At 48.1% G+C, this 130,006-nt stretch overlaps 7 protein-coding genes across 18 annotated transcripts; 4 read left to right on the top strand and 3 right to left on the bottom strand.

Annotated features, from left to right (window-relative positions):
• The first annotated feature begins 18,486 nt into the window (after nt 1-18,486).
• arfip2b (ADP-ribosylation factor interacting protein 2b) lies at nt 18,487-26,742 on the top strand. 8 transcript variants are annotated; one of them, XM_028984300.1, is made up of 11 exons: nt 18,487-18,688; nt 19,034-19,129; nt 20,393-20,425; nt 20,718-20,826; nt 21,203-21,262; nt 22,662-22,748; nt 23,013-23,128; nt 23,213-23,434; nt 23,665-23,822; nt 24,101-24,275; nt 24,703-26,742. In XM_028984300.1, exons 2-11 carry the CDS (start codon nt 19,046-19,048, stop codon nt 24,856-24,858), a joined length of 1,200 nt encoding a protein of 399 aa, XP_028840133.1. In that variant the 5' UTR covers nt 18,487-18,688; nt 19,034-19,045; the 3' UTR covers nt 24,859-26,742. The 8 variants fall into 8 exon arrangements, with proteins under 8 accessions (XP_028840133.1, XP_028840128.1, XP_028840125.1 ...); XM_028984292.1 differs by lacking the exon at nt 21,203-21,262 and having other exon boundaries at nt 18,489-18,688; XM_028984294.1 differs by lacking the exon at nt 22,662-22,748 and having other exon boundaries at nt 18,489-18,688.
• A 1,237-nt stretch (nt 26,743-27,979) lies between these two features.
• Nucleotides 27,980-29,327, top strand: LOC114792830 (trichohyalin-like). The gene has a single exon (XM_028984301.1). It carries the CDS (start codon nt 28,225-28,227, stop codon nt 29,302-29,304), a length of 1,080 nt encoding a protein of 359 aa, XP_028840134.1. The 5' UTR covers nt 27,980-28,224; the 3' UTR covers nt 29,305-29,327.
• Nucleotides 29,328-35,296: 5,969 nt separating this feature from the next.
• Nucleotides 35,297-42,899, top strand: fhdc3 (FH2 domain containing 3). Its single transcript, XM_028983152.1, has 11 exons — nt 35,297-35,698; nt 36,888-36,949; nt 37,527-37,629; nt 38,035-38,120; nt 38,463-38,563; nt 38,635-38,705; nt 38,778-38,885; nt 39,857-39,927; nt 40,021-40,138; nt 40,246-40,410; nt 41,721-42,899. Exons 1-11 carry the CDS (start codon nt 35,297-35,299, stop codon nt 42,897-42,899), a joined length of 2,466 nt encoding a protein of 821 aa, XP_028838985.1.
• Nucleotides 42,900-45,712: 2,813 nt separating this feature from the next.
• Nucleotides 45,713-64,599, top strand: trim3b (tripartite motif containing 3b). Of its 4 annotated transcripts, XM_028984822.1 has the most exons (14): nt 52,682-52,814; nt 52,932-53,050; nt 56,148-56,330; nt 56,937-57,177; nt 57,245-57,396; nt 57,724-57,904; nt 59,762-60,494; nt 61,562-61,665; nt 61,754-61,921; nt 62,003-62,171; nt 62,638-62,697; nt 62,951-63,021; nt 63,248-63,388; nt 63,470-64,599. In XM_028984822.1, the coding sequence occupies exons 3-14, from the start codon at nt 56,185-56,187 to the stop codon at nt 63,620-63,622; spliced, it is 2,319 nt and encodes a 772-aa protein (XP_028840655.1). In that variant the 5' UTR covers nt 52,682-52,814; nt 52,932-53,050; nt 56,148-56,184; the 3' UTR covers nt 63,623-64,599. The 4 variants fall into 4 exon arrangements, with proteins under 4 accessions (XP_028840654.1, XP_028840655.1, XP_028840651.1 ...); XM_028984821.1 differs by lacking the exons at nt 52,682-52,814; nt 52,932-53,050 and adding an exon at nt 45,713-46,020; XM_028984818.1 differs by lacking the exon at nt 52,932-53,050 and having other exon boundaries at nt 52,698-52,814.
• Nucleotides 64,600-65,002: 403 nt separating this feature from the next.
• trim47 (tripartite motif containing 47) lies at nt 65,003-73,561 on the bottom strand. 2 transcript variants are annotated; one of them, XM_028984824.1, is made up of 8 exons: nt 73,354-73,561; nt 73,051-73,268; nt 68,400-68,445; nt 68,206-68,301; nt 67,911-68,135; nt 66,827-66,849; nt 66,618-66,733; nt 65,003-66,032 (listed from the first exon to the last, which is right to left on the bottom strand). In XM_028984824.1, the coding sequence occupies exons 1-8, from the start codon at nt 73,540-73,542 to the stop codon at nt 65,503-65,505; spliced, it is 1,443 nt and encodes a 480-aa protein (XP_028840657.1). In that variant the 5' UTR covers nt 73,543-73,561; the 3' UTR covers nt 65,003-65,502. The 2 variants fall into 2 exon arrangements, with proteins under 2 accessions (XP_028840657.1, XP_028840656.1); XM_028984823.1 differs by having other exon boundaries at nt 66,618-66,849.
• Nucleotides 73,562-75,400: 1,839 nt separating this feature from the next.
• Nucleotides 75,401-113,424, bottom strand: frem2a (FRAS1 related extracellular matrix 2a). Its single transcript, XM_028983151.1, has 25 exons — nt 108,468-113,424; nt 107,445-107,534; nt 102,677-102,823; nt 100,309-100,539; nt 97,297-97,422; nt 96,112-96,363; nt 91,938-92,087; nt 91,453-91,662; nt 90,350-90,547; nt 89,609-89,773; nt 89,349-89,531; nt 89,150-89,280; nt 88,905-89,060; nt 88,170-88,473; nt 87,326-87,457; nt 85,840-86,171; nt 84,378-84,570; nt 83,662-83,766; nt 83,084-83,125; nt 82,867-82,994; nt 80,371-80,505; nt 80,169-80,295; nt 79,847-80,034; nt 79,621-79,767; nt 75,401-76,458 (listed from the first exon to the last, which is right to left on the bottom strand). The coding sequence occupies exons 1-25, from the start codon at nt 113,422-113,424 to the stop codon at nt 75,982-75,984; spliced, it is 9,306 nt and encodes a 3,101-aa protein (XP_028838984.1). The 3' UTR covers nt 75,401-75,981.
• Nucleotides 113,425-121,430: 8,006 nt separating this feature from the next.
• On the bottom strand, nt 121,431-127,008 carry ufm1 (ubiquitin-fold modifier 1). The gene is made up of 6 exons (XM_028983928.1): nt 126,965-127,008; nt 126,836-126,892; nt 125,472-125,529; nt 123,613-123,652; nt 123,003-123,035; nt 121,431-121,857 (listed from the first exon to the last, which is right to left on the bottom strand). Coding segments are annotated over exons 1-6 (276 nt in total). The 5' UTR covers nt 126,967-127,008; the 3' UTR covers nt 121,431-121,771.
• Between the last annotated feature and the right edge of the window lie 2,998 nt (nt 127,009-130,006).

Here is a 130,006-nt window from a genome sequence, read left to right as displayed (position 1 = left end):
TACTAACTAAAACAGGTCATCTCTACACATAACCTGTAAGAAAAAGTGGAAAAAGTGATGCGCTGTGAATACCCTCGGGATGTACTGTACGTTATTCCCACCTTGTAAACTTTTATCAGCTGCGTGGAAGGTTTGTCTTCACGCTGAGATAAATGCACTGGGGCGCTGGCAGAGCTACAACACCGGAGGAATCGAGGCATTGATGCTGATATTACATTTCAACGTGACTGATTTTTCTCAGTAGGATTTAAAAGTTGTCAGAAATTGTGTCTTTAAAACACACACACACACACACACACACACACACTGTCGAGTCCTGAATGTGTGTATTGGACAGTCCAGAGCTACACTCTTCGCCGCACCGTCCTGTGGCCTCACCTGACAGGTTCACATCACTCTTTATCTGCTGCAGATAAAAATAATCCGCCGCTAACTTTTCCTGGAGCTCAGCGCACATTCCTTCCCGACTAGACGTCTTCATTCCAACTTTTATTTGATGTTAACTTTGGAAATCAATGCAAAGGTACAATTTATGCACAGAATCATTTAAACTCTAATGCTGCAGCTTATTCTTATTGCAGTCTAGTCATGCTTCTGAAATAAAGGAAATTATAGTCAAGTCAGTCCAACGTGTTACAAAATCTACTTCACAATATTTTTCAGTGCCTCTTGTAGGTGTTAATACACCTTTGATCTGCTACAGGATGTACAAACCTCAAAAACTCGTATTTTGGATGCCTTTACTGTGTAAAAAAGCATAGATAAATGCTGTTTTGAATGACTCCTGACTCCTGCCATGCAGGATATGCACATCTTATACCCAAGCCACTGTGAACTTCTTCACCCCTGTTAAAGTGCATGTAGCCATTGTTTCGGTGTATGATATGCTATTCCTGAAGGCCATAAATTGTTTCCACATGAAAGAAATATTCTCTGAAGGAAGAGAATATATTACCTATCTTTCCTTTTTTTTTTTAACCCTGACTTTAAAAATCACCTGCCCGGGTGCTGAAATCGCTGCCAGGTTCTGAGCTGGCTGGGAAGGACATTTTGCATGAAATCACTCAGGGTTTAGGCCTAAATTAGACCAGTTCATCATGAAGGCCAACTACTGCCACTGGGCCTTTATCTCCGCATCTTCACTTAAACCCTGGCACCACCTCAGTCTAATTGCAACACTTAATAGTTCCTGAAGGTCCCCCTTTATACGACATTCACTAAATGCATCCTAAATTATCCCATGTTCAGACCGCCCTGGGATTATAAAGGCTTGTGAGAAGGTTTGCATGGAACATGTGTGTCTGAAATGCATTCTTCTCATTTCCACAGTGCTGGCAGGATCCCACCCAAATTCAAACAGCGGTTCCATACATTGATTTAACGTTGTTTTTTTTTTGTTAGGAGAAGGAAAACATTTTGCAGCCAGAGCGTGTTAGCTTTTAAGGACAGAAATATTTTCCCAGCCGTCAGCAGCAGTGAGAAATGTCGCGGGCTGACCGAAGCTGGCAGCGTGTGGCCCCACTCAGGGTCTGGGGAGGTGGGCACCGGCGATGCCAGACAGACCTGATGGTTCCCATCGCCACCGCAGCATCTATGGCTGCACAGGCAGAGAAGCATCTCCCCTGAAGGAGATAAGCCCGGAACCCTAAACGGTCGCCAGAGGAGGGAAGGGACCACCTGCAGTTGTTGGAATGATGAACACAGCACCATTTAAAGATCTGAATTGCTTTCTCTGGTGGCGTCTTTTTGGTCAGAAAAAAAAAAGATCTTTGGAAGGTAATACGCAGCATTCTAATGGAACTTCCAATGTTACAACAGCCAAGAAGTTGCAAATGCCATAGAACATCCATCTCATTCACTCTGGATCCTCTTCTGAAAGTGGTAGACATGACGTGATCTAATCACTGTGAAGTTTTCATTTGTGGTCAATCTACAGTGTTCTACTATACATGAACGTGCAACACTGTTCAAGCTGGATTAGATGATCAATTGCACATAAATATCTGATTTTTATTTGCCAGACCATCCATTAAAAAAATATCCATGTGAGTAATATTAGATTAGATGTCATGAAACCTCTTTGTGGAATCAGTATTTTCTCTGCTATTGTGGAAGAAGGTTCCCAGTCTTAAAGTAAAGACTTTCTCCACTTTCCTCTCATGAATGGGCGTCTGTCTCAGTTGGAGTGAATCATATTTTACCTTTTAGTATCAATTACTGGTGTTTTCTAGCTGGAAATGGCAGAATGGCCTCGCCAGGACTCATATCCTCCTTTCCACCATGGAGACGCCGGCCGCACTGTCATCGCAGCTCAATGCCCAGCGGCGCTGGCCGGAAACCAGAAAATCTCAGCCGGCGGGACTGCAGCCCAGTCCTGCAGCTGAGTCACAGAAGCTGCCGGTTAAAACCGAGTCAAAGCTGCAGTAATTACGTGGCCCCGGGACTGTCTCTCGGTTGAAAAACAGGGGAAAACGGGACACTGTGGCTTGGCCGCATACAGCGCGCCATGCAAAGGCAGGAAACCGCAATATCTCGTATTACCAAAGCATGAAGGATGTCCTATTATGCAAGTTAATGGAAGGCCTGAGGTCTTAATCACTTCAGCAACAGTGGGTTTGGCTGAAATGATTTGGTGGCTTTTTCTTAATTTATTATCGGCGTGATAACTGTGATAAATGAGCTGAAGCAGTTGATCCTTCAAAGCTTTAAAACGTCCTAAGCTACTCTTGTCCTACATTCCCCTGCCCCTCACTCAGGGCTTGTGTGGAGTGTTCCAGACTCTGTAAAATGCAAAACATACATTTCATATATTTTGCTATGCAGTGAAATTCTTGGGCCAATCACAACGGGACAGTGAGGATTTGTAACGCTAAACAATACAAGACATTGTAAAGCTCTACGAACCAATACCAAGCAGGCAGGCGCTAGAAAAGAAAGAACAGCGTCGTTTTATTTCCCCAGAAAGTAGGGGCCATCACACAAATCAATGCAAAGGTACATAAATGCATACAAAATAATAAAAAAAAAAAATTGCAATGCTAAACAAACCAGTAGAAAATAATGTAACACTATACAAAAAGGTACTTACCACCATACAAAAGTAATTCAGATCAGTATAATGCTATACAAAGCAATGTAATGTTATAAAATCCTTATGTAAAGCTATACAAACCCAATACGTTTTTATGGCATTTATCAGATGCTCTTATTCAGAGCGACTTACATTCTCTAGTGACCGGGACAGTCCCTCTGGAGACACTCAGGTTTAAGGGTCTCGCTCAGGGACACAATGGTATGAAATGGGGTTTGAACCTGGGCATTCTGGTGCCACCCACCAGGCTACTACCACCCGATACAAAACCATGTACCATAGTAAAGGTATACAAGCCCACATGAAACGATGCAACTCTGCACAATCTGATGCATAATAATGGAAAGGCACAGCAAGGCTGTAGTGATTAGCAAACTGGCAGAAATGTCACGTCCATGCGGGCATGACGCAGCGGGTGCACAGACAGCAGGACGGAGAGTGACGAGAGGACGTGGAATGAAGGACTCTTTCACCTGACATCACGAAACCGGGGTTTAATTGGTGAAGCACAAGACAGGGGAGACATCCGAGACGTAGACACTAGTGAACATGGAACATAACGTTAAAGACCTGACAGCGAACAGAAACGAACAGGGCAGCTTTATACAATTAACACAGGTGAGAACGATTAGGGAACATTTCACATGACAACAATGAATCCCGGACCGGAGTAACCCCCATTTCGGACCGGATCGTGACAAGAAAAGGCAGATAACTAGAAAATATACAAGTGTAATGATGAATATGGACACAAATGTTTGCTGTAGAGGGTAGAGAATTATGATTCAATACATATTACATCATAAAAAAAAATACGACTAATAATACTATTTAGACCAGGGGTCACCAACCCTGTCCTGGAGGGCACCAGTCCTGCACAGCTCAGATCTTGTCATGTTCCACCTCACCTCATTCAACTCATGAACTGAGTGATAACGAGTACAAGAGTTGAATAAGTTGTGCTGAATGAAGGTAAACGCAAAATGTGCAGTACAAGTGCCCTCCAGGACCAGGGCTGGTGACCCCTGGTTTAGACAAATTATAACTATTTAGAATGTTTAGTCGAAATGACTAAAATGACAAAAATTCAGAAAAACGGTTCTTTTCAAGCAGGTAAAATGTTTGAATGGAAAAGGGAATTAAAGACTACAGACTCTTCTCGTTTGGTGTGAAAGTGGAGTAATTGTCATAGTGAAGCACAGCAGACATGGAACATCGCTGGGCGTTGGTGGTCGAGGGTTACATTTAGCTCCAGGAAACGGGGTTCATCCATAACCTTGCCAGAGAGTTTCTCCCACTCTGAAATTCCCCAGCGCAGCTCGGCCTCCCCTTGTCATTGCTCTGTTTTCCTTGGGTGAGTAGATCCCACGTGGGATACCCGTTTCCTCTCATCGTTGGCGTTTTTCTTTTCTAAAACCGGCCGGTCCAGAACAGGGTCACAGCCAAACGGCAAAATGCGTCAGCTGGCTGCCAGGCCCTGCGAGAGAAGAGAAGTTTGCTGATCTACCAACGCAGGAACAAAAGCGGGAAGATCTCATGCTGGAGAAGCAGATCCATTCCAAACTCCTCAGCTCCTCAGCGGGACCTGCACGTTGACTATCTACATTTACGGCATTTATCAGACGGCCTTATCCAGAGCGAGTTACAATCAGTAGTTACAGGGACAGTCACGTCCTGGAGACACTCAGGGTTAAGTGTCTTGCTCAGGGACGCGATGGTAGTAAGTGGGATGCGAACCTGGGCCTTCTGGTTCATAGGCGAGTGTGGTACCCCACTAGGCTACTACCACTCCTGTGAGGAGCTCTGGTTATGCTGTCCCAGTGGAGGTCAGTTCAGTCCCAAAATGTATTCAGGCTGAGGTGGTTTGATTGGGTTTTGGAGGGAGGAAGCCAACGTTCCATAATGGATAGGATGCCACATCATCACTGCAACATCCAGATGAAACTTGTTTCTGCAGCTTGGTCCGTAAAGACGGCTTGAGACGCGGCACACTGTTCAGGGTGAGCGTGAATCCATCTCAACGTCCCATTGAGAAATACCTGGGGTCACAGAGGACAATAAAAAATCTCGAAACGTGCTGAGTCATGTTTTCGCACCATCCCCATTCCATCGATCCATCACTCTGTGCCGCCCGTGTGAATTTCGCCGGTTCGTAAAACCTCAGGTGGCCGCGCACTGTGAAATTCGGCTCGTCGCGCCAAGTCCGTGGCAACTGGAGAGGAAGCGTGAACTTGCGGCCGACGAGGAATGTGACAGCTCAGGCGATCGAGAGATCTGAAATCCATGGACTTTTATTTTTGTAAATGTCCAAATGTCCAATGTCCAACACAATTTTACTTTAATCATCTCTATACGTTTTTCCAATGAATTCAATGTACAACACAAAAAAATAAAAAGAGAATGCGAGGATTTGCGAATAGTCGTTCGAATACGCTACAAAGACAAGATGTCTAATGTTAAAACCTCAATAACTCATTATATGCCCTTACTTACGATTGTATTCTGGATGCCTTTTTATTTAAAAAGCATGGATAAATGCCGTTAGTTTCAATGTGACAGCACTAATGATGCCTTCACAGATGCCCAGATGCCCTGGGCACGGCCGCACCACCACACCATCACAGATGCCAGCTTTTTGTATTCTGGCGTCTTTTGTATTGGGGCAGTGGTGGCCTAGCGGTTAAGGAAGCGGCCCCGTAATCAGAAGGTTGCCGGTTCGAATCCCGAATCCCGATCTGCCAAGGTACCACTGAGGTGCCACTGAGCAAAGCACCGTCCCCACACACTGCTCCCCGGGCGCCGGTCATGGCTGCCCACTGCTCACTCAGGGTGATGGGTTAAATGCAGAGGACAAATTTCACTGTGTGCACTGTGTGCTGTGCTGCTGTGTATCACATGTGACAATCACTTCACTTTACTTACTTTTATCCGTGATTTCGTCGGTCCGTCTCGGACGAGCCGGCGGCTGTTTATACACGAGGACAGTTTGAACTTGGACTTGTGAGCCCGCGTGGTAACATCCTTCACGGCACAATGTTGGTTTTCAACGCAGTGCGGCCTGAGGGGTCGAAGGTCACAGGTGTCCAATGTTGGTGTTCGGCCTGGCTGCTTCCGTGCAGAGATTTATCCGGATTCTCTCAATCTTTTGATCATATTTTGGATAGTAGATGATGAAATCCCCACATTCCTCGCAACTGAAGGTTGTGAAACGTTCTTTTTAAACTGCTGGACTACTTGCCCATGTGGTAGATCACTAAGTGGTGAACCTCACTCCATACTAGCTTGTGAACGACTTTTAGGGATCTCCCTTTATACCAAATAAAGTACGCCAAACCTGTAGTGTGGCCTAGCGGGTGAGGAAACAGACCCGGTAATCCGCCAAGGTGCCACTGAGGTCCCCACACACTGGTCCCCGGGCGCCTATCATGGCTGCCCACTTCCCCCCCGGGCTGATGGTTAAAAGCGTGCTGATCGTACTGCAGCGGCGGCCGGTGCCGAGGCCTGGCTGCGTCATGCGCGTGCAGCGGAATAATATTTCAATAAGATAACATTATTCTCAGGTGGCTGAAAAGATGACTGAGCCTCCGATTCCTCTACACGTTCGATCTGCGAACGCCAGAAGACAAGGTGACGCACCCCAGCAGCCGGCACTGAATACAATATAGTGCAAAAAATATATATATATGAATATGCTGCATGTCCAGGTTCATTTGTTGACTTATGACAACAAATGTGATATATTTTCTTGACTGATTGCAACTTTTAAACTACGGTGTGCCTGAGAAATTGGAGTCATTGGGTTGGATATCTGACACATATATCATGTAAACCAAGATTGAACAAATAAATATTTCCCCTTTTCAGTACTCTTTCAATGCAAACCACGACATGCAGGCATTTCGGGAATGTTTTCTATAACCCACATGCTGCCAAATCCTGTAGATTCATATTTTACTTGCTCTAATCAATCACTGTTATTTTTTGTTAATGGAGCATGCATCTGAGCCCACGTATCTGCAGATTATTGGGTTCAATTATGCAGCACATGTTCAGCTTCTGCGTATAAAAACCTCCCTCTACTCGTTCATGACCTTGGTGAACCAGAAAAAGAATAAAATAAAGCCGTGTTTTTACTCCAGAACCGGGACCGTTAAGATCTGGACTGGGCCCAACACGCGAAAGCAGCGCAAACAAGAGCAGAACACTTCAAGTGGAAACTATTCCAGACCCCAGTCCCATCTGCTTTCGTTTTAGAGTCTGATTCCACACCTAAATAAAGATCCCTCCTGAACACTTTTATTGCCCCGCTTCCCTCATTCCGCTGCCATTTTTTTATTTATTTTATTCTGCTGTCTCCCTGTGGGATTGAAAAAGTGAGTTTTTCTCTTTCAGCTCCCCTGTACTGGAGCTGACTGGTATGGGAGCAGGATTTTAGGGTTCCTGATCCATGCTGTAGCAACACAACCACAGCAATCCGCCGTTTCATATTCGTATGGGTCGTACGGGTTCGAAATGCAAGTTATTTGGCGCTTGTGTCATGTTGTTCCTGTACTTATACAGAGAAGTGATGACACCTCCAGGCATCAGGAGACATGGCCTGGAAGAGAGAGAATTGTCCTCACTGTGGAGCGTTAATCTGCAGTGGTGGACAGATTCTCTGCTGCTCCATGTCCATTTGGGGAGACTTTTCACATTACCTCTGTTCCATTCCGCTTCTCTACACTATGGAAAAGCTATCATTCTTGTATATTTATGAGTGGATAAAATTGTAAGTGTGCTGCAATTGTCTGTCTTTGTGGGCAAATCCACACAAATCTACACATATGGAGTGACGTGTACGGATCCTGTTAAATGAGTTTATGTTTATGCACATACAGATTCAACTTTTGTTACTTGAGTGTTGGAAAGACCCCGGTTCCCACTGCGGATTGAACCCATTGGACAAATTTGCACTCTGTGTCTCATATTTAGGACCCAGAACAGAAATTATGGAGTCGAGCAGATGCCAACGTCACCAAAAGATTTTTTTTTACGTTTATTATGTATTAAATTTGTCATTGATGCACCAGAAAGTTTAATGACAGATAATGTGATCAAGAGAGACCGGAACTAAAATCACGTGTGCGCTTCTTGTAAAAGGGATTGAGCCGGGTGTGAAAACGAATCACAACAAATCCATAAACCGTAGACAGATATCCAATGGTAGAAACCCGTCTGCTCCTCCGGTCCCTTCCCAGCGTTCTGGACTGAGCACGTGAGTCCCTTAGGAATGCTGGTGATAGATTAAATACGCATGAATAAAGCATGAACCTCAGAGCTCCTTGTCTCATCTCAACCCCCCGCCCACCACCGGTCCACCTTTATTCATCTCTTCAGTGCGTAGCCCCTTTGGAAGACCCCATTCCCTCATGGAGAATCTTCCAGGACCGGCGAGGAGCTTCCGGCTTGTAGAGTAGCGCTCCACCTCGCAGCTGACTCCCATGAGCCGGGTTCAAATGAATTTTTAGCGCCATAAAAAGACGGGCGTCGGCCATAAATCGGCCTCTGTGTGGGCCATGATGAGCTAAACACCTGCGGGATGCCAGAAAAAACGACAACAATAGAAGAGAGAGCAACGACGTTCCCAGGAAGCCCTGCAGCTCTGCATTTGACTGGCGCGTGTTTGTGCCATCGTTGGCCCGGGACTTCCAGCTCGAGCTCGGCAGACGTCTGTGCTGATGCAGGACGAGCGACGGAGTGGGAAATCGAAGGGAAAGAAAGTCACAGCGCGGCGAACCCGGAAAAGGCGGGCGGCCTTATAAGGTCAAGCTTGTCGCGATTTGGCAGAGCAGGAGCGGCCTTGGCCCGGGATCGCCGGCACTTTATGGATCTCGGAGCGGCTGGCGGTGATGTAAGTCCTCCGGTCAGTTTATAATCAGGGGCCAAGCGTAAATAACCCAGGACGCCTTGCATATGTTCCGCCCGAGAACAAAAGCAGCTCCGGGGCGCAGCGCGGTGGAGACAAAGGGGCTTTTTTCCTCCCGGACGGTTAGAGGGACCGTTTTTCTGTTTGTGTTGTCTCGAGAGCGTCTCATCCACCCCGATGCCAAGCACAACAGCACGAGAGAACATTCCAGAAGGTCCGGGGCTCTCGCTGCACGGAGCACATGGCGTTACAGGAGTCGAAGGCCGGGGGGCCGGGCGGGGCTCGGGGGGCGAGCACGTGCACGGCGCGCCACGGGGCTCCTGAGCGAAAGCAGGTGGGCGAAGCTGTAAACCTCTTAAAACCCCCCCTGGAAAACGGCGCCAGAGACCAGCGCACTTTATCACTTACCCACAATGCACCAGCCGCCGCTGACACGCGCCCAGGACCCCTGGCGGCCAAGGCAACATCTGAGAGGGCCAGTAAACATGAAGATCCACAGCGGGACGTGGCACCAGGGAGCCAAAAGCCCCAAACACCACCTTCTCAGGGCAAAGGTCAAGCATTTACACTGCGGCGGTGGCCTAGCGGGTAACACACTCGCCTGTGAACCAGAAGACCCAGGACACTTAACCCTGAGTGTCTCCAGGGGGGGACTGTCCCTGTAACTACTGATTGTAAGTCGCTCTGGATAAGGGCGTCTGGTAAATGCTGTAAATGTAAATGAGGAAATAAGACAGAAATAAACATTGTACACTGGTGTCCCATCAGTCCGGTTAAGTCCCTGCATGTGAAACGATGTCCCTGCAGAAGGACATTTTCGGAGCTTCCAGAGCTTCAGAATGGAATTCTTGACCTTTGTGACGCAGGTGACAAGGGCCTGCGGAGATGATGAACAGGCCCGAGATCGGGGGTCCCCCAGGACTCTGGCCTGGATCAGTCAGCACCCCCTTATGCATCATCACCGGTGCGCCACTGGAGAGGAGCATTATGGGTCCGGGGTGGAGGCAGCAGCTGCTTCTGTTATTTACTTTCTGGTAACGGATCTGACCAGAGAAATGATTCTTTTTCAAATTAAGATATAAAAAGGACATTTTTTTCATTATGTGAAGAACACACAGAATCGTCCATTTACCTCCATAATATTTTCATTCGTTTAAATTGACACTTCGGTTTATCATATTGCATGCTGAAGCGAGCATGCAGAACCGGAGAAAAGTGGAGAGGGTTTTAAAATGTCCCCTGATGCGAATCCGCAGATGTCCAAGATGAGAGGCTCCAGTCCGTCCCAGGTTCGTCTTCAGGATGTTTAGAACGTTGGAACGCGTTGAAGACACTTTTTCATTCTCAACGCTCTCTGATGCCTCGCCACTCTTCGCAGACCCGCCGTTGTTCAGCTGGGACGTGAGGAAACCACCTCTGCGTTTCTTTACAGAGTTGGCAGCGAGGAGGAAAGACCATGAAAACGTTCATGGCGCTCGTACAGAACCGCAGTGCTGGTGGTGCTAATGGAAGAAACACATGAGCCGCCCTGAGCCTGTAAACAGAAGAAAAAATACATTGAAATACTTTGTATAGTAATAATATAGCTGGATAAAATATTTGTGAAAAAAATTTGATCTAAATGTCCAAAATTCCCAGTGGCAGAGTCGTGTTCTGCCAGAGGTTTGTACATTTAAACAATACGGATTTACTGACTTTACTGTCATTCTACAGGCATAACGAATTATAATGTTTAATTGGAAGGAAACGCCCTCCTGTGGACAGGGGACAGTGTGTGTCAATGGAAAGAATCACATATGCTTTGAAAAATAAACTGGATGAGTATGAGGCAATCTGGCAACCATTCAATGACTTGTGACTTTTACAGAAGGAGGATTCAAGCAATGATGTGTAATAATAACCAATTTATAATAATATATAATAATTGATTGATTACTTTATTTCTTTCATTTCTCTCTCTCATTCTGTCATTTTAAGATAAGATGACGAGATAACACTTAAGTGTCCTGCTCAGGGACACGATGGTAGTAAGTGGGATTTGAACCTGGGTCTTCTGGTTCATAGGCGTGTGTCTTACTCACTAGGTTAGTCCCACAAATATTTTGTATGTTGTATTTGTGAGAGAGGAATTTTGGGGTTTGATATTTGTATTTGTATGATATAGTCCCCTAGTCTGTAGTCCCCTTGTGTTCAAGACTACATTAAACATCTGCACGTATGTAGCTAATGTAGAGTTTGACCATTTGATAAAAAAATGTAAATAACATAAGCAAATATATAATTCATATATATATAGAGAGAGAGAGAATGGTAGTAGCCTAGTGGGTAACACACTTGCCTGTGAACCAGAAGACCCAGGTTCAAACCCCACTTACTACCATTGTGTCCCTGAGCAAGTCACTTCACCCGGAGTGTCTCCAGTGAGAGTGTCTCTCACTGTCCCTGTAACTACTGATTGTAAGTCGCTCTGGATAAGGGCGTCTGGTAAATGCTGTAAATGTAAATGTAAAAACTCTTCCAACAACTGCACCCAAAACAAAACAAGACAAGACAAGACAGTGCCAGTTCAAAGAACCGGGAAAATAAAATTAAACATATGAACATTTGTGCATACAGGGAGCCTAGCGGTTAAGGAAGCACAAATGGCAATTTATTTTGTATGTTGTATTTATGAGAGAGGAATTTTGGGGTTTGATATTTGTATTTGTATGATATATATATATTACCTTTACTGATAAGCAGTCATGAAGCAGGCAGACGTTCCAGGTTTCGTACCACATGAACCGTCACTGTCGGCCTGCGTCGGGTGAGGGATTCGCGGAGACTCGTCTGGACGAACGTTTCACTCAGACTCACAGGAAGTCTAACGGCCGTAAACATTCCCTGCAAAACGATATTCATCAGATATAAAGACCTCAATTCAAAATCACCGGATTCAGGGGATTTCAGGGGCGCGAGATGCCGACTTTTCAGTGCATTCCTTTCCTAAAGACACCAGCCACTGCAGGAACTTCCACCCAGCCAGACGCAGAGTGCATCACTTGAGCTGGAAATGGGAATAAAAGTGGGTGAAACCAGGTCCATTGCTCAGCTGTGCAGGGCCTGGTTGACGTTCTGTGGTTTCTGGGCGTCTGGCGCACGAAGCTCCTCGATCCCGGCAGGGAGCAGGAACACATTCGCACGAGGGGCAGAGCCCTCGCCGAGACCGATTCATTTATCAGCCCGCTGCTGGAATTCGTTTGCACTGAACTGAAGGGGGGGTGTCTTTGCAGTAGCGGCCTGTCAGAACAATCTGGGCTTTTCGCTTACATTATTCTTCTACTTCACTTGGAAGCACATGGGGATCTTTACAGAGAAATACTGCCGCTGGCCCGGGTTGCGGCGCGGCTGCTGCTTTTCACCGCAGTGCCACCAAGTGGCCGGAACAAGGGCTTTACTCGCCTTTTTATTCAGACATCACCACCACTTGCTCTTTCCCGCGCAGTTCCGCACGTTTTTTTAAACCGGGGCCTTACAGTCAGTGCGAGGCGAGCCGTGCGCTACGTGGTTGGACCCCCACGCCACATCATAAAAGCCCGCGGGGGAAAATAATAAAACCACCGGCATTGCGAGACCACCGCAAACTGGCCGTGGTAGAGGGTGGGTTTCGCATTAACAACCTTTCAGTGCCAAGCGCAGGTAACTCTGCTCGGAGTTTACAGCCGTTAATTACCGTTTACTAGTCTGGACTGGTGAGAGCCGGGGCTCAAAGGCAGAACATGATTAGGACTGGGTGGGAGGAAAGTGTGAGAATCAGGGGGTGTCTTTGCAGATTCCAGGGTCAGTAGGTCAAGAACAGGAGAAAATAAACGGGAACACAGTTTCTCGTGACAGATGTCTTACATTTCTGCAATTTCCAGAGAGAAAAAAAGTGCTGTATATCGACAAACCCCAACTCTCAGTTGCTTAGTTGCTTGGCCCAGTGTCAAAAAATGTGTTTCTGTAGTCCCCTTGTGTTCCAGACTACATTAAACATCTGCACGAATATAACTAATGTAGTGTTGGACCATTTGATAAAAAATAACAGGCAAATATATAATTCATATATATATATATGTATGAGAGAGAGAGAGAGAGAGAGAGAGAGAGAGAGAGAGTAGAGTAGCCTAGTGGGTAACACACTCGCCTATGAACCAGAAGACCCAGGTTCAAATCCCACTTACTACCATTGTGTCCCTGAGCAAGACGCAAGACACTTAACCCAGAGTGTCTCCTGGGGGGGGACTGTCCCTGTAACTACTGATTGTAAGTCGCTCTGGATAAGGGCGTCTGGTAAATGCTGTAAATGTAAAAACCTATACATATGACGTACAACCAAGCAAGGGACCTCAACTGTGAAATTCTTCCAACAACTGCACCCAAAACAAAACAAGACAAGACAGGGACAGTTCAAAGAACCCGGAAAATAAAAATTAAACATACAGGGAGTGCCGAATTATTAGGCAAATGAGTATTTTGTCCACATCATCCTCTTCATGCATGTTGTCTTACTCCAAGCTGTATAGGCTCGAAAGCCTACTACCAATTAAGCATATTAGGTGATGTGCATCTCTGTAATGAGAAGGGGTGTGGTCTAATGACATCAACACCCTATATCAGGTGTGCATAATTATTAGGCAACTTCCTTTCCTTTGGCAAAATGGGTCAAAAGAAGGACTTGACAGGCTCAGAAAAGTCAAAAATAGTGAGATATCTTGCAGAGGGATGCAGCACTCTTAAAATTGCAAAGCTTCTGAAGCGTGATCATCGAACAATCAAGCGTTTCATTCCAAATAGTCAACAGGGTCTCAAGAAGCGTGTGGAAAAACCAAGGCGCAAAATAACTGCCCATGAACTGAGAAAAGTCAAGCGTGCAGCTGCCAAGATGCCACTTGCCACCAGTTTGGCCATATTTCAGAGCTGCAACATCACTGGAGTGCCCAGAAGCACAAGATGTGCAATACTCAGAGACATGGCCAAGGTAAGAAAGGCTGAAAGACGACCTCCACTGAACAAGACACACAAGCTGAAACGTCAAGACTGGGCCAAGAAATATATATATATATATAAGGTTTTATGGACTGATGAAATGAGAGTGCGTCTTGATGGGCCAGATGGATGGGCCCGTGGCAGAGAGCTCCAGCAGCAAGGTGGAGGTGGAGTACTGGTTTGGGCTGGTATCATCAAAGATGAGCTTGTGGGGCCTTTTCGGGTTGAGGATGGAGTCGAGCTCAACTCCAGTTTCTGGAAGACACCTTCTTCAAGCAGTGGTACAGGAAGAAGTCTGCATCCTTCTAGAAAAACATGATTTTCATGCAGGACAATGCTCCATCACACGCGTCCAAGTACTCCACAGCGTGGCTGGCAAGAAAGGGTATAAAAGAAGAAAAACTAATGACATGGCCTCCTTGTTCACCTGATCTGAACCCCATTGAGAACCTGTGGTCCATCATCAAATGAGATTTACAAGGAGGGAAAACAGTACACCTCTCTGAACAGTGTCTGGGAGGCTGTGGTTGCTGCTGCACGCAATGTTGATGGTGAACAGATCAAAACACTGACAGAATCCATGGCTTTTGAGTGTCCTTGCAAAGAAAGGTGGCTATATTGGTCGCTGATTTGTTTTTGTTTTGTTTTTGTTTTTTTTTTTTCAAAACTACTTCCAAAAACATTCAGCTTTGATATTAATGAGTTTTTGGGAACATGGTTGTTGTTCAATAATACAACTTGCCTAATAATTCTGCACTCCCTGTTATGAACATTTGTGCATACAGGGAGCCTAGCGGTTAAGGAAGCGGCCCCGTAATCAGAAGGTTGCCGGAAGGTTCGAATCCCGATCTGCCAAGGTGCCACTGAGGTGCCACTGAGCAAAGCACCGTCCCCACACACTGCTCCACGGGCGCCTGTCATGGTGCCCACTGCTCTCCAAGAGTGATGGTTAAATACAGAGGACACATTTCACTGTGTGCACCGTGCGCTGTGCAGCTGTGTATCACAATGACAATCACTTCACTTTCACTTTCATTTGGGAACAGCTGAATCAGTGATGAACAGTTCCATTGCAGAAGATTAATCCACAGAATAAATATGAGGTCAACCACAAGCCGCGTATTTACTGTACTGGTACGTATTAATATTAAACCAGAACCAGTGTGCAGTGCATGTTGAGTGTTCTTTGACTCGATTGGTGGAATCGTGTTCTGTGTTTGTGCTCTTTCTGCGGATTCAGAATCGCATGTCTGCAGACAAATGACATTTCCTCATCTCTCCCGGAGGACAAGCGGGGAAAAAGAGCGCTCCATGCGAGAAGGTCCTTCTAACACGTTCCGTTCCGCCTGTCACGTTCTGTTTTGCTCTGTCTCAGAGACCCGCACACATTCAGAAAATGGCCGTAAAATACTTCATGTTGATATTTGGGCCTTTTGCCGCGTCGCATGCAGCTCTCAAGTCAAAGTGAAGTGGTTGTCACATGTGATACACAGCAGCACAGCACACAGTGAAATTAGTCCTCTGCATTTAACCCATCCCATGGAAGAGAAGTTGAAGGGAACATCAGCGTCTTGTTTCAATTAGAACATTAAAAAAACAGTTTTTATGAAGCCGGCATGACCGCGCTTTTGGGCCGTGAGATAAAAGACGTGATTGGAGGCGACTCACTCCGGACTGTGGCGTAAATGGAAGAACGTAAAGGCGGTTTGTGTCTGGGATGGTGGGACCCCTCAGACCGTCAGGGTGCGATGTCGTGCGAGCTGGACGAGCGAAGGCCTGAGTCAGCCGCTGAGTGCGTTTGTGAGGCTCACCGCACTTCAGATCGAAACTGCAGTCGTTGGGGTAAACGGATCTTGTATGATCCGTGAGTAATGTCCAGGTCAAAGGTGACGGCGTGTTTTTCCTTCTCTCCGTGCCTTTCTTCTGCTCGCAAATGAAAAACACACGCTGGCCATTCCTCAGCGCACTGACGGTGCACTTCTCTCGGGTGACAGATTCATTGCTCAGAGAGCAGCGGGGTTTAGCTTGTGCATTAAGTCTACAGCCTGTCGTGATGTTCCTACACACCTGCGTCTCAAAATAACTGCACGCATATGGAATCTTTTCTTGTGTGTGTGTGTGTGTGTGTGTGTGTGTGTTTTATACTCACGTGCTCCAGCCCTTATGAAAACGATTTTATGCTGAAAATAACGGTTTGATATATTTCACGGTAATACCGGGACTGGAACTCGTCACCAGCTGAGCCCAAACATCTCCTAGAATGATGATGTGCGGCTTGTAGCCTGCAAGGTCCTTCACCGAAAGGAAATTCTTACTCGCGGTGCACCATCACATCCTGGCGAACGACGATGCCTTTTCATGCGTTTCAAAATGTCTACTTTACAGCACTGCCTCTCGCTCACTCAATATCCTTCATAAATGAACATTCCAAAGTATTCAAACTGGCTGAAGGATTTACCAAATCAAATAAATGAGGAAATAGCACAGAATTCGAGATGAAATTCAGTGACTATAAAAGTCTCTCATACCGACTTCACGCTCTCGGTATTGAAACTGTCACGTTTTTAGTGTTTATAATGAAACAGAAATTTGCCGCTGATGATATCGAGGAAAACAAAGCCCTAGATCTCTAAGAGAACATTTCCAAACCAGGCACAGTGAGGAACAATGAAACCAAGAGAGCTTTCTTGCTGGGAGGGTGGCGTGGGGCGTCCTCTGCTGGACACGTCTGGAAAGTCACCTGCCAATGTGACGCATCACTCTTCCTACCAGGATTTTGGTGACGCTGACGTCACTGCAAATTACGGCGGCCACACCAATGACACAGATAAAAAAATACTGACGCTGGCCTACAAAGCTAAACGTGGGGTTTCACCATCCAACCTCAGTGGGTGGGTAACACACTCGCCTATGAACCAGAAGACCCGGGTTCGAATCCCACTTACTACCATCGTGTCCCTGAGCAAGACACTTAACCCTAAGTTGCTCCAGGGGGGGACTGTCCCTGTAACTACTGATTGTAAGTCGCTCTGGATAAGGGCGTCTGATAAAGGCTGTAAATGTATTATACCTCGCCCTCTCCGACCCCCCAGTACTGCTCGCCTGGTCCCTCCAGCGCTGAAGGTGTGAGGAAGACGCTCATCTTGACTCTCCTCTGTCTTGGTGGTGGAATGAGGTTGCCCTCGAGGTCAGACCAGCACAGTCGCTGAGGATTTTCAATCGGCCGCTTAACACCTTCCTCTTTAGAGAAAACTTAGACTAACTTGTAACTTTCTTATAGCCTGATTTATGTAAGGAAAAACTACAAGCGAGTGAATAAAATGACTGCATTCATGGTTGGGGGTCCTAGTGAACCAGAACTGATTATGTTGTAAATCGCTCTGGATCAGGGCATCTGCCAAATGCCATAAATGTAAATGTAGTTCCATGCAAATTTACCTTACTTACTAAGTAATAAAATGTTCAAAAAATAAATGCAATGTTTATATTTTCCTATTTTAGTTCTATAGCTGTAATATTGCTTTTTGCATTGTATATTATTCAGAAGTGATCCTAATTTGTAGGTCTGTAGGATAATGTGAGTATTATCTGGTGTGCGTCTTAATCTGAACTGATCCAGGACCAGCTGTCTCTTCCTATTCATGTTACAAACCAGAGTATCTATTTTCCAACCTTCACCCCATAAGAAAGACACAGATTCTGTTCTGACACCCTGTAAATATTGCAGTTCTTGACAAATCTATACAAAAAGCCTGTGTATGAACCTGCCCTGTCTATAGTTATAGGGGTGGTAGTAGCCTAGTGGGTAATACACTCGCCTATGAACCAGAAGACCCGGGTTCGAATCCCACTTACTACCATTGTGTCCCTGAGCAAGACACTTAACCCTAAATTGCTCCAGGGAGACTGTCCCTGTAATACTGATTGTAAGTCGCTCTGGATAAGGGCGTCTGATAAATGCTGTAAATGTAGTTATTAGTGGTCTATAGTAAGCAGGTAAATTGATATCTTTCATCTTTCATACTAAATAAAAAAAGTATTTCCTTGTCTGAAAAATGTATTGTGTGCATCTCATTGTCTATAGTTCTCTACAAATCCATACAAATGCCTGTTGGATAAACGTGTGAATATGAATGTATGAGTGGTCACGCTACAGGGTTACCATGAAGACTGCCAGGCTCTTTCAGTGAAAGATTTTAAAAATACCTATATGCAGATTACATTTTTATTTATTTGTGAATATACGTCTGACAGTATAAACGAACCAAGACAATAAAAACCGCCTCTCAAGTTTGCCGGTTTATGGTTCTTTATTTCTGTTTTCCACCTTGGCCCTGATAGACGCTCATTCGTTTAAAATGAGCGCCAGCCCCTCACAAGATGGCGGCTCCGTTGACGCATTCGCTCCCGTAGACGCGGCATCTAGTCGTTACGTCTACGCTTCGTGGCCATGGTAACGGTATCTGCAAGCTGATCCGGGATCAGCCCGAAACGATCCGTGACGTCCCGTCCGGAAGCCGTCGTCAGTGGCTCGGAGTCGGAGCGACACAAACAACGGGCTTTGGCCCAGCGCGGACGTCGGCGACATGTCTCCGCGTCTCTCAGAATCCCCCTGAAGGTCCCACTTCAAGACGGCGTCTCGGCCGGTGTCCGGGAGCAGCGCCGCAGCGCTAGCCGCTAGCCAGGTGAGGCATTTTTCAAACTTCGGCGGTCGCAGGAATGGCGGCCCGACGCCGCTGTAAGTTTTAATAATAACTTATAACGGATCGACAATAAGAATATGGCTCGCGGTGGCTGTTTTATTTTACGGCCTCGGGTGGGCGCAGCAGGTGCGGGAACCCCGTGGGACGGCGCCTCGGGTCACGTGTGCAGGTTTCCATTCTGGGTACTCAGGTGTGTGTTCTTTACAGGTGGGGCCGCCGAGGTCGCTTATCTCCAGGCCCCGCCCCCAGTTCCTCCCGTGTCGCTCCCGACCTGTTCCAGGAGGACAGAGGCGGAATTGTCCCTTAATCTGTTCCCCCTGTCCGCAGAGACCCTCCGGCATGAGCAAAGCCGCCACCATGGAGATCCCCATCAACGGTAACGGAGACTCCAGGACCCTCGCGGAAGATGACGGCCTCGAGCAGGTGAGCGGGGTCACGTTGTCCTGGTCGTGTCCACTGTCTAAGATCGGGGTCGTTATCTGGGCCGGTTTTACGTGACGTGGCTGCAGCGCCCGGTGAAGGAGCGGCCTAAACGTTGATGTATTAAGAGACGCCGGGTTCTGTTGGTTTACTCGGGACACGCCCAGCGAGACAAAGCAAGACAAACAGCAGATCCGGGAAGGAAAAGCAAACAGACGTCTTGGGTTGGGTTGTCATTTTATTACACGGAGATGAAGAAGAAGAAGAAGAAAGTGAAGTGATTGTCACACGTGATACACAGCAGCACAGCACACAGCGCACACAGTGAAATTTGTCCTCTGCATTTAACCCATCACCCTGAGTGAGCAGTGTGCACCATGACAGGCGCCCGGGGAGCAGTGTGTGGGGACGGTGCTTTGCTCAGTGGCACCTTGGCAGATCGGGATTTGAACCAGCAACCTTCTGATTACGGGGCCGCTTCCTTAACCACTAGGCCACCACTGCCCATGGAACTCCAGACAAAGTTCAGGACCAGTGCTGACCTTCCGGGTTCGGTTTCTGTCAGTGATCGTTCCAACAGTCCGTGCCGCAAAAAATCCAATATTGGCACGACCCTACTGACCTCGTTAATAATGGCGGCACAATACATTCTTTATCACGGGCCAGTGGTGGCCTTGCGGTTAAGGAAGCGGCCCCCGTAGTCAAAAGGTTGCCGGTTCGAATAAGGACGTCTGATAAATGCCGGAAATGTAAATGAATCCCGACCCGCCAAGGTGCCACTGAGCAAAGCCCCGTCCCCACACACTGCTCCCCGGGCGCCTGTCATGGCTGCCCACTGCTCACTCAGGGTGATGGTTAAATGCAGAGGACACATTTCACTGTGTGCATCGTGTGCTGTGCTGTTGTGTGTCAATGACGCCTTTCCCTGTGCGAATTTAAATAGTCTCCGCGTTCCACGTTGTTGGAAATTCGAACAGCCCCCTCCGGTGTTCGGGGCCTTGACTCCCCAGCATTGCTTATTACAGTATTAATATAAAGGTGGTGAGCCAGTAATATTTAGCAGAGTTTACGTGTAAAATAAAGGAGCGTTTTTGGTCCAGTTACTACCGATCACACAGGCCGCTTTTCATGGGAAAATCCCACGAAAACCCCATTACTTTCAGTTCCTTTATTCATTTTATTGCATCTTGTGTTTTTATCATTTCTGTTGTTTTTTTTTATTTATTATTTTGTCTGCCTTCTCGTGTCCCCCTTGCACCCATGCAGGCTGCGCAGCTTCAGTGGAGCTTAGATGAGAAGGTAGGCCGTCCCGCAGGTTCCTCTTGGTGTGCTTCTGTCGCCGTGTCTGCTTCCTGTGTGTAGAAGAAACCTGTCCTACATCTAACCTGGCCCTTCAGGATGCCTCTCCAGCTGCATTGTGGGCTTTTACTGGGGCGGCGGCTTTGAGGGGCATCCTGTGGACGTCCCTGTGTCTACTACTGGGTGTCCTGGTGTCTGTGGGCCGGCTCCATGTGTCTGTTTTGTAATGCACGTCGGGCGCGTAACGTGTCGCTCAGCATCGATTCCTGTCTCCCTCTCGGTGCTGATCCAGGATCTGCAGCAGGTGATGGTGTCTGGGCCGAACCTGAACGAGACCAGCATCGTCTCTGGGGGCTACGGGGGGACGGCGGAGGGCATCATCCCGACCAGCTCCATCAAAGGTGCCTTTTCTCGCTTCCGCTCGGCTCCTTCTGGAACGTCCCGCTGAACGGGAGGCGTGCTAAAAATAAACGTCTCCCTTTCCGCCGAATCCGTATTACGGTGTGCGGACCAGAGTCGTTGTTCGTTCCAGAGTCGCCACATCACAGGCACATCACATCACATCTCACGCCCACATACGGAGAGGAACTACAGGGGGGCCGTAAAAGGGGGGATTACGGGACGCCGTCATGTCTGGATATAGAGACACACAACAGGGACCTATTAACCAGGTCACATGTCGCAACGAAAGAAGGAAAGGCGTGGCACGGTTCCACAGGCTCCAGTAAACCTGGTAACAGCGCTCACGTTCCTGTCTGACCTGGTTCTGTCCCGCAGGGCCGGCCGTCCACTTCAACTCCGACTTTCCGCCCAGACGTGTCCCCGCCCCCGGACAAGGTGGCCGCGCCGCCGCTCATCTGTCTCTGTTCTTAAACTCCTCCAGGGGGCGGGGCCGTCTCTCGGGTGTCTCTCTTTCGCTCGCCCTGTCCGGATCAGGGCGGGGCTGGGGGCTTCGATCTGCGGTTTGGACCTGATCACTGTGCTGAAAAGTGTCCTGTGTGTGTGTGTCCACGTCCAGTCATATCTAGAGTAGGGGTGTTGACGTTATTCTCATAATCGACGCATCACGCAGCAGACGTGGAAGTATTTACGTGTTTTTGCGCGTTCTAGCTGCGTTTGATTGACGTTTTATCGCCGTTTGCTCAACGCTGCTTAGCGCCCGCCGCTGTTTAAGCACTGATTGCAGTTTAGCGACCGAGAGCTCTTCAGCTCTCCTCTCCGTTGCGTGCATCGCTTATTTGACACCATTCGCAGTCAACCGAACGCTCGTCTCACTGGCGTATTTAGATTCATTGTGATTAATCGTTGAGACATTTGAATCGTAATTGAATCCTGGGACCAGTGAAGGGCCACACCTCTAATCTAGATCAGTTTAAACTTGATGTGATGTACAGGGTGGGCCATTTATATGGATCCACCTTAATAAAATGGGAGTGGTTGGTGATATTAACGTGCTGTTTGTGGCACATTAGTATATGTGAGGGGGGGCAAACTTTTCAAGATTTTGAAGTCGGCCATCTTGGATCCAACTTTTGTTTTTTCAATAGGAAGAGGGTCATGTGACACATAAAATTTATTGGTCATTTCACAAGAAAAACAACGGTTATGCTTGGTTTTAACGTAACTTTATTCTTTCATGAGTTATTTACAAGTTTCTGACCACTTATAAAATGTGTTTAATGTCACCAACCATTCCCATTTTATTAAGGTGGATCCATATAAATGGCCCACCCTGTAGTCTGAACTCTTGTTTTGTTATATAAGTGTTCTAGTCCACAATGTTTATGTAATGTTCATCATAAAATGAGTCTGGTGTTGGGATAACTACCAGGGTGGTAGTAGCCTAGTGGGTAACACACTCGCCTATGAACCAGAAGACCCGGGTTCGAATCCCGCTTACTACCATTGTGTCCCTGAGCAAGACACTTAACCCTAAATTGCTCCAGGGAGACTGTCCCTGTAACTACTGTAAGTCGCTCTGGATAAGGGCGTCTGATAAATGCTGTAAATGTAAATAACTTATTATACGTTTTGTAATATCAGCATTTATGGCCACATTTTGAAAATGTTTTCTTCTCATTTCATCTACCATCTGTCATTTCCGTCGTCTCACTAACATCTTTTCTCACTTCTTCTCCTGTCCTGTCCTGCTTCTTCCACTGTTCCCGCCCTGATTAACCACAACATCATACAATCTCGCACACAAACCTCCCACGTCCCTCCCCGTCCCCACCAGACCTGCGCATGAAGTCCCGGGGCATTAGAATTGCCCCGAGCCACACCGCCGCCAGCCGCATAGCCAGCCAATCAGAGGACATCGCAGGTATCCCCACCAGGACTCGGACCACCCCCATTCACCATTCCATCCCCGCTGCTCCTGTTTCTGTCTCCTGTCCGTATGGTGACGGGTCGTACGTACGTTTTATTCTGCTGTAGAAAAGTCCACTTTGGTGAAGATTGTGCTAGAGCTTCACGTTCCTCATGGATTTGAGGTCTGGTCTATTGCAGCTATTAAAAGTTTGATTGTAGAGATCTGTCAAAGTGCATGTGGTTTTGTGTTGAAGTGATTCTCTCGTTGTGCTGCTAGGATCTGACATGCATCACAGTGACAGCAGCCAGTCCATGTCAGCAGACCAAGCCGCCAGGGGAATCGCTGTGGAGAAGTTTGACGTGATGAAGAAGTGGGGTCTCAACACGTATAAGGTGTCTGTCACTTTAAATCATTCCACCGGCGTAGTCTCGGTTCCACTTCCTGTATATGTAAACGTCCTGCCCCGTTCCTCCCAGTGCACTAAGCAGATGCTCTCGGAGCGCTTCGGGCGGGGCTCCAGGACGGTGGACCTGGAGCTAGAGGCCCAGATCGAGGTGCTGCGTGACACCAAGAGGAAGTACGAGAACGTGCTGCGCCTGGCGCGGGCCCTCACCAACCACTTCTACAGCATGGTGCAGACGCAGCACGCGCTGGGCGACACGTTCGCCGACCTCAGCCAGAAATCTCCGGAGCTGCGGGTCAGTGGCCAGAGTTAGAACCAGTGCTGCTGAAATGATGTTCGGCGCGATACCAGGCGTCCCCACTAGGGGCAGTAAAGTAGAAATAAAGGCACTTCAATGTCCCAGAGTTCCACAGTGCAACCCCGGCAAATATCTAAATGAAATATTGAAATATCAATATATGGACCATCAATATAATGATGACATTTTTAAAGGTCTTCATTTTAAAGTATTTTCTATTGTTCTAGGATGAGTTTGGCTACAACGCGGAGACACAGAAGCTGCTGTGCAAAAACGGAGAGACGCTGCTGGGAGCCATCAACTTCTTCGTGGCCAGCATCAACACGCTGGTCAACAAGACGATGGAGGACACGCTGATGACCATCAAGATGTACGAGAACGCCAGGTACGGTTCTGAGCGGAGAGGAAGAATTGTCCATAATTGAGCGATGATGGGGTTTGGTAGTGGCCTAGCAGCTAACACATTCGCCTATGAACCAGAAGACCCAGGTTCAAACCCCACTTACTACCATCGTGTCCCTGAGCAGGACACTTAACCCTGAGTGTCTCCAGGGGGGGACTGTCCCTGTAACTACTGATTGTAAGTCGCTCTGGATAAGGGCGTCTGGTAAATGCAGTAAATGTGTTTGAAGTTGATGGGCAGTAGCTGTTTTGTTTGTGCAGACTGGAATATGATGCGTACAGAGCGGACCTTGAAGAGCTCAGCCTGGGCCCTCGTGATGCGGTTACCATGGCGAGGATCGAGGCGGCGCAGCAGCAGTATCAGGCCCAGAAGGACAAGTACGAGCGGCTGCGCAGCGACGTCACCATCAAACTCAAGTTCCTGGAGGAGAACAAGGTAAACCAGTCTTAATATCGGCCCCTTTACACACGCAAAGATTGACTTTAACGTACAGTAAGGGCTCGCCAATGGTGCTTATAAATCTAAAGTCGTTGCACACCACTGAAGTAGCTGTTTTTTGGGCAATTAATTCTTCAGCAGTACCAGGCTTTCCAATCAGCATATCATGATATATATATTTCTTCTCAATCTGGCAAATAAAATAAATTACCATTATTATTCTAAATACATGGCCAACCACTAATGTATAGTAGTGTATTATTGATTAAAGCTTTTTTTAATCTTTATTAAAATCTACAAAACTGTGTTCTGTATGTTGCTATGCTTCAGCATGTACGCTTCTAAGGCTTCTCGAGCCCTTTTTTCTGATTGGGTGCTGATGTGCCAAAGTGACTCCTCCCCCCTGTTCTGCATGTCCTTCCAGGTGAAAGTGATGCACAAGCAGCTGCTCCTCTTCCACAACGCCATCTCTGCGTACTTTGCCGGCAACCAGCAGCAGCTGGAGCAGACCCTAAAGCAGTTCAACATCAAGATGAAGCCCCCCGGAGCGGACAAGCCCTCCTGGCTGGAGGACCAGTGAGAGACCACCATGACCCGGTCCATAAACCACCTCCTCCAGCGCTTGATGGATCCCTCAGCCGTCATTCTGAGCCAGTCCTCGTCAGAAATGGAATATGAGGCGCTGAGGTTGGGTTTATCCTCCTGACCGATTACGGTTGCAGGAATCTGCTCCTCTGGCACCAGAACCCCGCGGTGCACCCTGATTTCTCACCTCCTTTGCTTGTTTTTTTTCTGTTGTGTCCACACCATGAAGGGATAAATTCATCAAAGTTCATCTCCAGACCAGTGCCTCCCTCCTTCCTGCTCTGTTGAAGCAGAGACTCCAGGACCCTTCACTTCTCCTTCATTCCTGCCTCTACTCCATAGTCACAAGTTTAAACCCGCGTTTGCAATCCAAGTTCAAAAAGTCAATCAGAGGCTTCACAGGACCCCTGGATTGTTCTTGAAGGATATTTCAATAAATATATGAAAATGTTCCTCCGCGTTAAGTGAACGTTCAGTTTCATTTTTCATTGCTGTGAGGCCTGCAATATTCAAGTGTGAATATTTGTACCTTTTCTTCTTATTCCCAAACTGCTCTGTATATTTTACCTGTCGGTTTTTCAAATCCGACATGGAAATGGCAATTTTCCCATAGTTGACCATTTTGGTTGTGGAAGTTTTTGAACAAATTCAAAACCTGCGAATCCACTACAGCAAAGTATAATATTTGATATCTGATTTACCATGAAATCACATGCTTTATGGGACATGCACATTATGTCAATTTTGTTTGGAATCTCTTTAATTCACAAATTGAATTACATAAAAAAATAAAAATAATAATAATAATTTCCACTTGCCAAGTTCATGCAGAAGGTTGATGAAGGACCAAACAGCCCTCAGTTCAGCTCTTTAAATTTCATTTGTATTTTCTTTTTTTCCTGTTTGTAAAATAGTTTTGTCCATTAAGCTCAGAGTTACTAGATGATTTGCCAGGCCGAGATGTTTGATCGTCTTCATTGTGATGCACCAGTTAGTTTCCAGTAAAGGACTGTGTGATGAATCTACGTCTCCGGCTGTACCTGAAACCCGGGCCACTCTGTTTCTAGCCTGTAGACGTTAGATGACTGAGAGGCTGGTGACCGTGAATCCTTTGCATACAATCACTATGTTTCATGCTGTAGTATGATTCTGAGTTTATATATGTATGGATATTTAAGAAGAGGATGAACTAGATTTCTGTGATAATCTCCCGTATTCCTCATGTCGTCCAAAATTTATGGGCTGAGGTTTGTGCCAGTAGAAGCTAAATTTATTTGAAATCTGATCTGTACAAACTGAATCTGAATGTATTAGTTTGAATCTGATTTACAATTAAATTGAAACTGGCCGACAGGGAATCAAAAGAGCACGTGTGCAGGTTGAACAGATTCAAATGCGAACGACGCAGGTTAACATGGGCGTGTCCCGATAGAACATAACCAGCAGGTAAATGTGCAGCAGGAAGCAAATTTGCTTGTTTCGAATCCTAAATGGACACTCATTTACAGTCAGAAATATGAATTAACTAGTGAGACTGATGCTTTGTTTCGTTTATTAGACGCTTATTTGGTACAGGTCTCCTGTCGTAACCAAGGAAATGAGCTCTGTCTGAAATCTGCACTCCATTGCTTTTCCTTAAGGACCTGGATTGTGTGTAGCAAAAAACTGAAATTGAATTTGGAGAAGCAAATTCGCATTACATTTTTAGGGATGGATGTAAAATTCAGATTCAAATTAATACATTCAGTTTTTAACCATTCAAATTTATTCAGATTTAAATATATTCAGTTCGAATTCAGATTCTACAAGCACAAATTCAGCCCATACCCTCACCCTAAGTGAAACCCATGTGATTTAAAAAGATAAAAAAAAAAAAACATTGGTCTTTGTGTCTTTAATTGTGTCCTTGTTTAAAAAAAACATTAATTTATCGTGGTAATAGGACAAGTTTGCAATGTTAACTAGAAAAGATCATGAACAAACTTTGATTTTGTCTTGATGAAGGTACCGTCCCCACACACTGCTCCCCAGGTGCCTGTCATGGCTGCCCACTGCCACCAAGGGCATTGGTTAAATACAGAGGAAACATTTCGTTGTGTCACCATGTGCTGTGCTGCACTTTTATGCTAACATACAAAATTTTAACAGGTCATGGCCATGATGTGTTTAAAAAAAAAAAACATGTTAGCATATTAATGCTAGCATATTAATGTAAAAAATGCTAACAGGGTGTGGCCACTATGCGTCTGGTGATACTTGATGTTTGGAACATGTTTAAAAATTAGCATGCTTATGTTAAAGTCATAAATGCTAATGGGGTGTGGCCACAGTGTGGTTGAATTTGGTGACATTTTGAAAAATTTACATGTAAGCATATTAATGCTAGTATGCTAACGGGCGTGGCCACGATGTGTAACATGAAATTTTGTGACGTTTGAGACATCTTGAAAAATGTGCATATTAGCATGCTAACATGAAAAATGCTAACAGGGTAAACAATATTTGTTTACATTTGGGACATGTCGAAGAATTTACGTGTTAGCATGCTAATATGAAAAATGCTAACAGTGTGAGAGACCATGATGCACCATGTGATATCTGGTGATGATTGGGACATGCCGTTAATCAATAGTTGGAAGACTGAGAATTTTAACATCCTTCTCAGTAAAGTGGGTTTTCAATGGGATGACGAAGGGATGAAAAGGAGGAGTGGAGGTTAGAGGGATGAGAGGAAGGAGGTTAAATGTGGTTGAATTGGTTACAGTGGTGTAACCAATTGTGATTGGCTGGATTCCATCACACACTAAAGAACTAGAGCTCAGAAGCAATGTGATTGGCTGGATAGAGTTTTTTTTCTCAAATGGGGGTATTTAATAAGGACGCCCGTTGAGGGCAGAGCCTGTACAACGATCTGTTCACCAATCCACCAACTGTTCATGCTTTTTGGACGATGTCAAGCCTCGCACACGTAACGTCTGAGCCGGAATAAAAACTTACAACCCTGGAGGTGTGAGGTCAAGTTGCTAACTGTCCCGCCACCATGCCGCCCGACTATATGGTGAAAAACCAGAAAACTTTATTCAATTGCTTGTCAATCAGTGAATGACAAAAGCCCTGGTCTCTGAGCTGCTTCAATGTGATTGGCTGCTGATGATGTCACTTTTTATTCAGCCAATCAAATTTAGCAACAATGTTTACATTTTACTGCCAAACACCATGATCAATAAAAGTTCTTTAGTATGTGAAGGAAACTTCGCTGTGATTTGCTGAAAAAGAAGTGACATCATCAGCTTCTCTCTATATAAGAGGTGAGCCGTCAAGAAGCCGCTTCAGAGTTCAGTTTTAGTACAGAGCGACAGAAATGAAGATGTGGAAGCACTTTGTTCACTGGATCAGCATGACCGACCCGAAGTCAATTCAGACGGGTCAGGTTGAGGAATTCAAGGAACAGGTTCACAGGCTCGATGGGGTGATTGGGGAAGCCCTGGAAAGGGATCTCAGCCATCATAAAGAAATGGAGAAGATGCTCATGGCCTCTAGTGAACACCTGAAGATGGCCATTCACGACACGCAACAGAACAGCCTGGCGCTGTGTGAAGAGCTGAGGCAAGAGAGGGACAGGCAATATGCCATGGAGGTCTCTGAGTGTGACACAAGAGAACGACTGAGAGGAGAAAAAGCTCTCGAACACAAGCGATGCACGGAGCTGGAAGCACAGCTGCACATGGAGAGGCGGACTAGAGAAGAGGCAGAAAGGCGCTTGTGCGACGTGACAGAGGCCTGTAGGCAGATGGAGGCTGAGAGAGAGCGCCATTGGAACCTGGAGACCGAGCAGATAGTTTATGAGGAGATGTTGCAGAGGGAGGTGGAGCAACAAGACCAGCTCAGGACGGAGGCCATGGACGAGCACCGGAGGAGAGAGAAGGCCGAAACGGAGCTCCAAGCAAAACGGGAAATCAGGATGGAGGCAGAGAGGCTTCTCCTGGAGAAAGAGACAGAGCTCCACGATCAGCAGAAGAGAAAAGAACGTTTCGACCAAGAGATCCAGCAAATAAAAGAGGAACTTGAAATGGCGAGAGCCGAAAGAGACCGTGCGCGCAGAGGACGAGAAGAACTAGAACAAGTGCTCCTCAAGGAAACGGCGAGCAGAAAGGAACTGGAGAAACACTTCCAGGACATGAACAATGCGATCGAGGAAACCCTGAAGATCCTCCTCAAGAGGGAGAAGGAGCTCTGTGGGCAAGTTGAGGAGACGGCAGGATTGAAAGTGCAACTAAAGCGCCTTCTAGAAACTTCCCAACGAGACGTGGAGAAAAGAAACCAGTACAAGACCATAAGCGGGCAGGTTTATCCAGGAGGCTGGAGAACAGGAGCGTATGCTGACGTCGTAAGGCACAACATCGCAGCGGGTGCGATGTGGGATTTAAAAAGTTGTCTGTAGAAAATAAACGATTAAAGAAAATAGTTAAGTCTGCTTGCCTTTCTTGAGCATCACACATCTGAAACATAAGATAAACATTAGAAAAAATCCTTGATGACGATGGCCCCTCATTCAGCCAATCAGATTGAAGAACTCGAGCTCAGAAACAATGTGATTGGCTGGATTGAGTGACGTAACGTTTTGGGTTTTTTTCCCCCCCGTCAGAACGCTAGCGCGGGAATGGGGATATTTAATCATTTACATTATTTATCAGACGCCCTTATCCAGAGCGACTTACAATCAGCAGGGACAGTCTCCCTGGAGCAACTTAAGGTTAAGTGTCTTGCTCAGGGACACAATGGTAGTAAGTGGGATTCGAACCTGGGTCTCCTGGTTCAGAGGCGAGTGTCTTACCCACTAGGCTACTACCATCCAAATAATACTTGATGATGACGATGGCTCCTCATTCAGCCAATCAGAATGAAGAACTAGAGCTCAGAAACAATGTGATTGGCTGGATTGAGTGACGTAACGTTTTGGGGTTTTTTTCCCCCGTCAGAACGCTAGCGCGGGAATGGGGATATTTAATAATTTACATTATTTATCAGACGCCCTTATCCAGAGCGACTTACAATCAGCAGGGACAGTCTCCCTGGAGCAACTTAAGGTTAAGTGTCTTGCTCAGGGACACAATGGTAGTAAGTGGGATTCGAACCTGGGTCTCCTGGTTCAGAGGCGAGTGTCTTACCCACTAGGCTACTACCATCCAAATAATACTTGATGATGACGATGGCTCCTCATTCAGCCAATCAGAATGAAGAACTAGAGCTCAGAAACAATGTGATTGGCTGGATTGAGTGACGTAACGTTTTGGGGTTTTTTTCCCCCGTCAGAACGCTAGCGCGGGAATGGGGATATTTAATAATTTACATTATTTATCAGACGCCCTTATCCAGAGCGACTTACAATCAGCAGTTACAGGGACAGTCTCCCTGGAGCAACTTAAGGTTAAGTGTCTTGCTCAGGTACACAATGGTAGTAAGTGGGATTTGAACCTGGCTCTCCTGGTTCATAGGCGAGTGTGTTACCCACTAGGCTACTACCACCATTTTATATGCATATTGTCATATTAATGCTAATATGCTTGAATCTAATGCTAACGTTAAAAATGGTAATGGTCACGTTAAATTTGGTGACGTTTAAAAACTAGCATGTTAATACTAGCATGCTAAAATAAAAAATGCTAATGGGATGTGGTAATTATGCATTACGTTAAATTTGGTTTAACGTAATGCAAAAGTTTGACGCAAAAACTAGACATAAACTGATAAAAGAAAGGTTCTGTGACGCTGATGGGCGCCACTGTCCAAAGTGGTGCGAGCTTGCTTTTTCGACCTTGTACACCCCAGATGTATAAATGCTTGTGAACTGTAATCAAGCGGGGGGGATGTTCTCTTGTGGGTCCCCCCGTGCGCGGTAAAATAAACTTGGATAATCAATTCAGTTGACTTCCTTTATTGCAGCTCCCCAGACGGCAGAATTTCCACCACATAAGGACGCCCGTTGAGGGCAGAGCCTGTACAACGATCTGTTCACCAATCCACCAACTGTTCATGCTTTTTGGACGATGTCAAGCCTCGCACACGTAACGTCTGAGCCGGAATAAAAACTTACAACCCTGGAGGTGTGAGGTCAAGTTGCTAACTGTCCCGCCACCATGCCGCCCGACTATATGGTGAAAAACCAGAAAACTTTATTCAATTGCTTGTCAATCAGTGAATGACAAAAGCCCTGGTCTCTGAGCTGCTTCAATGTGATTGGCTGCTGATGATGTCACTTTTTATTCAGCCAATCAAATTTAGCAACAATGTTTACATTTTACTGCCAAACACCATGATCAATAAAAGTTCTTTAGTATGTGAAGGAAACTTCGCTGTGATTTGCTGAAAAAGAAGTGACATCATCAGCTTCTCTCTATATAAGAGGTGAGCCGTCAAGAAGCCGCTTCAGAGTTCAGTTTTAGTACAGAGCGACAGAAATGAAGATGTGGAAGCACTTTGTTCACTGGATCAGCATGACCGACCCGAAGTCAATTCAGACGGGTCAGGTTGAGGAATTCAAGGAACAGGTTCACAGGCTCGATGGGGTGATTGGGGAAGCCCTGGAAAGGGATCTCAGCCATCATAAAGAAATGGAGAAGATGCTCATGGCCTCTAGTGAACACCTGAAGATGGCCATTCACGACACGCAACAGAACAGCCTGGCGCTGTGTGAAGAGCTGAGGCAAGAGAGGGACAGGCAATATGCCATGGAGGTCTCTGAGTGTGACACAAGAGAACGACTGAGAGGAGAAAAAGCTCTCGAACACAAGCGATGCACGGAGCTGGAAGCACAGCTGCACATGGAGAGGCGGACTAGAGAAGAGGCAGAAAGGCGCTTGTGCGACGTGACAGAGGCCTGTAGGCAGATGGAGGCCGAGAGAGAGCGCCATTGGAACCTGGAGACCGAGCAGATAGTTTATGAGGAGATGTTGCAGAGGGAGGTGGAGCAACAAGACCAGCTCAGGACGGAGGCCATGGACGAGCACCGGAGGAGAGAGAAGGCCGAAACGGAGCTCCAAGCAAAACGGGAAATCAGGATGGAGGCAGAGAGGCTTCTCCTGGAGAAAGAGACAGAGCTCCACGATCAGCAGAAGAGAAAAGAACGTTTCGACCAAGAGATCCAGCAAATAAAAGAGGAACTTGAAATGGCGAGAGCCGAAAGAGACCGTGCGCGCAGAGGACGAGAAGAACTAGAACAAGTGCTCCTCAAGGAAACTGCGAGCAGAAAGGAACTGGAGAAACACTTCCAGGACATGAACAATGCGATCGAGGAAACCCTGAAGATCCTCCTCAAGAGGGAGAAGGAGCTCTGTGGGCAAGTTGAGGAGACGGCAGGATTGAAAGTGCAACTAAAGCGCCTTCTAGAAACTTCCCAACGAGACGTGGAGAAAAGAAACCAGTACAAGACCATAAGCGGGCAGGTTTATCCAGGAGGCTGGAGAACAGGAGCGTATGCTGACGTCGTAAGGCACAACATCGCAGCGGGTGCGATGTGGGATTTAAAAAGTTGTCTGTAGAAAATAAACGATTAAAGAAAATAGTTAAGTCTGCTTGCCTTTCTTGAGCATCACACATCTGAAACATAAGATAAACATTAGAAAAAATCCTTGATGACGATGGCCCCTCATTCAGCCAATCAGATTGAAGAACTCGAGCTCAGAAACAATGTGATTGGCTGGATTGAGTGACGTAACGTTTTGGGTTTTTTTCCCCCCGTCAGAACGCTAGCGCGGGAATGGGGATATTTAATCATTTACATTATTTATCAGACGCCCTTATCCAGAGCGACTTACAATCAGCAGTTACAGGGACAGTCCCCCCTGGAGACACTCAGGGTTAAGTGTCTTGCTCAGGGACACGATGGTAGTGAGTGGGATTTGAACCTGGGTCTCCTGGTTCAGAGGCGAGTGTCTTACCCACTAGGCTACTACCATCCAAATAATACTTGATGATGACGATGGCTCCTCATTCAGCCAATCAGAATGAAGAACTAGAGCTCAGAAACAATGTGATTGGCTGGATTGAGTGACGTAACGTTTTGGGTTTTTTTCCCCCTTCAAAACGCTAGCGCGGGAACGGGGATATTTAATAATACTTGATGATGATGATGATGTCGGCTCCTCATTCAGCCAATCAGATTGAAGAACTCGAGCTCAGAAACAATGTGATTGGCTGGATTGAGTGACGTAACGTTTTTTTTTTTTTTTCCCCCGTCAGAACGCTAGCGCGGGAATGGGGATATTTAATAATTTACATTATTTATCAGACGCCCTTATCCAGAGCGACTTACAATCAGCAGTTACAGGGACAGTCCCCCCCCTGGAGACACTCAGGGTTAAGTGTCTTGCTCAGGGACACGATGGTAGTAAGTGGGATTTGAACCTGGGTCTCCTGGTTCAGAGGCGAGTGTCTTACCCACTAGGCTACTACCATCCAAATAATACTTGATGATGACGATGGCTCCTCATTCAGCCAATCAGAATGAAGAACTAGAGCTCAGAAACAATGTGATTGGCTGGATTGAGTGACGTAACGTTTTGGGTTTTTTTCCCCCTTCAAAACGCTAGCGCGGGAACGGGGATATTTAATAATACTTGATGATGATGATGGCTCCTCATTCAGCCAATCAGATTGAAGAACTCGAGCTCAGAAACAATGTGATTGGCTGGATTGAGTGACGTATCGTTTTGGGTTTTTTTCCCCCTTCAGAACGGTAGCGCGGGAATGGGGATATTTAATAATACTTGATGATGATGATGATGTCGGCTCCTCATTCAGCCAATCAGATTGAAGAACTCGAGCTAAGAAACAATGTGATTGGCTGGATTGAGTGACGTCACGTTTTGGGGGGGTTTTCCCCTTCAGGACGCTGGCGCGGGAATGGGGGTATTTGATAAGGACGCACGTTAAGGGCAGAGCCTGTACAACATAAAACTAAAAAATTTACTTTGGACGATGTCAAGCCTCGCACACGTAATGTCTGAACTGGAATAAAAAGTTACAACCCTGGAGGTGTGAGGTCAAGTTGCTAACCTTCCCCGCCACCATGCCGCCCGACTATACGGTGAAGAACCAGAAAACTATTCATCCTTGTGGAGTGAATGTTTAAGACAAAAGCCCTGGACTCTGAGCTGCTTGGTTTTGCACATGCGTGTGAACGTCGATACAAACGTCAGAGAAGCCTGGTTGAATGAGCTTCAAACCGCTGCACTAAAAACTGAACTTTTCTACAGATGATTTTTCTCCCTCCCAAAACTGCACATTACAAACTGAACATGAGTTCTGCTCTTTTTAATGGAAGTATTACACCCTGCACTTTAATCCTTAATCTCTTACTACCTCACCCTGTGCTGCTATGTTATGGTCATCATATAATTTCATATCACTACCACTACCATTATGGTCATAGCATATGATCGTATACCACATACACTAAGTGCTGCTACTTGTCTGCCTAGTTTGTCTCGACCTCCACTATTTTATGGGTCAGTGCACAATGTTCACAATGTCCACAATGTAAACAGTGTCCACAATGTCCACGATGTTCACAATGTCCACAAGGCTCACAATGTCCACAGTGTCAACGGTGTCCACAATGTCCACAAGGTTCACAATGTCATCAATGTCTACAGTGTCCACAATATCCATAATGTCCCTTGTCATGTTTTTGTCTTTTTGCACATCTTTGCAATCTCATCTCTCTGTGTACTTGTATATAGTGAGTTATATAGTGTATGTAGCTAGTTATATAATGTATATAGTGAGTTATATAGTGTATGTAGCGAGTTACATAGTGATTTTATATAGTGTATATAGTGAGTTATATAATGTATATAGCGAGTTCTATTTTGAGTTATATAGTGAGTTATATAATGTAAATGGCGAGTTATATAGTGATTGATATAGTGAGATTACAATAAAGTGGACTTTTCTTTTGTTTGGCCGCGACCGGAAGTGGGCGGGGCTGGCGCGTTAAAGCACCTGAGCGCGCTGGATGCGCCTGATGCGTTTGGCGCGGCGCGCCGGGACTTTTAAAGAACTTTTTTAAACTCGTTTTTTAATGTTCGCCCTCGGGTCTGGATTCATGTACGTATCGCATCTACGGCCTTCCTCGCGTCTGCCGACAATTTATTTCGAATGTTCCGTTACAAGTCGGTAGTTTTTGTGTGAAGCGTTTATTGGCTGTAGGACTGACTTCTGTGGCGAATTTGAATATGGCTGCAGTGCCATATCATGATCACCTCTGATTATCATTTTTTAAGTCTATAGCCCTCATGCAGGTGGAATAAGTGTTTCATATGACCGCTAGAAGTATGATGTGAGCTGGTTAATGAGCTGTGTAGTGTTTTTAATCGAGTTTCTTTCGCAGCTGCCACGGTCTCTGTGAAAGTTCTTGACCTTTCCTCCCACCCATGGATGGAGCCGCTGTCACAGCAACAGCATCAGCATCACACCACACCCATCCACGCGAGGTGGGCCACCGCAGGACCGGCCCGCCACCGGCTCCCATGCTGCCGCCTCCCCCTCTGCCCCCGCCCCCGCCGCCTCCACCCGTCGCCGGCGGCGACCCCTTCGCCCGCAGCGCCCTGCGCCGCTCCAAGATGCGCAGCTTCAACTGGGACACCATCCCTCACCAGCGGGTCCTGGGCAGGAGGAACGTGTGGACGGCGCAGGCCGTGCTGCAGGACATCCAGCTGGACACCAAGGGCATGGAGGAGCTGTTCAGCCACCGGGACCGCGCCCCGCCGCGCAAGGCCATCGCCCTGAAGAAGAGCGTCCACGGCGTCTCTCCGACTGGACCAGGGGTCGAGAAGGTAAACGAGAAGGCAATTTAATGGCTTGTTTGACTCATTAAAATCAGTCCACCTCGGTTTAAATCTGGAGAACATCGGGATCATGGTTTCCAGCCAGATTGGTTGGACGGCTGAAGATGTGAAGTCAGCCCATGTTGTTTCATCAGAGCCCTTTTGTGAACAGAAGTAATGTTTCATCTTCTCAAAGCTAAATAACGTCGTCAAGATCTTCAGCGGCAACATTAATTTCTTATTTAGCCCCAAATCGCACATAGTTTGTCTCAACGGGCTTTGACGGACCCAACCGTTGACACGCTGTTGTCTGCACACAAGGGATAACTCGTGGAGGGTGGAGTGAGGGTGCAGTAGGTGTTTGGTGTTAAAACAGTCCAATGTGGTGCTTTGGAGAAAAGATCTGTCCATGTTTGGAGGTACTGGACAGTGTCCTGGTCTATATTTCATGTGCATTACAATGATGTTGGTCCATTTGAAGATCCCTGGAACTGCAGCCGTTACGGTGTTGGTGACCCTCTGGCACGTTTCATGCTGGGTCGTTACCAGGAACCAGGATCTAGAGTAACTCAGATCAGACTCGGGTGTCTGGGACCGAGTGGTTATGGTAGATGACCATCTAGGGCAGCCTAGACGTGAGATGAGCATCGTGGTGTTAGTGAGATTTAACTGTTATGGAATGCTTGAATAAAAAGACGTGTCTTCAGCCTGGACTTGAATATTAAAGTTCTTAACATCAGCAGGAAGTCTGTTCCAAAGCAGGAGAGCCCTGTAGCAGAAGCTCGTCCACCTGCTGAGAACCTGTTCCTTCTCGGTACCAGTAAGAAATTGGTGACTGTGTTTCCCACTAGGCTACCACCCTCACACTATTTCCCTCCAAATTTCTCACACAGCCACCCATGAACCAGGAGTCCCAGGTTCAAACCCCACTTACTGCCAGGATGTCCCCGAGCAGGACACTGAGTGTCCAGAGGGTCTGTCCCTGTAACTACTGACTGTAAGGCGCTCTGGATAAGGGCGTCAGAAACGTAAATGTTCTCACACATTCCGTATGTTTTGAAACGCCGCCTGTCTAAATGTCACTAAAGCATCAGACCCCGATCTGTTCATCAGACCCGGTTGAACTGGTGACCGCGATGTTGACCGTACAGCCCAGTGTTTCTGTTTGTCATCTGTGCTGTTTGTTCCTTCACAACAGGTCTCAATCCTCAACTCCAAGAAAAGCATGAACATCGGGATCTTCTTGAAGCAGTTCAGGAGGTAAGTGTTCGCCCGGGTTCTGCCCCTGGCAGAAAGGAGCCGCAACACTCAGACCAGTCAGGGTGCCCATGCTGAGAAATGGTCCTCCTGTGTGTGTGTTTCGCTTACCCGGGGAAGACGTGGTCAGACGTTCTACTGGGAAACCTTCCTCACATCCCACCAACCGAAACGTTCTCTGGTTTCAGTGCCCCTGGTTTGTGATGTTGATTTGGCCTCCAAATTCTGCAGATCTCAGTACGATCTGTATAAAGTCGGGCGGTTTGTTTGGCAAAAGGGGGATTTACAGGGACAGTCCCCCCCCCCTGGAGACACTCAGGGTTAAGTGTCCTGCTCAGGGACGCGATGGTAGTGAGTGGGATTTGAACCTGGGTCTTCTGGTTCACAGGCGAGTTCATTGACTATCTCAGCCCTCCTGTCTGATATCGTTCAGCTTTATTTACTTTCGAATCCATGGCGGTTTCTCCTGGACGCTGCTGCGTTTCTCTGTAGGAGCAGGAGGATCTCATAAAGCCACATAAGACCGATAGATGTTTCATCTACAGAACATATTTATACGTGTGTGTGAATGTTTTTACAGACCAGTGAAGGATCTGGTGGAGGACATCAAGCAGGGTAAAGGTCAGAGCTTTGGAACGGGGAAGCTGAAGGAGCTGCGCAAACTGCTGCCTGAAGATGGAGAGGTGACGTCCCTTCTTACCGAACCCCTTATTTGACCTTATTTTTACCTTATTAACACTCATCAGTTATACTCATTCCAAGGCCCCGCCCACACCAGAACGCTTTTCCCTAAAAACCTGAGTCTTATCTGGAACACGGACACACATAGAACATCCCGAATGTTGTTTTAACCTGTAGGTGGCGCTGTAGCTCCCCACTCTCCTTGTTCGGCGCCTAGTGAAATGTGCAGCGTCGAGGGGACGTCTTGTAGCTGCTTCAGTACGAGTGTTCTCCGCCACCGTTGTACATGGGACGCGTTTTCACTAAAAAGCCGCTTTGCGGGAAACGTTCTCGTGTGAGCAGGGCCCGAGTGTCAGTCGAACTCCACCTCTAAACGAAGCTGATCGAAGGCCGTACGCCCGTTACAGGTGAGGAAGCTGCGGTCGTTTGAGGGCGACCTGGCCACCTTAACCGAAGCGGACCAGTTCATGGTGACGTTGGTGAAAGTTTCAGGGTGAGGTGTGAGTGTGCAGTGAAATTAGTGTCATTTCGGTGTCTGGAGTTATTGCTAGACAAATCAAATGCATTTAAAAATGTTTTTACTAAGAATAATTATAAATTGGACAATTTATAAAGCTTCAACGTGCTGTCTAAATTACCACATTAAATTAAAATATTTAACACTATAAAACTCAACTTTATTTATTTATTTATTTAATTTTCTGCCACAATTCAGTACGCCCGTGCATTCTCACCCTATTCAAACGTCCTTCAGAATCTTTTTGTATTAACGCATTACGTATTATTGCTATTATAGTCTGCATTTGCAGCTGGGTGTAACTCTGTCTGTCTTCAGCTATGAGGAGCGTCTGAACAGCCTCATTCTCATGGAGGAATTTTTCCCGCTCATGGATGAACTGAAGCAGTCCATCTCGGTCATGGTCACCGCGGCCAACGGTAAACGTCCTTAAAGTTGGTTCCTGCACATCTACGGTCTCCCACTAAATGCTGAAACTGTGTGTGTCCAGAGCTGCTTGACTGTGACGACCTTCACTCCATCATCCGTCTGGTGCTCAAGGCCGGGAACTACATGAACTCGGTAGGCGGGGGTGGTCTTCGGCGGAGCCGGTTTTCGTACAAGCAGGTGACGTTTGTGATTTACGCTCGTCAGGGTGGATATGCTGGCAGTGCCATCGGCTTCAGAATGACCTCTCTGCTCCGGGTGGTCGACACAAAAGCAAACAAGCCGGGGATGAACCTCATGCATTATGTTGCCATGGTAACGTCTCCAGTGTGTTTCACAATAGCCACGTCCCACCCAGCATGTCAGCTTAGTTATGTCCCAGCTAGACAGGCGTTATCATCAAGTGACATGGTGACATGTTTTTCCTCATACACCTTTATTTATTTAAATGGTGGCACCATCTGACCAAACAGACTTGTGTCCATTTTGACGTTAAGAATTAATAATCCAGTATTTGCTGTAATGTTGTAGGGAAAAAAAAAAAATAAAAAAAATCTCAGACGCTAATCGATACAAAAATTTGTCTATTTCGATATAAATTAACATTAGTATCAATACTTTAATTTTGCATTTGCCGGTTCACAAAAATCTCGGTCAAACAGGGAAATGCGGCGGGAAATTCTCTGGGCCGAAAAAGCATGATAAACGGGAGGTAACCTTCCCCCCCTATGACGTCATAAGGGGACAAATTCCAGATCTGACCGCCTGAGCTGCCGCTCTCTGAACGGTGAAGCAGAACTCTTTACACCGTTTCTAGTTACCTCAGGACCATAGACAGGCTCGGGGAACTCGTATCAATGTTATATCTTCTCACAAAGTCACACATTTTCATGTCATGGGACTTTTTAAACATGTTTGCAAGAAGTGCTTCAGAGTTGTCGCTGTCAAAGCGAGCAGCAGGACAAATTTAGCAAACACCACCACTCCGAATTATATGTGGAGTTTCGAGAGGGGAGTGAAGTTCAAACTTAATATGAATACATTTTTATTGCTTCTGTCAAGCAATACTGTTAAAGTAAGTTAACTATAAGAGTGGCTGTGTCTTCGATTCTCTCTGAATTTTATAAATATCTTAATTGCACATTTTTTAAATTAATTTTATTCATTTATTGATATATGGTGTTCAATCTTTAGTATTGAGTTTGACATTTCGTTATCGTGTCTAATTTGCTGTCAATGAATGAGTGTAGCCGGCTTATTTAATAGTCCAATGTTCCTTATCACAGCAAGCGCAGAAGATTGACGTTTCCCTGCTACAGTTTCCTCGGCAGCTTCAACACATTGCGGCCGCATCCAGGTTTCTGAAATGAATCAGACGTGCTGAATTAATCATGACGAGGGGAAAAAATCTTATTTCTGAGCAGAGGTGCGTGTTTGTGTTGTGTTGCAGGATCCTGAAGCAGGAAGTGGAGTCTGATTTCCACAGGGAGGCGCTGAGGATCCGGGCAGCGAAGCAGGAGGCCAGCATGCAGGCAGACCTGCACACTCAGATGGAGGGATTTCTCAGCGTGAGCGCCTCCTTGCGTTCCGTCCGAGGAACGCCGGAACGCTCGTTTCACACGTGGCCTGAACCGCGCCTGATTCCTCGCCATGTTTTTTTTTTTTTTTTTTGCAGATGGCGGAGCTGCACCTGAACGAGGTGGAGACCGTGATACGGGAGCTGCTGTGCATCAGTTATGCGGTGGCCGAGTTCTTCTGTGAGGACCCTGCCACCTTTAAACTGGAGGAGTGCTGCTCCATCTTCCACTCCTTCTGTCAGAAGTTTGAGAAGGCTGTTCTGGTAAGAAATGGTTTGAATCGGGTCCACACCCATTTTGAATTTGCAAGAGCATCCTGTGACCCAAATACGACCTAGGCTCTTGGTACAAGTGCCATAATTCCCTCTCTCGTATTGTTGTTTTAGCTTCCTTTTTATATTTTTTGCAAGGTCCAGTCTTTGCATCCATCTGTCGTTTTAGTCTTTATTAGTCTTATTCACGTCCAGACTCATTTTAGTCTAGTCAAGTTCAGTCAACTGAAGTCTGCGCATTTTGCTCTTATTTTAGTCAGAATTATCTGATGAGGACACAATTGTTTTTTTAGTAATGTATTTCTATTTAACAAAGTACAAGTACCTAGTAGAATAGACATTTCAGTTTGGTCAAACCCATATTATTATGGGTTATTGTTACCTTATGTACTCAAGAATGCTCTACATCCATCCCAGACACGAAAGACGCTCTAATTCTGTTTTCTTTTCTACTTCACTGTAAAGAAAGTGGCCATAGGTCACTGTCATTTTCCCTCATCCATCAGAAGTATCTAACGAATTCTAATTGATGCAGTCATCTGTGTGACCCGATGATACAGGAAACAGAATCTGCAATATAATAATGTGATTAAACAAGACTAAACAAGACTTTTCGCTTTTGTATCGGTCTTATTGGTCCCCTAATACTGTATCCGAAGTCTCTTTCCGAAATACCGCCTTGGTGCAGAATTACAGCCACTTTGATCCGGTCCCACAATGACATTTCCCAGGACGCGCCGTTTCAGAGAGGCGGAACGAGGAGGACAGCGGCTATTAAAAGTTGAGCGGAAATGGCGTCATCAACACCATTCACCGGCCACAATGTTTGGCACGGACAGTCGTGCCCCACTGGTTCTTCAATGGCTGCCATGACTGAACTTAAAAATACATTTGTGCTCATTTTTACATCCAAGGGGTGACGTCAAAAGGGGACAAATTCCAGATCCGACTATCTCAGCTGCCACTCTGAATGACCAAAGCACTCTTTACACCTATCGCCATTTCTAGCCACCGCAGAAATGAATGTTAAATGTTAAATCATCTCACAAAGTCATGATTGGGGACCTGAAGAGACATTTTGGTACAGTTTTTATGTTGTAAACCATATATAGTCTTGTTTTTTTTGTTTAACAGTGTAACATGATCCATTTCATTATAGTGGTCACATGACCAGCATTTACATTTGTGTGTCATGTTTAAAAGGTTTCTCATAAATTTTGACTAAAACAACACTGCCGTACAATTTCAGTTACTGTTTTAGGTTATCGTAATGTTGATGAAGCTGCTTTCTGTTCTGACAGGAGAACGAGGAGCGAGAGGCGGCCGAGGTGAGGCAGCGGCGCCGGCGTCTGAACTCTGCGAAGCGCCGCTCCACCGCCACCTGCTCGGACCGCGAGAAGAACCACGATGAGGGGGACTCTCTGGAGTCGGTCCTGCACTGCTTCATGAGCGGCCGCAGCTCCCGCCGCAAGCCCGGACCCGCACACCCGGCGGCGGCGGCGGGACCCCCAGAGACGCGCCCTCGGCAGGCCGGCCTGGACACGATGGACGAGGATGGAGTCGGGGACTCGGAGGGGCGTCTCGACCCCAGCCGCTCGCCTGGGGACATGGCAGAGGCCGCGGTGAAGGACGAACAGAGGATGCGGGCGGGATCGAGGAGGGGTCAGAACATACACGACACGCTGACGCCAACATGCAGCAACCGCAGCCACGCCCTGACCCTGACCAACCAGCATACTCCCTTGGGAGAAGGGGAGGAGCCGAGGGATCAGCAGAAGGGAGGAACTGAAGAGGTGGACAAAAGGGTGGAGCAGGAGGAAGAGGGGAAACGGGATGAGGATGATGAAGTCGGGACGTCCAGGAAGGTCCTGCGTTACCACAACAGCCGCGGGGACCTCCTCGCCGATGCCGCGGCGCCAGACACCTTGCGCGTGCCGCAAGGTCTCAGCACCCCCCAGCCGTTACCACGGCACCGGGAAATTAGGGAGGTGGACCTGGCCCTCCAAAACGGTCACGGTGGTCTGGGGTCACCGTGGACTATTCTCAGTCCCCGCGTGTCTCCCCGCGAAACCCCCTGCCGGCGGCGCTCCTTCTCGCTTTCCCGCGCGGACAGCCTGGACGACGGCGTCTGGGCCCTGCCGGACACGCCCCCGTCCTCCCGGCGCTCGCCGGCCGCCCGCCTGCGCGCCGCCGAACACTGCCAGTCCCCCCTCGTCTTGCGGGGGTCGTCCTGCCTGCCCGAGGGTCCCTCGAGGAGAACCCCGTCTCAGGGGCCGGGCCAGCGGTGCCGGTCCCTGACCGAGAGCTCGGAACCGGCCCTCAGCCGCCTGGGGGGGCTCTTCCACCGCCGTTTCAGTCAGGACGGCCCCCCGGCCAAGCGGCAGGACAGCTTGTTCCTCGCCTCCTTCTTCCGACGGCTCGGGGACTGGAGCAGACCGCAGGCCGAGGACGAGAGGGACCGGCGGGGTCCTGAGACGTAAAGAACAGCCACATTTTACCGTTTTATGCTCCCCTGAGGCAAATTTCAACCTTGTTTAATGTGTTTTACATATAAAACCAAGACAAACATGAACTTGTCTTGGTGTTTGTGACCTTCCTGACCTACGCACCATGTTTTTGACTTCCCCCGTCTTCAACACACCGTGCACCAAGCCATCACACAGACACTCGGGTTTTGCCTTCAGGGACCGAAGCTCCTGATTTGTTTCATTTAAATGTCGTGTTTTTATGTAATAAAGTGTGGACTTTCCACATCCTTATTTAAAGCTCGCCGTTCCTCCTGCTTATTTGTTTAACCTCCTGCTCACCTTGGCAGCCCGTCTTCAGGCGTTGGACCTGGCGTTTCTCTGGTGCCGCTGTGACTTAGAGGAAGAGTAGGGATACGCTGATTTCACGACGGGCACTTTTACTTCTCAGGGTACATGGTGAGTTTGGCGGAATTTTGAAATGGACCAGTGTCCACCATCATGGTGGACACAAACTTGTATCCATGGAACATTACTGAAGTTTATTTCATTTTATTCCTCTCCATGTGAGTTGGTCCTTTTATTCAGGATGGGTCCAAGTTTGAAATTGTATTGTGCCTGTCAACACTGAGGAACACCGTATGGGATTTTAGGTTTTTATACGTGTGTGTATGTGTGTGTGTGTGTGTGTGTACACACACAGTTCAGGCCAAACGTTTGGACACCTTCTCATTCAATGTGTTTTCTTTATCTTCATGACCGTTTACGTTGGTAGATTCTCACTGAAGGCATCAAAACCATGAATGAACACATGTGGAGTTTTGTATTTAACAAAAAGTGGAGACCTGACCTCCACAGTCACCGGACCTGAACCCAATCCAGATGGTTTGGGGTGAGCTGGACCAACAAGTGCTAAACACCTCTGGGAACTCCTTCAAGACTGTTGGAGAAGCATTTCAGGTGACGACCTCTTGAAGCTCATGGAGAGAATGCCAAGAGTGTGCAAAGCAGGAATCAGAGCAAAGAAACTAGAATATAAAACATGTTTTCACTTATTTCACCTTTTTTTGTTAAGTACAGAACTCCACATGTGTTCATTCATAGTTTTGATGCCTTCAGTGAGAATCTACCAACGTAAATGGTCATGAAAATAAAGAAAACACGTTGAATGAGAAGGTGTCCAAACTTCTGCCCTGTACTGTATATATATAAAACATGTACACAGCCATTGGCTTGGTGAGAAGGTCCAAGATGAAGAAGATGTTCACCACCCCTCAAGCTCAAGTGATGTGGAATTTATTAAATATGCATAATATCACGAAAGATGAGGATGTTATTTTATTTACAGTGTTTAGTTTGTAGCAAGCTTGGTTCGTTTGCACTTTACTGTGATTGATCCATACTTTTCATTTTTAAATGAGTATATAGAATTTAGAATTCTACAGATGTAAATGTATATAGAATTGTAGTTAACTCAGCAGTTGTTGCCTAGCGGTTAAGGAAGCGGCCCCGTAATCAGAAGGTTGCCGGTTCAAATCCCGATCCGCCAAGGTGCCACTGAGGTGCCACTGAGCAAAGCACCGTCCCCCCACAGGGTGATGGGTTAAATGCAGAGGACAAATTTCACTCTGTGTGCTGTGCTGCTGTGTATCACATGTGACAATCACTTCACTATATCTATATGTTTTGTTGGGTTGTCCTGTCTTCAACTCGGCCACTGTGTGTCGCTGTTGGCGCATTCGAAAACCAGGCTGTGACGCAACACATTCTGATCGGCCATAACATTACGAGCACCTGCCTAAAAACGACCCTGTAGGTTGTGAGGTGGATCAGAGTGGTTTTTCCTGCACCATCCCAGTCACTGATCTCAGAGCACCGATTGACTTGAGATCCGCAGATCCGGCAGGGTAAATTATCCTGCTGGAAGAGGGCAGTGTCACCAGGGGCACTGAAGGGGTCCACGAAGGGGTGAACATCCACATGGATCCAGGACCCAAGGTGTCCCAGCAGAACGCGCCACAGTGCACCCCCATACACACCATCCGTGGGTTCCGGCACGTCCCCTCGCTTCCTACGAATGAACAGATTTTACTGCCCATTTACTCTTTTTAATGAGAAGAATAAACATATCACCGTCGTCTTGGTCTGACCGCATTTTTCTTTTTGAAGATGGGTCACATGGCTGCTGCAGGCCGTTTGCGAATCGTGGACGGAACCCCCTTGTTAGAACCCGTCCCGTCCCTGCTGACTAATAGTTCTGTGCCATCGTGGTTGCGTCTGATCTTGCTGTCAAATTCCTTCACGGCAACATAACAGCAGCATTTTTAACCAGAATGCACTGCGGCAGCGGAAAAGGTGTGAATAGTTCTTTTCTTTTTTTTTTTTTACTTATTGCTGAGGAGCGAGTTCTGCTGTGTCACCCGTCCCTCTGGGGGGGAGGGGGGGGGGGTGGAGGCAGGCTCCATCTGTGTTCTGCGGCACCGGATGCAGTCGCCATGGCAACACCACTCATGTGCAGGCAATGCCTTTTCCCCCCTGCCCCGCCCACTTTCCTCAGCCACTTCTCCACTCCACCACTGGGCCACGCTTTATGGTGGAGCCTCGGACCATCTTGTCCAGTCAGCTGACAGGGTTGTTTTATTTGATTCCTGAACACCAATGAATAATCAATCATAAACGGGTGGAATCATCATCTCTCTTTTGATGTTGAAGATGCTGATTGGTTGGTAGATCAGCATTTTGCTGCCCGTGTGTGTGTCTGTGGTGTTGCTGTGGTGACGGAGGAACGTGATTGGTGGAGGTCCGGCGCCTGCTGAGGGAGACAAAGGGAGCGGAATTCGGAATTTTCTCCCTGCGTTCCAGCTGCGTTGCTGCTGCTGCTGCTGCTGCTGCTGCATTGGACGCCCTCCACCCCACCCACTCCAACCTCGGCCAATGAGCTGCCACTATCTCCCTCTCACTCACCCCCTCCGTCCTCACACACACGTTCACTTCCCATCTTCCCCACTCACTTCCTGCCGTCCTTCCCGGATTTCTCTCTTTCCTCTGCCGCTGGACGTGGCGATGGACTGATGACCATGCTGAGGACGTCTCCTCGTCCTCTCTCTGTCTGTCCCGCCCTCTGAGGAAAACTCACGTGAGTACGGAACCCGGAGCTTCCCTCTTCCTCGCTTCCCTTTCACGTTGACATTTTTCCATCTTCCGCCCATTCCCGTGTGTGTGTGTGTGTGTGTGTGTGTGTGTCAGATGCAGTCTTCTCTCGCTGTGTGTGTGTGTGTGTGTGAAGGATAAATGATAAATAAGGATAAATAAATTACTGCAGTGTGTCTGACCTCTGTCACATAACAGATACACGTGCACAAAACACACACACACACACACACACACACACCCTCTTGCAGATCGGGCTGCCTCGGGCTCGCTGGCTGCTGCTGCTACGTGGGGAGGAGGATCTGTGGGAGGAGATGCTGCTCAGACGCTCCTCCATCTGGTCCATCAGAGTGCAGCTTCTGCTGGGTACCTGTGGCGCAGGGAGGGAGCTGCATCTCCAACACACACACACACACACACACACACTAAATATAGACATGGCTGCCGGCTCATCACTCTGCTATGTAATGATGCTTCAGTTTATTAATGGCCACATGCAGAGAGAATTCAGACACACGGCACAGACCATGAGACGGCAGGCACGCTGGTCACATGATCCCAGGACCCCAGCCCGCAATGCTGTAATAAGCATATTTTCTCATTTCTATCTTTCCAATGCAAACTTAACGATAGTCAGGATTAATGTTAATCACGACTTCATTAAAGGTCTCGTTTTTTAATATGATTTATACACACTGTGGGATTCAAACCCACAATCCTTTAGCAGCACTGCCCCGACAGTAACACTGAAACATCCCACAATCCTTCAGTACACAGCTGCTGCTCCTGGGGCTCTTTTCATCCTCTTCTTCTTCTTGCCGTGGATGTAGATGTCAGATGTTTTCTGTGGTGATGACGGGTGAGAACAATGCCAGAGTTAAAAATAAAGAAGCGCGCTGTGAATAACCGTCCACGGTCCCTTCCCGGGTCTCCCCAGCGCGCTGTCTCCAGGCAAAAGAGCCCAGCCTGCAGCCTGGCTGCCACTGGTTGGCTGTGAGCCGAGGTGGACGTCTGGAAAGATCTGCTGATCTGCGAGGGAGGGGAGTTTACATCCATACACAACGTGTTATGTCACAGCGTCACCTCTGTGTGGTGACGGTGGGGCGGAGACGCTCCTCACTGGAAGTTTCTGGACTCTTGAGTCCTTTTCGGATTGAGATGACTCTGTGGTGGCCTAGCGGTTAAGGAAGCGTCCCCACACACTGCTCCCCGGGCGCCTGTCATGGCTGCCCAATACTCACCAAGGGTGATGCTTAAATACAGAGGACATGTGTCACCGCGTGCTGCTGTGTTTCACAATGACAATCGCATCACTTGCACTGTGCTGTTTGTTTCATCCTACCACGAGGACAAGAGTGTCCTGCTGTCATCGCTGACATGTGACCTCCACTGTGCGTTGTGAGTCAGGGCTGCGTTACGCGCTCCCTGCCTGTGTGTGTGTGTGTGTGTGTGTGTGTGTAATTGGTGTCTCTGGTCTTCATGTTCTACGGAGTGTGTGATAAGCTCCGAGGTTGAAGTGCGCGTCCACATCCCAGCTCTGCAGTAATCCATATTTATTCTCTCACACACACACACACACACACACACACAGATCGAAGACAACAGGCAAGGATACGGCGCTTGACCTTTGACCGGCAGATGGTGGCTTTGCCAGTAGCAGATATTTTTTCATCGTGTTGAAGGCTGCAGGTCCGGCGTCATTTTACGGCTAAATTCCAGTATTTGATCTGTTAATTGGTTGCCGCCTGAAGAGTAACGCTGAGTGTCTGATGAGCGTTTGCATGGTAATGATGAATAACCTCATTAGTGAATTAGGCTTTATCAGGCCTGTAATACGTTTCTGAAAGGCGGCTCTTCTAATACGTTTTTTTGTGTGTGTGTGTGTGTGTGTGTGTACCCCGTAGCGGCTGTGAGGAATATTATTAAAAATCTACAGTATTGTAGAACCCAGCAGAACCCAGCCTGGATGCAGGCTTATTGAAGCCAGAAGACCCAGGTTCAAACCCCACTTACTACCATCGTGTCCCTGAGCAAGACACTTAACCCTGAGTGTCTCCAGGGGGGAACTGTCCCTGTCACTGCTGATTGTAAGGTGCTCTGGAGAAGGGCGTCTGGTAAATACTGTACATGTATTGGTTCTATGCGGGTTAAAGGCCCGGTGAGATTGGTGTCTGCTGCAGACAAGCTCATGTTCATGTTAGAGGAACCTGTGCTAATTATCGTCGCAGATAAACGCGGCTCATTTTCTCAGCATGTAACACCCACAAGGTACCTGGGAGTGAACAAACTGCTGCTTGTAGATGAATAATGGTGGATATGAAATTTCAGCACCAATATCAAAATTCAGTTCCTTTGATTGTAAGTAAAAATAATAAAAAAAACTGACCGGTGTTATGGACATAAACAAGACAGAATTAAGATAAGAGCTGCAAAAGAAAAAAAAACATAGACAATATGCTGACAATATCATATAAAAAGTTCAAAATATAAATAAAAAGCCTGTATATGAGTTAAAATATCAGTATATACATAAAAATACAAAACATCATTATGTTGGTGAGGAACTAACTACCCACCCAGACCTTTTTTATTTAATTATGTTTTTATAGACAAAGTTTTAAAGGGGGAGGAGTCTGTAGGCATGATTGACACCTCTCACATGTAGTCACGCCCACTGCCAAGACCAACATGCAGATTATCAGAACTTTTATTCACGCCTTGTAATTAATGGGTGAACGGGTGAATGTGAGATTACTGAGATGATGACAGCACTTGCTATCTAAAGCCCGGTCTTCATGATGAAGGTTTTAATCTCAGGTTGGAGGAAGGAGAGTATTGACCCAGTGCATGTTCATCCGGACTTTGTCCCCAGGGGAGTCGGTATTGATTGTTGATCGGATCGGCCCGTATTCTGAAATAAAACAGTTCATCTCCCCATCAGCAGGGGTGAAGGAGCTCTATGAAGTTGGCGACGTTGGTGACAGTGCGTGCGACTTCGTCTCTGGCCGGGGTCTTCTGGGAACGCGGTCGATGTGTTTTTAGGGAGGCCAAGTGTTGGTTATCAATAGGATAAATTTTTTTCCCGATGATTAAGTGAAGCCAAAGTGCATCACTCTGTTCTGCAGACTAAAGGCCTCGACTTTTTCTAGTCCTTGTCACATCATTGCGTAAAGCTGATTACGTATTTTTTGTAAGCAGTTTTTTGTGTGTTACTCTCTCCAGAACAGGGACATGTCTGAATTATTCATGGTGCTGAACGGAAAATGGGCTTAACATCGAGACAACACACAAAACATGGACACATGAACTCACTTTTACTGGTTTTATGGGTCCCGCCATTATATTATTTTATTGACTTTCACAGCCTACCATGTTGCCACCTTAGGGAATTGTGGGTCCAATTTGGGTCCAGTTGGACGTCTGCATTAGGTCCCATTATCTGGGTGTGTTAGTCCAGTTTAGTACGATTTCAGTTCAAATTTTTTCCAACTTCCAGCATTTACTAGATGCCCTTATCCAGTGCGCCTTATAATCAGTAGTGACAGGGACAGTCCCCCCCTGGAGACACCCAGTGTGTCTTGCTCAGGGACACAATGGTAGTAAGTAAGGTTTGAACCTGGGACTTCTGTGCTCTTCTGGTTTGTACCCGATATGTTACTGCCATCCCAGTGAGCAAAACAGAAAAATTGGCATATTTTGACCCAACTGTTGTGTGTTGATTAAAATGTTTAAATGGTGCAGTGGTGGCCTAGCGGTTAAGGAAGATGGCCTCGTAATCAGAAGGTTGCCGGTTCGAATCCCGATCCGTCATGGCTGCCCACTGCTCACCAACGGTGATGGTTAAATAAATACAGAGGACTCGTTTCACCGTGTGCTGTGCTGCTGTGTATCGCAATGACAATCACTTCACTTTCAAATATGAACATGGTGACAGTAAACCATATTTATTCTTTTACTCCAAACATTTTTTTCTACATAAATAGCTCCAACTGCTTCTGTGTGTAATTTTTTAAATAACTCTAATTTATTCATATCCATTTGGACAAAATGCCACTTTTTACCCCTCGAATTACCAGTAAAGCCAGTCCTCTAATGCACCCATTACATCCTCCAGTTGGCAGCAGCTGCCGAGGAGCTCTGATGGTCTCTGCTGGTGGGCCTGGCCGGTTATGTTTACCGCCGCCCCCTCCACCTCGAACGGTTATTTAAAGGATCCGATTATTTCCGCTCCATCTCATGCGCCCGGCAAAGCGTGCAGAGGGATATTCCCGTTCCAGAGGGGGGAGAGAAACACGACAAGACGAGACGAGACGAGACGAGGCTCAATTAGAAACCCCCCCCCCCACACACACACACACACAGTGCATAGGCCACAGCAGTTTATCTGCATTTTACACCCCACCCGCCCACCATCCCGGTTTCTCCCGGGCCGTAGCTGACGCTGTTACGTGGAAATAATAACGTAGTAACAGATTAAGAGTCATTATCATTCTCGGCCTCTGTAGCGAACGTTCATGATTCATCGTTGCGGAGATCTGCGACCTCAGGCCCTCTCTCTCTGTCTATCTCTTATACAACGGTGGTACACCGAATATTTACCATGGCTGTGCGTACGTGACACTTCCTGTTATTAATTTCTCGACGGCACCAGCAACATCGCAATGTAATTGTACAAGACGGTAGAATACAGCGTGATCATGCGGACTTACACGCATTTCACACGTAACGAGATCTTGAACGACCTCTTCGTAAACAGAGTTTAAAATGGGAGGAGCCTGATGATTGGCAGCCCTCACACATGCAACTTCCTCGTTCTGGATTTACGTCGCGTCACGTTACATCACGTCGAGATGGTGCCTCATTCTTGCTTTGTCTATTTATTTTTGGCCGTGGTGGCCAAGTAAATGCAACTTGCTGGTCCAACTGCATGAATGCGATTCGGCATTCTTTCCAAACCCTCCCAGCACCTTCTCAATCCACAAAGTGAAGGTCAATGTACCAAATGCACACCGGATACTTCTCCTTCGGCAGCCACGAGTTGGAGCATTTGTGGCTAAATAATGTCTCATCTGTGTGATGATTGTTGAGTAACCATTATTATCAGATACACATCCTTCTCGAAAGGAACGCCTGAAGAGACCGAACACACCGTCCACCTAAACCTGCATGTCTTCAGGCCAGAAGACATGAAAGGCGTGAAACTGAACACTGGGAACTGTTAACCCACGTTCAGATGAAATGATGAGCGGAACCCCATCATGCACCACAGTGTCCCTGATGGAGACCTTTAACCTCACGCCGGTCCAGGGATGTCCAACGTTGAATTTTTCCGGGGCAGATCCTGTAGGAGTTAAGGAAACATTTACAGCATTTATCAGACACCCTTATCTAGAGCGTCTTACAGAGCGAATCCCAATCCACCAAGGTGCCACTGAGCAAAGCACCGTCCTCACCGCCCCACTGCTCACCAAGGGTGGTGGTTAAATGCAGAGGACACGTTTTGTTGTGTCACCGTGTGCCGGGTTTGCTGTGGTTTACTATGACAATCACTTCACTATCACTTTTTAATCAGCAGTTACGGAGACAGTCCCCCCCTGGAGACACTCAGGGTTAAGTATCTTGCTCAGGGACACCCTGGTAGCAAGTGGGGTTTGAACCTGGGATTTTGTGGTCTTCTGGAGAATGTCCACTACCAGGTGACCGTTGTCATTTGAAAGTGATTCTGGTATTGCCGCATTATTATGTCTTCTAAGTTCAGTTAGAAGTCTTGTGGTACTCTGGTAAGAATTTCACCGTGCTCGGTACCTGGAACCCTGACGCAAATCCCTTTATTTTAAATCCTGATTCATTTTGTAATGTCTGAAGCGCACAAATACTGATGGATACAGAAACTAATGATGAAGATGATTATGACAGTCATGAAAAGCCCTTGTGCAGATGAATTTAATGATGTGGATGAATTTGAGTTCATCATTATTCTACACTCAGATTAATAGATTAGATTAGATTCAACTTTATTGTCATTACACATGTACAAGTACAAGGCAACGAAATGTAGTTTAACCTCATTAGTGATGTTGATGTTTAATGTGAATTTGCTAAAGACTTGATAGTCGCTGAAAACCTCCTTACTGATGATGGTGGTCCATAAAATGAGGCTCCCCCCACAAATGGAGTCTCCTTCAGGCTGCTTAGACATTTTTGCACAATTTCTATTTTTTTTTTTTTAAATACCTTTAACTTACATAAACTTAGTTTCTAAGCACAATTATGGTATAGCTTTGTAGTTATTTAGTTGCCTACCAACAGGCATTTGAAGCCCAGATCTGCGTGTTGGTGTTGGTGGTGGGCGTGGCCACGTTTGTGACACCCACCGACATCCCCTGGGCGCGTGACGTATCGACGGGAGAATGAGGAAGGAGGGTGTGTGAGAGCTGTCCGTCTGTCAGAAATAATTAGAACGGTCTGGGCGGGTAGTTCGTTCCTCCTCACCAACATGCCAGAAATCCCGTGTCCCTGTCTCTCTCCTCCCCCACCGCGGCCCCTGAGGCGGCCCATGCTTTCAGCCGCCTCAGCCAATCAGAGCGCAGGACACATCTGTGTGGGGGCGTGGCCGGTGACGTGGTGTGGGAGAGTGTTTCTGCCGCGTGAGAGTGTGTGGGGAGTGGGAGGGGACCGGCCAGTGGACCCTGCGTGCAAAACAACAATGGAGCCGCAGGAGACCTCTCCACCGCGCACACACACACACACACACACACACACACACACACGCGCTGATGAGTAAGTGCTCCGCTCTTTTGCTCTCTCTGCTGCATGTGTGTGTGTGTGTGTGTGTGTGTGTGTGTGTGTGTGTAGTCTCAGTTATAAAGGCGTGGCTGTGTTGTTGGTGTTGGTCAGGCCCGGCCAGAATGGGAAGCGCTGTGTCGGCTCGGTTTTGTCCGGCGAAGCTGGTCTGGGCTGCGATCTCCACGAGCTAAAAATAGACGTATGACTGGACCTGAGTAGACAGAAGAAGGGTGAGATCTTCTCTCTCTCTCTCTCTCTCTCTCTCTCTCCCTCTCCCTCTCCCTCTCTCTGGCAGCTGCTACACCAACACTTTGCAGCCTGACGAAACACTTTTGTTCAAGGGTCATGTCAATATGAACATTGTTCCTGTTATACTGCCGTGAAGAATAACCGTATTGTCCTCCTTCCTTCTTCCAGCAGTGGTGTTTTTGTTCCTGCTCTGTAGTGCGTAGATTGTACAGAAGCAGTGAACACCCAATTCTAAACGTCTCGTGTACGTGTAGTGTGGAGAAATGTTGTCTGGTCTCTGTGTGGATGTGAGTGGTTATTGAATCGACGTTAACCCGCATTGTTTGATCCACCGGCGTTATTATAATGTGTAATGTGTACATGGTATGAGATGCAGTGAAACAGTATAATGAACCAAAATGCAAATATTGCAAACATAACCAAATATTACACTTTTATGTCTTTAACCTAAAACATAAAATATGTGTAACAGGGAGGGTGAAGGTGTGCAAATGGATGTAAAGTACAGTAGAGACACTCTTGTTTCTATTAGTATATTAAGTACTTCATATGCTGTACATATATATTCATATTTATTCTGTAATTCATATGCTGCACGTAAGCTCAGGCTGTATAGCACTGATCATCATCATCATCATCACAATAGATAGTGAGAAGTACTGGCCTGATTCGAATTGACTTTTGTTGTCACCGTGGACAACGTGTTGGACTTTAATCTCTCCCGCCAATCTGACCCTGGAGCGACCCTGTTCTTATTTTAGCTGGTGGTAGTTTGGCTCCACCCCCAGGTGTAAAAACAGCGGCGGGCGTGTCTGCGTCTGTCCGGGACAGATGTGCCAATAATAAATCTGCTGGTGACCCGCTGAGCGATTTTACAGTGAGCTGCCAGCGTTGAGAACTGTTCAGTAATGCCGAGTTGTCAGTATAATACGATTATTTCTTATCTGGCGCTAAATCACGTACAGCACGTCTCAATGGGCTGTGACAGACCCTACACTTTGACCCTGGAGGCGGGTTCTGATTGTACAATGACGTTGGTCCATTTGAAGATCCCTGGAACTGTAGCCGTTACGGTGTTGGTGACCCTCTGGTACGTTACCAGGAACCAGGATCTAGAGTAACTCAGATCAGACTCGGGTGTCTGGGACCGAGTGGTTATGGTAGATGACCATCTAGGACAGCCTAGACGTGAGATGAGCATCGTGGTGTTAGTGAGATTTAACTGTTATGGAATGCTTGAATAAAAAGACGTGTCTCCAGCCTGGACTTGAATATTAAAACTGCATCTGAGTTCTTAACATCAGCAGGAAGTCTGTTCCAAAGCAGGAGAGCCCTGTAGCAGAAGCTCGTCCACCTGCTGAGAACCTGTTCCTTCTCATTTACGTTTACGGCATTTTTCAGACACCCTTATCCAGAGTGACTTACAGTCAGTAGTTACAGGGGACAGTCCCCCCCCAGGAGACACTCAGGGTTAAGTGTCTTGCTCAGGGAGTAAGATGGTAGTAAGTGGAGTTTGGTTCATAGGCGAGTGTGTTACCCGCTAGGCTACTAGCACCCCACCCCACTTCTCAGTTCCAGTAAGGGCCCAGAGTCTTGTGGGCGTAATTCTCATGCAGGACAGTAGTCTCTCAGGTAATCAGGGACAAGTCTACGTTGAGCTTTGTATGTTAATAAGAGAATTTCATAGTCTTTTTCCGGTAGCCAATGCAGTGATGACAGAGGCGGTGTGATGTGTTCAAATCTTCTTGCGGTGGCACTTTCAACTCCATCAGTTCAAAATAACAGTTTCCCACTTTAAAAAAAATCTGAAGTAGAAAAATCTGAATTGAAATCCTTAAGAGGTCATATTAAAATGACTGAGTCTTAATTGGTTCTCTGCTGGAGTTTAATATGACAGGCAACAGTTAGTTGGAGTTGTACATGACATCAGAAAAGGCAAAAATTGCAGCAAAATGTCTCCAGGAAGCTCCGGCCCGCACCTTAGACGACTGTTTAGTAAATGGGAATATAGTCATTTACCGTCTTCCCATTGTTTCATGTTACACGACTTCTCCAGGACCGGCAACCTTTAATAAAACAGCATACTGTAAACGTAAGTCATGAACCCGAACGAGCCGACGTCTCTGTTGTTAATTCAGCCCGTTACAAGCGGCCGTTTACTTACCCAGCAGGCATTGGGCCAACTGCCCCGAGGAGTTTACGGGACAGAGGGTGGAATGTTCTGCAGGGTCGGGTTAGATTACATTGGAGTAGTGTGTGTGTGTGTGTGTGTGTGTGTGTGTGTGTGTATATATATATATATATAAAATTACAATAAAGATCTGAGGGGGGGGAATAAATAAATAAAAAATAAATAGACAAACTTCAAGCAAAAATGTAAACTTAAAAGAGACATAAGTGGCTTTTCCAACGAGGCATTGAGCTGGTCTCCATCTGCTTCCAAGGATGTGAGTCTTCAGCTGTAGTTGTGCTGAATTAAATATATATATTTTAAATATAACTGTGTATACATGTATATACATAACTATAATATGCATTAAATATAACTGTCTGGTTTTTTGTACCCACTGTGAGGTCGTGGATGGTTCAGGTTTATCTTTCTTGCTGCCATTAGTAGGAGATGTAGCTGATTTCCTGATCCTGGGACAGATAATCTGGGAATTTGTCCAGTAGACACGTTAAAAGGGTCCCAGGAAAGGTTCACTTTAAGGAGCCCTTCCACGTGCCCCTCAACTTCAGTCCAAAAATGTTGAACAGTGGGACAGTCCCAGAATATGTGCGTTTGATCACCCACATTGACTGTGGTCTCTGATGCGTACTTTTACCCACTGTGGTGGGCAGGGCCACACCAGAAGTGAGGTCTGGATGATGGACATTGTCCTGGTCTTCTGTGCTGATGCGTGGTGACCGTCACCTGCTGACGCAGCACTCCAGAAGCACGCACATCCATGTTTTATCTCCTGTAAAGATCAATAGTGCAGCTACCTGAACTCCAGCCAGGCGTCAGCAGAAGTGCTGCGTCAGCAGTGTCATTTCAGGACCCCCCCCCTGCTCACTTTTAACCTCTGACCCTCGCAGGTTAACCACGACCCGGGCCTTCGGACGCCCCCCGCGAATGTCTGTCGCCATGGCGAAGCGTGAGGCTGGCAGCACCAGCCCGGTGGTCAGGCAGATAGACAAGCAGTTCCTGGTGTGCAGCATCTGCCTGGACCACTACCACAACCCCAAAGTGCTGCCCTGTCTGCACACGTTCTGCGAGAGGTAGGACCTCCTCGTCCCCCCATCTGTCAGGGCGGTGGAACAGTCCATCATTTTATTACTTTCTTCCCCTGGCTCCACACAGTATGTATCAGACGACCACTGTGGTGTTTCTAATATTTACATTTACAGCATTTATCAGACGCCCTTATCCAGAGCGACTTACAATCAGTAGTTACAGGGACAGTCCAACCCTGGAGACACTCAGGGTTAAGTGTCTTGCTCAGGGACACAATGGTAGTAAGTGGGATTCGAACCCGGGTCTTCTGGTTCACAGGCGAGTGTGTTACCCACTAGGCTACTACCACCCTCCCTGAGCAAGACACCCTAATAATAAAATGGCCACTCTGCCTACACCCCCACAAATTATATTATTTTCATACCTTCATACACCTGGCTAATACACTACTAATCATACACAATGATTAGTGATCATTTACATTCAAAATAACCAAACCAAATACAAATAAATAGAATAAATTAGTATTGTTGTTGTTTATATTATTGTACATTCTTATCAATAATCTCACTCTTTTATTCTGGGCTCTGTTTTTCTCTGGTTCCGTAATTTTCTGTCCGTCTCTCTGTCTCCCCCCTTTTCTCCTCCAGCTGTTTACAGAACTACATTCCCCCTCAGTCGCTGACCCTGTCGTGTCCCGTGTGTCGGCAGACCTCCATCCTGCCCGAGAAGGGCGTGGCCGCGCTGCAGAACAACTTCTTCATCACCAACCTGATGGAGGTGCTGCAGCGGAACCCCGAGTGCTCCCCGCCGGAGGCCTGCAGCGTGCTGGAGTCGGTCAGCGCGGCCGCGGCCGGGAAGCCGCTCTGCTGCCCCAACCACGAGGGCAAGGTGGGACGAACACCGAGTACTACGTCCACAAACTGAGCCGTATTAAAAAAGCTGCTGCCCCCTACAGGTGATGGAGTTTTACTGCGAGTCGTGCGAGACGGCCATGTGCCTGGACTGTACAGAGGGGGAACACAGGGAACACGTGACTGTCCCTCTGAGAGACGTCCTGGAACAGCACAAAGCGGCGCTCAAGAACCAGCTGGACGCCATCAGAAACAGGTACATTTACCAGACGCCCTTACCCAGAGCGACTTACAGTCAGTAGTTACAGGGACAGTCCCCCCCCCCCTGGAGACTGTGGGGTTTGAACCTGGGTCTTCTGGTTCATAGGCGAGTGTGTTAACCACCAGGCTACTACCACCCTAGGTATGAAGCGTCATCAGAGATGAAAACCACTGGCTCAGAAACTTCATACCACCAGTCACAGGCTGGGACACACCTTGTCCAATCAAAACCAGGGGACATATTTTGTCAGTATGACTGCTGTCTTATCACCATAGGCAGCTTCACGAGAAGATAGTGTTCATGTGGCTCTGTGTGTTGAAGGCTGCCCCAGCTCTCTGTGGCCATCGAGTTGGTCAACGAGATCTCCAGGCAGCTCACGGAGCGCAAGAACGAGGCCGTGGTTGAGATCAACTCCACGTTCGAGGAGCTGGAGCGAGCGCTGCACCTGCGCAAGAACGTCCTCGTCACCGACCTGGAGAACATCTGCTGCGCCAAGCAGAAGGTCTGGACTCTGCAACCCTTTTTTCTAACCTGAGAAAAATTCTGTCCAACTGAACGTCTGTCCAATTATTGCAAATAACTGATAATTGTGCGACTTTGCATTTGTGAAGGAACCACTGATTTCTGATTATGCATCAGTAGTCAGGAGGAAATGTTCTGGTTATCAGGCTGTGAGTAGTATGGACAGTCGGGGCCAAACGTTTTGAGAATGACACAGATTCTGGTTTTCATAAAGTTTGCCATGAAACTGAACTTAATCCCCCAAAAAAAACATTTCCACTGGAGTTCTGAGATCATTTCAGTGGTCCTCTCTAACACGGGTGAGAGTGTTGTGGAGCACAAGGCTGGAGATCCTTCTGCCATGCTGACTGAGTGGGGCAGCGGTGGCCTAGCAGTTAAGGAAGCAGTAGAAGGTTGCCGGTTCGAATCCCGATCTGCCACGGTGCCACTGAGGTGCCACTGAGCAAAGCACCGTCCCCACACACTGCTCCCCGGGCGCCTGTCATGGCTGCCCACTGCTCACTCAGGGTGATGGTTAAATACAGAGGACACATTTCACTGTGTGCACCGTGTGCTGTGCTGTTGTGTATAACAAGTGACAATCACTTCACTTTCACTTTAGAATAGCAGACTAGATGCTTTAGAAGGAGGGTGATGGTGAAATCGGTGTTCTTCCTCTGTTAACCACGGTTATACCTGCAAGGAAACGTGTTGCATGAAAAGCGCTTCACAGACCACCATATTCCTGCTACTAAGATCAACCTAAATCAACCATTTATAGGATCATCAAAAACTTTAAGGAGAGACGTTCAAGTGTTGTGAAGAAGGCTTCAGGGAGACCAAGAAAGTCCAGTAAGTAGATGATCCGGCTGCGGGATCGGGGTGCCACCAGTGCAGAGCTCGCTCAGGAATGGCAGCAGGAACAAAACATTGGAATTTGGGGTCGATGGCCTGGAAACTCCACGGAAGCTGAATCCAAATGAGAGCTTGTGGTCAATCCTCAAGAGGCAGGTGGGCAAAAAAAAAAAAAAACCCACAAATTCTGGCAAACTCCATGGACTGATAATGAAGGAACGGGTCGCCGTCAGTCAGGAAGTTGAGAAGTTGACAGCAGGTCAGGGCGAACTGTAGAGGTCATCAATACACCGCAGAAAGATGTAAAAACACAGCAGCAGCAAACTTTATATTAAACAGTATATGTCATTCTCAAAACTTTTGGCCACGACTGTATGTAGTATACGCTACAGAGTTCCGTCCGTTCCGTCGGACGCTTTAACCGTAGAACCGTAGATATCTGTGGCAACTGATCTTCTTTCTTCATGGTAGAGATATTTTATTCTGCATCCACAGAACTTTCGTTCTGCATCTGTGGATGCAGAACAAAACGTCTCTCTACTGTAAAAAGTCCAGTTGCCACGACTCAACTTCCAGACAAATTCACCTGGATGTCTGAGAATCTTGACAGGCGTATCCTAATATTCAGTCCGTGTGACCTCCACGCCCGAACCCTACACCTGAACCTAACCACGTTTCATCCTACTGTGGAGTTCCACACCTCACAGTGGCTGCAGCGCCTGACCCTGCTGTCACATGCACATGGGTTAGGGGGCAGGGGTCAGGTTTAGGCCACTAACATGGTGGTTGCCAGGAACCGATCGGGCGAGTGTTGTGCTAATATGCCGAGTATGACGACATGCACGTACCACACGTATTAAATATTTGATATATGGGTTGGTATCGAACGTCTAACAATACTGATGAAGCGTTTTGGTTTTAATTCAGGTGTAAAAGGGAGTATTCCCCTTTCTTGTTTTAGTGTTGCCATGTTGAGATATTCTGGCTCCTCTTTATGGTCCAGGTTCTGCAGGCCCAGCTCTCGTCCCTCCTCCAGGGGAAGGAGCACATCCAGAGCAGCTGCAGCTTTACGGAACAGGCCCTGTCCCACGGCAGCGCCACCGAGGTCCTGCTGGTGCAGAAGCAGATGAGCGAGCGCGTCAGCGCCCTCGCCCGCCACGACTTCCCCGAGCGCCCTCACCAGAACGCCCACCTGGGGTGCCAGGCGGAGACGGAGGGACTGCGCCGCTCCATCCAGAACCTCGGGGTCCTGATCACCACCTCGGCTGTGGGCCACACCAGCGTGGCCACCGGAGAAGGCCTTCGCCACGCGCTAGTGGGCCACCACACCACCATCACCGTCACCACCAAGGACAAGGACGGGGACCTGGTGAGGACGGGCAGTGCTAAGCTGCAGGCCGAGGTCTCCGCGGCGGACGGCGGCCGAGCCGCGGAGGTGGAGGTCACCGACAACAAGAACGGGACGTACGAGGTGGGCTACACCCTGCGCGGCGAGGGCGAGTACGCCCTGTCCCTGCTGCTGTACGGACAGCCCGTCCGAGGGAGTCCCTTCCGCCTGCGCGCCGTCAAGCCTTCAGACGTGCCACAGTCCCCGGATGACGTGAAGAGGAGGGTCAAGTCCCCCAGCGGCACTGGGGGCCACGTCCGTCAGAAGGCGGTCCGCAGGCCGTCCAGCATGTACAGCACCACCAAGAAGAAGGAGAACCCGATCGAAGACGAGCTAATCTACCGAGTGGGTAAGGGCACGCTCAAACCGCTTTTGCCACTCTGTCTTACGTTTATATTTACGGCATTTACCAGACGGCCTTATCAGAGCGACTTACAGTCAGTAGTGACAGGGACAGTCCCCCCCTGGAGACACTCAGGGTTAAGTGTCCTGCTCAGGGACACGATGGTAGTAAGTGGGGTTTGAACCTGGGTCTTCTGGTTCACAGGCGAGTGTGTTACCCGCTAGGCTACTACCACCCTGTCTTAATCTTAGTTTTTGTAATTTTAGCCGTAATTTTACTTTTAATCAGTCTGCTTTTGGTCTAGTCAAGTTTCAGTCGACTAAACTGAGCATTTTTGTCTTATTTTACTCAGATAGTATTTTATTAGTTTATTTTATTGTCCATGACTATTTTATTTGTCGTTTTTTCTAATGCAATTCAATATAGTACAAGTATCGCATAAAACAGACAAAACCAACATTTTCTTTTAGTCAAACCTGTTTCATAATTAAAACAAGTTTCTGTCTTCTGTTCCACTTCACACCCAGACAGCTGCTAACTTACCACAAGTGTCCTGAAAGCGAAGGAATGTTGCTAGCGCGTATTGAGGAAGTGACGGGAGGGAGACACAGAAGAGCTGCTATAAAACGAGAGGAATTAACGTCTTGTCTCTTTTATTATATTACGTTAGATTTTGTTATACAGGGAGAGCCATTTACAAGGATACACCTTAATAAAATGGCCATTTTGAAGTCGGCCATCTTGGATCCAACTTTTGTTTTTTTTTCAATGGGAAGAGGGTCATGTGACATCAAATTTATTGGTAATTTCACAAGAAAAAAATGGTTTTCAATGGTTTTAACGTAACTTTATTCTTTCATGAGATATTTACAAGTTTCTGACCACTTATAAAATGTGTTCAATGTCACCAACCATTCCCATTTTATTAAGGTGTATCCATATAAATGGCCCACCCTGCAGTTATCGTCACATGACCAGCATTTACATTGCCACTCATCTCGGTCACGGTAAAAAGGTTCATTGACGGAGATATTTCCTCAGTTGGGCTGAATGGCGTGTGTGTTTTGGTGCAGGGTCACGAGGGAGGGAGAAGGGCGAGTTCACCAATCTGCAGGGCATCTCAGCCTCCAGCAGCGGCAGGGTGGTGGTGGCCGACAGCAACAACCAGTGCATCCAGGTGACCATCTCCACGTCTTTCACGTGATGCCTACACATTTTTTAAGCGCAGTTCCCGTCAGTCAAAGCCCCGCTCCTTTTACACAAAGGTTTTTACCAACGACGGGCAGTTCAAGTTACGGTTTGGGGTCAGAGGTCGTTCCCCCGGACAGCTGCAGCGGCCCACAGGTGTCACTGTGGACATGAATGGTGACATCATTGTGGCGGACTACGACAATCGGTGGGTCAGCATCTTCACGTCTGACGGGAAGTTTAAGGTAATTCCTCCAGCGGCAAGTCTCATTTCGAGCCGGCGGAGCCGGGATCTATTTTCCATTTTATTCTTCACCCCGCCGTAGAATAAAATCGGCGCCGGCCGTCTGATGGGGCCCAAGGGCGTGGCGGTGGACCGGAACGGCCACATCATCACCGTGGACAACAAAGCCTGCTGCGTCTTCATCTTCCAGTCCAACGGGAAACTGGTCACCAAGTTCGGGGCCAGAGGGACGACTGAGCGGCAGTTCGCAGGTACCGGGGGGGCCCACCTACTTCACGGAACCGTTTGCATGCTGGTCCTTTTTTTCCCACCATGATGCATTTCCTGGGCCGCACCACACACATGCTGCTTGAATCCGTAATAAATACGTAATAAGTACGGAAATTAAATCAAAACTGGTGTGCTGGTCACCAGACGAGTGACACCGAGCGGCCGTGCTTTGAACGGTCAGGTCAGATCCTGGACCAACACCCTACCTGTGCACCCGCGGACAAACACCGGGGTGGCCGGTACAGCTGAAGAATCCAGCCGCCTCCATCTTGGCCACTTCGCGCCCCTCCCGGCGTGTCCTATCCCGGGTTGCACCATCGGGCGTGAACGTTGATGGAGTGCGAGTGTGTGTAGGGCGTGGTCGTGCAGGGCGTGGTCTTTCAGTTGTCTCAGGGCGCCGTTACCGTTTCTGACCTCACCCCTGTTTTGTTCTCCCGTTCCTTTTAGAAAAAAGCGGTGCGAACGCCGCACTGGATCAAAAGCTTAGTAAATCTGGCGCGGTGTTCAGTAAGTATGGAGCGTGTCCCGTCCCAGAGTGCATTGCTCTGCATCCCAGTGTGTTGTGCTGATGTTGGTAGTAAATACACGTAAAATGTTTTATAAAGAACCGGCAGCTACATTAAAAATGCTTTTTACTAACAAGACCCGACCACATCCTCCGAATGCACCAACGAGGAACTTCAGTCGGGTTCCACTTCCTGCTGAAGGTCACCTGACCTTGGTCATCAGCCAAGTTCTTCCTCTCCTTGTCTTTGTCCAGGTCCACACTTCGTAGCCGTTAACAACAAGAATGAAATTGTGGTGACGGACTTCCACAACCACTCGGTCAAGGTAATCTATGGTTATTCATTATTAAAGGTGCCTCACGTGCATTTCGCCACCTGCAGAACGTACACTAGGGGGCGGTATTTCACCAAATCAGAAGGGATTGCACAGAAATAGCTCAAATTAATCATATTTTTTCTTGATATATCTTCATTCTGAAAACGAGTAGACCCTTTATGGCGGAGTCCGGTGAGTATGTACAGTAAATAAGCCTCCTTTATGTCTTCTTCAGGTCTACAACGCTGATGGGGAGTTCCTCTTCAAGTTCGGCTCCCACGGTGAGGGCAATGGTCAGTTCAACGCCCCCACCGGTGTAGCAGTGGACAGTAATGGGAACATCATCGTGGCCGACTGGGGAAACAGTAGGATTCAGGTGGGTGTGTGGAGGCTACTTATCCTTCCTTGATCTCAGAGCAGTCGGCTAACCGAAATGCTTCCTTCTGCCTTTCTTCAGGTGTTTGACAGCTCGGGGTCCTTCCTGTCGTATATCAACACCAGCGCGGACCCCCTGTACGGTCCACAGGGTCTGGCCCTGACCTCCGATGGCCACGTCGTGGTGGCTGACTCGGGAAACCACTGCTTTAAAGTGTACCGCTACCTGCAGTAGAGCCCCTGCACCCCCTGCTGGCCGCGTCCTCAAACGTCATTTTGCACAGTTTTCATGCCCTCTAACCAAACCCTGAACATTACCAGCGCGGTTACAGCACTCTCTGTCAAATGTGAAACCGCCTGGCCGGTCACCGACGGCAACTCAAGTCGTGGGAGCCTGACACGCCCACGTCGGCCCTTTTAAACCGTCTCTCCATGCAGCGCCACGTGCATTCGTTTGTTTGGTGGTTTTGTGGTTCGACCCTGGAATCGAGGAGCTGAAGCTTATTAGCATAAACCCACCACCGGAGCTGTGCATTTGTACCGACATGCATATAGATATATTTGTACATACGCGTAACTGTGTGTATATAAGAATATATATATATATATAAATTAATGTACTCATCGGTATTCTTACACTCATATCCTCCAGTGCAGCGACTGACAGCTCAGCACCTATAACAAAATGGCAGCTGAAAAAAAGAGAAAAGGGAGAAAGCAAGTGCAGGCGTCGTACTGTATTTACTGTAAACCTATAGCACAAATTTATGCACATTCAAGGAGCCAAAAACAGAAACCGACTTTGTGTTATTTCCTCCCTTCTTTTTCTACACTTTGTTAACGGATCATTTTCTTTTTCCTCACCCCATTATTATGGGCTCGGTGTAATTTGTGGAACCATCGTTTTATTTATTCTTTTTTTTTGTCTGTGAGGTTTCATCACTACTTTGCCAAAATGATATAAATATTCTATAATATTTATGCAAGTGAAATTGTGATGCCATAGCATGTCACGCCATGATTTTCCGAGTCTTCTGTAAATACCTGCCTGTATAGAGTTAAGATCATTTCCATGTTATTCGAACTGATATGTTCCAGTTATGATTGTAGCAGAAACCCATTGCTGTGCCATTTCCAATTATTACTAGTTTCTCTGAACAGTATCCTTGTGTTAATGATGATGATAATAATAATAATGGTGCGACGCACGTTTACCAGCTTTTACCAGACCTTGGCCTTGTGTCCGTAACACACGTTTTGTTATTGTGGGTGAAATCGCTCCTCAACTGAAATACGGACGTTCACGGACGTACCTACACAACTCATCTGCTCCAGTCAGGTTGCAGAAATGGGCTCGGGTGTGTGAGCTCGTTCTCTCTCTCTCTCTCTCTCCCTCCCTCCCTCCGTGTCGCGGCCGTGACCGTACGCGGTTACCTGGCTGCGTAAACAGAGGTATGACACCGTCCTCTGCCGAATGGTTTATCATGCACAGGACATTTGGGGTCTTCAATTTGCATAAAAAAAAAAAATGCACAATTAAAAAAAAAAAAGCTTAAAAAGGTCCAACAATAAAAGAAACGCTGCCGCGTCACGTAAATAAAAGAAAAACCACACAGTGTGTCTGATGCTTTAATCAACTCACTGAAGCCAGAATTCTGTACACCGAGTTCACAACAGACTCAAGTAATCAGTTGCCGTCCCCAAATGGGGGAAAAAAAGACGCAGGGACATCCTGTCCACGTCGCACTGGGACAACATGATGGGCGTAGAAAAACACGCGGTATATAAGAAGAGAGAGAGAAGAGCGGGGTCACTTTTACGAAACGACGAGACAACACTGCCGCGCCCCGGGACGGGACTTTGTAAGGGGACGCCGACGTCGGTGCCCCGGTTCGAGACCGCTGGACGCCCGCCGCTCACAACTAGTCGGTTAAACATTTACACATGGGTGTGGCTACACGACCAAAAGCTACACGACAAAATGTGTGTTAACGAAAGTGGACCAGGAGGAGGAGCCACGTTGCAGGCGAGCGTCTCGTAAGGAACGCTCGGCGAAACGGAGCCGTGAGCGGCGACGCCTTGTCTCGCTGCTTTTGTCCAGGCGGAGACGGTCCGTCAGTAGTAGTGGCAGATCTGCAGGCGGCTGCCGGGGTCGTTCTTGCCCGGGCTGAAGAACGGAGAGACCGGCTCGTCGAAGTACGCCGTGAAGGTGTAGACGCGCTTCATGGTGACGGCGTCGTAGAAGGACACGCGGCCGCGGCCGTAGTCCAGGAACACGCCCACGCGGGGGGAGTTCCAGTAGTCCGCCACGGGGATGCGGGCGTCCTCCTCGTTGGCGTACAGCCGGTCCTGCAGGCACAGGCTCCAGTAGCCGGCGGAGGGCGAAAGGTTGACGAAGCCCTTCCTGTTGCTGTACTCGGTGGTCACGCCCAAGTACCACACCCCCTTGTCCCGCACGTCCACCTCCCAGTAGTGCTGCCCGCTGGAGTACTGCGCCGTGGCCAGCACCCCGAAAAAGCGGGTGAAGCGCTGCGGCATGTCGGGCTCCTGCGAGCGGGTGCGGCCCTCCTCCACCTTGGTGTCAAAATCGCTGATGGCCAGAGACGGGTGGGCGGTGTCCAGGTCCAGCGTCAGGTTCTGAGGCACTGGACGAGACAGCAGACACGGAATCATCAATGAACCAGCAACGGAAGCATGATGAAGTATCATAGCCACCTTCCCACGGCCGCCATTCCCACAGATATCGTTCTACAACCGTCTTTCTATTGATATCGTTCTACATCCACTGTTCTACGTTCACCGTTCTAGATCAGAGTCTGAACCAGGCGTTTCTGGTGGCAGGTTAGCAAAATCAAAGGCCACCACAGTCACTACCGGCCCTACTTTTTAACCAGAGATAGTCCACGTCTGCATCGCGATGCAGCGATTATGGGATTAATGTAAACAGGCCTGCTGAGAACTGAGCACACGGAACCAACAACGTGAAACCATTCACTCGTGTCCCCTTACTGAGCCTTCATACAACAGCTGTTTCTACAGGAACATTGCTGATATATACAGGTGATCCAGGCTCCACCCACCTACAGGATATACCTGTACTAACAAGTGTGAGGCAGAAACCCCGAATGCTGCGGGAAAATCCTAAACCGACTTGGTAACGAAGCGAAAACACAGGACATAATGAGCCTTCAGCGGCCTGTGCGTGGAGAGAACGCAGGCGAGGCACGTACTGGTGTGCAGGACGTGCATCATCTTCTTCCACATGATGAGCTGGAAGGGCCCGGTGAACTCGGACCAGTCCGGCGTGCAGCTGGTGGCCTGTATGGAGCTGCTCATCTGGAAGGGACTTGGAGAAAAAGGACAACGGCGGTCAAAACCCCCAGAGCGCACGGGCTCAGCAGCTTTTACAGAGCAGGAAAGAACAACGTGACTGGGGTACCTTGCGTATATCTTGCTGATGCTCTGAAAAACATTAAGAAATAAATTTCATGTAAGAAATAGCAAAAAAAGTGGCAAATATAGGACTCAAAGTCATATAGGCAAACCTATGTAACACTGACATTAATTACAACATTCTAAATGATAAAAGAGTAAATAGATGATCATGATGAGTTAGTTTTAATGATAGTTATGGATCATGAAGGTGTCAAGTTTCAACACCAGACCAAATCCTGGATAACATAAAAGTAAAGTGAAGTGATTGTCACTTGTGATACACAGCACACGGTGCACACAGTGAAATGTGTCCTCTGCATTTAACCATCACCCTGAGTGAGCAGTGGGCAGCCATGACAGGTGCCCGGGGAGCAGTGTGTGGGGACATTGAAGCAGCTTGTTAAAAAGAGTTTTGTTAAAAACGTCAATTATCTGACAGACATTCATAGAACTTTTCTTACTCATTAAACAAAAACCTGAAAATGTCCACCTTCACAAAGTCATGCCTGTCTGTCAACTTGGTTTTGTCCAAGAAAGAAAGAAACTGAACCAAGTGTGGTGGGCTGTAGGGCCTATCAAAGCTGTACATAATAGGGTTAGGGGTTCGTTTTTTTTTTTTTTTTATGGAAATGACGTCATCATTCACCAACCACAATGTTTGACGCAGACAGGAAGTTGTGTCGCCATTTTTTCCAGAAAAAATCAAATGAACCCGTTGGTCTCACGTGATGGAACTAAAAAAAAAAATAATAATAATAATTGTGCTCAATTTTACATCCAATCGCCAAGCAACTGCAGTGCTTCGCACGTTTGGAAGCCATGACAGTCGGGGGAGATAATGTTTTAGGGGAGGGGTGGGAAATTCTCTGGGCGGAACAATCATGAGAAATGGGAGGTAACCTTTACCCTTATGACGTCATAAGGGGTAAAATTCCAGATCCGACCCTGTGAGCTGCCGCTCTCTGAACGGTGAAGCACTCGTTACACTTACCGCCATTTCTAGCCACCGCAGGACCATAGACAGACTCGGGGAACTCTTATTAAAGGGACCTTTAAACTACAGGTGAAACCTCAGGAAGTCCACAGACCTCGAATCTGGCCGAGTCGCTGAGTTGGGTCTGGATCTCAGCGATGGCCTTGTCCACGGCCGCCTCCTCACTTGCCACCCATTTCAAGTTCTCGTCGATCACCGTGACTGTGGCCACCTCCTCGGCCTCCAGGGACTCCAGCAGCGCGTCCTTCTCGTCCAGCAGAAACTGCACCAGGGCGCCCACGTCCTCCTCGATCTTCTCCTTCAGCGCCTGCTTCTTCAGCTGTGGAGGGAGTGAGTTGGTGACGTCCTCCGCGCCTTTTATTCTCTCGCCTTTTCGCTTGGCAGCCTACCTTGGCGTCGCTCTTTGCTTGCTCATCCATGGCCTTCACGCGAGAACACATCGGCTTCTGCCAGTTCAGTTTAATGAGCCTCATCCGCAACTCGCTCTGCCAACAAGAGACACTTTCTGATGTGATAAAAACTTATACCCGAGCAGACAAAGCAAACACGGAATTTAGGAACACAGTTAGGACCTTCGTCCCACCTTCATGTCTTCAATGACCTCCGGTAGAGGGGCAACATCATGGTGTCTGAAAACAGGAGCACAGAGGGAACATACAACGATGCATTAAACTGAATTTCCATGCAAATTAAACAGAGACGGCGGGAAATACAAGATCAACGCTCACCGTGGTTTTCATCTACGACAATCGCAGCTCATTTCTCCATTCCGGCTGGGATGAAGTTTCGCCCACAAGTCTGGTTATCACAGAGTTTACGATAAAGCAGAACACTGCTGCTGCGTGATTATATTACTACGTCTACCCTTATCCTTCATTTTGTATTTTAACCTACAGTATTGTTTAAAATAATAGCAGTGCAATGTGACTAACCAGAACAATCCAGGTTTTTAGTATATTTTTTATTGCTACATGGCAAACAAGTTAGCAGTAGGTGCAGTAGGTTCTCAGACAACAAACAAGACCCACCGTTTACGATATGCACGCACTTAAGGCTGTGCAATTGGCCAATTAGTCGAAAGGGGCGTGTTCAAAAAAATAGTCGTGTGCCATTCAATCAGTGAGGTCATAAATTTTGTGAAAAAAATGGTGTGAATCAGGTGGCCCCTATTTAAGGATGAAGACAGCACTTGTCGAACATGCATTTGAAAGCCTGAGGAAAATGGGTCGTTTCAAGACGTTGTTCCGAAGAACGCCGTACTTTGATTAAAAAGTTGATTGGAGAGGGGAAAACCTATAAAGAGGTGCAAATAGGCTGTTCAGCTAAAATGATCTCCAATGCCAATAACTCCAAGAACCAGAGAGACGAGGAAGAAAACGGAAGACAACCATCAATAATGGACCGAAGAATAACCAGAATGGCAAAGGCTCAGTCACAGATCAGCTCCAGGATGGTCAAAGACAGTCTGGAGTTACATGTAAGTAGTGTGACAGTTAGAAGATGTCTGTGTGAAGCTAATCTATTTTCAAGAATCCCCTGCAAAGTCCCTCTGTTAGGAAAACGGCACGTGAAGAAGAGGTTACAATTTGCCAAAGAACACATCAACTGGCCAGACAACCCCCAAACACTGAATTCAAGCCACAGTACACAGTGAAGACAGTGAAGCTTGGTGGTCCAAGCATCATGATATGGGCATGTTTCTCCTACTGTGGTGTTGGGCCTATTTATTGTATACCAGGGATCATGGATCAGATTGCATATGTCAAAATACTTGAAGAGGTCATGTTGCCTTATGCCAAAGAGAACAAGCCCTTGAAATGGGTGTTTCAACAAGACAATGACCCCAAACACACAAGTAAACGTGTAAAGTCTTGGTTCCAATTGTGGAATGTGGAATTGTGGAATGTTGTTAAAGAATCATGGAGTGAAGTTGGTTGACTCCATGCTACACAGATATGAAGCAGCTATTAAAAATGGTGGTCAAACAACAAAATATGAGTTTGTACAGTCGACGGCAGGCATGTCTATTTTTCGAACACGCCCCTTTCAACTAATTGGCCCATTGCACAGCCTTAAGTGCGTGCATATCATGAATGCTGGATCTTGTTTGTTGTCTGAGAACCTACTGCACCTACTGCTAACTTGTTTGCCATGTAGCAATTAAAAAAATATACTAAAAACCTGGATTGTTCTGGTTAGTCACTGCTATTATTTTGAACAATACTGCACATCTTGCACTTTTTGTCCAATCATGTTCACTCATCACAATTGACATCTCTTCATAATGTTTTTTTTGGATTGGAAATCGGTAAAATATCGACTAAGACAAGTGGATTGTGAGTCAGTAACAGTGTTGTGATCTCGCGGCGCTTCCTCTCAAGGTTTCTTCCCTGCCACTGTCACCCATGGCTGCTCGCTAAGAACCTTGAGTTTTTTTTTTTGCCAATGTACATTGTAAAGAGCGATACAGAAATAAAAAATGGATTAATTTCAGTCTCCTCCCCACAGTTAGACAATTTATTCATTAAAGACTAGTAATGGATAGGTACTGGGGAGAGGCCGGCATCGGTTGGCATCGTATCTTATATGTTGGAATCGTATAGTATTGTACCATATCAGTTGTCATTGTATCGTATCGGTTTGCATCGTTTCGTATATGTTCGAATCGTATTGTATCATGCTGTGGTATCGTATCATGTCATTGTATCAGTTGTCATCGCGGTATCGTATCAACAGTTGTCGTATTTCATCGCCCGTTATGATATACAGTCTGTTGTCGAATCGGCTGCTGTCATATCGGGCGCTGTATTGTACCAGCCGTCATCTTATAGTCCGTTGTAGTATCGGTCGTATCGTATCGTCCGTCATCGTATCGTATCGTCCGTCATCGTATCATATCATCAGTCATCGTATCATATCATCAGTCATCGTATCATATCATCAGTCATCGTATCATATCATCAGTCATCGTATCGTATCCGTGGCCACCAGCCACGTTCCTCACCTGTGGGCCCGGGACTCCCTGCACACCACGCAGATGGGCTTGTTGTCGGTGTGGCAGTACCGTATCGTCGTATCGTGGTACCGTATCGTCCGTCGTCGTGTCGTATCGTGGTACCGTATCGTCCGCCGTACTGCATCGTATCGTATCGCACCCTCACCTGTGGGTCCGGGACTCCCTGCACACCACGCAGATGGGCTTGTTGTCGGTGTGGCAGTACCGTATCGTCGTATCGTATCGTGGTACCGTCTCGTCCGTCGTCGTGTCGTATCGTGGTACCGTATCGTCCGCCGTATTGCATCGTATCGTATCGCACCCTCACCTGTGGGTCCGGGACTCCCTGCACACCACGCAGATGGGCTTGTTGTCGGTGTGGCAGTACCGTATCGTCGTATCGTATCGTGGGTACCGTCTCGTCCGTCGTCGTGTCGTATCGTGGTACCGTATCGTCCGCCGTATTGCATCGTATCGTATCGCACCCTCACCTGTGGGTCCGGGACTCCCTGCACACCACGCAGATGGGCTTGTTGTCGGTGTGGCAGTACCGTATCGTCGTATCGTATCGTGGGTACCGTCTCGTCCGTCGTCGTGTCGTATCGTGGTACCGTATCGTCCGCCGTATTGCATCGTATCGTATCGCACCCTCACCTGTGGGTCCGGGACTCCCTGCACACCACGCAGATGGGCTTGTTGTCGGTGTGGCAGTACCGTATCGTCGTATCGTATCGTGGTACCGTCTCGTCCGTCGTCGTGTCGTATCGTGGTACCGTATCGTCCGCCGTATTGCATCGTATCGTATCGCACCCTCACCTGTGGGTCCGGGACTCCCTGCACACCACGCAGATGGGCTTGTTGTCGGTGTGGCAGTACCGTATCGTCGTATCGTGGTACCGTATCGTCCGTCGTCGTGTCGTATCGTGGTACCGTATCGTCCGCCGTACTGCATCGTATCGTATCGCACCCTCACCTGTGGGTCCGGGACTCCCTGCACACCACGCAGATGGGCTTGTTGTCGGTGTGGCAGTACCGTATCGTCGTATCGTGGTACCGTATCGTCCGTCGTCGTGTCGTATCGTGGTACCGTATCGTCCGCCGTACTGCATCGTATCGTATCGCACCCTCACCTGTGGGTCCGGGACTCCCTGCACACCACGCAGATGGGCTTGTTGTCGGTGTGGCAGTACCGTATCGTCGTATCGTGGTACCGTATCGTCCGTCGTCGTGTCGTATCGTGGTACCGTATCGTCCGCCGTACTGCATCGTATCGTATCGCACCCTCACCTGTGGGTCCGGGACTCCCTGCACACCACGCAGATGGGCTTGTTGTCGGTGTGGCAGTACCGTATCGTCGTATCGTATCGTGGTACCGTCTCGTCCGTCGTCGTGTCGTATCGTGGTACCGTATCGTCCGCCGTATTGCATCGTATCGTATCGCACCCTCACCTGTGGGTCCGGGACTCCCTGCACACCACGCAGATGGGCTTGTTGTCGGTGTGGCAGTACCGTATCGTCGTATCGTATCGTGGTACCGTCTCGTCCGTCGTCGTATCGTGGTACCGTATCGTCCGCCGTATTGCATCGTATCGTATCGCACCCTCACCTGTGGGTCCGGGACTCCCTGCACACCACGCAGATGGGCTTGTTGTCGGTGTGGCAGTACCGTATCGTCGTATCGTATCGTGGTACCGTCTCGTCCGTCGTCGTGTCGTATCGTGGTACCGTATCGTCCGCCGTATTGCATCGTATCGTATCGCACCCTCACCTGTGGGTCCGGGACTCCCTGCACACCACGCAGATGGGCTTGTTGTCGGTGTGGCAGTACCGTATCGTCGTATCGTGGTACCGTATCGTCCGTCGTCGTGTCGTATCGTGGTACCGTATCGTCCGCCGTACTGCATCGTATCGTATCGCACCCTCACCTGTGGGTCCGGGACTCCCTGCACACCACGCAGATGGGCTTGTTGTCGGTGTGGCAGTACCGTATCGTCGTATCGTGGTACCGTATCGTCCGTCGTCGTGTCGTATCGTGGTACCGTATCGTCCGCCGTACTGCATCGTATCGTATCGCACCCTCACCTGTGGGTCCGGGACTCCCTGCACACCACGCAGATGGGCTTGTTGTCGGTGTGGCAGTACCGTATCGTCGTATCGTGGTACCGTATCGTCCGTCGTCGTGTCGTATCGTGGTACCGTATCGTCCGCCGTACTGCATCGTATCGTATCGCACCCTCACCTGTGGGTCCGGGACTCCCTGCACACCACGCAGATGGGCTTGTTGTCGGTGTGGCAGTAGAGCTTGAGCTCCTCGTGGTGCCGCTCGCACCTGCCCTCCATCTTGGCGGCCTTGGGCTGCACCGGAGGCTTGCAGGTCTTCAGGCAGTCGAAGTCGCTGAGTTTGTCCACCAGGTTCTTCACCAGGTAGTTCTTGGTGAAGCTCATTTTGCTGAACACCTGCGGCAAAAGGGGGAAGCGCAAACAATGAACCGGCGTGCGGGAGCGGGCGGGACTCGAACCCGCGACCCCCCCGGCCGTTTACCATCCGGCACTCCGGACACTGGTAGCCGACGTCGTCGCCGCCGTTCTCCTCCCAGTGCATGAGGATGCAGACGCGGCAGAAGTTGTGTCCGCATTTCAGGATGACGGGGTCGTCGAAGTAGTCGAGGCAGATGGCGCAGAGCAGCTCCTTCTGCAGCTCGCCCCTGCTCTTCTCCGCCGCGGCGGCCATGTTTGTCCGGGCGCGCGCCGCGCCGCGCACTGCGGAGGGAGGGGGGAGGGGGGGGGCGGAGCCGCGCGGCATTGTGGGAGTTGCGGGTCAGACGCGCGGCCACTCGGGCTTTAGAAACACACTAAATAACATATCCTGGATGGGAATTAATGAAATATTCTTATTAATGTGCTGACAACAAAATCATTCAAAAGTTATAGATGGAAATAAAATGTATCGACCCATGGAGTAACACTCAAAATTAAAGTGGAAAAACACACTACAGTCTGATCCAACTTTGACGTAATGTCCTTAAAACAAGTCAGAATGAGGCTCAGCAGTGTGTTTGTCCTCCACATGCCTGTAGGACCTCCCTACCACGCCTGGACATGCTCCTGATGAGGTGGTGGATGATCTCCTGAGGGATCTCCTCCCAGACCTCGACCAAAGCATCCTGCCAACTCCTGGACAGTCTGTGGTGCAATGTGGCGTTGGTGGACAGAGCGAGACATGACGTCCCAAAGCACCAGTACCTTCATCTTGCAGGAACTGCTGACGCTCCAGCCACATGAGGTCCAGCATTGACTTTCATTAGGAGGAACCAGGGCCAACCGGGTGGTGGTAGCCTAGTGGGTAACACACTCGCCTATGAACCAGAAGACCCAGGTTTGAACCCCACTTACTACCATCGTGTCCCTGAGCAGGACACTTAACCCTGAGTGTCTCCAGGGGGGGACTGTCCCTGTTACTACTGACTGTAAGTTGCTCTGGATAAGGGCTTCTGGTAAATGCTGTAAATGTAAACCTCACCAGAATGTGGTCTGAGTGTGGTCCCTTTATTATTTTTCAGCAGTGTGTATATTTTTTATGTATGTATTTTTAAATCGTGCACTTACACTATTAATTACACACTGTGATCCTTTCAGGGGTTGATTTAAATACCAAATACCGGTCGGCCAACGGGGGGCCTCTGCAGAGCCACCGCAGCTGAGTCTACATAAAAAAAAAAATCAAACCAGAAATGCACAATAATACGACATAATATATGCTTTGTGCACAAAAAATAATCAAAAATAAAAAATACATTTTTTAGATGGCCAAAAAAACATTTTTTTTTTAGGAAACAAATAACAGTTCTTTGCTGTGTCCACTATGTGACAGTAGAGATCCTCCAAATCCCAGACAAAGGGAATTAAAAAAAAAAAAAAAACAGAACCTATTGTTGCTGCTTGTCCTGCTTGACCTGAGTGCAGTGTTTGACAGTATTGATCACGCTATTCTCCTTGACAGGTTAGAGAAGGTTGCTGGGATTAAGGGAATAGCCCTCGTATGGTTCAGATCATATTTGACTGATCGGTGTCAGTTTGTTGATGCCCACAATAGAACTAGAAAATTTGACCACATCACCCCAGGTCATACAATCACTGCACTGGCTACCCATCAAATTTAGGATTGACTACAAAATCCTACTTTTGACCTATAAAGCGCCGCAGTACCTGAGTGAACTCTTATTTATTTACGACCGGCCACGCCCCCTGCGATCAACGGGTGCGGGGTCACTACTAAAGTGAAGTGGTTGTCACATGTGATACACAGATGAACAGCACACGGTGCACACAGGAAACCTTCTGATTACGGGGCCGCTTCCTTAACCGCTAGGCCACCACTGCCAAGTGGGTCAAGTGTGTGTGTGTGTGTGTGTGTGTGGGGGGGGGGGGTCAACTGTAGGGCCTGTCAAAGCCCATTGAGATGTACTGTATGTGATTATGGGCTTTATAAGAAATAAATGTTGTTGTTTTTCATGTAATAAAATGTCTGAATAATCAAGGTAGGGTGGGAAAAAACACACACACACACACACACACACACACAGCGTACGGAGCATTTCTGGATTTGACTTTATTGGACCACCACGCTGAGTGCATCACATATCAGAGCAGGGGGCAACTCGCCAAACACGTTCAGTGAAAATCCAAATATCAAAATTCAATAAAACGACCAAAAACAGACTCAGAAAGCACACACAGACGACGAGTGACGTGTGCCAAGAGTTCAACGTCAGATATGCGCTGACGTCCTTCTTGATGTATGTGTTGCATAGCAAAACGACAGAAGATTGCAAAGACCACAAAAAAAGGAAAAATCACGAAAAGGCAATAAATTACAGTAAAAGCCTTGTTCTAAAACCAGGGAGTAATTACAGAAGCGGCAACATGAAGGAAGAGAACCTTCGAGAACGTTGCTCCACAATGTGACAGAAAGAACTGAGCGTACACACAGCTAACCAAACTGCCATCATCATCATCATCATCAGCAGCAGCAGATATTTGGTCTGAATTTAAATATGAACCAAGTGACGGTCACGTGACTCGCTATTGAAGGGACTGTTTGTGTCTTGTGTCTCCGTGAGGTGGTGACAGTCTGAGGCACTTGAAACGAGACGAGGGAGGCCGGGCGTGGTCAGACCTCGGAGCCGTCGCCGGCCTGGTCCACCACCATCACAGGCCGCATGCTGCCGGACGCCCTCGCGGTTCGGCGCCCTCGAGAGCGCGACAGCCGCGCCGTGGCGACGGCGAGCAGGACGGCGAGCAGGACGCCCGCCAGCACGCCCGCGGCCGCCAGCGACGCTTCCTCGCCCGCCCTGGAGTCCAGCTGATGGGGCGCCGGGCCATCTGCGTACATCTCGCCGCCGCCGTCGGCCCGGCGACGGCTGCGGTCCAGCGCGACGTGCATGATGTTGGTCCCCCGGTCGCTGGAGGAGCCGATGTCCTCCGCCACGGCCGGCACCCGTCCCGCCGCCCTCCTGGTCCGGACCTGGTGGCCGCCCGGCGTCACAGAGTGGTACTCCAGGCTCCGCCTCCCGATGCCACGCCGGGCGTTGTCCCTGGAGCGCACCGTGTAGATGGTGTGGAGGTACCACTCCCGCCCTGCTGCCACCTGGAGGGGACAACATGGACAGGATGAGGCTATACGAGCCACGCAGGACAGAATCCACCCGACCTGCTACACATATTTTATATTTAAAAACATACATTTGTAATATTTGGTTATGTTTGCAATATTTGCATATTTGTTTCACTTGAATATTTGCAATATTTGCAATATTGAGGTTAACAGCAAATCATAACTGTGTACGTGACCAATGAAATTTGAATGTGGTGCTAGTAGCCTAGCGGGTAACACACTCGCCTATGAACCAGAAGACCCAGGTTCAAACCCCACTTACTACCATCGTGTCCCTGAGCAAGACACTTAACCCTGAGTGTCTCCAGGGGGGGACTGTCCCTGTAACTACTGACTGTAAGTCGCTCTGGATAAGGGCGTCTGGTAAACGCTGTAAATGTAAATTTGAACAAGACGAAAGTCTGATCGACAGGAACCTGGAGACGCAGGTGATTAAAATCTCATCAGAAACCTCCGCAGTTTCTTCATTAGGACGATGTCCTCGTCCAACAAATCACCCTCGTTACAGTAATTAGCTCTGCTGCGATTTTTTTTTTTTGTCCCTGCAAATCCCAGAATGTCACTCCAATTCAGGCCACAGGAACGTCAGACTTCCTGAAGAAGCGCTTTCTTCATCCGGATAGTAGAGGTTTCATTGCAACAAAGGGAAGTTGTTAATTCATTTTTTTATTCTTCATTTTACCTGAAGAATTGTTATTGGAGAATTTCCTCATTTTCATGAAACAATGACATTTTTCAAACAACGAAATTAAGACACTCTGAGCTGCAACACAATATGTTCTCCATCTGTAGGCTTCTGCTTGTAGGAGATGAAGATCGAGTTCTAGCAAATCAACATGAACATTCACGTTTTAAACAGGATTATTTGTGTGTTTTACACTTTTAGAATGTCCCCTCCTCAACTCAGCTACCTTCACGTTTAGTTATTCTGTCTCTTTTGTCACTGTGTAACTGTACAGTATATAGCAGAACAAGATTAATAAGACGCACAACATGGAATAGATGTTCGCAGAATAAAACAAAAATCAATACAAAACAATGGAGTCTGAGTTCAGGCCGCGTATTTCTCTCCGAAAGGCTTTTTATTAATGCTGGCCAGGGTGGGGTTTCGTTCTCTTCTAGAAATAAAACACAGTCAGCGCTTTACCCCCAAAAACAGTCAAGCGCTTCATTTTATGGCCATCACTGCAGCTAGACCTACAACAGCCTCTCGCTCTGACTTTTCAGAGGAAAACGTCCCGCAGAGTCAATCAAATGGGAAGAATTTAAGATATTAATTTCCCTGGTGCGATATAACACACATTATGTGTTCACTAATATAACATTCACCAGTTCACCCAGCAGAACTCTGGAATTAACACGTTAACCTGCATGTTGGTGTTGGTAGTGGGCGTGGTCACTAATATAACATTCACCAGTTCACCCATCAGAACTCTGGAATTAACACGCTGATAACCTGCATGTTGGTGTTGGTAGTGGGCGTGGTCACTAATATAACATTCACCAGTTCACCCAGCAGAACTCTGGAATTAACACATTAACCTGCATGTTGGTGTTGGTAGTGGGCGTGGTCACTAATATAACATTCACCAGTTCACCCAGCAGAACTCTGGAATTAACACATTAACCTGCATGTTGGTGTTGGTAGTGGGCGTGGTCACTAATATAACATTCACCAGTTCACCCAGCAGAACTCTGGAATTAACACGTTAACCTGCATGTTGGTGTTGGTAGTGGGCGTGGTCACTAATATAACATGCACCAGTTCACCCAGCAGAACTCTGGAATTAACACGCTGATAACCTGCATGTTGGTAGTGGGCGTGGTCACTAATATAACATTCACCAGTTCACCCAGCAGAACTCTGGAATTAACACGTTAACCTGCATGTTGGTGTTGGTAGTGGGCGTGGTCACTAATATAACATTCACCAGTTCACCCATCAGAACTCTGGAATTAACACGCTGATAACCTGCATGTTGGTAGTGGGCGTGGTCACTAATATAACATTCACCAGTTCACCCAGCAGAACTCTGGAATTAACACGTTAACCTGCATGTTGGTGTTGGTAGTGGGCGTGGTCACTAATATAACATTCACCAGTTCACCCATCAGAACTCTGGAATTAACACGCTGATAACCTGCATGTTGGTAGTGGGCGTGGTCACTAATATAACATTCACCAGTTCACCCAGCAGAACTCTGGAATTAACACGTTAACCTGCATGTTGGTGTTGGTAGTGGGCGTGGTCACTAATATAACATTCACCAGTTCACCCATCAGAACTCTGGAATTAACACGCTGATAACCTGCATGTTGGTAGTGGGCGTGGTCACTAATATAACATTCACCAGTTCACCCAGCAGAACTCTGGAATTAACACGTTAACCTGCATGTTGGTGTTGGTAGTGGGCGTGGTCACTAATATAACATTCACCAGTTCACCCAGCAGAACTCTGGAATTAACACGCTGATAACCTGCATGTTGGTAGTGGGCGTGGTCACTAATATAACATTCACCAGTTCACCCAGCAGAACTCTGGAATTAACACGTTAACCTGCATGTTGGTGTTGGTAGTGGGCGTGGTCACTAATATAACATTCACCAGTTCACCCAGCAGAACTCTGGAATTAACACGTTAACCTGCATGTTGGTGTTGGTAGTGGGCGTGGTCACTAATATAACATGCACCAGTTCACCCAGCAGAACTCTGGAATTAACACACTGATAACCTGCATGTTGGTGTTGGTAGTGGGCGTGGTCACTAATATAACATTCACCAGTTCACCCAGCAGAACTCTGGTATTAACACGTTAACCTGCATGTTGGTGTTGGTAGTGGGCGTGGTCACTAATATAACATTCACCAGTTCACCCAGCAGAACTCTGGAATTAACACGTTAACCTGCATGTTGGTGTTGGTAGTGGGCGTGGTCATGTTTGTGGAGTATAGTGAACAGAGGGAAACAGAGATGGATCTGGGTGTGTCACATATTGACAGGAGGGGGTTAAATGAGGAAGTCCAGAATGAGGAAATAGGGTGTGTGACAGCTGTCAATCATGCTTTGTTTATAAAAACCCGATTAGTCCACTGTTATTTTGAACATTACAGTGTTTGTTGGCGACACACAGACCTGAAACATGGCTGTAGAGTCCAGCCTGAACCCATCAGATCCTGGCTGCTTCACCAGAACAAGGGCTGATGGGTCGTCCACAGCCAGGACGGCATTGAAGTCCACGTCCCCAAATGCCCTAGCCTGTGTCTCAGGTTGGGCTTTGTCCTGAAGAAGGAGTAAAAAATGCCTGTTGCTTACAGCCAATCAGAGCGAGCCTTTCTGAATGCAAGTTACTTCCACTCACAATGATCTTGAACCTGTAGAGAAGGGAGGGGGCGTCGGCCAGGCAGCCGAACTCGAACTTGGTGGGGTCGTACTTTGGGACGTAGCCATCCGTGCCAGTGCACAGGAAGACCTTCTCAATGTTACAGTGGAAGGAGTCGCCCAGGTTCTGTACAGGGTCCACCATAACGCGTCCATATATGGTGTCCCCTTAGTGATTACAATTCATTAATTAGCATACATGCTCCCAGCCCCGCCCCCAGCTGTCACAAGTGAAAATGAGCGTGACGAGTGACAGAGTGACTTGTTCGGTATTCTTAGATGGGCCATCTGTTGTGACCTACCCTCAGAGAAGGCTGTGTCACTCTCCTGGCCGAAGCCCATGGAGCCATCAGACAGCCAGACGGAGCGCTTCGATAGGAGGAACATCTGAGTGTTCAGGCTGAACTCCACGGCGACGGGGTCACTGACCTGCACATGAGGAGTGCATTCAGACCAGGGCTTCCACCACAACATCAGAGAGGTTAAAGAGGGTCGACCGGGTACCTGCTGAAAGCGGATGTCCAGGTCAAAGGTCACCGGCTCTCTGGGGTTGCAGACGGGAGGGCTGGTGAACTCTGCATGCATGGCAGCGGTGCAGGGGATGAGTTTGACGGTGTAGGTGCCAGAGTAGTCCCGCACCTTTCACCGGACAGACAGAAGCGCAGCTGTATTCAGCATCAGAATTCTTCCCATTTGAATGTGTCTGATGAAGCTAGAACAATCGGTCTTCTAGCAGCAACATATTCTATGTCCCGCCTCTTCTCACCTCTCTCCACCGACTCCCGGTAGCTGCTCGCATCGAGTTTAACACTAGAACTCCCAGAGAGGGGCCATTTGGCCCGGTTGTTTTTACCTTGATGCTGCCTACAGGGCTGTAAATGGAAGTTCTCCCTCTTACACCAACACACTACTAGCCAGATACGAGACTAAAAATCCCCTCTTCACGGGGTCTCCGGTCCCAATCGACTCTGTTCTCCTTTGTTGTCCCTGGCTGGTGGGACAACTTGTCCTGCTCCATTCGACTAGCCGAGACTATCACAACTTTTAAGAAGCAGCTGAAAACCCACTTATTCAAAAAAATTTAGAAGAGTCTAACACTAACACACTCACATGCACACACACTGCGCAAAAGAAGAAAAAATATATGTTTCTTCGTCCAGCACTTAACAATTCCCAGCATGTTCTATTCCTTCGGCCTTATCAGGGCTCTTAGTTTTGTAACTCAAAATCTATAGCAACTGAATGAGAATTGCTGGTGTCGTCCTCTTGTAAGTCGCTTTGTATAAAAGCGTCTGCCAAGTAAAGTAAAGTAAAACGATAAAAACACAAATTAATAAATGTGCAATGTTTTGCTAAAACATTTATTTGTATTTTTAATTTAGAAGAATAAAAATGAAAAGAAAAGTCTGCATTACTTTCCTCAACTTTACTCTTGTTTCTCATATCTATATATCAGTCCTCATTCTTTCATGGAAACAAACACACTTTATTTTTCTGGACATTTTTTGTCCTGAATCCTTGTCTTAAGAAACCTTACTTTTCACATTACGCAAAATCACAAGAACGGAAAAATCCTACTATCTGCATTCAGGTTTATCCACAAAGAGAAACAATCCGGAATTTTTCTTGAACCCTGTTTTGTCCTCACCACTTGGTCTCATGTCTTTTCACCTATGAACAGTGATGAGAATAACGGTGTTACTGAGAACAAATGTTAAACAACGGGTTCTCTGAGCAACTACTGTTACCGTTACTGGTAGTAATATGCGGCGCGTTACTGTAACGGTAATGGTTTCTAACGGAGGGGCATAACAACCGCATCAGCAACGATGACTGGCTAAAGTTGAGTTCAAGTTCAGGATAAGCCAATCAGAGGCTGAGGTGGGCGGGTGTTTACACACTAGCACACACGCGCAGGAGAGACGTGACAATGGCGAGTTCAAAAGAAGCATTTTTAAGGTGGAAAATACAGACGTGACTTTTTCCCTTTTTGGGATTAATCGTTTTTTTTAATGCCCTGGAACTAAATCTTTATTCACATTGGCAGCGAGCAATTCACACCAGCAGGTGTGGCTAACATGAACTCTGTTAACCAAAATTTTAAGTTAATCTGTAGTTGTAGTATGTAGTTACTTTTATAATGCTGCAACTCAGCCACCTACTGAGTAGACAGTGGTGGCCCTAGCAGTTAAGGAAGCAGCCCCCTAATCGGAAGGTTGCTGGTTCGAATCCCGATCCGCCAAGGTGCCACTGAGGTGCCACTGAGCAAAGCACCGTCCCCACACACTGCTCCCCGGGCACCTGTCATGGTGCCCACTGCTCACTGGTTAAATGCAGAGGACAAATTTCACTGTGTCACCATGTACTGTGCTGCAGTGTTTCACAATGACAATCACTTCACTTTCACTACTCAGTGAAGAGTAGTAACTAGAAACTACTAGAATTACTAGTACTAGGGTGCTAGTAGCCAAGTGGGTAACGCACTTGCCTATGAACCAGAAGACCCAGGTTCAAACCCCACTTACTACCATTGTGTCCCTGAGTTAAGGAAGCGGCCCCGTAACTAGAAGAAGGTTGCTGGTTCGAATCCCGATCCGCCAAGGTGCCACTGAGATGCCACTGAGCAAAGCGCCGTCCCCACACACTGCTCACTCAGACTGATGGGTTAAATACGGAGGACAAATTTCACTGTGTGCTGTGCTGCAGTGTATCACAATGACTTCATTTTTTGAGCAAGACACTTAACCCTGAGTGTCTCCAGGGGGGGACTGTCCCTGTAACTACTGGTTGTAAGTCGCTCTGGATAAGGGCGCCTGGTAAATGCTGTAAATGTAGAATTAAGTAATGCCCAACACCGCCTATGATTGGTGCCTATGATGATGTCCTGCTACAAATCTCAGAATGAACTTTTACTGAAGTACGTTTTAGTTTTTAATATTCCTATTTGAACTTGTGTATTTTGTTTGCAAGTCTTCTTTCTGGATTTTTGAGGAGACTCACTGCGAAGTCCGAGATGAAGGTCCACTGCTGCACGGGCTGGTTGTAGCTGGGCTCGCTCCGCACCAGGGTGAGGTTAAAGGTCAGTCCTGGGTGGTCCATGCTGAAGACTGCAGACGTGGAGGATGATCCTGTTTAAAAAAAAAAGAAAAAAGGAAGTGATGATGTTTATCCTGGTGAACGTCGCTGTTCTGTTGTATAGAGCAGATATGAGACTCACGTTTCTGAATTCTGTCCTCCTTCCTGCCTCGACTTTGGACCCCTAAACCAAACCGAATAACAATTACACACGAATTTATCCTTTTAAGCATTAATAACTGATTATGTAAATTCCACAGTTTCCTGTTCTCAGCCACACTTCCTCCAGGCTGCTGTGAGACGCAGCTCGACACACCATCTGTCCAGCACTGATGACTCTTCTCACTTCCCCAAGTTCGTACCGAAAGACGCAGATCGCTTCACCGCGTCACCCACATGTATAACGTGCCCATAAATTCCCCATAAAAATAAAACTTGATGACCTGCAGTGGCTCTTCACCGTAGTGAAAGAGAATATCCAGTAACCAGCATCCTCGCTGCAGGAGGACCTGTTCAGCCGGGCGGTGGCCATTTATGAAGAGCAAAGATCAGCTGGATGGTGTGAGGCATCTACAGATTCTTTCAAGACCTTCTGGCCACTGGAGAACACTGTGAGGGAACGTCTCGCTTTTTACCGCAGTGCACAGCGTCGGAAGCTCAAAATCCGAACCCAGAAGCGTCTTCCTTCTGAATGACTGGGACCGAAGGTGCGGGGCTCACCTGGGTGGGCCGCCACGAAGAGACCCCTGAAACGGGCTTCCGTGCGGAAGTTGACCACCAGGCGTCCCTCCTTGTTGATCCTCATGCTGGTTGGATACAGAGCACCTAGAGACAGAGAACGGCTGGCTGTGATGCAGAGCATGATGGGGTGACAAGTGGGGTGCACAAGGGGGAAAAAAAAACTATCCAACATCATCCATTCATCTTCTCACTCGTTTTTTTTACTCTGGACACATTCAGTGTTTGGTTCTGGTAGTCGTCAGCGCCGTTCGAACTCATTTATGTACAAGCTGTATTAGGAGTGTAGAGGACGGAGGGAAACGGAGGAGATGGACGCTGTGCTACATCTGGGCGTGTCGCGTATTGGGCTAAATCATCCAGAAGGAGGAAGTAGGGTGTGTGACAGCTGTCGATCATGCACACAGGCTCCTCCCCTCCCTTAAACTTTGAAACTTCATTAAAGTTCATCTCCTGGGTGTCAGGTGATGGCGTGTTGGGTGTAAAATAATTACACGGATATTTCTGTAAATCCTTTGATTAAAGTATAACAGAGGGCATCAGAGGACCTAGTGGGTAACACACAAACCCCACTTACTACCATCGTGTCCCTGAGCAGGACACTTAACCCTCCAGGGGGGGACTGTCCCTGTAACTACTGACTGTAAGTCGCTCTGGATAAGGGCGTCTGGTAAATGCTGTAAATGTAAAAATATTACCCTGCAGCACGGCCTGTGGAGGGCTGCCAATGCCGTCCTGCCAGAGAATGGCCGTGTCGTAGGTGAAGGTGAGGCGCAGCTCCGACTGCAGGTCAAAGTGCTGCCAGCCGCCGACGCCCAGCGGCGAGTGGAAGACGTAGGAGACGTGGAGAGGGACACGCAGGGTCACGTACGACTGGACCAGGTTGAGCACCTGCGGGATGGACACAGAGACACAGCTGACCATCCATTTGCCTGCATCTGGGACACCGTCCTCCAGGACTTGTAGCCACCAGTTCTGATTCTCCGAGAGCACTGGGAGTTGAAGGTCACATGACCTGCTGCTGAGTGAAAATAAATAGTCGACTGTGGCATCGTCACCATCATCTCACCACACAGATCCACCTCCAGTGCAGTGCTGCTTAAGATGCAAGAAATTATATATAAAAGTGCAACTCTACTGAGATTTTTCCAGCAACCCAAAATCCCCAAATAATGTAAATAATATCTATACTAAACATAGATATTAATACACAGATATTCTATACACATTAATATTTATATACCTCTGACAGATATATTCTCAGAAGATGCAGAACTCCAGGCGGTCAGTAGGGGTCCCTGTTCGCCTGCCCGGAGTGCAGATTCCGACCACGACTACGAGGGTGCTTGTAAAAATGCTCACCACTGAATGGAGAGAACCAGGCTTACAGGCACGAGTCCGAAACAACATGTCGGATAGATTTGATTTTTAGTCTTCGGTAACTAAAGGTGTCTGGAAAAAAATGGGTGAGTCAGACAGATCCTCACACTGAGAAGAAAATTCCAGAACCCACCGGTCACATTGATGATCCCAGACCTGCATTCAGAGCTCAATCTTAACCGAGGGGCGGAGGAGATGACAATGGGACAAGGGGTCAGGAGTCCCCCATCTTCATTAGAACCTGCTGGTGTCTCTATATGTGGTGCAGGAGAATGTGCTGCTCTGTGTGTGTGTGTGTGTGTGAGATCATCGGCCAGCTGAAGTTACCCAACATGAATTCATCAAGGCGACTGGATGCCACAGAACCCTCACTGGGAAAATGGCATCAGTTAATCCGATGGGAACCGGTTCTATGTAGAACTTTGAAATAAGGTTCTGCAGCTGAGGGCGGAAAAAGGCAGAGCAACAAGCAGAACCTTTCAGGCTGCCTTTCCACTGTAGAATATAGAATACGTTTTTTTTCGTTTTCTCTACTATGTCAGAAGGCGTGGCATCATGGGGTGGGGCTACCGAAAGGCATCATCACCCATCTGTACAACACAGACTCGGACCCCAATTTCCTAACATGTCTTCCTTTCTCTGGAATGGAAGTCAGACCACGTTTTAAAACCAATCTGACGCTAATGGAGCTATGAACAGAATAAAAGCCTGAAAATGGAAAAAGAAGACGCAGAATACAGCGTATTGTTGGGTGGAAGCGTGCCGCCTCCTTTGGCTCACCTGCCCGTCGGTGCCGACCGTCCCCCCGCAGTCGCTGAGCAGCTCGGACATGTCGTAGTAGCTCTCGAACTCCCACAGGCAGGCCTCCAGGTTGAGGCTCCGGTAGAAGCGCAGTGTGCTGTTGCCTCTGAGGGGGGCGCTGTACTGGTACGGCAGGGACTCGGCCGCGCCTGCAGGGCCGCGGGCGGACGCGGCGGCGAAGCCGTAGCGGGTGGTCACCTCGCCGTAGTCCAGCAGGTTGGAACAGCGGTGGTTCCCCACACGGGTGCCGTCGGGGCTCAGGGTCAAGTCGAAGTTGGACAGAGGCCGAGTGGAGACGATGGGCAGCATTCCTGATTAATTATGCAATTTCATTAATTTTATATATATGAAGCTGTAAATCTTGGTCTCAGTCAAACAGGTTTGGGCTCAATTTCTATAATTTATCTCTAAGTGGGTCGATCTCACGCAGTAAATGATTGGTAAGCGAGCACAAACATCCAGTACCTATAGTACCTATCTTTTCCGTATAATTTTTTTGGTAAAAGTGTTTTGCATGCATTATTAAATGTTATTTTTTAAATGGATTGTTAATTTGATTTGCAAGTCTTGGCCACCAAGTCTTGAATCACACAAAAAAAAAAAAAAAAAAAAAAACACACAAAAAGTCAAATTTGCCAAAATACTGTTAGACTAAATTCATGACGACCCTAAAAAGCTGAACTTAAATGGAAGAGCTTCTTCCTCCAAGTTTGAGTAAAATGGGCTCCATCGGGTTCCGGCATGGATCATCAGATGTAATTTACATGACTTTTAAAAGTTCTGAGAAAGTTCTGGATTGTGAAGCAACACATGCAGCACTAAGTGACGTGGTTCATAACATAAAGCCAGCAAAGATACTACAGACCTGCGCTGGTTTTAAACGTAGAAAAATGTTCCTCGCACATGTACATTATTTATTCATGTCTGAATGACTTTTCCAGAACTTTACATGTTTTTTGACTTTTCCATTTTTTTAATGACTGTAATAACCCCGTTAGGAGGGGAAATGCAGGCTAGCCCCGTAATTACGTTTGAAACCCTCTCATTTGCCCCGAACATTTCCTTTCGCTCTTAGTTTAGCACTCTGAGCTTTTAAAAAGCTGTACGTGTCGGGTCGGGTCGGATTCTGTCAAGCCTAAATTTTGAGGTTCGATTAGAGCTCTAATTGAAACACTCCACGGTCGCCTTTTATGGCAAGCGCAATTTGTTCAATGGAGAGGCACAGTTCTTCGCTGTGACCTCCATATTCGTACAAAATGCGCGTGTAGACCGGTCTCCGTCACAAACATCTATTAACCTGCCAACGACAGGCAATGGCACAGAGAATCATTTTTTATTGTCAACAGAGACAATAATTATCATGAAGGACGCGCCTTCGATTCCAGCTCCGTCATATAATAATTACAGTCAGTGCAGAAATATTTCCCAAAATCACCAGGACAGAGCTTAGTTGGCTAGAACTCACCATCGATGTGCGGCATGGTGACCGTCAGCTTGATGACGTTGGCGTGTTCGGGGTCCGTGGTTCCCGTGTAACGCAGCTTGGCAGAGAAGGGCTCGGCGCCCACTGTCCCCACGCCGCGAGGCTGGCACATCCCTACAGCGGCACGCAGAGGGACGTTAGGTTCCACAAATACGGGGCGTGAATCACACTTCTGCATGGGTGAAACCGCAGTCAAACACGGAGACATATTTCCCCGGAAATCTGGCCTTGCGTCCACGCGGAGCCGGCGTTTCAGGGGACCCAAAACGGGTTTCAGGGTCCAGCGTTTGGGACGTTCTCTGCGTCTCCGTGTGGATGCCAACATTTCAGAGACAAGTGCTAAACACCTCTGGGAACTCCTTCAAGACTGTTGGAGAAGCATTTCAGGTGACGACCTCTTGAAGCTCATCGAGAGAATGCCAAGAGTGTGCAAAGCATTAATCAGAGCAAAGAAACTAGAATATAAAACATGTTTTCACTTATTTCACCTTTTTTTGTTAAGTACAGAACTCCACATGTGTTCATTCATAGTTTTGATGCCTTCAGTGAGAATCTACCAACGTAAATGGTCATGAAGATAAAGAAAACACGTTGAATGAGAAGGCGTGTACAGATTTTTGGCCTGTACTGTATATATTTTATATCATCTTATATACTTACAGTAGGTTCGGAATGACTTTATGGTAAACATTCCAAGAACACTGGCATTCTAGAGTATTCCAGAAAGTCAGGTGGAATTATAGTAAATATACATTCTAAAGCTATCAGAAGTCTGTTCACGACTAAAGGACTAAAAAGAAGTATATGAAAATGGGCGTGGCCTCACCCTCCTCTGTACTGATTGATACGGTGGGGCTGCTGAGCTCCAGGCCCTCGTCTCCGTCAGCGTTGACCGCCCGAGCGGCGCACTGCACCCGCGACCCGGCCTGGAAGTACACGGCGTCCAGCGTGATGCGCTTGGAGGACGTGAAGAAGGTGTCGAAGTCCACCTCGCGCATGGGGCTGGTCACCCCGTCCGGGCCGCGGGGGGCGCTGACGAGCCAGCGGTAGCGGGTCAGGGCGTTGTCGATGCGCTCGCCCGTGCAGATGGAGCCGGTCTTGCCGTAGTCGCCGAACCGCTGGTCACAGGCCTGAGCAGCAGAGTTGAGGTGCGGTGAGAGACGGGTAAGTGGTGGAAATTCCTTTTTCAGAAGAAGCTTTACTCCCTGCACAACCTCACATTTCATAATCCCCGTTTCGCCATCTGAAAATTTGCATGCTGGTGTTGGAAGTGGGTGTGGAAGTGGGCGTGTCACGTACTGACAGGATGGGGTTTAAATCATCCTGAATGAGCGTGAGAGCTGTCAATCGGCCTACAGGCTCCTCCTCTTTCTTTTATTTGCTCATTAAAACATGACTCAAGTTCATCGTCTGGGTGTCGGAACTAATCACACACCACCGGAAAGGTCTGGGTGGGTAGTTAGTTCCTTTCCAGCGTGCACGTCACTTCCTGTTTCTATCTGTTACTCTGTTCTGATGTGAATAAATAGACGCTTGACGTATAAGGAGGTTCTCGGCGCACCGTGACGCAGACCACTGGGTATCCGGCCGGCGGGTGGAGGTCCTCGGCAGCTCGGGCCTGGTCGTAGTGCAGCAGGGACACGACGCGGGGCGGGGCCGGGAAGGTCACGTCAGCCACGCTGTTGGTCTCCTCGATGTACACGACGGCCCTGGTCACCTGGCACCGAGGGACAGGACAGAACCTCTCGTTTGACCCGGTGTTCACGCGGTGAGTTAATCATGGCGCCGTGAGATTATGCGTCCCACCTGCGTCTCGGCCACCATGTTCTCGTCGGGCTTCAAGTGGACGGTAAAAGCCTCCCTCATCTCCCGCACGCCGTCGTAAAGAACCTCCACCTCCACAAGGTGCTGCTGGTCGCCGCGCCTGAACTCCACGTCTGCGGGGAACATGCCGTTTTTTTATATACAGATGCATACAGCTGACTGGGTTTCCATGGCGACGCACCCTGGGATATGGGGTGGTAGTCCTCGCCGGAGTGGGCCGAGCCGTCTTTGGTGTGGACGCGCACCACCGAGACCTTGGAGGCGTCGCCCACCCTGCGCAGGGGGATTCTCACCACGGTCACTTGCCCCGCCTCCTTCGGCTCAGTCACACTGAACTTCGCCTCACCAAACTTTATGACGGGCCCTGGACACGGACAGGAGAGAATTTTAGAAATGTGTCCCTGAATGATCCCAAAAACGGGTTCTCTCGATCGCCCTTACGGTCCACGTCGTCTGTAATCCGAACGCGGGTTTCGTTCCGGGGGCCCAGCGCCGCTCCGAAGGCGGACGGGCTCTTCGGCGTCCCCAACACCAGACGCAGCTCCTCCTCCTCCTCAAACAGCCCGTCGTCCACCAGCTTCAAAACGCAACTTTTCTCCGTTTCGCCTGCACACACACACACACACACACACACACATTCATCAGAAACCAATAACCCGGAACGTCTACACGTTCTTTTCTTCTATATGACCTTTAATATACGCATTTCCAACATCGTGAACGTACAAATAAAAAAACTTATTTAAATCCACAGCGGTGGCCTGGCGGTTAAGGAAGCGGCCCCGAAATCAGAAGGTTGCCGGTTCGAATCCTGATCCGCCGAGGTGCCACTGAGCAAAGCACCGTCCCCACACACTGCTCCCCGGGCGCCTGTCATGGCTGCCCGCTGCTCACCAAGGGTGATGGTTAAGGGTGATCACTTCTGCGATTCATCATTCTAGTACAGTAATGCAGTTTATACTGAATGGCAAATAAGTCCACACGCATGTCTGCTCTCTGTTGTTCTTAATGCAGGTAACCAGGAGCCGTGTTTTACACACGGGCCCTTTAATAAAGTTGGGCTGGTGGTGCCACAGTGACGTCTGCGGTATATTTTCCTTCATAGCGATGTGCAACGCTAATTTAAAGGCTTGGATAAAAACTCGCATGATGCCGGCTGTAGACATCTCTTGGTGTCTCTACCTGGCAGGAAGGTGATGATGGAGGCGTCCGTGTTGGGCCTCTCCTCGAAGTCCTCCACGACCTGGGCGGAGCCCTGGCGGGTGTAGCAGCGCACGCTGGAGGCATAGCTCAGGTCCCCGCCGCGCAGCACCACAGCCGAGATCTCGCCTCGTCCCTCCTCCCCGGAGTACAGGGCCTGGGCGAACTGCATCTTCGGCACTGACCATGGACAGGGAGACACGGGGGACACCGGCCGACTCGTCAACCACAGCCAAAATCCAGACGCAACACATTTCTATTCGTCTATGCTTACGGACAAGAAAGTGGTGAACAGTTTTATTTTACGACATTATCTAATTTATACATTTTTAGTGCATACAGAACATAATTACACTCCAGCACTTTCAATTTCAATCAATCTGGACTCTTTGCACAAAATCTTTTTTTTTGCTTTTTTAATATACAGGATGGGCCATTTATATGGATACACCTTAATAAAATGGGAATGGTTGGTGACATTGAACACATTTTATAAGTGGTCAGAAACTTGTAAATAACTCATGAAAGCATTATGTTACGTTAAAACCGAGCACACCATTGTTTTTCTTGTGAAATGACCAATAAATTTGATGTGTCACATCCTATTGAAAAATATGGTCACCACCCATCTTGAAAAGTTTGCCCCCTCACATATACTAATGTGCCACAAACAGGGCATTAATATCACCAACCATTCCCATTTTATTAAGGTGGATCCATATAAATGGCCCACCCTGTACATTGTCTTTCACTCATTTGCACACCTTCACCCTACCTGTTACACATATTTTATGTTAAAGACGTAAAAGTGTAATATTTGGTTATGTTTGCATTATTTGCATATTGGTTTATTGTACACTTGCAACATTCGCAATACTGTGGTCTGTGGCAGTCGCAAAAAAGCATTTCGCTGCTTTACACTACTGTGTACGACTGTGTACGTGACAAATAAAATTAGAATTTGATTTGAATTTGATTAAAGATTGTTCAGGATTCGTGCCGTCGTTCCTGCGTTCGGTCCCTGACCAACATGACAGAAGTGGACATCACGTGCTGACGTGACCGTCCATTCGGGTTGTACTCACAGTCGGAGAGCGAGTCGTTGATCAGCACCGTGACTTTGCTCGGCTCTCCCAGGAAGCCGCTGGACGGCATGCGGAGAACCAGCTCAAACCTCTCCGTTCCCTCCAAAACCGGCCGGCCCAGATCGTCCAGGATGGTGACGCGGAACGTCTGCAGGCCGACGCCCGGAGCGAAGTTCAGGTTGCGACTTAAGGCCACGTAGTCCATTCCGGCTACGAAAAAGACAGCGTATTAGTGAAGAGGAAGTTGGGGCTGAACTTTCCTCGGGGAATCCGGTCTGGACTTGGATAACTGGATTATGGGCTCTTCTTGACGTGCCTTCACCTCGGCAGTAAAGGGGCTCAGCGGAACTCCGGGCCGGACTGCTGCAGCGTGGCTGACGGGAGAACCATTTCCTGCCTGTGACCCGTCTGATTAGGGGGAGCTCTGGACACTGAAGACATCAGAGGTGGAAGGTGGGACGCGTGGAGGACGAAAGGAAGCTCACCTTCTGCAGACAGCCGGTCGGTCTGGCGCGACCGCACCGTCACCGCCGCAGCTCCGGAGAGGTCCGTCCCCGTCCTCCACACCTGCACCTCCACGGAGCCCTCGCCCTCGTCCACGTGGTACTCCGTGTCCCCAAAGTAAAACGAGGGGGCTGGGGGACGGAGGACAGACTCGTCAGCTCAGCGTTTCCGCATCATATTCTGCTTACAATGTTAAAAACGAGTCTCAATCAGTGCAATCGGTTGGCGCGTTCGGCTGGTGGTTGGTGGTTCGAGCCCCCCCAGGGACACGGTGCTGTTAGGCTCAGAAGGTCTTCTCTTCCAGCTGCTGTCAGACTGTACAATAAAGACCTCATAGTTGGCCACACACACACAGACAAACAAATACATACACATTAAATACACCACGATACTTACCTATTGTACATATGTGTAGGTAAATACATCTACATATTTATTGTATTGCTGCTATTACCTTCTGCTTCTGTCCACTTTCTGCCGTGACAAATGCAATTTCCCACTTGTGGGACTAATAAAGGTCGATCTTATCTTATCTTAACTTATCTTCAACTGCTCTAAAGTGCTGGAGGGAACCTCAGACTGCCACACTAAACATGTGGTGTGCAATAATATCTAAGAAAGGAGGCGCAGGCTGTAATGGTCACACGTGTCAACGTGTGGGTGACATCATGCGCAGATGAACTGAGAAGTTGACACTTTAAATGAGACCATGAGACGCCAGCGAGGCTGCACAGTCCCGACCGAAAGATTCAGTTTGAAGACGAAACGCACGAATTTCCAACCGTCATTTACATTTACGGGCATCATGTCAGTCACAAAATCCTTATCATCCCGGCTCCAGGCGAGCTCCTCCGCGGTGAGCACGGCGGCGTATTTTGACAGGGATTAGAGGGGGGGGTGCTGGTGTGAAGTGGACGCCGGGAGACGCGCCGGTTCGGCGCCCAGTGGGATATCTGGCCTCTCGGCGTGAGTAAAGTGGCGAACACTCTCCGCTGCCCGGCTGCATGCCTGGTCACCTTCTATTCACATCAGCGCCCGGGGGCCACGTTTCCATGGCAACCCGGTGTCACCTCGTCCGCGGGTCCGCGTTGCTCTGTGAGTGATGGGTGGCGTGTCTTTTTCTGCCCCTTACGTTTTATTTTTATGCTGAGGCTTAAGTGCTACAGCAAACACACACACACACACACACACACACTTCCTCGGTGAGGCCACGATGCTCAAAAATCTGCCTCCCTCCCATAAACAAGCGTCGCCATGGACGTTTTCACACTTTTTACACCAACAAGGTTAAACCAAGGAGGTCAGAAGATCTGAACCGTGGCAGGTTCCTCATCCGTCCAGGAGCAGCAGACCTCGTTTAATCATTCAATATTCAATAATTCATATCCGCACCCATGTTATAATTGGCTGATCTATTCTTTTTTTAATGGCAGACTCCAGCGCCAGCAGCGGACGCCACACACTTTTAAAACCATCACACGCGTCCGGCGCCGAGGAGGAACCGCAGCTGAGAATAGAACAGACGCCGCCGTTTCTGAAGGGTGAAGATGGCGGCACAGGAAGCGGTATCAGAGCAGCTTCCCTGGGGAGAAGATGGGCTCCTTCCTTCAGTGAAGTCAAGTGATTGTCACATGTGATACACAGCAGCACAGCACATGGTGCACACAGTGAAATTTGTCCTCTGCATTTAACCCTGCATCACCCTGAGTGAGCAGTGGGCAGCCATGACAGGCGCCCGGGGAGCAGTGTGTGGGGACGGTGCTTTGCTCAGTGGCACCTCAGTGGTACCTTGGTAGATCAGGGATTCGAACCAGCAACCTTCTGATTACGGGGCCGCTTCCTTAACCGCCAGGCCACCACTGGCCCGCCATAAAATAGCCCCAAAGCAAAAAAAAACCCTTCACCGTCTACAGGGGACAGACCCGAGGGCACATGAAGTGGACCCGTCCAGTGTCCTGTCTATTCTGAGCTCGTCGCAATTACCGCAACGAGCCGGGCCCATTTTAATAATGCATCAGAGGTCGGCTGGACCACCGACCCGCCATCCTGGAGAACCCCGCTGTTTCACAGACGGCAGGCGGGGGGACACCCACGGCGCTGAATGAAAGGGGCGAAGAGCTCGCCGACTTGTTTATCTGAGGAGAGAGAGGCGAGCAAGCAGCCAGGTAGGATGCTGGGAGGCGGAGGAAGAGCCAGAAACTGCTCGCACGGGCCATCGGCATTATTACCTGCCTGTTTCATACTAACTAGACACAGTCTGGTTACATAGAACGTATGAGAACATTTGGTGGAAATCACCCAGAAGTTTCAGGCAGTTCCGACCAATCGATTGATCCGCGGACATATGGATCGATCTTTACTGGTGCCAAAGGGCATTTCAATGCATGGGCCCAGGGAGCATTTAAGGACCATTCCAACCACCAGTCGGGGCTCATTGTTGTGGAGCCGGAGGAGGAGGTGGTGAGAGGAGAGTTTTGGATTGTTGCTGTGTGTGTGTGTGTGTGTGTGTGTGTGTGTGTGTGTGTGTGTGTGTGTGTGTTGAGAGGTTAGATTGTGCCTCAGGTCTGGGCTGAACTGTGTAAAGAGCTTCTGTTCTTTAGCAGATTAAAGTCTGTTTTTTTTTTAATCAAACTGAGCAATAGCTGGGAGAAAAAACACTAAAATGAATGGCCATCACACACTCCCACTAACACACACACACACAGTTCTCTGAAGCGAGTGATTACTCTGTCGGCCTCCAGCACCTCCACCCGTCACCTTTTCTGCTGAGGATGGAAGGATGTGTCAATATTTCTCATCTCCAGGGCTCCGCCCACAGGTGCCCAGAACCCCGCCCCCTCCACACAGCAGCCGGGTCTCATCCTGCATTTTCTCTCCATACTTCAGAGACCTGAAGAGGCAGATGATGCTGTAGGAGCTGGAGCTACTAAAGCTTTTCTATGTGCGTGTGTGTATGTGTCCCCACTAAAACTAACTGTGAAGTTCTCAAAGAGGACGGGAGACATTTCAAACAAGCCCACATAGGTCAGATATACAAAAAAAACCCATCCATCTTCATCACCCAGTCATCACACTTTCATACAACAGTACTGTACAGAATACACTACACGCCCAGTCTATTTTACAATCTACAGTAATCAATAATAATTAACCCCTAAATTTTATTTCTTTTTGCTCAGGGAAAATTTCATTAATTTTACTAATCGATTTAACGCATTAATTTAAGCTAATTAGGCATTCCACAGGTATAGCATAATTAGAACTGGATTAGAATAATAAAATTATTTGCAGTAATTTAGTGCAAATTAGTATGCGTTAATATGAATTTCAACACACACACAGTAGCATAAAACAATGTAATTATTGATTAGTGGATGTTAAATTAGTCAGAGAGAAGGACGATGAGAAATGATGAGATCTGTGCTGTGCTTGCATCCCAGCTGTCCTGCAGAAAAGGTGGATTTTTATTGTGTGGATCCAAAAATCCAATTTCATCCACACAGAGAAAATAATTTATGATGGGGGAGCACGCACAAACACAAAAAAACAAAAAACGCAGCACGACCGACGTTCATTCCTGTATCTCCACTGATGCATAGACGATTTTTCGCCCTGGAAGCTCTCAAGAGACGCCTCCACCTGCAACTTCCACGCTCTGCTGTCTTTCATAAGGGCAAAAGTAAAGGACGACAGCCGGAAGAATTTCTCCACGCTTTCAGCTGGAAATAATTGAAGCTTCTGTGGAGGAGAGGAGGCAGCTTGGAGCCTGTTAACTGTCGATTTCAGGCATCGTAAACCCTGCCGAACACCCCCTGTGCGGCGAGGGTTCGCTCTGAGGTCACAGCAGGCAAAAACAATGTTGAGAGGGTGTGACCCCAATTTTAAAATCCTTCTCACCTTCCATCGCGGGACGGAACGTTCAGAAAATATTGAAGTGAGCCAGGATTCGAACTGAATGCATTTTCCATCATCGCTCGGTTAATTATCAGTATAGTAATTAGAAAAGTAAACTGAGTGTCAGAATGAGGACATTCTAAAGAGCCTACGGTCTAAAGAGCAATCGTGTCTATATACATGGGGGGTTTTCCATTTCCAGACATGGATAAGATCATTTCTTGTAGGGATGGACCTTGAGAATAAAGGAGACACTCTCACCGTCGTCCCGGTCGGGCCGGATGGCGATGCGGGCGGTCCCGTACTCCGCGCCCACCCGGCCGCCCACGGCGAAGCTGAGCGTGACGTTGAAGGTCTCCTCGGCCTCGTGCAGCGAGTCGTCGATGACCATCACGCGACAGTGCTTCTCCGTCTCGTCCCTGTCGAAGTGCAGGACGCTGCTGTGGTCCTCGGGCCGGGAGATGTAGTCGGTGAAGGACAGGACGGTGCTGGGAACCGTGCCTGCGGCAGAGCCTGGACAATAAAAAAAACGGCACGATTATAAAACGCCGGAAAGAAGGACGGGATGGAAGTGGAAAGGTGCAGAACTCCGATCTATCAGTGTCACTCCGAGTCCACCCAACGTCTGCTGGGCACCTGAACACCGTGTAACACTCTTCACACAATTTCGGTTTAATTTAAATGAATGTCCACACAGTAAACACTGAGATGCACGTAGTTGCATCATTAGCAAGGTGAGAAACAGAAACCTGGTGAGCTCGCGGTGAAAATGGTCTCAGCATTTTTTCCGCATGATTTAATGAACGCGATGTCAGGTTCGTGTTTCCAAAGTGTCCTGGGAGTTCACTGAGAGTAAAAAAACTATTTTTTGGAAAGGTTTACATTGTACTGGAGAATTATTGAGGCCCATTAGGCCACATTTTAAAAAAGTGATTGTCACTTGTTATACACAGCAGCACAGCACACGGTGCACACAGTGAAATGTGTCCTCTGCATTTAACCAATCACCCTGAGTGAGCAGTGGGCAGCCATGACAGGCGCCCGGGGAGCAGTGTGTGGGGACGGTGCTTTGCTCAGTGGCACCTCAGTGGTGCCTTGGCGGATCGGGATTCGAACCAGCAACCTTCTGATTACGGGGCCGCTTCCTTAACCACTAGGCCACCACTGGCCCATTTAGTCTTTTAGGTAACAAAAAATATCACACTCTATATGTATATAATTCTAGAATAAAAGTGTGAATCTATATATTTGTTTAAATAAAATCATTTTTTTTTTTCAAATCTTGCCAATATTCTGCAGGATCTTGTTATTATTTGGGTGGGGTGCTTTTTGAGAATCTTTTTGATTGACAGCGGAATATCAGCAGAACCATGATACCATAGTTACCGTGGGTGATATTTGTATAGCAGGTCCCGCCCCTACTCATTAGGTAACGAGCCCCTCTACCTTGCTGGGTGTAGCAGACCACCGTCAGCTCCTCGCTGGCATCTCCACTCCTGAGGACGGGTACGAGAAGCTCGCCGACGTCCTCCTCCACTGTAAAGCTGTCCTGAGGGATGAAGACCACGGCCTCTGGTAGATGACACAAGAAGGGGGGAGGGTCCTGAGTGACACTATGGTGACAGCGCTTCTGTTTACAGAATGAGTCCATCCTTCACAGCGTCCATCAGCGGCATCGACCGGCTGCAGACGTAATAACCTGAGCGCCGCCTCCAGACCGCGCAGGTCGAGTCGGAGTCAGGCTTTTTATAGGGTGCAGCAAGAGTCGTTCATCACCAGACTGAAACACTCATATCGACGTGACTCCCAGGTCCGCCACACCGGGAACAGTAACGAAGCCCCACGTGTCTTCGCATGTGTCGGCATGAGCCAATGCGATCGCATCTTCAGCACGTCTCAGCTGGAGGACCTACCGTTTCTGGAGCTCTTTACTGGGGAATCCAAGATGGTGCCGGTGAGGCCGGCTGCTCCGACCCCGTTTAAGCTTATTAAAGCATTTCACTACATATCATACCGTGTATGACTGTCATGTGACAAATAAAATTTGAATTTGAATTCTTTACGTATCATATTCACGCTGCATGTACCAGGAACCACTAGTTCTAGGGTTCCGGGCCTCTACACTTGGTTCTAGCAGTGATGCAAGCGAAGGTCGATTGGCTGGAGGCATGCTGGTATGTCAAAGCGGCACATAGAGCTATGGCACATATTTGTTTTATGATGTATTGCAATATAAAAATCAAATGAAAAACAAATAAATGGGTGGTAGTAGCCTAGTGGTAAAACACTCGCCTATGAACCAGAAGACCCAGGTTCAAACCCCACTTACTACCATCGTGTCCCTGAGCAAGACACTTAACCCTGAGTGACTCCAGGGGGGGACTGTCCCTGTAACCACTGATTGTAAGTCGCTCTGGATAAGGGCGTCTGATAAATGCTGTAAATGTAAATGTAAATAATTAAGACTGTAATTTGGTCTAGCTGTGATGGGAGCGCAATGGTTGTGCAAATGTATTGATTAGTAGTGGGGCGATAGCTTCGACATGATTAGCAGGAAAATGTCGGGATTGAACCTACAGTCAAGTGAATTTCATGAATTCATACTTCACAGTTCGGAAATTGTAATTGCAACTTGGGAAATTGGCATAGATATAAAACTGGACCAAGATCTCAGGAGATCCCCAGCAGGCCAATTCATAGGACTCTGTTCCTACAACTCACAACGGTTACTGTAGTGTGCGAGGCAGAAACTCTGGTCCCCTCACTGGGACCAGAAGAAGTTGCTCTCCATTAAACGGAAGAGCCGAACTTGTCGCTTCGGCTGCTTTCTGAAGCTAACGGGAGCAGACACAATGAAAAGAGCTTCTCGTCAGGAGATGCACCCCGCACTTGTTTGCCTTGAGAAATTTATGAGGGCGTGTGACTTCCAGACAACTGGGTCAGACGGCTCTCCATAGGCCTCCACCCCCGCTGAAATATTCATGCTCGAAATGGACGAGCTGGAGGACAGGGGGGGACAGGGAGGACTGTGTGCGTCGGGGGGGGTTCTGCTCAGACCTGAGGGCCACGCGAGGGACGTTAAACTCGAGAACGGGGGTCTAGTGAGGGGCCTGATGCCAGGAGTGAAATTCGCAGCTGTCTGTCACATCCCACGCCCGGCAGGGCCCGGCCGCAATGGACCCCTCCACGATGCCCCTAATGAGCTCACAGGGGAAGGGGGTTCGTTCGGATAGCGGGGCCACACGCCGCCCCCGAAATCATCCTGGGACCGGCGACGTGCCGACAAAGCAAACAATCAGGCGTCGCGCGCCGGGTTATGATTAAAGAAATGAGCGGCAGACAGGCGCGGGCCACCGGTCCCGGCTTCATTACGATGTACTGTGGCCCGCCGCCGTAATGGCCGCGCATGGGACATCCGGAGGGACCCGGCCCGAACTCGCAACTTTCCTGCTAATTACGGAGGCAGTTAAGCATGCGGGGATGCGGCCCTACGGCCGCTCGGGGGCTCTGGACCGGCGCTGGACCGGCGCTGGACCGGCGCTCGGCCACCGACGCTCACCTGGGCTGCAGAGGTACACGGAGAGCAGCCGAACCGGAGACGGGCGCATCACGGCTGAGTCCACCGAGGCCAGAAAAATTTACATTTACAGCATTTACCAGACGTCCTTATCCAGAGCGACTTACAACCAGTAGTTACAGGGACAGTGCCCCCTGGGGACACTCAGGGTTAAGTGTCTTGCTCAGGGACACGATGGTAGTAAGCGGGATTTGAACCTGGGTCTTCTGGTTCATAGGCGAGTGTGTTACCCCACTAGGCTACTACCACCCAAAAAAGGCCTTCAAATGACAAGTTCCAGCAAAAATGGCTGCACTTTTAAGCTGTTTTTGACTGTTTCAAGATGACTTCTCTTCCTCGTATATACCAACTTCCAGTTATTGATTAGTAGTGGGGCGATAGCTTAGAAATGATTGTCAGAAAAATGTCGGGATTGAACCTACATTCAAGTGAATTTCGTAAATTCGTTTTGAAATTGTAATAAATTGTAATGCGTAGATAATAAAATTGGACAACCTTATATGTAACTAATGGATAAATGAATGAATAAATGAATTGGACCAAGGTGGCCTTGTCTCGTCCTGCAGCATAACGTCAAATATGACATTGGTTGACTGCTCAGAATGAGTGCAGATTTGATATGAAACATGCCAATGCACACATTTCCTTGTCTTAAAAGTATTACAAAATCCTATATCTGTAAACCTCTGGACCTCTAACTTCACAATCCCAATATTGTGGTTTTTCATTCCACCAAACATGCATGTCTTTGCACAGTGGGTCAATGTAGACATATTTTAATAAATATAAATACATGTGGACCGCTTCATTTATTCCCTTTAATGGGGGCAATTTCACAAAGTGCCCCGAATTAAAATATGATGGAGACGAGGCGCACTCACCGTCATCTGGGTCCACAATCTCTACTGTGGCTGCGGAGGGGAACTCCAGAACGCCCATGACCGGCTCGGACAGGACGATCTGGAAGGTCTCCGACTGCTCGTACCTGCCGTCCGGCAGCAGCCGCACCCTCCACAAGGCCCGGGTCTGGCCGGGGTTGAACTGCACTTGTTTTTGGGATTTGCCCTTGAAGTCCTGCCCCTCCTTGGCCGTGTCGTCACGGCTGCCGATGCCTTCGGGGAGAAAAAGCAGGATGCAGGTTTATGTCCTTGTTTTATGTCTTAATTTTACTTTTAGTTCAGCCTTTGCGTCCATCTGTCTTTTTAGTCTTTAATAGTCATGGATAATTTATCCATGACTATTTTAGACTATATTTTGACAATGAAAATTGTATTTTAGTGTATTTTTTATAATACTATTTAACCCAGTCAGTATAGTACAGGGTGGGCCATTTATATGGATACATCTTAATAAAAATGGGAATGGTTGGTGACATTGAACACATTTTATAAGTGGTCAGAATCTTGTAAATAACTCATGAAAGAATAAAGTTACATTAAAACCGAGCACACCGTTGTTTTTCTTGTGAAATTACCAATAAATTTGATGTGTCACATGACCCTCTTCCTATTGAAAAAAAAAAAAACAAAAGTTGGATCCAAGATGGCCGACTTCAAAATGGCCACTATGGTCACCACCCATCTTGAAAAGTTTGCCCCCTCACATATACTAATGTGCCACAAACAGGACGTTAATATCACCAACCATTCCCGTTTTATTAAGGTGTATCCATAAAAATGGCCACCCTGTACAAGTACTGAGTAAAACAGACAAAAACAACATTTTCATAATTAAACTAAGGTTATCTTATTATTATAAGAATACTGGACGTTTATTCCAGTGGCCGCATTTCCTCCCCGTGCTTCGTTGTAAGGGACGTGTCCAAAGATCCCGCCATATATCTAGAACCCACCGCAAGCATTGTGAAATATAAATGGTGCAGCGACTGGCGTGTGATCAGAGCCTCGGTGAAGGCGGACTGCTTTCAGGTTCTTCATTTCCGAGACTGGGGGGTCACCCCCGAGTGCAGCCCCCCCAGAGCAGGGCCAGCGGCGGGTCCCGGCACAGTAGGGGCACCTCCGCCGCACCTGCTCAGTGCCGTTTGATCACAGCCACATCAAGCCCCGGCAGCTGGCAGCATCCCTTATGGCGTCGCCGTGGAAACAGCTGCGCGGGGGGGGATTAAATCCTCCTCTGTGCGGGCGCATCGCTCTACGCATCTACGCCTTTCGTCCAGTGGTTCGTCCACCATGCAAAGTTCTACACCCAACTCGTGCCAGATCGGAGAACCCTCCTGACACCCGCCCGCATCTCTTATATCGTCTCTTCTTTCTAGAACGCAAACTAATATGAACGACAAGTACTAGAAGTAAAGCAGGGGGGGTTAGATCTGCTTTCAGTCCCATCTCTCCATGCAGCAGTGAAGCCACGGCGAGGAGGACCACGAAACGGTGAAGGACAGGGGCGGGCAGGACTTCAGGACACCCGGGTGGCGAGATCGAGATGAAGGCTCGCTGCCTGAGAGGAGCAACCTTTCAAGTACGACCTGAGAAGGCGCCCGCTGACCGGGAGGAAGGAGCGGGAAGAGACGAGGAACGGGGGGGACGGAGACGCGCTGTGTGGAGCTGCAGGGACGGAGAGCAGTGCTGCTTTGTTCTCGAGTCTAGGACTGCAGACACACACACACACACACACACACACAGTCTTCCAGTGGAGTGAAGTAAACATGGTGTGTGTGCTCAGCGTGTTGACTGAAGGTTCTGACATCCATTCACTGGCGCTGGAATGCTCCGGAAACTTCCAGACTGGAACCGACAACACAACTACACTCATATTTCATGGTATCTGTTCCGTCATATTTTCCCATGTAAACGACTTGTTTGCTTGTGTTAAATCTGATTAAAAAGAGATTCATAAACCGAGGCCAGATATTCACATGTGACTAATGCTGAGCTGTTCGATGTGGATTAAATTATACCATTTACCCCCAATCAAGAAGGACTCAGACTAATGATTCCCTTTACCTTCTTTCATACACACACACACACACACACACACACACACTGAGCCTCTGGAATAAGAATGTGGACCCTGTCTGAGGTGCTCAGGCAGAGATAACCAGACGCCGTCGCGCCTTTCATGTTTGCCCCAGAGACGCAGAAAAGCCGCAAAAACTCACCAGAGCGGCAGGGTTTAAAGGCGGCGGCAAACCGAGACCCTCGCAAAAACAAACCGTGGACGATCAAAGGGCGAAACAGCCGTTCCGGTCGGCCCGCAGGGCACCAGAGGTGCTGTCCGGGTGGAACTTACTGACAAACGAGGTTTCTCCCAGGTAGCCCCGCCTCCTCAGAACCACCTCGAGGGCCACCGCCTTCTCATCCACCACGTAGCGCTCCTTCTCCAGGGAGATGCAGGCCCAGCGCAGCCGGAACTGCTGCTGCTTCGCTTTATTCCCTCCTGTCATGGAAAAAAAAAAAAAAAAAGTTTCTATATATCAATTCCGTGCAGCGGCCCACTTTCCATCTTTTCTTTGCAACGCTCCCAGAGACAGCGGTGTATATTCCGAGCATTTCCGAAATTATTTACCAAAAATATTCACGGCCTACACAATCGGGGGTCTTTCATCTTAAAATAGAAATGCTAGAATTGCACAGAGTTTTGCAAGGTGGCTGATGTTCCTTTCGCAAATTTCAAATGGACGCACCACTGATGGGCGTGGCCTCCGGTAGCATCCGCTATAGTAATAAAACGACAGTAGTCCTAATTTACTGCGACATTTCCCCATAGCAGCATGCTCGCATGATCACACACACAGTTATTTTAGAAAAACTGCATGAAACGTGTATCGCTGACCTGGATTTTGATATTTGAACCCAGCGGGGGTTTTATTGCTGCTTCGGCTCTAATTGAACCTCGCTGTGCACTGAGCACTATGTTGAGGACGCATCTTCTGCTGCATCTGATGGCCACTCATTCATCTGCTGTTGGTGTTTCTGAGGTAATTAATCCCGAGGAATCCTCGTCACACCCACCCCCCCTCGCTCGATCTTCTGAAGGGTCAAAGCTCTATGTTGTGGTTGTTCATCTCAAAGTCAGGAGGGTGTTTGATTCATCACATATCTCATCAATATTAATGACTTTTGGGATTGTGCCTCATCATGTTTCTTATCACTGAGGCCAGAAATCAGCGGTCTGGGATCTCCACTGGGTGTTCATAATAATCGTCCATAGTCACAGCAGATGATGATGATGATGATTTTCATCGTTCACCACAAGGTCTTCTTGACTAATGAGAACCACCTCTGAGGGGTAGTTTGTCCAGGAACCCTGTCTGACTTCACAGGAACTGCTATTAATCTGATTAAAATGGCTGATGAGCACATAGGTCCCCTGAGGTTCGGTCATAGCTGCTGTGGTTAATCAGGACATTTGAGAACAAAACACACACAACCGAAGAACAGAATGTTCTTGATGTAAATAACAAACCAAAGCGTGAGCCAATACGTAAAAACACACCAGAAGCAGATCGCTGCTGTCCCATATCCCGGCACCATCTTCAGCAATGTGGACTTTTTTTACTGATGGAGAACCATGAGAAGTCTGGCTGAAGTCATGTTCCATCATAAAAGGAAACTGCACATGTTGTGACAATAGAAAAACAGGGTAACTTAAAAAATAAAAAGTAGCTGTAGCAGTTCTGTGCTTTTTTAAGTGTTTCCAATGGAACCAAATAACGTTGGTGGAGGCTACTGGCAACCTGAAATGACAAGACTGTTCTGTGCTAATTACAAAATTAATTAAGTATAAAGTAAGTGGATATTCAAAGATTTCATTAAGAGGACTATGCACAGAACGGCCTTTTCATCAACAAAGCTGCATCACTAGTGAAAAGTGAATTATTTGTTCCCAACGTCTGCCCTCCTGACATTATTGCCCATCAGTGCACATATTGATTGTGGTGGCCCAGTGGTTAAGGAAGCGGCCCCGTAATCAGAAGGTTTGAATCTGTCATGAGAAGGTCAGAATCTGTCATGGCTGCCCATGGCTCACTTGGGGTGATGGTTAAATACAGAGGACACACTTCGTTGTGTCACCGCGTGCTGCGCTGCAGTGTTTCACTTTTCACTTCCATCAACCCAAAGTAACTCAATCATCAATACTTCTATATCTTCAGTATATTGGATGCAGTCTCGGTGAGGACGGAGTTAAAAAGAATCAAGTCCTCGTGTGAAAGTGGAGGCCTGTTTACCAGCGGACCGCTGAGAGCTTCTTACTGAGCAGGGACGGCTGAGGGCTCTAATGGCCCCACTTAGTGGCGCAAAGTTGTCACCCCGTCAGAGACGAGGCGTCTTAAACTGTGGCCACAATTTATTGCCCACGAACCAGTCAGCCCTGAGGGTGGCAGCTCGGGGATAAAGACTTTCATTTTCCCGCCTCGCTCTGTCTGTCTTCTTACTGAAAATGTAGCCAATGGATCCACTACAGAGCAGCGCCCTGAAAACATCTTCACGGGCGCGAGCGTCCACAATGACCCGGGGGTGCTGGACGAGCAGTGTGTCAGATGTCACTCACAGCTGATGCAACAAGACAAAATAAAAGCTCTTTTCTGTGGGATCAGCTGAATAAAACCGTAACCCTAATAACCCAGTCTACAGCCAGAACGACAGAAATATGAGGCGGACGTCCTTATTCAACGCAAGGCAGACCGAGAGAAGAAACTTCTCATCTTGGGTTAAGATGAGAAAGGAACAATGTTCCCACCTCATTTGAACAGATAAAGAATCTATTGGCTAATGAACTAGTCTGTGGATATGATGATAATAATAAAGTGTTTATTATTTTTAAGTGTCACCATTCCCATTCCACTGCTGACCTTCTTTACAGCAACAACTCAATCAATAAAGCTCCCAACAAATGTTACAATCAATCCGCTTTGTCTGTGCTGCCATGCATGCTGCGGCTTGTCCAAATGTACCAGACTGCAGGTTAATCAATAACCCGAAATAGTTTTAAAGGCCGAGCTTATAGACAAATGAACCTTCAAATGAAACCTCCATGTGATTTGCCATGTATTTCATCAGTGTTATGTCACAATGAGGACATCCATAAAGTTGAATAAAAGGCCCAAGGTTCGTTACGAAATGCATTTAAATTAAAAGAGACGAAAAAACCAACAACAGCGTGAGCTTTTCTCCAGATGCCGCTGCCTCCTTCCCTCTCTTTACTTTACTTTGTTTAGCAGACGCTTTTATCCAAAGCGACTTACAAGAGGAAGACACCAGCAATTCTCGTTCGATTTCTATAGAATATTGAGTTTACAAACTAAGAGCCCTGATAAGGCTCAGACTTGTCAGTGAAGAGCATGCTCAGAGATTGTTAGGTGCTAGACGAAGAAAAATAATAATGTATTTATACATTTTTATATATATTTTTTTTTTTACCTACTCATTTCCTCCCTGCCTCCTCCGGGCCTGCTTCTGGTCTACAAAACCTGCAGGACCGGCCCACCTAACAGAACTGAACATCCCGAGGGAATGCAGGAGTAAAAAACAGCCCCTCCGCTCCTCAGGCCTCTAATTATGGCGGCTGTCGACCTCCGGACACTGCCGGGTGACCGACAGGCCTGCGGGGTCCCAGCTGTCGGGTCCCGCGACTGACAACCTGCGCTAGGTGTGAACTGCGGGACGGAAGGACTGAGGAACAGGGGGACAGAGCCTCAAGCACACCAACAGAAGGCAGCTCGCTGTTCACAGGCCAAGGCCGTCAATCTCTCACAAAATGACAGGGACAAAGCAGAAGTGCAGGCCTTAATAGGCCCCCACGCACCAAGCACAGCTTGTTAGGTCCAGCTGTCCTCCGTTCCCTCTAGTCCATCTCATAATTACATGTCTACACACATGAGGACCACCAATTATTTGCAGTCTGGCCTTTGGTCTCGGGTATGAAAGGCTGCTTTATGATGAAATGTGAGATTTGCCAATTTCGTCACTTTAACAGTTTAACATCTATACTCTCCACATACAACTGCTGGTGAAGTGTTGGCTAGAATGATAAAACTTCAGCCAACTCACTCTTCTCGGACAGTCAAGAAGCAGATGTTGTGTATTTCCACACAGATGAGTGTGAAATAATGGCAGGTGGGTAAAATGTGAGACCGGCAAGTCCCTTTTGCTGGGAAAAGCCCAAACGGAGGCGTCAGATAGTTAGGAACTGCTCAGAGTTTCTCAACCAAAAGAAATTTACCTGCAACTCTGAAGGCATCCGCTGAGACAGGAGCAGACAATCTCTTTCCTACACCGTTCACCTGATTTGTTAACTGATAGTCTGCAGTTGATAGCATTTGATATAGTTTCATTTGATATCCAATGTGGTATTGTATAGAGCCAAAAATGTTAACATTGTGTCGATGTCCCAATATTTATGGACCTGACTGTACATGTCACCATTCAATCTTGGGACAATATTGACTAAATCTGTCTTCAAATGCAGTCAGTTAGTGAGATAAATATACAGACTCACAAACTGGAATCTGATTATATAACATATAAGAGCTAATATATATGCAATATGGGAACAACATGTAAATTCTAGTTTGGTGTGTGTGTGTATATACACATATATGTATTACACACACACACAAACAAAAATAAATAAACACACACCAGTGTTTGTACCAAACTACAATTCCAATGTCGTTCCCATGTTGCATGCATTCTGCACCGGCACCAAAATCTAAGGAAGAGAATAAGAGCTGCTTATTATTCTCCACTTTAAAAGTACAGCAGACAGGTTTTTTTTTTTCATGCTGTGACGTGTGTGTGTGTGCGCTAGCTGTTATATGATATCAGTAGTGTATTTCTCGTTTATGTGTGTGTGTGTGTGTGTGTGTGTGTGTGTGTATATATATATATATATATATATATATATATATATGGTGTCATAATGAAGGAAAAAAACATGCCCACCGTACTTTCAAAGCAGAGAATAATAAGCAGCTCTTATTTTATTGTGGTGAACCCACTTTACCACCGAGTGACCCCAACAAATAATAACATTAGAAGAATTAAGAAAGTCTCACCATTGTCCTCAACGGTGAAGTAGAACTGGTCATTCGTGGAATTTCCTCCATCCCTCAGTACATAGAAAATCTTCAGATCGTCAATGTCAGCTGAAAGAGAAAATTAAAAGGGAATATTCATTAAGCTCAACACACTGTGAGATGTGTGAAAGGTACGGCGCCACTGATATATTCTATTTTGACGGCGTCAATGCTGGCAGGCCACTGGCGGGAAGCAACACCCAGACGCGCTCACACTTCCCTCCATCGCCTTCATTATTCATGGCAGGAAGAGTCATAAAAATGTAAACTCGTGACTCCTGATGTAAAAAAAACCTCCTCTCAATTCGCCAGCGCGCTCACTGATCGTCAAATATTAAGCAGGTTGGCGGCGGCGCCGGCGGCGGCCTCGGTAAACAGAGACGGAGACGGCTGCCACTGCTGATGGAGCAGGACGCCGGGACTCTGCCTTCCTGCCCTTTTCCCCGTGTCACACCGCGTACAGGTCACGGAAAACAAGCTTATTTACCAAGGAAATGTGTATAAAGACGAGATTTTGGGAGTACGGTACATCATATATACGCTCGGCGTACCATACAGAGCGTGTAGGATCCTTAAATAAATGTGGTTCTAGGGCGGTAGTAACACACTCGCCTATGAACCAGAAGACCCAGGTTCAAACCCCACTTACTACCATCGTGTCCCTGAGCAGGACACTTAACCCTGAGTGTCTCCAGGGGGGACTGTCCCTGTAACTACTGACTGTAAGTCGCTCTGGTTATGCTGGTTTAATCTGACCGATTGTGCTCGTGGAGAAATATGGAACCACGTGAAGTTTTATTCGGGGTTCGGTGAGAGACACCAGATCCGTATCCTCAGCGGAGGTCAAGTCTGCAGGAAACTTTAGTGCTTAAATTTTTAAGCGCCGAGATTGGCGCCTTTAATATTTAATAACCCGGGCGGCAGCCTCCGAATCCCGGACGACCATCTGATGAGGAGACCGGGGACCGCGGTGACAACGCGCGACTTGGGACGCCCCACTACCTTGCGTGAAGGTGCTGACGGACTCGTCCCCCCGGGCCAGGCTGACCAGGCGGCCGTGCTCCGCGTCCCCGGTGACGCGGAAGAGCAGCGAGGCGGCGGGGCTGTCGCTGTCTTCGGCTTTCAGAACTTGGCGGGTGATGGGAGCGCCCAGGTGACCGTTTGGCAAGGTCTTCAGGGTCGACGCCCCTTTGTTGACCGTGACTTGCGGGATGCCGTTGTCAACAGACACGACGGAGATCTTCATGGTCTGCGGCTGTCGTGTCTCGAACACGGTGTCGGGAAAGACGTAGAAGTCCAGGTGCGTGCCATCGGTGACGGTGAAGGAGAAGCTGTCCTCGGCTGACTCTGTCCCATCGTGCTTGTAGCTGATCAGATTCTCGTTGAGGTCCTGTTTGGTGAAGAAGGTGACGGGTCTGCTGCTGTTGAAGAGAAGCTTGCCGTGGACAGGAGGTTGACTGATGGTGAACTTCAGGAGGTGTTCTGCTGTGTCCTGGTCTTCCACGGTCAGTTCAAAGGGCGTGACAATCTTGCTCTGACCTTCTGTCACCGTTAACTCGTGGACAGTCAGGACAGGCTTCTTATTATCCACATCGACAATGGACACTCGGAAAGTCCGGAAGACCGGATTGTAACCGTCCGTGACCTCGAACTCGAAGCTGTCCATCTTCACCTCCTCATCTGAGGTGTGGATGTAGAAGATCTTGCTTCCCGCCAGCTGCAGCTGAGTGAAGGAGGTGACCGGCATGCCCATGGCATCGGTGCTCTCCAGGTGGCCCCTGACCGGATCCCTGGTGATGGTGAAGACCAGCTGCTCATCGGGGCTGTTCAGGTCGCTGGTGCTCAGCAGGTCCGTTGTCAGGGTCACTCGGCCCCCCTCCTTCAGGGACACGCCCTTGCTGATGACGTCTGGAAACACCACGTCGGCGTCGCCCACCGTGACGTAGAAGTAACGGTCTACCAGCGGGTTCACGCCGTCCGTCACGTCAAACTTGAGCAGGTCGCGGACGCCCTCCTTCCCACGATGGACGTATAAAATCCGGCCGTGGTCCACTTCAGTCTGTGTGAAGTTCATGCCCACGGTGACGTTCTGCAGCGTCCCCTCCGACGTTGCCTTCTGCAAGAGTCCGTGCCCGGGCCCGTATCGCACCACGTACGTTAGCGTGCGGTCCTCTGAGTCCAGGTCAGTCGCCTTCAGCACTTTACCGCTGATCTCTTTAGTCTGTCCCACGTCAACCTCCAAACCACTGTTGACGAGCAGTCTCGGCGTCTCGTCGTCCACGGGGACGACTACGATCTTAACCACGCCCTCCACCGTAAATTTACCATCGGTGAGAGTGACATTGAAGTTGTCGTCTGTTGTCTCAGAGTCGTCGTGCTCGTAAACGATCCTCGACGCTCCCTTGATCTGCCCCAGGGTGAAATTAGTCACCGGGACGGAGACGGAACTCATCTGGTTCAGGAGGAACCCGTTCCGGGGGGGTTTGGTGATTACGAACGTCAACTCCTCAGCGGGGACATCGGCATCGACGCCGTTTAGGAGAGGCGCGTCCACCACAACACTCATGCCCTCCATCACCACAAACTCCTTGGCGTACATCTCGGGCTTCTCGTCGTTGGTTGGAATGATGACGATGGGGAGGAAGTGCCTCTCTGAGAAGTTTACTCCATCCGAGCACCTGAAGGCGAACCGATCCTCCACGGGCTCCACCGTTTTATGAATGCTCTGCACGTAATTCACGTTCCCTTCCTTGATGTCCTTTATTGTGAACGCGCTGACGGCGGTTCCTGTTCGCGACCTCTCGGAGCCCGGAGCAGGGGAGATGTTCTCGAGGTAGCCCGAGGCCGGCTGTAGCACTACGGTGCAGAGGATGTCCTCGGCGGCCGTGTCCAAGTCTTTTGCACTTATGTGATGGCCGCTGATGGAGCTCTTCTCACCTTCAAGGACTCTGAACGGAGGTCGGACCGTGACCACAGGTGATTGGTTGTCCAGGGGGAGGACAGTCACGTGGATGCTCACACCTTTGACTTGGTTGCCGCCAACAGTCCATTCATCAGACATGTCGGTGAGGGTCAGGTTGAAGTGGTCCTGTTTGGGCGTGGGGCCAACCTCTCCACTCGTGTGGGTGTACATTACTAGTCCGTTGATGACGTCCGCTTGGGTGAACTTATCTGCGGGTGCCCCGTTCACCAGTATCTGTCCCAAAGCGGGCGCGTCCTCCACGATGAAGGTCAGCCTCAGGTCGTCCGTGTCCTCGTCTCGGCCCTGGATGACGCCGCTTGTGATCTCAGCCACGCCGTTCTCCAGCACCTCCATGTGGGACCCGACGGTCCCGGCTGGCAGACTGAGCGTTGGTGCCTCGTCGTCGATCAGCTTCACCATTACTTTCACCGCGACGGTAACGACATGGACGCCGTCGCTGACGTCAACCTTGAAAAGGTCACTCGCCACCTCGTCTCCGTTGTGCACGTACGAGATCTTCCCGTCGGAAACGTCCATCAGGCTGAACGTCTCGCCCTCCTGCACACCGCGGGACGCATACTGGACGTCACCGTGCTGCGGACCCTGTCTTAACGTGAAGGAGACGTCCGTGCTGCTCGTGTCCGGGTCGTCGGCGTCCAGTTCCGCGCGCGTGATCACGTGCACGCCCCGCTCGGACACCGCGAAGCCGGTGTTGGTGATCTCCGGGGGCTTGTTGTTGACGGGCCGCAGTAGAATGGTGAACCGCCCGTCCACGCTGTTCCCGGACGCGTCCTCCACCGTGTAGTGGAACTGGACCACGTGCGCGGCCACGCCCAGTTCCAGGTCGGGGGGGTCGTAGGCGATTTTGTGGTGGTTAATTTGCGCCTGAGTGAACTCCGTCACTTCGGTCTCCGGCCGCTCGGTCAGAACGATGGACCCCATGGCGACGGGGTGGTTCTCGTCGGTGTCGGTCGGCGGCCGGGTGACGGTGTACTTCAGGTCGCGGTCCTCGGAATCGAGGTCCGTGTACCGGAGGACGTTCCTGTCGAAGTGGGTCAGCTGGTACTCGTGCACGGTCATCTGGAGCGCGGCGCCGGGGAACAAAGCGGGCGGAACGTCGTCGAGGGGCATCACCCTGACGACGAAAACGCTCTCCCCGGATTGGTTGGGCGGGTCGTTGTCGTCCTCGACCCGGAACACCAGCCGAGCGGTGACTGCCTGGAACACGTGCGGCCCGGTGTGGCGGTAGAAGAGCTTCCCGTCCGTGATGTCCTTCTGCTGCCACTCGGTCACCGCTTTCTCGTACACCTCATCCGCGGCGTTGAACTTCCAGGAGGAGGGGTCCTCCGGCGCCTCCGACTGCCGCAGCAGCACCTCCCCGATCGGCGAGACGGGGGGCTGGACGCTGAACCGTATGGTCGAGTCTTCCGAATCTACGTCTGCCGCGCTCAGCATGAGTGGCGAAATGGCCGCCATCTTGTGCTTGAAGACGACCAAACCCGTGTTGGCGTTGATAATCGGCGGCTGGTCGTCCACCGGCACGATGGTGATCGGGAACAGGAATTCCACGTCGTTCTTCCCGTCCGTCATTCGGAAGATGATGTTGTCGCTGTACGTGTCGCTGCCGTCGTGCTGGTAGATGACCGCGCCGGCACCGAGCTCGGCCGCGGTGAAGAACGTCTCGTGGGAGCCCAGCACAGTGAGGTGGCCGTGCCGGAGGCCGTCGATTACGCGGATTTTCACGCCGCCCAAGTCGTCCTCGTCGCCGATCTCCAGGTTGTGGGGGGAGGACAGCGACCTGGACTGACCTTCGTATAAGAGCTGCCCGGTGTTCCTGGTCACCACCGGGGCCAGGGTGTTCATCGGCTTCACCACGATCACGAACGCGAACGGGTCGGAGGTCCCTCCCTCGGCGTCCACCACCTGGAGCTCCAGCTGGAAGATCCTCTCCACGTCGGAGTCCAAAGCGGGGGGCTTGTAGGCTATTTTTAGGTCCAGCACGTCTTTCTGGTAGAACGAGGTGATGGGCAGGTTCCTGTCGTCGGTGCTCACGATGTAGCCTTCCTCGTACGCGAGCGGGGACGTGATGTTGAAGATCAGCTCGTCCGGGCTGGTCTCCCGGTCCTCGGCGGCGAGCACGTCGGGGGTTATGGCCGTCATGACGAACTGAGCGACCTCCATCATCATCAGGGCGGCGAAGCTGGGCTTTGGTGGGACGTTCTCCTCCCCTCTCCGTATGCGCACGGTGATGTGGAAGAACTCCTGCTTCAGCATGCTCCCCTCGCTGTTAAACAGCTCCACCACCATGGGGACGTAGTCTCTGCCGGGGGACCCGTGGTGGAACGTGTGCTGGTAGCGGACGTCGGACTTCAGGAACTCGTCGCAGTCCATCATCCTGGCCAGCTTGCTCCGGTCCACCACCTTCCCGTACCTGGGCAGGACGCCGGCCACCGGGCTGACCTCGCAGTGCTGGGAACCTCGGTCGTAGGTGAACCCCAGGACCTTCTCGTCCACCGGGCCGCTGACGCCGTGGGGCTCGTCCACGGCGAGCGGCAGGTTCCTGGTGAGGACCTCCAGCTGCGTGAAGACCACCTCCACCTCCAGCATGAACGGGATGACCACGGTCTCGGTCGGCGTGTCGTACCGGAGCTGCAGCCTCACCCGGTCCCTGGCGGGGCTCCGGGCCCCGAAGTGCGCGTACCTGACGTCGCCGGGGCCGAACTGGCAGGGGAACTTCTCGGGGACGAGGCGGCCCGGGCCCCGCGACAGCGGCCCGGCGTCCAGCACCGTGACGACGCACCTGTCGCCCGGCCGCACCTCCACCACCAGGTCGTTGGCGGGGTCCACGAACGCGGAGCGGCCGAGGGGGACGCGCACGCCGTTGTTCGCCACGATCACGGCGTCCTCCGACGGCTCGGTGCGCGGCGCGCGCGCCGACGCGGCGACGACGACGGCGACGCACAGCGCGAGCGCGAGGAGTCCGCACGACGTCGCCATGTCGCCGCGGAGCCGCCGGAGGACGCCGACTTTTAACTTCGCTCGTAGTAAAGAGGACACGCCCACCGAGCCGCCATTGGACGCAGCGTCCCGACGGGCGCCCCGCCCCTTTTTTTGCTTTCATCGCCTGGACGGTGCGTCCTCTGTGATGTTCCACTGCAGCAGATGTTCCAGGTTGTCCAACGTTGAGGAGATGTGATCTGTGTCTTTTTTTTAATAAAATAATCATTTTCTGCCATCGCGCGTCTCCAGGCGTCCTGGGAACTGTTATCTGCACCGAAGACAAACTGGACTGGACTCACAATACAAATGCACGGGCTGGACCTGCTGCGGAGGTGAAGGGGCCACTCCTGAAGACTTTTTATGACTCTGTAGTGGCATCAGCCATCTTTCACGGTGTGGTCTGCTGGGGCAGCAGCATCTCTGCTGGGGACAGGAAGAGACTGAACAGGCTGATCCGGAGGGCCAGCTCTGTTCTGGGATGGCCCCTGGACCCAGTGGAGGTGGTGAGTGACAGGAGAATGGAGGCTAAGCCGTCGTCCCCGTTGGACAACGTCTCCCACCCCATGCAGGAGACCCTGACAGGCTACTGGACCCACGATGTGGGAAGGAGAGGTTCAGAAGGTCTTATAACAAAGACCTCACAGCTGACCACACACACACAGGCAAATAAACACACATTGTAGATAAATGCATATACATATTCATTTTTTTGCAGCTATTACTTCTGTTTCTATCCACTTTCTGCCGTGACAAATGCAATTTCCCACTTGTGGGACTAATAAAAGTTGCTCTTATTTCTCTGTCTGTGCGTGTTCCTTAATAGATATTTTAAAATTCTGTTCAAGGATAATATTCTTCATTTGAACTGCACATCAGACGGCAAAGCTGGGGAGCAGAGGGCACATCTGGTTTGTCAGAAGATGTTCTGGGCCTGCAGAGGTTCCCACGCTCCTTTGTGCTTCTGAGCGGCGATGTTGCGCCAGAACACCAGCATTTGGAGGCTGTAATTATGAGAACAAAAGCGCGAGCCGAAACACATTTAACACCCCAAAAACAACAGGGTCTCAGCAGCCAAACTGCATGTTTTATGGCCGTGGTTACGGAAGCAGGTTGCTGTTTGGAGAGAGCTGGGCCTGGGAACGTCCAGAACATACCGAAGATCAGAATATTCATATTAAAACCCTGTCTCATTTACAGTGGCTCTCGATAAGAAACTCCAACCCACCACAGAGTGTGTGTATGTGTGTGTGTGTGTGTGTGTGTCAGCAGTGAAAGTAATAAAAGTCGCTTCCTCCTGTAAATGTAAACATGAACTTGTGAGTAATGTTCATGGTGGACTGATGAATGAAAACAGGGTGGTAGTGCCCCCTGCGGGTAAGACACTCGTCCCAGGCTCGAACCCCACTCTGAGTCTCCGCGGGGGGGACTGTCCCTGTCAGCACGTCACGTCATTGTTTCATGAAAATAAAGAAAATGCATCCATTGTTCATCTATACACACTTATGTACATTCATACATATATTTATATTCAGTATATATATATATAAACTGTATAAACATATTGTACATCTTGTACAAATAACACTTACACACGTCCTTACACACGCACCTTGTTCTTGCGGGTTTCTTGAGAGACACCGTCTTCCTCGTACGAGCTTGCACACACTTGGCCAATAAACACGATTCTGGTTCAGATATGTTTTTTTTTTTCAGTGTTTGACATCCATTTTATTCTTCTTTCGATTATAAAGTTTGCAGCTTAGATAAACAGTGGTCTGTACTTTTGCCCAGAACTGTATATATATATTACAAAACCAACCTGGTGCATACGGGATCCCGCCAATTCACAGGAGATCAAATGAGAGTAAAAAGAGCGAATCGTCGCAAGAAACGCCGGTTCGCGTTTGGTCCGCAGACACCCTGAGGCGTTGAAGCGCTCCTCTACGGACCTAATTACAGGCTGGTAGGAAACTCTGCCAGGTGTGAACGCAAAATGCAGCAGCACGACTGATCTTCAACCTTCCCAAGTTCTCCACACCGCCCCTCTGCTACGTTCCCTCCACTGGCTCCCAGTAGCTGCACGCATCAGGTTCTAAATACTGATGCTGGCCTACAAAGCCAAACATGGAGTAGCACCATCCTACCTCACAGCCCTTATTACACCTCGCACTGCACCTGGTATACTCCAAGCCTCCAGTACTGCTCGCCTGGTCCCTCCACCAATAAAGATATTCATCTAGACCCTTCTCTGTCTTGGCCCCTCGGTGGTGGAATGAACTTCCAGCTCAGTCACTGAGCACCTTCACACAGCAGCTCAAGACCTTCCTCTTTAGAGAATATTTAGATTAAATTGTAATTTTCTTGTTGTCGAACTTGTGTACAGAATCTACAACAGAGTGAACTAAATAGATGTATTCATAGTTGGGGTCCTAGTGAACCGGAATCTCATCATCGATGGTAACTTGAAAGCACGTTGTAAGTCGCTCTGGATAAGGGCGTCTGCCAAATGCCGTAAATGTAAATGTAAATGAACGCACCGTAACACCAGCAGTGAGCAAGGTGACATCTTGTTATCACATCCTTCTTATTGTGCGCCACTCACCTGAATTTTTGTATATTTTAGATTGTATGGTGCAGTCGAGTTAAAAAACGACCAGGCCAGTAATAACTCGAGTCGTTGATTCATTGCTGGTCTGGAGATGTAACAGAGCCGCTCCACCAGAAGATGGAAACGTTGCACCGCTTCTTCCCCCTCCTCACGCCACACGAGGCCCCGCATTACCGTTCAAATGTATTCATGGGAAATAAAAGGCCGAGCCGCGCCGACGGACATGAAACAGACGAGTTCGGAATTTATTATGGAAATGTGGAAACCCGCCCGGTTTATATTAAAAGGGGAGAATGGAAGCCGGCGGGGCGTCTGCGCGGGAACGGTCTATTCGTCTTTGGATCATGATTTATAATATTAGATTGTCTAGAAGAGCCCCATTTCGAACGACGGGCCCTTCTTCAGCAGCATCTGGTGTCACAGCCGACTGAAATGGCGCGGTACAGCGGGGCGTCAAACATCCTCCTTCAGTGCAGCAGCCTCAACAACATTCGCCCATATTACAAAGCCCATAATCACATACGGTACGTCTCAACGGGCTTTTACAGGCCCTACAGTTCGCACCCCCGCACGTCACCCTTCTGCACACAAGGAGAAAGTCCACTAAATAAAGAGAGAGAAAAAGAAAGGAAGAAACCTTGGGATGGGTCAGTGCAGGGTTGGTGGTGATTTGTCCAGGGAAGAAAAATGTCCATTTTAATGGTACTGGTCCATATGAAGGTCCCTGGAACTGTACGGCCGTTACGGTGTGGGTGGCTGTGGTGACAGGATCTAGAGTAACTCAGAGAGAGACAGATCAGACTCGGGTGTCTGGGACCGAGTGGTTATGGTAGATGTCCACCTGCTGAGAACCTGCTCCTTCTCGGTACCAGTAACCAAGTACCAGTGCCAGTGCCATATTCTGATATCCACACAGTAATTACTGCGGCCTGAGATCTGATCACGAATTACAATTTCCTGTCTGAGGAATATGTGGCATGTGACGTCGTTGGGCTCCAGACTGCTGCCCAAAGGTCAAATGTCACCTTATGCAAATCAATGAATTGCCTTATGACTACCATTATTAATATTGGTGCATAAAATGGCGTGCTTTACCCTGGGCTTTTGTTGCACAATGACCTCCGTGCATGCTGCAGACCGGGTTTTACATCACACCATCAGATAATAAAACACGAGTGGCTTTAATATACAAGCACAATACGAGGGAGAAAATAATATGACTCGGTTTTTTTTCCTGATACGATTTTAATAAGATTCCCAACAATCCCTTCACACGGGCAGAAAGAGGAGAAACGGAAAAACAAGATGAGCAAACGTTTTTAAAAATTATTTATTAATACATTTATTAAAAAGGATTTCATTCATTTACAGCATTTACCAGACGCCCTTATCCAGAGCGACTTAAAACCAGCAGTGACAGGGACAGTCCCCCCCTGGAGACACTCGATGGGGTTTGAACCTGGGTCTTCTAGTACGTAGCACCCTACTCGTATTTATTGTACCATTATTGTGTGGTTTGTAGAGCTAGCTAGATAGAAAGCCACAGTTTGTTGGGTGTGGAGCTACGTGGCTGCAGACTGGTCAGTGTGATGGCCAGGTGGGAAGAAGGTACGCCAGCAGATGAGAAGGTCTGGACAACGCTCTGCAGGGAAACCTTTTCATGGTCCGCCTACCTGCACATTGTTGCTGGAACATCTTGGTTTTAAAGTTGTGGCCGATTGAGTTTTAATATTCACGCTCTTCACTGCAGACGACTTAACGTTCATTTCCTGGAGGAAATGCGAACGCGTTTGGGAACCGTAATGACGGTAGTTACCGGCGTCAGTTCCACCATCATTACCTCCATCGGATGTGGGTGTCCCGTCACCAGCTTTGAAGAGGATGGCCCCGTGTCTGCCCGGCATTAAACGTAATGCGGCGCCCTAATTGGTCCTGCACCACGGGCCGCCGCCTCGCTCCTGGACCTTTCATCTTGCAGGAACATCTGCAGCAGAGGCCTGAAAGATGGAGAAAGTGTACAGTAAAGAATCAATGCATCAAACCTATCGCTCACATCCAGAAACGAGGAACGGGAATATCAAACACGTGAAGGAATGGAGCAACGTCTGCAGATTAACAAGATTTCTTTTCTATTTTGTTGAAAGCTGACGTTTCGTGTCGCCCTTTGGGGACAGTTTTACGTCCTCGTGGCAGCAGATACGCAAGGCTCTGACTGAGAAGCTTATTTTTAATCCTTATTTGGAAGATTACCTTTAATGACGTTTAAAAGGGGGAGGAGCCTGTAGCCACGATTGACCCCCTCATGTCCATACGTGACACGGCCAGGCCTCGTCTCCTCCTCCGTTCTCCTCTCCTAATAGCCCTGGCCACGCCCGCTACCCACACATCCTGATGGAGTGAATTTAGCAGCGGGATCAGGGAACATACAGAGTCTTTAGCATCGGGGCCTTCGTTCTGGTCCTCAACGCTACGACCGTCCGGCAGCTCATTACCGAGAACTCTGCACTTCCCAGGACCCTTCGGGGAGGTTCCGAGGAACGGGAGATTTGATTTATTATTTAGGGCCGAGGGCTTCAGTCAGAACACAGCCAACTAGAATTTTGTAGGATCAACAAGAAATAAAAGTAATTGTGCAATACAGCAAGGAAATAAAAATTAAAAACCAACATTTATGACTTTTATTTCTACTTCCTACGAGTCCCATTTCATCCTCTCAGGCCTGTCCACGCTGCACCAGGCATATAAGACCGAACCGCAGCCCTACAGAGGGGAGATCTGTGACATTTTTTATAATAGAATTTAAAATGGGTCTGCGCCTCGGCAGAAAGCATAAAAAGAGAGAGAGCAGAAAGCATAAAAAAAAAAAAAAAGTTAAGTGGAGGGAAATGAATTCCATCTACTGAGGGTTAGATTAAAACAGGGCTATATGACGAGAAACGGAAATTATACATATACATATTTCGTCTTATCCATTATTCACAGCACAGATGTTTTTTAAAGCTGATGGGAATTTATCTAAGGATGCATCGTGAAATTGAAAATGAAAATGCTACATCTGCACAGATGTGGCCAAACGCCGCGGAGAAGAACGGAGCACAGAGCTGTCAGTCAATGCGGGCCGATCAGAGACGATCCTCCATGAAACTGTACAGAACACACCTCGAGAGTGATAATCTGGTTTAAAATAGGATCTGATAAATACACACCTGAAGAGTGAAACTACCGACAGATGAAGGGACCAACGCTGATTAACTGGATTAAAATATAATATAATAAATGGTTTACAAATGGTTTACTTACTGAGTAAAAACAACTACATTAAATCTTAATAAAAAGGAAGGGTCGGAGCATTTACATTTAGAGCATTTATCAGACGCCCTTATCCAGAGCGACTTACAGTCAGTAGTTACAGGGACAGTCCCCCCCTGGAGACACTCAGGGTTAAGTGTCTTGCTCAGGGACACAATGGTAGTAAGTGGGGTTTGAACCTGGGTCTTCTGGTCCATAGGCGAGTGTGTTACCCACTAGGGTACTACCACGGCATGTGATGGAATGGTGGCACCATTGGAAGATCTCTTGGTGAGGTCATATCCTCACATGGATTATTATACCACTGCTATGCTGACGACACACAACTCCTCTTCTCCTTTCCTCCCTCAGATCTACATGCTGCTTCCAAAATCTCTGCATGTCTAACCAACATCTCGTCTTGGATTCTTCAGCAGATTCTTCACCACATCAGGATCTTGCTATTTACCTGGACAACTCGCAGCTCTCTTTTTCTGCAACAGCCCGCAACCTTGGAGTAACAATAGACAACCAACTCTCCTTCTCAACTCACATCAGCAACCTTTCCCGCTCATGTAGATTCCTTCTCTACAATATCAGACGAATCTGCCCTTATCTGTCAACCCAGGCCACCCAACTACTGGTTCAGTCCTTAGTAATCTCACGACTGGACTACTGCAACTCCCTTCTAGCTGGTCTACCTCTATGTACCATCCGACCTCTACAACTCATACAAAATGCAGCAGCACGACTGATCTTCAACCTTCCCAAGTTCTCCACACCGCCCCTCTGCTACGTTCCCTCCACTGGATTATTATACCTCCATCTCAGAAGGTACAAGGAAGACGCTCATCTAGACTCTTCTCCGTCTTGGCCCCTCGGTGGTGGAATGAACTTCCAGCTCAGTCACTGAGAACCTTCACACGGCAGCTCAAGACCTTCCTCTTTAGAGAATATTTAGATTAACTTCTTCTTGTCTGACTTCTTTAAAGCGAAGTGATTGTCACATGTGATACACAGCAGCACAGCACACGGTGCACAGAGTGAAATTTGTCCTCTGCATTTAACCCATCACCCTGAGTGAGCAGTGGGCAGCCATGACCGGTGCCCGGGGAGCAGTGTGTGGGGACGGTGCTCAGTGGCAACTCAGTGGCACCTTGACAGATCAGGATTCGAACCGGCAATCTTCTGATTATGGGGCCACTTCCTTAACTGCTAGGCCAGCACTTCTGTATAGACTCTACAACATAGTGAATAAAAAGATTGTATTCATAGTTGGGGCTCCTAGTGAACCAGAACTGACCACTTCATCCATGGTGACATAGAAGCACGTTGTAAGTCGCTCTGGATACGGCCAAATGCCTTGAATGTATATGTAAGAAGATGAACTGGTGTGATAAATCTGGCCATTTCGCTGACATCCTGGAGGACATGGCACCAGGATGCATTATGGGAAGTTGGGGCTAATTTCACGTAACACCGGGTTCATTCTGCCTTTGTAGAGATGTGAAAGCCACCAGATCAGATGTGAGGTGGACGGTCTGAATGAAAGCTGACGTGGGCCTGCTGCTCATCTCATGCCGCAGAGGCCGTGGCCCACTACGCTCACCAAAGACGGCGGAGGTTTTATTTACACGTCCAGAAAGTGACACACCCGAGACACTGCGGTAGAACTACAAAAAGAGCATGACAGCAGCCACCTATGAGGTGACAAATCCATTTTTTATCCGGAACAGGACTGCAGCTGGTCCAATGGGAACACGGCATTCAGCTTCTCCATTATTGTAATGATGCTCCTTACTGAATCCATAAGGGCAGTTTTTTTTTTTTTCTACCCCTCCTCCATCCTCCCTTTCTCCATGATAAACGACGGCGGCAGCGCGATTAAAACAAATGAAGGGCGCCATTAGGCCGGGCGGCTGAGCGCTCGCATCCTCTTCCTGCTCTGGCCCGGGCTAATGTCCCGGCGGGGCCTGCGGGAAGCGGGCGCTCCTCCTCGCTCAGCCACTTCCTTTCTTAATGCATTCTTAATGCACGGCGGCGGCAGCGAGAGCGCAGTTATTAATACGTGTTAATGACGGATCGGGAGAGAGACGCAACACACACACAAAAAAAAATATGTTTTTATTAGTTTATTCATTTTCTTCGGAGGAAAGTTGCACTGAAGCATCACAGACACAAAAGTTATGCCATAAAAACGCGACACATTATTAGATCCTCCGCACGTTATTACGGGGGCACCTCATAAAAAGAGGAAATTTGGGGTGAAGAAGAACGTATATTTATGTTTCATGGGCGGCAACCCGGGTAAGCGCGCCCTCAGGGAGCCATCAGCTCAGGTGAGGGCTCCCCAGAGAGCCCGGTGTCGGGAGCGGCGCGTTCGCCGCCGCTCAGCACCACGCCACAAGTAAATAGAGGGGAGCTGCTGATTTTGGGGGCGGATGCAGGTCATTTTCTGGTCGACCGGAGGTCTGCTCCCACTCGGTCCCGGGGAATGATGCGGAGCTCCGAGCCGTGCTTCAGGAAAACGTTCCCTAAAACACACACACACACAGGTACAATTACAACAGGCACTGACCCGCCAAGGGGGGGCGGAGCCTAAAACACAGGAAAACATGAACGAAGTCCTAACAACCTGCATGTTGGTCCCGAGGTGTCTACAGCAGAACCCCACAGCTACACCTGGGCAGGCGACGCATTGACAGGAGGGTTCCGGAATGAGGAAGTAGGGTGTGGGAGAGCTGTCAATCACGCCTACAGGCCCCTCCCCTTTTCAAACTTAATGTTTATCTTCAATTCTACACCAGAATGTCCTTTGCAACATAGTTTACTGGATTTTTAACTTCGGCTGTAAAGAGATTAAAAGTTTGAAACTGACAAACTTTTGCAAAGAATTAATCAAAAGTATTAGTGATTAATCCTTGCCGTAATATTAAAAACTTCTCGCTCGCACATACACACTAAAAGGTGTCAATGGAGATGTTTCCCCATTCACTTTCAGCCGCCAAACTGAATTGTGATTCAGTCCATAAAAAAAAAAAAAAAAATCAAACCTGTTTATGGCCAATCAGCCGAGTTTATTGCAGGTTTAAGCGGCTGTGTGGTGATCGTGACTTCAGAGCACTTAAGGACGCACACTTATTTGAACATACTGGATATGTAAAAATAAGTCTCGCAATTAACGTGAAAGCGTCACTGCATGTTAGTGGGAAGTGAGAACAGTGACAAGCGTGGTCCCTGCAGAGCAGTCCAGGCTGGGCTGCGTACGTGACTGAACATTTACACTGAAATATCCCGTTAATTACTGCAATGCAAGAAAAAAACCTTTCCAGATGGCACTTTGTTACTATGGATATGCAGAAAATGAAGCAACGTGACCTTTGACATTCCCTTACTGGAAAAAGAAGCATGATTAGTTTCTTTTTCTAATCATATTAGCTAAAAATAATTACAAAACCCAAATTTGCAAAGTGCAGATACAGCCTTGGTGTCAAAAAAATTAAAAAATATAAAAATAAGACATTTTTTATTTAGCCAGGACTTTGCCATTAAGGTGCATAAAATATAATATATATTAATAACTAGTAAAACGATCAGATTTCCACAGCAGCCCGCGTTAATCGCTGCCGAATGGTGCCGACAGCAGGAGAAATAACGGAAAGTAAAAATGAGGACCGACCTGCAGTTTGTGCCGGGTTAATTCCAATGCCATCTGTAACGAGAATACAAAAACGCCGTCGTCATTATACAAGCATTCACTTACTAAACTAGAAGATTCTGCAGAGTCCAGCAGAAAGCAGTTCTGTAAATGCAGAACCATCCAGGCCGCCATGACCGGGCGGAGCCCAACATGTTTTTCCCCATGAGCTTGTTCCTCTTCACAAAATGTGACCAAAACTCTGATATAGAAGTCCTCAGAAGACTAAAAAGGAATGGAACTGGCATGTAAATTGTGACAAACAAGTTCCATCTTCCATTGTGGACGATAAATGGGTGGTAGTAGCCTAGTGGGTAACACACTCGCCTATGAACCAGAAGACCCAGGTTCAAATCCCACTTACTACCATTGTGTCCCTGAGCAAGACACTTAACCCTAAGTTGCTCCAGGGGGACTGTCCCTGTAATACTGATTGTAAGTCGCTCTGGATAAGGGCGTCTGATAAATGCTGCAAATGTAAATGTAAATAAATCACCACAAAGTAACAGGCGATTAATAAAAGGGAGCCGTTGCATTAAAAATGTCCCCAAGAGAGCCAACCCGGCGCGGGCGCCAGACACCCGCTACTCACCATTGGTGATGATGGCGCTGGTGGCTGCAGGCACTTTAAACTGGAGGAGACAGAGAGAAGCGGTCACCCTGCAGCACGTCAATATCAACAAAAGCCTCATTTCCTTAAGGGAGCGCCTGTCAGTTTCCATCCGTCCGTTATTACGGCGCACAAATCTCCGTAACCACTGCAGGACCCACAGAGCGCCATCAAGAGGCCGTGCGCTGGGGGTGACGCTCGTTTTCTCGATCCTCCACGCTCGGCTCAGACGTGACTCAAGTCTCAATTCGATTCCGGCAGCTTCCCCGCGGTGACTGATATTAATGAACAATACAGGAAATGCCACCGCGTCGGACGGAACCTTCCGGAATCGATGCTCCCCCCCACCCCCGGCAAGGAATTACAAATCAATCTCTTCCAGAACCACGTCCTCGACTTGTTCTGGAAGAGAATTCTCCCTCATAAAACCGGCTTTATATCTATTGATCGTCGCCACGACGACGGGAACTCGCATGAAGCGGATTAAAAGGTCTTAAGTCCCCACTGCACAGCAGACAACTCATTTCAAGATGCCAGATCGGCATTTGAAGAATGAACGAGACCCAAAACTGAGATTCTGATTTTTCCCAGGAAACAACTCCCCTCAGAGAAACTTCAAACCGGCTCGCTACTGTTAACACCTACGGCGTCGGCAAAAAGCCTTGCTGTTTGGATTGATGACAAACTGAGTCTGCTCCATCATGTTGCCGGTTCACTATCTACAACGTTGGCAAGATTCGGCCTTTTCTCTCACACCAGGCTACGCAGCTCCTGGTCCAGGCAGCGGTCATCTCTAAACTGGACTATTGAAACTCTCTCCTGGCTGGAGCCTCTGCGGTCACCATAAAACACCTCCAGATGGTCCAAAACGTGGCAGCCCGCCTCATCTTCAACCAGCCGAAACACACCCACGTCCCGCCTCTTCTCACCTCTCTCCACCGGCTCCCGGTAGCTGCTCACATCCAGTTTAAATCCTTGATGCTGCCTACAGGGCCGTAAATGGAAGTTCTCCCTCTTACACCAACACACTACTAGCCAGATACACTCCTGCACGCCCGCTTCACGGGGTCTCCGATCCCAATCGACTCTGTTGTCCTTTGGTGTCCCTGTCCGGTGGGACAACTTGTCCTGCTCCATTCGACTAGCAGAGACCACCACCACCTTTAAGAAGCAGTTGAAAACCCACTTGTTCTAAAAGTATTTCAGACGAATCTAACACTTATACATTTTAATAAATAATTCATCCAGCACTTAACAATTCCCCATCATGTTCTATTCCTGAAAAGTTCGGCCTAATCAGGGCCCTATCTTAGTTTTGTAACTCAAAATCTTTAGAAACCGAATGAGAATTGCTGGTGTCGTCCTCTTGTAAGTCGCTTTGGATAAAAGAGTCCTCAAAGTAAAGTAAAGTAAATGCATCTCTTTTAACTCACTGCATGGATCTTTTTCCTCTCACCGTACAGGAATAAGCACAAGATGAAATAAAGAAATTGTCATTTCAGTTTGTAACGTGGTTGGATGAAAGCTCGTCTTCTGAGATAAACACATCCTTTGTGTTTACATTAGGGACGGGCCAATATTGATTATGCAGCCATAAAATGTCTCGATTAAAGCTAAAATCAGATTAGTCTGGAGTTACCGCAGTACAAAAAAACAGGCTTCCAGTGAATCACTTCTTCGTTCTGATCATACATGACGCTAATGACACCAGATTTTCATGAAATCATGAAAATGTGCCTTTTGTGAGATGATTGAACATTAATACGAGTTCCCCGAACCTGTCTATGGTCCTGCAGTGGCTAGAAATTGCATTTTTTAAAAAAATGACTAATAACACTCACCTCCTCAGCTGCGAACTTTAACACGGCGGTGAAGGGCGTGCTTTCGGGGACGCTCAATCTGAAAAGACAACCAAAGTATTCAGATGCAGCGGAGACACTCAAGAGTTTTTGGTGAATTTGCCAACACTGAACGTTCAGAACCACTGTGATGTTGGGCTGGGCAAGGACAGAGGAAGTGACGCTGGACATGACTGGACAAACTGACCTCATGGTAATATTTCTACTGGGTGGGTAAAAGTAAAAGTAAAGTGAAGTGATTGTCACATGTGATACACAGCAGCACAGCACACAGTGCACACAGTGAAATTTGTCCTCTGCATTTAACCCATCACCCTGAGTGAGCAGTGGGCAGCCATGACCGGCGCCCGGGGAGCAGTGTGTGGGGACGGTGCTTTGCTCAGTGGCACCTCAGTGGCACCTTGGCGGATCGGGATTCGAACCGGCAACCTTCTGATTACGGGGCCGCTTCCTTAACCGCTAGGCCACCACTGCCCCGGTGGGTGGTAGTAGCCTAGTGGGTAACACACTCGCCAGAAGACCCAGGTTCAAATCCCACTTACTACCATTATGTCCCTGAGCAGGACACTTAACCCTGAGTGTCTCCAGGGGGGGACTGTTCCTGTAACTACTGATTGTAAGTCGCTCTGGATAAGGACGTCTGGTTTACGCTGTAAATGTAAATGAACTGGGTAGCTAATAACTTGAACGTGGTTTGGGCATCTTCTCTCTATTTCAAAAGTCGCGCCAACTCAACTTTACACACAATGAGAATTATGGTCACATTTTAATATGGACCATAATATGACAGCCCTACCCAATATTATTCCCCAAAGAACAGGAAATGATCACAGACACACATTTTCAGAAAAAACCCTTTGTGAGTGAAGTGATTGTCATTGTGAAACACTGCAGCACAGAGACACTGTGAAATGTCATCTGTTGATCGTTTTAAATCTGTTGATGGACGTTTTAAAGGGCCACGATTGACCAATATGTTGACCGTTTACATTCACATTTACAGTATTTATCAAACGCCCGTATCCAGAGTGACTTACAGTCAGTAGTTACATGGACAGTCCCGCCCCTGGAGACACTCAGGGTTAGGTGTCTTGCTCAGGGACACGATGGTAGTAAGTGGGGTTTGAACCATGCATATTCATTAGGGAAAATAATAAAAGTCATTTGCTGTGAGTGTGTGACATTAATAAACCGAGACAGTAATGCAAGCACATACATTTTAACATATCTGTCAAGCAGACAATGTTAATGTATACCGGACTGATAAAAAAACCGCAGCTTTGGTACGAGAAATAAAATAAATAAATGCTATTCGCAGGCATCGGTTCTACTCCGACGCTACTCACACTTTGTAGGGCAGCCTGGGGTCCGACGTCAGGGTGATTTTAAACGTAACCTTAGACCTGTTCGGTGAAGAGACAGTGCACAGTTATAGGGGTGAAAAACGGCCATTAAAACGTTAAAACGACGCGTACATCTCGCCGCGATCCGCTTCAGCCGCGCTGCTGACGCCGACCAGGAAGTGGAAAGGACCCAAGCACACGTCATGCTAAAGCGCGATCTTTTTAATCGACCCGCGGTTCCGTTTCTCACCGTGTTCATTTTGTCTCTTAAAACTCATCTTAATCTACATTAATCTACGCGTACCTTTGGGGAAAAAACGAGAAAATCTTATTTCGCACATTTTGACAGGCATTTGTGAAGAGTCCTAAGCAGCCACTACCGAAAAGCGTGTAATGCAGCTTTGCTCAGACGTAAGATAGCTATTGTATTTGTACGATAATTGTAACCTCTGTATGATCAATAATTACAAAAATAATCGAAACCTTTCTTTTTTAGTTATTTCATTAGCACGACCAGGTACAGGTCTCTGTTTTAATCTTTTCATACTTGGCTTGTTAATGCGCAGTCGTCCCACGTAACTCCAATCAATCCACGATCTAACACGTCGGTGTCAAACTCGCGAATATTTAATGGGCAGACTTATTATAATGGCTGGTTGCTTAGACGCGCGTATAACACACAAACTACAAATCCCACAATGCACTGCTCCAGTTGCCTTGCCGAACACGTGGTGACGTACAGAACGATGAGCGGATTAAACGCGGCGCTGCAGTTACGGAATATTATTATAATAATATTATATATGATATGGTATAATAAGTGAACTTTCCGGCTCCAATTTCACTACGACATTCCCAAAGGAACTATTTAAAAAGCACTTCTGAGTGATTCAAAATAATTCAGAAAAAATGTCTACACCAGCTCACATATCAAACACCATACCATATCTGTACCACTGTAATAACTAGTTTATAACTAGTTTAACTTTCTTGGGATTAAAAAAAAACCCTTAACAGATCTCAGAGCTATATAATTCTAATAGGAGACAGGATGGAGTTGAAATGCATTGGAGGAGGGGGCAGAAGTTATCTCTGGCCTTGAAAGCTAAAGAAATGCACGAACGAGTGTATTTGGTTTTGGGGGAATATCAAACATCAGTGGACATCTGAATGTCAGAGAATTGAATGGACCTACAGACAGCGTCATAGTCGCATTAAGTCCATATTCCAATAATCCCAATAAAAGTGCATGTTAGAATCACTTGATGATGCCAGGAAACTGGTCTCACAGCTGAACTTGATGCCACCTACATTCATTACTTTAAATGTCACGTTGATCAGTCATTTGCTTACTTACTTGATAATTTCTTCTACTAATGTCACTCGTATGCCTTGTTCCAGAATTAGTCGACTTCTGCATTTCCGGACAAATGAAGATGTTTCAGGAATATTTCATGCCGAAGAAATAACGACAAGGCAGAATGCTGTCCTTTCTGGTGTTAAAAATTCATCTGTTCCACACACACCATCTCCAATCAGAGTCAAATGTGGTTTTTGCTCCAGTTGTCCTGCCCCCTGGCGATTGGCGAATGGTGTGTGTGTGTGTGTGTGTGAGACGTGCAAACACAGGTCGCATTCCCCGCCATTCATTGCGCCCAAATTGTCCCACTTAAGGCACAGCGCAGCAATAACCCAGCATTTATGAAACTATGACCGGAGCTGAGCGGCGCCGGTGGAACCCTCCTAAATCCCGCAGTTCAGCCTGCTCTGAAGTGATGTATTCCATTCTTATCTGTATCGGTTGTGACCAACACAGTCTGGCAAGACTCCGTACGGCAGCGTGGGGGCAGATTCATTATTGAGCTGATATGATAGCACGACTGAGGGATAAACGAGTGCTTAAAAAAAAAACCAGCCAGATCCATGTTGCTATAAGTGTGCACATTATAGTTGATTTTGTATTTATTTAATGATTTGTTGAATCTGATTGATTCATTCTAACGTCTCCTGTTTTACACAACAACAACATTTATTTCTTATATAGCCCAAAATCACATACAGTACGTCTCAATGGGCTTTGACAGGCCCTACAGTTGACACCCCCCACCCTTGACCCTTCTGCACACAAGGAAAAACTCCACAGAAAAAAAACTCTAGGAGAGAGAAAAAAAAGAAAGGAAGAAACGTTGGGAAGGAGTGATGCAGAGAGGGACGCCCTTCCAGGGTAGAGTGAGCCTGCAAATGGTGTCAGTGCAGGGTTGGGGATGATATAGTAATAAGTCCTACAGTTGTAGGGTTGGAAGCTGTAGTTGTTATGGTGGGCGTGACTGTTGTGACCCTCTGGTTTGTTTTACACGTAGTGTCACGTATCCACAGGACAGAAGGGCTTAGGATCCAGACGCAGGTGTGTTTCCATGTTGGATTATTTTAGACTGAACAAGGGAACTGGGATCAAATGTCTCAATAATGCAGAAAACTGTGAGCGAATCATAAGAACAGAGCTGACGCAGAACTGAAAATCCCTTTAATGGACAAAGGGCCCTAGAGCTCCGGAAGTCTTTTCCAAGCTACTGCCGATGGAGCTCAACACAATGTCAAACAGAAACAGGAATCTTCTCCAAACGTCTGGAGAACTTCATGACAGGTTGGTCTGCTCAAATAATTCTGAGCAGTTGTGCGTGAGTCCAGACATGATACCACAAAGTGACTCATGTTCTTGAAGAAAGATGCTGTTATTTAAAGATAAGCTCACGCCTACACTATTGTCTTCAAGAATCCAGGCCCAGACGCCCACCGGTGCAGAAGCAGAAGTTCTTAAACATTCTTCCTCAGTCCTAGAGTTCTACAAACTGTGGCTCTACAGCTCAGTTAGCTGCTGCTCCACTATTTCCTCCACAGCAGCTTTTTGAAACTGTTCCTCTGGAGCAGCTCTTTAAAACTGTTCATCTGGAGTAGCTCTTTAAAACTGTTCCTCTTTGGCAGCTTTTAAAAACTGTTCCTGTGGAGCAGCTCTATAAAAATTTTGCCTCTAAAGATGCTCTTTAAAATTGGAGCAGCTTTCTTATTATATGTAATGAGTAGGAAAATATATTTAGTAAAATATTTGTTGTATAGTGAAGATGTGAAGATGACTTTAATTCTTATACATACATTTTTGTAGTGGCGTGAAGATGT

This window comes from Denticeps clupeoides, chromosome 6, assembly GCF_900700375.1.
Source record: "Denticeps clupeoides chromosome 6, fDenClu1.1, whole genome shotgun sequence".
Taxonomy (NCBI): domain Eukaryota; kingdom Metazoa; phylum Chordata; class Actinopteri; order Clupeiformes; family Denticipitidae; genus Denticeps; species Denticeps clupeoides.
Note: the sequence above shows the minus strand (reverse complement) of the source record. Positions and strands in the feature narration are given on the sequence as shown.

What these genes read in the sequence shown, in the direction of transcription:
- arfip2b (XM_028984300.1), top strand. Translation starts at nt 19,046, where the DNA reads ATGAGCAAAGCCGCCACCATGGAGATCCCCATCAACGGTAACGGAGAC. An exon ending in CCAATCAGAGGACATCGCAG is followed by an intron (nt 22,749 to 23,012) that starts GTATCCCCACCA and finishes TTGTGCTGCTAG; the next exon opens with GATCTGACATGCATCACAGT. An exon ending in AGTTCCTGGAGGAGAACAAG is followed by an intron (nt 24,276 to 24,702) that starts GTAAACCAGTCT and finishes ATGTCCTTCCAG; the next exon opens with GTGAAAGTGATGCACAAGCA.
- LOC114792830 (XM_028984301.1), top strand. Translation starts at nt 28,225, where the DNA reads ATGAAGATGTGGAAGCACTTTGTTCACTGGATCAGCATGACCGACCCG.
- fhdc3 (XM_028983152.1), top strand. Translation starts at nt 35,297, where the DNA reads ATGGATGGAGCCGCTGTCACAGCAACAGCATCAGCATCACACCACACC. An exon ending in TTCTTGAAGCAGTTCAGGAG is followed by an intron (nt 36,950 to 37,526) that starts GTAAGTGTTCGC and finishes ATGTTTTTACAG; the next exon opens with ACCAGTGAAGGATCTGGTGG. An exon ending in TGCTGCCTGAAGATGGAGAG is followed by an intron (nt 37,630 to 38,034) that starts GTGACGTCCCTT and finishes CGCCCGTTACAG; the next exon opens with GTGAGGAAGCTGCGGTCGTT.
- trim3b (XM_028984818.1), top strand. Translation starts at nt 52,741, where the DNA reads ATGGAGCCGCAGGAGACCTCTCCACCGCGCACACACACACACACACAC. An exon ending in ACACACACACGCGCTGATGA is followed by an intron (nt 52,815 to 56,147) that starts GTAAGTGCTCCG and finishes TGACCCTCGCAG; the next exon opens with GTTAACCACGACCCGGGCCT. An exon ending in CGTCTGACGGGAAGTTTAAG is followed by an intron (nt 61,922 to 62,002) that starts GTAATTCCTCCA and finishes ACCCCGCCGTAG; the next exon opens with AATAAAATCGGCGCCGGCCG.
- trim47 (XM_028984823.1), bottom strand. Translation starts at nt 73,542, where the DNA reads ATGGCCGCCGCGGCGGAGAAGAGCAGGGGCGAGCTGCAGAAGGAGCTG. An exon ending in AGTGTCCGGAGTGCCGGATG is followed by an intron (nt 73,269 to 73,353) that starts GTAAACGGCCGG and finishes CTTTTGCCGCAG; the next exon opens with GTGTTCAGCAAAATGAGCTT. An exon ending in AAGCAAAGAGCGACGCCAAG is followed by an intron (nt 68,136 to 68,205) that starts GTAGGCTGCCAA and finishes CTCCCTCCACAG; the next exon opens with CTGAAGAAGCAGGCGCTGAA.
- frem2a (XM_028983151.1), bottom strand. Translation starts at nt 113,424, where the DNA reads ATGGCGACGTCGTGCGGACTCCTCGCGCTCGCGCTGTGCGTCGCCGTC. An exon ending in GGTCTGCTACACCCAGCAAG is followed by an intron (nt 96,364 to 97,296) that starts GTAGAGGGGCTC and finishes TTTATTGTCCAG; the next exon opens with GCTCTGCCGCAGGCACGGTT. An exon ending in CCGGCCCGACCGGGACGACG is followed by an intron (nt 92,088 to 96,111) that starts GTGAGAGTGTCT and finishes TCCGTCCCCCAG; the next exon opens with CCCCCTCGTTTTACTTTGGG.
- ufm1 (XM_028983928.1), bottom strand. An exon ending in CCCAGGCTGCCCTACAAAGT is followed by an intron (nt 125,530 to 126,835) that starts GTGAGTAGCGTC and finishes TTGTCTTTTCAG; the next exon opens with ATTGAGCGTCCCCGAAAGCA. An exon ending in CAGCGCCATCATCACCAATG is followed by an intron (nt 123,036 to 123,612) that starts GTGAGTAGCGGG and finishes TTCTCGTTACAG; the next exon opens with ATGGCATTGGAATTAACCCG.